The sequence below is a fragment of the Leptosomus discolor genome, chromosome 2, assembly GCF_034619465.1.
Source record: "Leptosomus discolor isolate bLepDis1 chromosome 2, bLepDis1.hap2, whole genome shotgun sequence".
NCBI classification, from domain to species: domain Eukaryota; kingdom Metazoa; phylum Chordata; class Aves; order Leptosomiformes; family Leptosomidae; genus Leptosomus; species Leptosomus discolor.
Window position 1 is genome coordinate 44,986,185 of NC_141392.1, and position 144,179 is coordinate 45,130,363.

General features: G+C 38.6%; 1 protein-coding gene across 3 annotated transcripts; it reads left to right on the top strand.

The window, feature by feature from the left end:
* The first annotated feature begins 15,964 nt into the window (after window positions 1-15,964).
* SIPA1L2 (signal induced proliferation associated 1 like 2) lies at window positions 15,965-105,913 on the top strand. Of its 3 annotated transcripts, XM_086460997.1 has the most exons (22): window positions 15,965-17,429; window positions 23,596-23,729; window positions 24,821-25,009; window positions 30,734-30,908; window positions 37,687-37,790; window positions 40,500-40,577; window positions 44,189-44,346; window positions 45,849-46,425; window positions 52,457-52,731; window positions 68,943-69,200; window positions 73,235-73,318; window positions 74,813-74,916; window positions 75,324-75,427; window positions 78,384-78,772; window positions 82,465-82,689; window positions 85,251-85,404; window positions 88,171-88,390; window positions 95,355-95,486; window positions 101,944-101,997; window positions 102,946-103,069; window positions 104,805-104,886; window positions 105,767-105,913. In XM_086460997.1, the coding sequence occupies exons 1-22, from the start codon at window positions 15,965-15,967 to the stop codon at window positions 105,911-105,913; spliced, it is 5,232 nt and encodes a 1,743-aa protein (XP_086317123.1). The 3 variants fall into 3 exon arrangements, with proteins under 3 accessions (XP_086317123.1, XP_009947789.1, XP_086317124.1); XM_009949487.2 differs by lacking the exon at window positions 40,500-40,577; XM_086460998.1 differs by lacking the exons at window positions 40,500-40,577; window positions 101,944-101,997.
* The last annotated feature ends 38,266 nt before the right edge of the window (window positions 105,914-144,179 follow it).

Genomic DNA, 144,179 nt, shown 5'->3' on the forward strand with positions numbered 1-144,179 from the left:
ACTTTACCTGGCATCTTAATTTACCTAATTGGTCTGTTTACATTCTGAATAGCTATGCCTGAATAACTGTTACTGTGAACACTCCCATTCCAGACCAAGGGGTGTCAAGGTCCTAGCACAGGTAAACTATCTGTCTTGTGCTTCTTGAAAGGAGGATGGTATAAGTATGGATTAAGAAGGGAAATGTTGTATGAATTGGATATGATTTGGTGAATACATGGTTCCTAGTATATGGAAATGGAGAAAAGTGGAGGTGAAGAAGCACACAGAATCCTCAATATCCTCCCATAAAAATGGGAGACTGAAAGACTCCTGCATTAGAAAGAAAACACTGGAATAAATACAGATGGGAGCTACATCGTGAGAGGCAAAAGAATTCCTGGGGTATGCAGCAAACATGGCATGCAGATGCACACCATTACTTTCGGGAAAGTTAACAAATCCTTAGAATGGAAGGAAAACCCTATATATGCTATTTGTTTTGTAAATATAAATTTGCATTTTGAAGTCTTCCTAGTGAAATATGGACAGCCTAGTTAATAATGTGATGAAAGGCTGCTGTTTGCTGAAACAGCAATTCATGAATCATTGACACTATTTTTTTTTCCCCTCAAGATGGCATTTTGGATAGAAAAACTGAGTGTGTTCCTGAATAAGATTAATAAGGAAAACAAGACTGATACTGTGCAACCTTCTTTTAAGTGGAATGACATGGTTCTTTAAAATATAGTTTCAGTGAGTATCCCCCACACCCCCATTCTCAGAGCAGTCTGCTACAATTTACTAATTTAAATTTGTCAGTGTCAATACAGGCCTCATGTAGTCAAGCCTTCTGAAGTGTAAGTAGCCGTTTTAGTTTTTCTAAATATGGCTTTAGATGATTACTTAGCAAGTTTGTAGCCCTCTGTTTTGGCTCAGATTGCTGCCTAAGCTTTTTATTTTAACATAGTTTTCTAGCTAAGGGGCACAGGGAAGTCTTCCTTCACGTAAAATCAGAACTGTTGACCAGAAATTTAGCCTGCATTTTCAGAAAGCTGATTCTCCTCCAGGAAGAACAAGTGTTTTTCTTCCTAGATACTATAGTCTTAAAAATATTCTAGAGCCTATAAACTCTCTGCTTAGTTCAATTTAAGCCTATAAAACAGTGTTTGAAGTTGTTAAAAAAAAAAGATGAGAGGGAATTTGTGATTATATTTAGCTTTAAAGATGGTACTACTTTTTTTGCAAAATCGTTGTTAACATGGACTGACAGACTAATGGGAATATGGATGCATTTGTATAGAAAAATATTTTGCTTGCTTTTTGCACACACTGTAATGTGACTGTCCATATTAAGGAATACAGCCTTGAACATGCATGAAAATTTCCTCCCATACAGTTTGGCTGGAAGAAATTCAAACTACTGAACTGTACACTTGCATAGAAACATAAGTATTTATTAAAATTCTGGATATTTGGGGGATTGGGGTTTTGTTATTTTTTTAGATAAAAAATAATTTATCACAATTGATTGTTAGGAAGTCCCTGACTATTTTTATTTTATTGCCTTTTGCATTACAAAAGATTACTGATCATGCTTTATTCAAGCCAGTAGAAATTCACATTAACTTATTGTAAGGATATTTTAGTGCATCTTTAATTGCCTTGGTGGTTTGGTTTTTTTATTATTCTTGTGTACATTTATTTGTTTAAAAATGCAGAAAAGCTAGCTGAACAGATTCTGTAGGCAATCCTTTAAAATCACTGATGTTATGAATTGCCTTAGGTAAGGGTACTTTTCTTAAAGGGTCATCCATAATGTTGACACGAATAGCTGAGACCTTTTGTAAGCAATTTGTAATTTGTTGACAAATATGCAGTCAGAGTTCAGTTTAGGGGAAAACATTTCTCCAGGTTATAAAGAAAATAAGATTTATTTGATAATGTCCTGAATTTGGGGGAAAAATAATCTGTGGATTTTACTGATAAAGTAGGTGAGTATGCATTGGGAAGAAGGAATGCTGTTTACTTAGGTTGTAAGTCAAATGTGTAGTTTCTCTTATAATCTAATACAAGCTTTCTAAGAGTCAGAATCTTAGCAAATGTGATTGTTCCTTTCTGAGTCTGGATTTTGAAATAAATCTGTAGTTTCTATAATGCAAATATGCTGCAAAAAAGAGGGAGAGATGCACTGACACCAAGTAAAAACAAAGTTCCAGAAATGTGCAGTCTGTATGAATGATATACAGTTTGTTGGCTGACCAGAAACTTCGTGCTAAATCAAGGCCAATAATGAAATTCAGAGGCAGATTTTTTGCATTGCCTACACTGCATTACTATGCCTGTGTGTGAACACTTTGGATCAGTTAATTATACCCTCCTATTTGAACATTTTCATTTACATAAGGAGCAGAACTTGATAAATCAAATATAAAATTCAGTGTCTGAATTATTGGATGGGGTGTTATGTAATCAGAATTTTAAAAGCCAAAGTTAAAACAAAATTGGCCCTATAAAAGCAAACTGTTCCAGATGAACGTGAATTTATGATTAACTTTCCCTATGCTTACCAACAGAGGACCACAGTTATATTTTTCATACTTCCTAATAGCGTTATTTCTTATTAGTGTGTTCAGAGAGATGTTTAAAGGTAAATTACTGATTATTTCAGTAGGTCATCTCAAAGCAGGACTTCATTTTCTAAAATTTTTGCCTTTTGGCCCTTTATGATAAAGGAGTAAAATTAGGAAGATGATAGCACACTCATGATAGCTTGTAGCTATCGTCTCATGTGTCATCCCATACAAGGTTTTTTTCAGAAGACAAAGATAAGACTGAGAGTAGCAGGGGGGGAGGGCACAAAGAAGTAAGATTCCTGAATTATTAAAAACTTAGGGTTGTAGCTTCTTAAAGGCTAGTTTACTCCATTGTGGTCACGTGAAGAATCAAGAAAGGCTTATAGATGTTTTATTTAACGTGTCTCTAACAGGAAGGAATGCAACATTGAATCTGCCCTCCTTAACCCCAGTCATGATGATGACTTTGGAAACTGCATATATACAATGAGAAGTCTTCTTTCCAATTTAGAAAAATGAAGTCTTGCTGGTCTGTCTCAGAATTTTTAAAAGATGTGTTTTCGCACTATAATTTTGAAAACAGTTGTTTTCTTGTTTAAAATGAAAATATATAGCATATTTTCTTAGCAGGACAATTCCAGAAATTTCTCTGACATATGCTTTAACTTAATAAACTAAAGGCAAAGCAATAGTTCAGCTATCTTATTGGTTTTGGGGGTAGGTTATTGGTTTTGTTTTTTTTTTTTGAAGGGGGAGTGGAAGAAAGTGTTCCATAAAGTTTACATACAACTTAAACAAAAATTATTTTCTGTTACAACCCTTTTAAAGTCTCATTGATAACAAGTTTTGTAGCTTGACAGCAATTTGATATCAAATGATCACTGAACAGATGGCAATGACTTTTTATTGCTGTCAAGTTGTGCTGAATTTGAATGGACTGCTGAAAAATGAAGAACAATATTCTGCTAGTAACACTCTCACTCCAGCTACTGTTCTTCTCTTTATGTCTAGAATTATGTGAAAAGGTTTTATTCATCGAAAAAGAACTGTGACTCTACAAAGCTGTAGAACAACTGGCCTATAGGTTGGCCATCTGAGAGGCGCTTGTTTGCTCAAGTTGTATTGTTCAGTGCCAGGTGGTCCAAGCTCAATTGAATGTGCTTGGAAATGTCATGTGGACACAAGTTACCAAGTTTTTTGGTAACTACCAACGTATTTAATGTATTTTGTAAATATTATGAAATATCCTTTACAAATTTACATTGTAAAATTAAGAACAACATTGTTTTTATGTAGTAAGACTGTATGAATGAAGTGTATTATGATCACCATAGATTTCAATGTATTTTCTTTGTATATGGAATTTCTTCTCTTTTGATAGAAAAGATAGAAGCAAGTGAAATCATGTTCTCAAGAAATAAATTCTTTAAAAGATCTTGATGTGCAGCGGTGTGAAATAATACTTTAGAGCTCTAAAGCGAAGCAGAAGTACATAAGTTACTTGCTGACACATGAAAGTGCAGAACCTAAGTCAGTTTGAAAGATTCAGAAAACTGGACAGTAATACCAGTTTATGCTGCCTCACAGTTCATGCCAGTTAATAAAGAACATGAAGATAAAGGCTAATGTTTCCTTTTTCTTTAAAACTTACTTTGCTTTAATCAACCACTTCCTTCATTACTATTAAAGTAATTCAGAACTATGACATCAGAGCCATTCTACTGCCAAATGATATGGCATAAAACTTACTTCCTGTTTTATGTTCTGGAAAACGTAAGAAATGGAAACAAAGCTAGTATTTCTATTTTTTCCATAAATGTGCATCTGTATTGTCTTACTACTATTAGTTTAGATCTCTTCCACACTACGAGTGTTTTGAGTTTTTGAACACTCTATCTGCTGTCATAGGCAATGTTCAATGTTTCTTTATAATTAGTGGGAAAACATGTTCTTTTGGTTTTTTTTTCCATTGTTGTTAACTTTTATGATGGGTGAGATTACTCAAATTCTCCTTTGCTTTAACAATGAAGTGTACTTCAGCTCTTTTTTTTTTCCCCCTGGAGATGAACTAACTTGAACTTATAAAACTGCATTTGTCCACTGTGGGATTCCCACTTTGTCCAGAGATTGCAAAGTGTTAGAAAAGTGGTGTTAAGTCCAGCAGCTCATTTCTAAAGAACATGTAAGTGAATGTCTACAGTTGCATTTAGTAATTAGACTATTTTCATCCATCCTGGAGGAATGCAGCTGGTCAGGATAGCACAAAGGCAGGACTTTTAACAGGAACCACTGAAAAAATTTGAGAAACATTGTGTTAATTATTGTAAATACTCACTTCATAAGAACTAGTAATAGCCGTATGAAATTGTAGGATAACTAGGCTGACTGTTTTAGAAGTGCTTTTTGCCCAAACTGTCTTGTTCAGTGCCAGGTGATGCTTGGAAATGGCAGGTGAATGCCGTAGGTCTAGCAGAAGGAGGAAAGGGAATCAGCACATTGCTTTTGTGCATTTCATTGGGAAACTGTAGAATGTTTGAGGAATCGCTGGATGATGCTGCATATATGCAGAGAGGCTGCATAGTGCATTTGCAATTTGCCTTGTCACATGACAGGGTAGGAGCTGGAGGATGACCCTTGGCTGTCAGAGACCTACAGTTGTAAGGCCTGTCTGTAGGAATTCTCTACAGCATCTCCAAAATAGTGTTTTTCTGAAATAGTAGATACAGAAATTGGAATCTTGTGGTAGATGAACTTGAGTATCATCAGATAGCATTATTGCAGGAAAACTCATTGATATTGTGGTGGGGGAAAATATGAGGACAAATCTAAACAAAATCTGTTTGGTAAATTTTCTCAAATCTTATTTTAATCATTGCAGATTTCTCTCAAATATTTACATACAACAGGAAATGGGATCAAACAATGTGTGAACAAAGTTGTAGGCAGTGAGTATTAATGTCATGTACAGATGTTCTGTAGTACCCAAAGTTTTATACAGTTGATGGACATTTGTGAGGTTATCTGTAAAATATATTCTTGCATATATGCCTTAAATGCAAAAATCCAATTATTTTGAGCCAGCAAGGTCTGCTGCAAGTAAGTGTATGGAGATCTGTAGGATGACATACCTGTTTCTCATGAACATAAGCAGAACAGAAGTTCAACCTTTTCTTAGTTATCACTTGCAGTCCTTACAGTTTATACAATTGAATCCACTTTGGAATGTCTGTTTCCATTGGCCACTAACAGTCTCATGGATGGTAATTTGTCAAAACAGAGGATTTTTGGAATGGAATAGGGAGTTTGTTTCTCAAACTCAAGCCGTTATGTCCCATGATTAAAATCCATGCGTCCACTTTGGTTATCTCTTTCACCAATGGATGTACTGGGTGTATGTTTTTCCTTTAAGGAGGCTCTTTCTTTCTACTTAAAAAAATTAGGTGACCTTTAGAGTCATTTGCAGTATGTCTCATGATGTATTGGAGAGAGTATTTCTGGTGGAAGTAGCATTAATATTGTCCTAGTGCTAAGTGTTTTGCTGTTTGAAGGAGTTCGGTGGTCCCTGAGATGCTGTCCAATGTATATGTTTGTGAGCTCATACCATGGAATCCCAACTATGTGCTTAGAACAATACAAATAGTTTGACCTCTCCAATGTGAACGTGGCAGGCTTAATCTCTGCTCCTGTCTGAAGGCACATTTTACTATGAAACACAGTTATAATAGAAACATATAAAAGAACTTTCTTGTTCTGGCTAAAAATGGCTTTTAACATTTCAAAAGCTCTTGAGTACTGTGTCAGAATCTGAAACCTGCTTTGTGGAATAAGCAGCCTTAGCTGTTTAGTAGCTTTATTTTTTTATCTTTTCACTGAGTGGATGAAAAAGCTTTATTTTGGGCCTTACTGTAGTAGACTTATAGAAAGTGGAATTGCCTCTAAGAAATTTTTGTGGCATATTGACTTTGAAAAGTCAAAGCTTGCAATCTTTTTCTCTCTTACCGAACAATTTCCCTTCTTCCAGTACTTGACTCCTTATTCAACTTCAGTGCAGCCTCTGAACCTGCTTCCAAATTTTTACCTCCAAATGTGAAATAACAGTCAAAATGTTAGCACCTCTCCTTTCTTCTCAACCTTTAATTAAAAAACATTTCTTCAGGTACTCCAGGAGGTGCCAACTCCAATATTCTTAATTTTTTTCAGAATAATTGAAAGCAATTATGTGAAAACAGCCTTATACACATATCGCAAAAAAGGTTTGAGATAATTTCTCTAGAAAATGCAGTGCCTACACATTTGGTCATAAATTTCTCTAAACATGTTTTTATGTTAGAAATCATTCTGTTCCTGAAGTTTTAAATTTTTGTAGACTGGCAAGTATAGATAAAGATGTTATTTTAACTACTTCTAGTTTTTCTACCACATCCTTCCATCAGTAGCAATTTGTTATATATTGTGAGGGCAAAAATTATTACAGTGTTACTTTTTTTTAGTGAAACAGACAAGACATTTCTTAATATTCTGTGGATTGTTTGGGGTTTTCCCCTCATTTTCTCTCTGCCTGCTCTTGGACAGGGTGCTTTTCCACTGGAATTTCAATAGCAATTTCTTGTGCTGAGCTAGAATTATAAGAAAAAAAGATAATTTCTGATATGACTAATTCTGGGAGAAGGTAGAATAAGTTCTTTTCATTGTTTTAAAATAATGGAATACACTTCCATTATTTCTTCTGAATTGCTGAGTTGCTTTTTGTTTCTGCCACTATTTTATAAAAACTGCATTAAAAAATTAGCATTCGTAGTATTTGTTAATGTGTATTAATAACTTGAAGGTAAAAAATTTGTTTTGAAATGAAATGCATGTACTATGTTTCTTTCTCAATATGCAATATGAATATTCTCCTTTCTATATAGTCTTCTGCAAGTCGGTTTACAGATGATAAACTTCTCTTGAGTGTTATGCCAATGTATACAATTGGTTGTCAAAAGCTTATTTTCATACAACAGGTTATTCAGCAACTACTGACTTTCCTTTTGGATTATGCAAATGATTGCTCAGAGTCACTACGTGGTAGTCCTGTTCCTTGAGTTTGAATGATGTGAATGTGGTACAGAAGTCCTGTCTTTATCTTTCTAAGCTTTGCCTCTGAAAGTGACTTGATACACTTGTTGTTTACCAACTGGATTATCACAGTATTTAGCATCCTATACAGTGGGGCCATCACAGGAAGATCCTGTTGGAACAGGACAAAGAAATAGCCACTGCCTTGGGGATTACAAATTTAAATGAGAATACATGCATTCAGGCAGGAAGGGCAATTCAAGAATCAGTAAACGTATGACAATTCCTGAGCCTGTAGACAGTACTGTTTCTACCGAGGAGTCAAAGGTTGTCCAACTTGCTTATGTAGACCACTGAAAATTACTTTTTTTTTTCTTGTTTTTGAGTGGAACTTGCTTCAGCACAATGGTTCAGTATTGTAACGGAAAGTGAATCATCTCTACCCTCCCAGAATAATTCATGCTCTGTCTAATCTGAATTCTCTTACTGAATAGGTTCTACTAGTTGAGGAAAAATACATGTCATGCAAACAGATTTTTACTCCATACTTTGTAAGCTCTTGAACTGCACTCAATATATAAAGTATTATACAAAATTTACATATCTGTATGTGCTGACTGATATTTCTTTGTATGAATCTTGTTTATGACATACCTGTATTATTACGTGTTGAAGACTCTTCATTCTCAAAGATGAAACTGGAATTAAAATTCTGTGTTATCAGTATTTTAAGGATAAATACATTTCCAAGGAAATGGTATTTACTATACAACGTTGGAGGCACAGAGATAAGTACCTCTAAAGACATTAATGTCTTAGAGTCGTCCAGTCTACCATACTTCTTTCTGTCCCAAAGAGATAATGTGCATGCATGTAAATTATGTTCTGGATCACTTTTGTCTCCCTGTAGAAAACAGATTATTTAATGCTCAACAACTAGTATTCTTTTTTGTTATCCTACCCTTTGACACCATGATTCATGAATGGAAAGCATGAAAGGAAACAAAACCAGTTTGGATTCTGTTTGTTTAAAAATTTGACTGATACAAGAACTTGTCTGACAGGTATATAGCTTCTATTTGCAGTTAGTAAAGACTACTAAAAATGGTATTGGTTAGTAATAATCTATAAGGAGTTTGGTGCCTTTTTTTTCTTCTTTCTCATGGGATAATAAGCGGTCAGTGCTTGCAAATATTTTCTCAACCCTTCCCTGAAAAATTCCTTGGCTTAAGAATTTCATGTTAAGATGTTTCCTTTTTACCTCATTAATTGCATTGTGTTGTAGGCTTTTACTGTATTTACTATATTAGGTTCCATAATTTCAGTTAAAAATGACTGAACTGAATTGGAAGAGTACAAACGAAAGATTCTCCATGTGTGTGCCACAGTGGTGATTTCACTCTGCTACTTTACACGATTCAACCTGAACAATATATAACTTCACTTCCAGTTTCATAGTTAAACTCTGCATAGGCTGCAGAATTGAGCTATTTATAATAGAGCTGTAAGAATAGGAGGATATCCAGTTTGTTCTGGAAACTGAATTAGCCTTAACACATCTGAGTGTCAAAACTTGTGCTAATGGAACAATGGAATATTCGTATTAATATGCTAAGAAAATACAGTGCTAAAACATTCAGTCACAAATTTATCTAAACTTATTTTTCAGTAAGAGAAGTGATTTCTAACAAAGTTTAAAATCAGTGACAGTAATGCTATAGTCAGTAGTAGCTCTATATAAAACATTGACATTCACTGAGAGAACTTAGGTTGCTTGATGAAAAACTTAAATTTTTTTTTTTAATGAAGCAAAGCATGAATTGAGATAAAATGTGTAGGAATGAATATTCAGAGAAAGTAATAGAAGATATGCTAAAGAGAAGCTGCTGGAACTTTGTGATAGGTGTTCTTTGGTATAGTGATTTACACCAAAGAAAGTATATATTTTGTAACTGCTTTTTTAATAAATGGTTGTAGTAATTTAAAAAAAAAATCCACACAGCAATTAATAGTAGTGAGTTTAGTATTTAGTAGTTGAAAGGTGTGATTTAATAAATTATTTTCTCTGGAAAAGCCAAGATGACAGGTGGGGGACCTTGACTATAAGACAAACACAAGTCTAATATTTTTGAGGGGTCTGGTTTTTACTGTTGGATGTTACACAATTATTCCTCTAGATGATGATGAAATTTTTCTCAGCCTGTGAATGAAGGAGAGCAGTTATGATTGGAGGTATCTCTTTCTTAAAAATAAAACACCTTTCATTGAACTGTATTGAACAGCTGTGGAATTTGATGTTCTGTTTTAAAGATCTGTTGCTCCAAAATTACATGTTGCATCTCTGTCTTAATATTTACATGTCTGCCATTTTCTTTGTTGAAGGGAACCGTATTTGAAGAACAAATACAACATGATTTTTTTTTTTTTTACCCTAAATCTTGCATCAGTCACAAACTAGTGCATTTCTACTGTTTTGATAAGAAATGTGATGGTTTTACACCAGCACTGAGAATCATGCAGGCTGTTGTCACTCTGTTATAGCTCCTTCCCCCCACCCCTAAATCAGCTAAATTGTGGTATGATCGTTGGTGGATTATTCTGTAGATACACTTCTGTAACTATGTCATTTCAACAAAGGATTCTTTTCAGTTTCTGCTTTTGCATTTTTCTTGCAAGCAGAGGCTGCACATGTAAAGAAATACAGCACAACTAAGAAAGCCTTTGACAAATACTCGCTACACAGAAGCTCATATGTATTTCCATTAGGACAAGTGAGGGGCTTCCCATCCTTCTTCTTGTCTATGTTTGCATATTAATCAAGTATCTGAAATATGCATATGAGAAGTATCCATTTATACTGTAGTAGTTATAGCTTTAATTGTAAATTTGATATATAATAATCTGAACCATTTTTTTCATGAGCTGTGCTCATAATTTGTTCATTGTATTATTTCCAATCCATTTTCCACAGCTGCAATCTGAGTAAGTGGCTCAATTACAGTTAGTGTTATCCTTTAATATTCACTGCGCCTCATGGAAACTTTGAGAGAAATATTCTGTTTAAAGACAATTATGCTTAAATATAATGGTTTTCTGAAGATACTTGCGTGAAAACAGATGCACGAAGAACTAATTTTCCCCTTCCATACTCCATTCTGTGGTAATAATTCTCCCAGGTGACATCATAACCAACTGTTGTATAATAAGATATCATAGTTTAGTGTGACCAGAATTTAGTGCTTCGACACACAGGTAAGTAGCATGGCTTGAAAACCAGGCATAGTCCTTATTTTGCTTCTGAAAATTGGATAGTTCTGATTTAGGAATCATTAAGAAATAGATGCTGTTAATAGATATACTGAAAATATACTAATAAAAAAATTGCTAATGTAGTCTATTTTTAAAAATAAGCAAACTGAACTTGCATTCTGAACTTGCATTACAAAACTTTTTTTTTCTTTTGCAAAAAGTACTTTTTTACTAGTAGCAACCTTAGTTTTAGGAAGTGATACCTTGTGACAGGTCTGTTCAGTGGGTTATCTGGTCCAGAACCTGTGAAAAAACAGGCAGCTTACGAACCACATGCACTTCTCCTTTGCGCTCTTCTTTTTCATTGCACTTAAAAGTACAGTCCTGAAGGCAGAATTTGCTTGCAAAATTTTGATTACCATGAAGTAGCCATTGTGTAACTTCTACTCTGCTATACTGGCAAAATACATAACATTACTACCCTACTATGTGTTTATTTGAAGAGTGGAAACTAACCAGACCCTGAGCATGCAGAAGATGCTGTATAGAATCCATTGAATGCAAATTAAATGTCTGTTCTTCAGCTTTTGGCATATTATTCCTGCCTATACTGCTATTTTATCAAATTGCACTTCCCATTTTTTAAGATTAGTAGAGCTTAAGAGTCAAGGTTTATAGAATTGTCATCTTGATAAATAATAGAGATTAATGCTTTCATCCAAATTATGCATTCTTTTTAGGATGATAACATTACATAATAATAGGGGCAGATTTCCAAAGTCTTGATCAACAAAGTGATCACAGAAAGACTTTTTAAATAATTCATTTCCGTCTATCAAGGCTGACATGAGGCAGCGTTACCAAACAGTCTCCTTTTGACAGGATAGTCCAATAGTACAGTTCTTATTCATTGCTCTACTACTGGCACAGGAACATTTGTGGGCATGTATCCAGGTCCCCAGGAAACTTGGAATCGTTCCATGTTAAAGAACTGTAACTGTGGCTAACAAACCAGCTGCTGTATTGAGCTCAGAAGGAAGTCTTTGTAGCTGTGTAGAAGGAACTTAAGTTATTTGCATAACATCCAGCAGCCTTAGTGGGAAGGGTTGGCAGGAGCACAACAGCAGAGTAGGCCTCGAGCTTTTCTTTTCTGACCATATCTGTCAGTGATTCCGTTCTTAAATGCTATGGTGAGATGAAAAGAGAGAGAGTTGAAGAACTTGACCAAAAGGACTGGACAGGTCACAAGATAAGGGTACTCATGATCATATTGACAGCATTCTCTGTGTTTATTAAATTCAGCAAGCAAAATTGGTTTATAATAAATAGTGTCAACATCTATAGGGGAATGTTTGTGAATTGCTAAATTCTTACTATAGAGAGAGAAAAATCTTAAAAAATTACAAATACAGGAGAATATAGTGCTATCCTTCAGCATAGGTGAGCTGTCAACCAAAACATGCTGTTGTACTGAGTTACAGGAATTCACAGGAATGGTCATTTATATTAAAAATAGGCAGATTTTGTCACTTAGGCCAATTTAGGATTTAAAAAAAAATATTTACTAATACACCTTAAGTATACTGTGTCACATCTTCAAATACTAGTTTTTACAGAAAAATATCAATCTACAGTTCCAAAACAGGCATTCTTTGGTATTGTCACACCAGCTTTACACTGTAAAGAAAAATAATTCTCTCTTTAAATACTACCTTTTGCAATGTACCTTTGTTTTAAAATATGCAGGCCATACTTCTTCACCACAAAAAAAAAAAAAAAGAAAAGTCTTGCTTTTCCGTGACCTTCAGGCTCTTTCCTGCCTTCTACAAATATAGCTATTTGTGAGGCCAAACGGTAAATTATGTTATGGATTTGGTTTGAAAATAAATGGGGTGGTAGTGTGCATTTGTTGCTCTTTGCTTCTGCCTTCCACCACTTCAACCCCCATTTCATTTCAACCTGGATTATGTTCCTGGTCCAGCTACTTTTGCACAAATGACAAAAAAAGGGTTAACATAGTGGAAGAAAAGAACAGAATTTTTCCGGTATAGCCTTTTCTGGCCTTATATGTGTTTTCTCATTTTGTAAGAGGTTATTTTTTATTTTTAAAAATGCATATACTAATGACTTCTATGAATGGTTTTTCTGTAGGAAAAAGCAAGAAGGCTAGAAGATGTAATTCACTATAGTTTCAAAGAATATTGAATTAATCTTCAATAAGAAGTTAAATATCTTTCCCGATATGGGAAATTGACCTTTCTGTGTTCTCACTATTTTGTATTCTTGCAGAAACAGAAAAGACGATTCTGGAATAGTTTGGTTTTCCTTCAGTGTTTTAATTTGGTAAAGGTTTCTCACACTTCTATGACTGTATAAAGAACACTATAAGAGATGATAAAAAAAGCTGTCAGCTGTTATGTTACTGTGTATCCCACAGAAGTTTTCTTGTATTTCACCTTTGTAATATTACTTGTCCTCAAAAATATTCAGTATATTGACATATCTGAGAGCAGCCCTATGGAGAAGGACTTGGGGGTGCTGGTGGATAAAACGTTGGAGATGAGCCAGCAATGTGTGCTCACAGCTCAGGCAGCCAACTGCATCCTGGACTTCATTAAAAGAACTGCAGCCCAGCAGGTCAAGGGAGGTGATTCTCCCCCTCTGCTCCGCTCTGGTCAGACCCCACCTGCAGTGCTGCGTCCAGCTCTGGAGCCCCAAGCACAGGAGAGACATGGACCTGCTCGAGCAGGTCCAGAGGAGGGCCACAAAACTGGTCAGAGGACTGGAACAACTCTCCAATGAAGAAAGGCTGAGTGTTGGTGTTTTTCAGCCTGGAGAAGAGCAGGCTCTAGGGAGGCCTTATACTGGCCTTTCAGTGCTTAAAGGGGGTCTGCAGGAAAGGTGGGGAGGGACTCCTTGTCAGGTAGTGTGGTGATAGGATAAGGGGTAATGGTTTCAAACTGAGAGAAGGGAGATTTAGACTAAATATTAGGAAGAAATTCTTTACTGTGAGGGTGGTGAGACACTGGTACATGTTGCCCAGAGAAGCTGTGGCTGCCCCCTCCCTGGAAGTGTCCAAGGCCAGGTTGGATGGGGCTTTGAACAACCTGATCTGGTGGAAGGTGTCCCTGCCTGTGGCAGGGCAGTTCGAGCTAGGTGATCTTTGAGGTCCCTTCCAACACATTCTGTGATTCTATGAGTGGTATTTTCGTTTTTGTGTAGTATTTTCAGAAGTCATTGTTTAAAAATCCTACATGCCACTTTTGAACTAATGTTTCTCTAAACATGTCAGTTGTTTAAACAATTTTTTGGACCCCTGTAAGGAACTAAAACCTTTTTTTTTTTTTTTAATGTCATTGGACATCAAGCAGGAGATCTGAGGAATTCGTGTGTAGTGAAAGTAAACTGCAATGATATTGTGTTATTGCTACCCGTTCCTAGTAACAGTCACGTAGAAACAGTGTCTGTCATGATGCTACTGTAGCTCTAACTTTTATTAATCCATTATGGTAGAAGAGTCCTAAAGTTTGCTGTATCGAACACAACTTTGTGTGGTTTTTTTGACAAGCGGAACAAATAATCTGTTGAGTTTTAATTTGTATTATTCCTTTGCCCCCCTTGCCTCGTACCCACCCCCTGCCTTTTTTTTTTTTTTGAGAATTTTTATGGCATTAAATGTAGGGGGGAAAAAACCCACTTGTCTTCTGAACACCTCTTACCACCTTGTATCTTCATTGAAATAAAGGGAGTATTCATATTCCAGGCTAATTTGACCTGAAATTTTTTTTTAAACTCTGGTAAATGCATATTATGCTTATTTGCAGCATTTGAAAAGATCATTGTGTTCAAGCAACAAAAGCTGAAGAGGAAGTACATAACATGCTCTCTTGTGTCTTATTTTTTGGTCTAATTTAATGCAATGGGTTAAAGGATGGGCTCTGCCTGTAAATGAATCTTCACAGCATGAGTCATGGTCATTCTTAAGACCATCAAAGACATTGAAGAATATTTTTATATCCTAACAACTCCAATTTTGTAGTCAAATTAACATTTATGAATAGGGCCACTATCTTTTCTTACTTGTGGAAGACAATGGATGTGTTCATTAGCACAGTAGCTTAGTTAACAGTCTAGGTTTCCAACCAGAGCAATATAATGTAACAGAAACAACTATAACTGTTTTACACACCTAAATAATAGCTTACACTCCAAATAAAGGGATGTAAGTAAATTTCCCTTCAGGGAGAGAGAGGAAAAAAAGGCTAAATACATTTATTCACTGAATTATTCATAGTGGAGAGGTTACTTATCTTTAAAATGTTTTTTTTAATGGGATAAAATACTTTTTTTTTGGTCTAAGTTCCTATCTGTTTCATATATTTTACTTACATTTTCTGTCAGTTGTGCCCCAGTAACTCCTGTGTGTGTTAGCCAGTGTCAAGCAAACTTGAAAAACATGTCTTGGAGATGGCGATGTTCTTTCATGTTACGTAAAAAGTCCTCAGGGATTAAACAGAGAATAGGCATCTAAATTACTGTCAGCACTGAAGGAAATGCAGAGAGAATGGTATGTGGCTATTCTGCTTGGCAGAACCTGGTCTGCTCTTCAGTGTGCATGTACTGGTTAGCCCATGAGAGAGATGGAGGTTCAAACTGCTTGCCTCCTGTGGGTGTCGTATGGGAAACTGGGATTACTGCATTTGCTGGGTTTTAAGGAGGCAGAGGATAGAAAACCATTCAAAGCAAGTCTCATTAGTTCTGGTTTCGTGGCATGTTGTGTATGTACAAGCAACGTTGGGAGCTTACTGTTATTGACTATAAACATTTTAATACATTATCTCTTTTTTTTTTTTAATGAACAGATAAATACATTTTCTGGATTAATATTGAACTGAGTGCATCTGAACTGAAGGAAATGTTTTAAGATTGCTCTCCTGACAGAAGCTATACAAAAATGGTACACTGAGGTTTCTGCTTGCGCTTCTGGGAAGACTGTAACTGTATTTTTATATTACAGTTTATTGGCCTGTATAAGACAATGTAATAACAAAAGCAACAGTGAATTTATGCGGTAGTAGCTGTTTTCCTTCCACTGACTGGACATGAGCGATCAAAGGTCTTTGCAAGAAGATAAGCACAAAGTTAGCAGAACTTCCTCAAAGTTCAGAGAGTCTTCAAGAAGCATGCAATCTGATGATTATTTTGCTAGAAAACTTAAAACTTTGAATGGTAGCATGGGTCCTCCTGTTTCTTCAAATGCATCTAGCAAAACTGAAAATAATCAGACAAATGGTACACCAGCTGTGCCTAAAATGGGTGTTCGAGCAAGGGTATCTGAATGGCCTCCTAAAAAGGATTGCTCTAAAGAGCTCAGTAAAGCTGCTTGGGAAAACAGACCTCCAACCAGTTATGAAGGTGTTGGCTCAGTACTTCCAAATGGACCAAACGACCAAAGTGATGGACAGCAAGAAGAGCTAGAATTGGAGTTTACGGAGGGAAAATATTCGATTGGAGATCTTTTTGTTCATTCCCCTCAAAGGGGACTTCATCCCATAAGGCAAAGAAGCAATAGTGATGTGACAATAAGTGATATTGATGCTGAAGATGTGTTAGACCAGAATGCTGTTAACCCAAATACTGGAGCAGCTCTTCATAGAGAATATGGCAGTACCTCTTCAATTGATAGACAAGGCTTGTCTGGAGAAAATTTTTTTGCAATGCTAAGAGGATACAGAGTGGAAAATTTTGAACATAAAACCCTTGCTCCATTTGGATTTTCTGAGTTTTTCCACTGTGATCCTACAGTTTCTCCAAGTCTACATGCTGCTGCGCAGATTTCCAGGGGAGAATTTGTCAGGATTTCTGGCTTGGATTATATGGATAGTGCCCTTCTTCTTGGTCGAGACAGGGAGAAATCTTTCAAGAGGAGACTAAAATCGGAAGCAGTAGAAAATTCTCTCTTTAGAAAATTGCGAACAGTTAAAAGTGAGCATGAAACTTTTAAGTTTTCGTCTGATCTGGATGATAGACTTGACAGAAATGTTCGTTCCTGGAACTGTCAGAAATGTTTTGCACATTATGATGTTCAGAGCGTTTTGTTCAACATAAATGAAGCAATGGCTACCAGAGTAAATGTAGGAAAAAGAAAAAATATAACCACTGGGGCTTCAGCTGCGTCACAAACTCAGATGCCAGCAGGCCAAATGGGAAACTGTGAATCTCCTTTGGGAAGCAAAGAGGACCTCAATTCAAAAGAGAATTTAGATGCTGATGAGGGTGATGGGAAAAGCAATGATTTAGTATTGAGTTGCCCTTACTTCAGGAACGAAACTGGTGGAGAAGGAGATAGACGGATTGCACTTTCTAGGGCAAATTCAGCATCTTTTTCTTCAGGTGAAAGTTGTTCTTTTGAGTCCTCTCTAAGCTCCCATTGCACAAATGCCGGTGTTTCAGTACTGGAAGTACCAAGAGAAAACCAGTCCATTCACAGAGAGAAAGTGAAGCGCTACATCATAGAACACATTGATCTTGGAGCATATTATTACCGCAAGTTCTTCTATGGAAGAGGTAAATTTTTCTAATGTAACTGTTCTGAGATATTAATGCGTTAGATTTAAGTTGCTTAGTAAAGATTTTATTTTTTCCTCCTTCTCTATAGAGAAACCTAAGTATTACAGGGGATCCTGAAACTCTTTACTAAAATTAAGCCTGTTATTCTTGCTCTCCCGGAGGGATATTCAACAACTAGTGTGTTATGTATAGTTATGCAATTCTTGTGTACGGCCACTTCGTGTGGGGTCACTTAAATTAGTAAACTGACTTCTCTGAAGCAAACTTTCTCAGTGAGCAGGAGGAAAAGAAGACATTTATATCCAGTAAATGCACTGGAAATACTGATACCCACACTGGAAATCATTATTTCCTAAAAGGTGCGTCCAAAAGAGAAGGGCTTATTATTGTGGCTTCTGACCTTTGCCTTCTAGGTTCTGCTGTCTTCAAGTGTCTCTTGGGGCCTTTCATACTGTATGCACATATACATGCTCCTTAAACAGAGAGCTTCTGATAATATTTAGTTTTTCAGCTTACAGAAGGTTGTTTTATGCCTTTCTTCTAGCCTTTTACCCTATTCTTGTAGGATATGTTCACACTGCCAAGTGCTAGGGTACGCTTCTCAGCAGAGCAATTATCTTGGCTTGAATCATTATTCAGATAAACTCTTTCTACTTTGTGATCTACTTTGACTGCCTGTACTCAGTACTGCCTTGTGCGATTTGTGTGAAATACCTGGTTTTGTGTGGGGAGAACACCAAAATTCCTGTCTTGGTCCTTTCTGTATTAGAAATTATAGTTCAGTCTTTTTACTGTTACTAAAAGAAAAAAAAAATCTGTTTCTGTCCTTAAAAGACTTTGTTACGAATCTTCCTGAAATCATACTTCCTCTGCTTTCTAACTATATTCAAACAGCAGGAAATAAGCACTGTATGGGACTCCTTCCTCCTGTGACCCTTTAAAAGGGACTTGAAAGAGGATCCAGTACAGTGCTTGTTTTCACAATACAGTAGACACCTAGAACATATGGGCTGTAAAAACACTGTATTTAAAAGTCAAGGAAGAAAAGAATCTGAATCTGTCATGGAAGAGGAAGAAAAAGACCCAGAGCTAAGCAAGAAACGGCCAGTAAATTCAGAGGTTCAAAATAGCTCTTAAGATAGCCAGGTTGTAAAGAATAAAAAAGTGTTGAGGGAGTTGGAGTGGAAGAGAATGAAGGGAAACTTGTAACAAAAGGGTGGCATATGTTTTGAGGGGCAGAGGGAAGAAAGGATTGGTATAGATGAAAATGAAAGGAAGATTTTTCAATGGATGAAGGTGGTGGCAGGATAGGAGGGGGGAAGACAAGGATTAAGCCTAATGAAAGAAGACTTGTATGTGAAATGCTTTTATCATGGATGAGTTACAGATTCTGAAGGGCTGAACATTGTTTGCGAAGAAAAATCTTGTCAGAGAGATTAAAACGAGAAAATACAGAGAGTACTCAAAAACACTGAACAAAATACTATTAACAAACTTAATGACCTTTCTATAAAGTTGATGCAAATGTAATTAGTTTTAATTAACCTCTGTTCTGGTATTATTTATATATGATCTCTTGACTAAAATTAAAGTGTGTCTATATTGATATAATATTAAAAAGTTAAGAAATAGTATCTGAGAGTTTTATCCCACATAGTATAATACTAGGAAACTTGGATTGTTCTGTAGGCAGAGTTCTTCAAAAGAAAATATTTAATATCCAGTAATAAATTGTTACCCTCTCACCTTTACAATGATGTATAAGCCATGCGCTGTTCCCTATTATCTTTCTATAGAGCTGTAACAGAAGCTATATGAGAGAAATCTTTATTGGATGGCTCTGATGAGACAGATAGCAACACAGGGCAAACATGTTGATGGAACGAAAAACTTAATTTTCAAAACCTATTATCCCAAGGGATCACGCATGTAAGGAGTCTCTAGACTAAGCAAAGTTCTCACCTAAGCAAAGTTTGTTGTGGATAGAGAAAATAAAACAGGCATTTTGCCTTGGGCACCAAAATGTCTTGCTGCTGTGCTGATCCGCTGTATAAGAAAAAGTGACATTTATATGCATACTGAGTCTTACTTGATGCTCCTCTGTGGCAGTGAGCTCTCCTAGCTGATTGTTCATTGAATTGTAGATTTAATAGCACAGTTGAATTTAGCAAAATAATTGTGGAAGGATGAAACGAGAATTTAGCAAAAAATAGGCAGTTTTATATAGAGATTTATGTAATGCCACCAATTTTCTTTGCCTTTAACAAGATATCTATGAAAAAGAAATCATTTTCTGAATATTTGATTTATTTCACAGTTTTATAATTGGCACTTGTCAGCGTACAAGTTTTATTTCTGTTTTAAGATGCATGGAAGAAACACCCTGGCATGTGTTGCACTAATTATTCCATTCCCTTTCAAGAAATGAGAGATTTGGAATTCAGTGTCTTCTAAAATGAGCTGTAGTTTTATACTGCATATTTATAAGCTTTGTAACTATTGTTAAAACCAAATTCAACTCGACTGATGTAAAATATGTTAATGTTTATGGAAAATATCTCCTCAGTTTTCAGTTAAGGTTTGTAGAAGCCAGAATATTTTATCTTGTGGTTTTGATTTATTAATGGTGTCCTTTAGTGAACTATATTTTTATGGGATAAAAGTGGATAAGAAGGGAAAAAAGCTATGTTAATTTTTAAAAAGGATAATTGAAATATACTTTTATTATCATTGATTTGTCATTTTCCCCTTGTGCAATTGTCCTCATAATACCTTGAGACTTAACTATTACTACCATGCTTTTTATTTGAGGGATGCTTGCAACCATTTCTTCATAAGTTATTGTATCTGTCTGCTGATATGAAACTGAAAAAATGTCCGAGAAGAAACGTACAGGCTTAGCAAGCTTTTGGCACTAACTCAGTTTTGTATAAGTAAGACTTTTGTATTAGAAAAGTTGACAATTATTCCTCAAAATGAAAAGGTAAAAAATGAGGCATATTTTACCATTTCTCTTTAAACAGCTAGAAAATAGCACTTATTTTCTTCTCTCCAGTTGATACTTTTAAATCAACACGTACACATTTAAATGAGCTTAATGAGTTTGTACTTTATAAGATTAAAAAAGCGCCTTGAATTAAAAGTGTTTTCCCCAAATCCCAGAATGTCAGTTGCCGTGCTATTCTTTAATTTATTTCAGCTTCCTTAATTCTCATTCTTGAAATTGTTTTATCTATTTTATTTTTAATGTACATAAATAATGTCTTTGGGTTTGTGTCTTTCATACTGTACAAGAAATAAGCAGATATTTGCCAAGCTTGCATTTTTCTGCTCAGTAATACTTCAGCCAAGAAATCTAGTAACTGTATAATACCCTTATCTAGACTTACATCAAAGTGGAAGGCTATAGAAACCTAACTGAGAAGTTTACCTTTTGTCAAAGCCTGAATATGCAGCCATGTGGAGTTTTAATGTTGTTGAGTGTTTGGCCTCTGAATCTCTCTCTCTCTTTGGTCTGTAAAATCCTGTTCCATTTGATAAGACTGAGCCTTAATGGGCAAATTTAATTTAATACTGGGAAATCCATGAGGTATAACTTATCCATGCAGGTAGAATGCTCAGGCTGAGGAAGGAATATATTTGGTGAGCATGAGCGAATAATTTCATGTCTATGCCCCTTTGATCCCAGGTGTTCCTTCCAAAAAAAGATGCTAGTTGTAATGTGCTGCTACTCATTTTCTTGCCACTGGGAGATGGACTGTAACCACGAACATATTTATAGATAGATTTTTGAAAGGCTACTGGAAACTTAATTTAAACTTGATTTGACAAATAAGATTGTCATTTGTGTAAAGATAACTTTATCTTTTTGTATCCATTCTGAGAGTATGGATGACTTCTCAGTGAAAGACATTTTTGAAAACTGCCTTATGCAATTCTAGAAATACCTTGTAAAAAAAAAAAAAGTATTAAACTAGCTCAAAAATGCTAACAAAGTGGATTTTAATCCAGACAACCTTAAAAGGAGAAATTAGTCTACTACTTCATTGCTTTTTAAAATATGGAATTATAGTGTAAATTGGATTGGAAGACATTTCTGGAGGTCATCCAGTCTAATTCCCTGTTTAAAGCTGCCTTTAAAGGTAGAATCTAAATAGATTACTCAGAACCTATTTCCCTTTAGCAGTTCCTTTAGCTTTTGACCATCTCTAAGGGTGGAGATTTCACAAACTCTCCTGGCAACCTGTTCCTATGTTTGATTCCTCTCAATGAGGGGCTACATCTTGTGATGGTTGCATCTTGTCCTTTCTCTCTGTACATTGGAGAAGAATCTGGCTCTTCTTTCTCTATAACCGCCCATCAGCTAGTGGGATCCTGCAATTATTTCCTGCCTTAACGTGCTTTTCTCCAGGCTGCACAAGCTCCTTCAGCCTCTCCTCATCTGTTACATGCTCCAATCCCCTAATTGTCTTAGTAGTTGTCTACTGGCCTTGTCCTACTCTGTCCAAAACTGGACATAACTCCTTATGTGGCCTCACAAGTACCAAACAGAAGGGAATAATCTCTTGACCTGCTGGTATGCTCTTGCCAGTGCAGCCCAGAGGAGTGTGGTTAGCCTTCACCTCTGCCAGGGGGGTTCTGCTGAGCCTGTTGCTCACCAGGGTCCCCAGTTCTTTTCCACAGAGCTGCTCCTGAGGCAGTTGGTCCCCAGCCTGTGCTGTTGGATGAGCTTGCTCTGTTCCAGATATAGGTCTATATTGGTCTTCATGAGATTTTTTTTTTGTCAGTTCATTTTTTCAGATTATCAAAGGCAGAGTTTGTTTTAACATGTCAGATTGAAAACTTCAGTGGGTTAGGAGTTGCTTCACATGCAGCTCAGGTGCCCCATCTCAGCAGCAGCTGCCTCCAGGGGAAGGGGAGAGTGGGAAGCGAAGCACAGACACCCTACAGCTACAGAACCCTACCTGTGTGGTTGACTTAACCTTCTTCGTCAGCTTTTGTGAAATACTGCAAGGTTTATGTATTTCAGTATCTGCCCTATGCACGTATTACCCACTTGTTAAAAGCCTGCCAGTCATTCCCCTTTATCTGTTGCACCCAACTACTCGTATTACTGATCACAGTCCTTGGAGGCCAACTGTCCAGCCACTTTGTCCACCTTGTAATTTGCATGTCCAAACCACGTCTTTTTAGTTTAGCTACACAGATACTATGGGAGACTGTGTAAAAATCATAGCCAAAGTACAAGCAGGTGACATTCATTGCTCCTTCCTCATTCATAAAGCAACTGGATTGGTCATGCATGATTTGCATTTGGTAAATCTATGCGGGCTGTTTCCAAGCATCTTTTTGTCCTTCATGTGCCTGGAAATGTCTTCCATGAGAATTTGTTCTTTAATCTCCCTGGGAACTAAGGTTTATAGTGACTAGTCTATAGGTTCCCAGACCCTCTTTCCTGCCCTTTTTAAAGGTGGGTTTAGCCACTCGCTGTGACCTTTCAAAGGTGATAAAGAGTGGCCTTACAGTGACACTGGCTAGTTCCCTGAACATATATCCTGTTTGGTCCCATGGACCTGAGTGTGTCTAGTCTACTTAAATGGTCTCTAACTTGAACTTTCTCTTCTGTCCGTATTGCTTTACTTGCTCAGACTGGGCCTGTTGGCTCGATGAATTTGACTGTTCATTAAAGACTGAACAGTTACTGGCCTCAGTTTTCACTTGTTAGAACTGAGTTGCTGCTTTGAATGCAAAACTTTAAATACGAATAAATTGAACGAAGTGAAGGAAGCTACGCAGCACCTTATTTGTTTGAAGACTGTTAGCCTTTGTTGAAGACTTTATGTAGGTATACTTTCTCAAACAAAATGATTAATTTCATAGTAACATAAAATGCAAAAAAATATTTCATAGTAGCAGCAGTTGCAGTAATTTGAGTTATGTGATATGAGTGACCGTTCTGCTCATCAAAATTAGCATTTTGTGATTTGTGTGCTTACTGTGCAGTTCAGAAGATCACAAGCCAGTGTATTTACAGATCTCATAGCTCAATTAAAAAGAATTTTTTTTTCCTGCTGCATAAATCTTTAATGAAATTTGTTGAACATTTTCTAGGAGACTCATACTTCATTATTCTTTTCTCTCTTCATTCACTCTTGTGCAAAAGAGCATCAGAACTACTTTGGAATAGACGAAAATCTCGGACCTGTAGCGGTCAGCATACGGAGGGAAAAGGTTGAAGATGCCAAGGAGAAAGAAGGATCTCAGTTCAACTATCGTATAGTTTTCAGGACAAGTGAGGTAATGTTCTTTCAGTAATTTGGCAAAGGAGTGGAGAAGTTAACTTAAAGCTTAGAATACTAGTTTGTAGATATGTTGCTTACTTTGAAATTAAATCTGTTAATGGGAAAGGGATGTTTCTTGTACTGTTGGCAAACATAGTTGCTCCTGGAACAAAGTCTTCCTTTTCTGTACTGCATAAATTTTTTCTCTTTTTGAGTGGGCATCCAGAAGGAGGTAAGTTGGCTGAAGGGAACTGCAAGGGGCAAGAAAGGGAATGGGTGATAAGAAGAAAGCTGAAGATAAGTTTGGATCAAGCTGCTTGATGTTAAATTTCTAATGATTAAGAAGATTAAGAAATGTAGAGAAAAAGGGAGGGGAAAAGTATGAAAGCTAGTACTATGACTTACTTGTATTTTTGTGTTTTGTTTCAAAATACTTTCTTAGCAGCTTTCTTCTGCGAGATGTTTTTGTATACTTCTATGTATACAATTTGTGGAACGAATATTAATATGTTGATAAAAATAATTGTCTTATTTGGAAGGATAGCTTGCTTGTGATTGTAGAAAGACATGTCTCCTAAGTTTTATTTCAAGCTAATTAGTATCTCTTGCAAACTAATTTCTTTATCACAACAACTAGCTTTGGTTACACAATGTTATTGTAGCAAGCAACTATGGATTTTCACAATCGTTAGGACTATTGCTTTTTATTGTGATTAGGACATAGAGAAGATTTAGCTAGGCCTTCTGACATCTCTGGGTTCACGTGTTTTTACAAACATAGAGAAACAGATATATAATAATTTTTTTTCACGCTAGGTTTTCCTTTTATTGTCAAAAAAGAAATGTTTGTCTATGTATGTGTGGAGACGTGATTCATTTGACTTGCTTCTAAGAAATGACTCTTTCTTCCAAATCCAATGAAGAAAGAGCCTGTCTCCTCTTTAAAGTTTTTCAGTAATCTTTTTACTGGTTAAAATAATTAAAAATAGAGATCTCTTTCTTCCTGTTCTTTCTTCCATGGTTTTCCTAAGACCTGAAGTTCATATCTTTAAAAGTCATTGTAGCGATAGAACTAAAAATATTTTGTGTATTTTAAATTTACTGCAGCTTACTACACTTAGAGGAGCAATTCTAGAAGATGCTATACCATCCACTGCTCGGCATGGCACGGCAAGAGGCCTGCCTCTCAAAGAGGTACTAGAGTACGTAATACCAGAGCTGAGCATTCAGTGCCTGAGGCAGGCTTCCAACTCGCCCAAAGTACCTGAACAGCTACTTAAACTGGATGAACAAGGGGTATGTAGCACATGGCTTTTCTTTAAAGTCTATTCATTGAAAAAAAAAATCTTAAATATTTTACAGGTAATGTTAATAAACATGCAAACTGTTCAATTTGTTTTGGAGATACTTGTGTATTTTCATTGACAAAATGAGGTTTGCTTTTCTGAGCAAATTAACTTTAAAATACATTGCCGCTTAGGTCTATGGAGAGTCTCTTTAGATGAGTGAATGAGAGGAAGGTTATAACTAGACTGTTAACGTTGGTAAAAAGTGATTTTCACAATCCGTATTTGCACTTTATCGTGTACAAATACTGAATGCAAATGAAAATATATCTAACATTTTATTAAGATTGTGTATAGGTGAGAAGGCAAAAGGATATATAACATATTAAGTCTCTACAGCTAAAATTTTTGGTTGTTTTTTACAATATCATTTTCCGATTAATTTGCAGTAGTATTACTAGAATAAAATGCTTCTGGGCTCAAACAACTGATATTGCGATAGAGACTAATGAACTAACTGCATGGCAATGAAATATTCATGCGGCTTAAATTTGGAGAGAAAACGAGGAGACATTGCATTCAATAAAGTGAATCAGCTTCATTCAAAGTTAGTGATTAAATTTATAGCTTTGGAATATTTTGTGAAGGACAGACTTGTAATGGCTTTTAAATCAATTTTTAAAACTATCTTTTTAAAAAATCTTCAGTTAAAGTGAAGATTGCACTTTCTAGGCAAAAGTCAGTATCTATCTGTTGAAGTTGAATCATCTGATGGATCCAGTTGATTATGATGGTGTAATTATTTTTTTAATGCTAGTTCAGTTTGAATGTAGTGATTGCATCTAACACTGGTGGTGTCTACAAGAATTCTTCTGTCTTCTCTTACGGCTGTAATAATTGCTCAAAGCCAAGTAAATGTAGACAGAGGGAGAGAATTGCTTTTTTGGGTTGATTGTTAAGATAGTTTTGTATGTATATTTCACTGCTTTTGTTTACTGTTGTCTTTGAGGAGGGCTTTTAATTGAAAATTCATTTTGCCAAATGTCCTTATTTTCTCCTGTGTTTGTCATTTCTTCTGGTAAAACAATAAAGGGAAATCAGAAGCACTCAGTTCTGAATCTAAGTGTTCCTGATGTACTGTTTCTCTCTTTTCTATTTGAGCTTTAGGTTAGTCTAATAAATAATATTCACTGCTCAGAGGGGCAGTATGTTCTAGGCAGTATAGAGGGCTACTTTATTTGAACTGACCTGAGTATTTCCCAAACTCACTAGAAGTATTTCCCAAAAAATTGGAAATGGAGATTGTCTGTTGAACTGACCAAAGTAATTCTTTAATCATCAACTTGTAATTTTGAGAAACAACAGTACATAGCACTTCCTTTTATTTTTGGGTGACCAATTCTGAAAATTCAATCCTGTTGTGAAATGGACTGTCACCAGGGAAAATGTAATATTAATGTATCTTATGTGCTGCTTATTATGAGGTAATTACTTGAACATAGACAGAAAGCTGTGCATAGAACTGGCATGAGATCCATTTATACTTTTAATCCTCTTATGTACTTGATGCTTTCAGTTTATTAATCAAGTGAATATAAAGAGAGTTATGCCTGGCAACTGAAGATGGTGACTGGCTGAAGTGTCATGAATTTAAAAATATGAATCATCCTTTTGAGTATTAATACGGTCACCAGAGTAATATTAATTTTGTGTAACAGTGTATTGAATGTTTGCATAGTTCTTCAGCAGACTGAAGACTGTTTCAGTGTTTTGATTTAATTTTCAACCTGTTTCATAGTTTTCAGTGAAATCTAGTATGGGTTATGGAGGAAATATGTGGCTAAAACTTTGTCTCTAAAATGACAGTAGAAAGTAGATGTAAATTGTATGCTTGATGTAATTTGAGTATACAAATAAAGAATCTGATCTGCATTTTCCCAGTTTAGTCTGGCATATGATAATCAGCATTAGATTTGGCTGTAAATTTACAAAAGTCAACTATTTACCTATAAACCTGACATAATTTTATTTTATGTTTTTACCTCTCTCTAATTCCCCCCTAGTTCCCCCTCCCCTTTTCTGCTAATGTTTTTTTATTGTATGTATGCTTTTTGATTCCCCTCACATCCCTCTGGGAACATTCACTTCTCTGTAGGCCAAAGGCTGAAGTTACAAAAAGCCCAAAGAAATTAGGAGCTTTGATTGCAGTGATATTTAGTGGCTATTGAGTGTCTAATCTCTTGAGGTTTCTTGCCAGATCTTCACATGATGAAAGAATCTGTACTGTACCAGAAGATGATAAGATTCAGTAGTAAGTGATTCTGACTAGAACATAGTTGTTTTGAGTCAGGAGTATCAGGATAATACATGTCCTAATACCCAAGTAGCTAAGTGGGTTTAGAGATTGTTTTCTGATGTCACATTATTAAATTTATAATTTAAATATTAAATATTATTCTCAATATTACATTAAATGTAAAATTTCTGATTTATAAATCATGAAATCAGAACTGTGTATGCAATTATTTACGTAAAAGACTTGAATAAGCATGTGGTACCATTTGAAAGCTGGCAAAATTTCAGTTTTAAATATTCTTATAGTTTTTCATGCCAGTTAGATGTGCCACATAAGAAGATCCTAGTTACTTCTTAGTTACTTCTTTCTTAGGCACTGACATTCTAAAGGTACCTAGATTTCTGCTTCTGTACAGTCCCCATGATCTTGGCATGGGAATTCTTTTGCTTAAGCCTCCTAATTTCATAGTCATGAGTGCTCCTAGCACATGGGCAAGAGGTTCAGAATACTGCAAATGAGCTTGCCACTGCTGCCTTGTTTAGGAACAGTGGTATTGGTAGAATCAAATTTGTACATAATTGCCTAGTGTTTACAGTACTTGTTCATGAATGAAAACCCAACATTAATTCCTTCCTTGGGCCAGGGAGTTTCAGATACTCATCTGCAATGTCTCCTAGGACAAAGTTTAAACCATGAGATGATAGGTTGTTTTGGAAGATAGAGATATACTTCACTCCTGTTTGGAATTCTAGTGATATTCATGGACAAATTCAGGAATGACTGGTGTCCTCAGAAAGAAAGAAGGAATGTGACTACATGTTTCTAGACTGAGTGTTTTGCCCAGGTGCTTCTTTACTGTTAGTTGTTGCCCCTGTTGTTGGTAGCTCGTTAGCATTTAACTTCTCCATTCCTCAGTTGTAGTGTGAGATCAAGGAAATTAACTTAAATTCCCTGTGGTTTCAGCTAAACTATTTGACATAGAACTGCAATAGAGGTGACGGTGTGCTCACCATCATTTTAAGTCTCTGCTAGGAAGCGTCAAGTAACAGCCAGCCCTGCTTCCTGTAATCTAATGTTTATATGACTGGTTCTCTTCCAGTCTCCTCCACGAAATGTTCATGCTAGCTTTCCACTGAATAAAATAGTCACCAGTGAGCAATCTGAAACCTTTTGTTAAATACCTAACTCTTTCCAGGCAGTACTTCAAAATAGGGATCAAACAAGGAAGCACTCGGGATGGATAGTATCTAATGCTAGTCAAAAGGAAATAGCAAGGGCAAGCTGGTATCTTAACCCTGCTCTGCTCCAGAGTTTAGTGATCTGACTCAGGCAGCTCCTACAGTGCATCCATAATGCAGAATCTCCTTTTATTTCATCCGTCCTGTTTCACATTGAGGTTTGGCACAGCTACTAGTTCTTCTGTGTTCTATGCTGCCCAGGTGAAACCTTGTTGCAGCACTGTTCCTCATTCCTGTCCTAACTAAGCCTGTTCTTTGTTCCTAACTGCTCCCTGGTTGATGGCCTCCTGCCAGAGTATGTTCCACAAGGGCTCACCCTTACATAAAGAAGTCATCAAAGGGAGAGGATGGATTGAGGCTCACCAGTGAGGCTGGAGGGCTGCCATCATACATTACTCTTACTCCTGCTGTGCTGCAGGTTTTCTACACCAATAGTCCAATTTGGGTAGTGTGCGTTGCCATGAATATAGATCTGCTGAAATCAAGGAGTTACACCTGTTTGTACTATTTAAAATTAGAGGAAATTGTCCCGCTGATAGAAAAAGAACTTCAGGCCCAATTGATGTTATAAAGTGTCTTGCTATTAACTTTAGTAGTCTAGCATTTCCCTGGTACCTTTTGGGCATGAGATTCTCAGTGTCCATGATTTCTATCTACGGCCTTCAAAAATCTGCATTAACTTGGACATCTTGGGGATTTTTTGTGTGTTGATTTTGCACGAAGGTAAATAATTAAACCAAGAATGCTGTCAAGTTAAATCTTGAATTGCATGGGAAACAAAGAATGCTAGTTTAAAAAAGTAGTAGCATCATGAAAACACAGAGGACTAGGTTAGTAAAAGCATAGTGAAAGCTTTTATTTCTCCAGTGGTGATAAGAGTTTAGGTGGTGGTTTTCTCTTTTTTGCCCTTTTTTTTTTGGTTTGTTTTTGGTGTGGGTTTTTTTTTTTTTTAATTGATTATTGTCAGCTGCCTTGTATACAACTTTCAACTCACAATGGAGAGCTGTGGCATTTCTTGAATAGGGAAGGTTAAAGGATTATCTGAAGTCTGGAATGATATTTTTGACACTTTCTTCTTCCATGTATGTATGTTTTCTTGACCTGACCTTTTAGAATTCTTATCTTGTAGCTTTTCCTCAAAATCGCTGTGGTAAAATGTTGGCGCAGTAGCATGTCTATGGATTTGAGTTTTACAATATAGTTGGCATGGCAGGCCATGTGTTACATGTGACTAAAGTGCAGCAGACTATTTTTGTCACCTTTGCTCTAATAGGAATGTGTACAGACCTTTGCATAACATACATTTTAGACATGTCCTGGTTTGATTAAGAGAAGTCTACAGCTGGAGAGTTGGTTTGAGTCATGAATATAGATAAATATTTTAAGGGGATCTGGTGTGGCTGATGGTCTCTGTCAGTTTGCGAAGCTCTAAAAGTTGTCAGTTAAGAATAATAGGACTAATCCATTCACATGGAGGTTTCCTGTTCGTCGTCTTAAGTATGCATAAAAGCTAAGAAAACAAGACAATAGTCTGCTTAAGAAGTCATCATCTCTTTTTATACTTAACTGTTTAGGGGTTTTATACTTATTTTTTAATAGAACTAATTTATCTCTTTTTAATGTTCTAGAATTGAGACTCCAGTTTGTTTAACAAAACTATTTAACTGCAGTCTGATTTCTAGCTTGAAGTATACTTTTGCGAATGGGGAATAATTTTTAACAATGGACGATTTTATGGAGAGGGCAAAAGATTACCTGTAACAGAAATTACTGTTCTGAGGGCCTGTTTTAACTGAACTGCACTGAACTTCAAAGGGTAGAAATAAGGCAAAATAAGCTCACCTTGTTTTTGAATCTGAGAGAGAATAGTTATCCAAAAATTGCCAATTAAAGTTCTCATAGCTGTAAACTGTGCTTTTATAGATAACTAAGTCGAAAGTGTTCATGTACTGCTTTTATCTGTAACAATCCAATTTTCTTTCAAGACAGCTGTTGTGGTTTTGGTTTGGTTTTTTGTGGTTTTTTTTTTTTTTCTTTCTGTGGTGACTTAATTTCCCAAATCAGTACACTTACTTTTTCACTTTCAGATAATTTCTGCCAGGTGTTACAGCAGTGTTAATATTTTAATTGTTGATACTTTTTCTAGTATTGACCTTACTTTGCTTCTTTAATTTTTCTTTTTTTTTTTTTTAAATTTCAGCTGAGTTTTCAACATAAGATTGGTATCCTTTACTGCAAAGCAAGCCAAAGCACCGAGGAAGAAATGTATAATAATGAGATGGCAGGACCAGCTTTTGAAGAGTTCCTTGATCTGCTGGGCCAGAGAGTACGGCTAAAAGGATTTAGTAAATACAGGGCTCAGCTAGATAATAAAAGTAAGTTATGTTTCCAATCTATGGTAGAAACTATAATTATCCAGTTGATCTTCTGCAAATCTGTTTTGTCTTTTTGTGCTCTTGACTTTGGGTTTTGATTAGTAAGATTATATGGTAAACGAGGAAGATGAGGCGTATGGTAAGAGCTGTGTCACGCCTTGGCTGAAACGTTGTTTTGCTTTTTCTGTGGCATTAGTAGAACTGAAAATCAAAGCAACTTATTTCATTTGTTTGCATGTAGTTAGAAACATACTATGGGAATTATATGTTTTATATATTTCAGAATTTCCCAGCTACATGTTAACAGCTTATCCTTAAAAAGGCAAAAGAAAAGATATGTATTTCAAAACATGGAGTCATGACAAGGGACCATTTTCCTTATTTCAACTAAACTTTTGTTCTACTTTTTAATCAACATACATATTGATGTTTATATTTAAGGAGCAATCAAGTTTTTTAGTTTCTCTCACATGCACAATAAGCATGTTACCGTTCGGTGGTTGATAAGCATTCCTCTACCTAACCACTGTGATATTACTGTCATTTCCTCAGGTCTTTCAGTTTCCCTAAGTGCAGTAGTATAAGAATTTAATTGTACAAATTTGTTGGGTATCATAGCAAAAATAGGAACTGAAGTATTGCTGTTAAAAAAGCCAATCATATGTTAATGTGCTTCTTTAACTGCACTGCTTTTCACTGCCCTTAAATTTAACTTGACTTATTCCTAGTTTAGTGTAGTTTTAACAGGATTTTGACAACTGATCACTGTGAGCTCTTATCTAAGGATATGTAAGTATTTATCTACCGTATTGTTCAATACTGTTTTTATAGATATAAAGACTAAATATAAGGGTGAAATTGTTTATGATGAGGGTGGTGAAACACTGGAACAGGTTGCCCAGAGAACTTGTGGAGGCCCATCCCTGAAAGAATTCAAGGTCAGGCTGGACAGGGCCCTGATCTAGCTAAAGATGTCCCTGCTCGATGCAGGGGGGTTGGACTAGACCTTTAGAGGCCCGTTCCAACCTAAACCATTCTATGATTCTATGATTTGATTTCTATCCTTATTTTTTGCTGTAGCATGTATATTATGTCCCAAAAAAATATTTGTATATACTGCATATGGCCTGTGTATAACAGAAAAGGAATATTTTTGTTAGCAAAGTACATCTTTTTAAACTATTAAATCCTGCTACATGTGTGTATATTCTGCTTACTCTTCTAATCAAATGGGAAAGTTTCTTGAACTGTTAGAGATAAGCTGCCAAGAAGGAAGTTTAGAAAGATGTACTTAAAGGAAATTAAGGGAAGGTCGTCTTTTCTTGTGAGAGATATTTTGCCTTTCAGATAGTCAGAGAGATCTAGGAATCTGTAAGTCCTCTTATTTGCTTCTCTGCTCCTCCTGGCACTTAGCCACCTGATCTAGCCTCGTTCTTAGGAACCTCTTGCATCTTTCTGCTTTTTCAACATCAGTCTTCGTTTGACTGGAATACATCTGGATTTTTATTTTTTTAAAATGGTACATTTGAACACTCGTCAGGGTCATAGTCATAAAAGGATTTGTCTTCTTTTATCAAACTGGTGGTCCCGTAGTGCCCTGATGGACTGTCATCTCCTGTACAGCATTAGGAGAGAGACTTCATAGAATCATAGATTAGTTTGGGTTGGAAGGGACTTTTTAAAGGTCATCTCATCTAACCCAACTGCAATGAGCAGGGACATCTTTAGCTAGGTCAGGTTGCTCAGAGCCGCATCCAACCTGACCGTGAATGTTTCCAGGGATGGGGCTGCTACCACCCTGGGCAACCTGTTCCAGTGTTTCACCACCCTCATTGTAGAAAATTTCTTCCTTATATGTAGTCTAAATCTGCCCTCTTTTAGTTTAAAACCATTACCCCTTGTCCTATTGCAATAGCCCTTATAAAAAGATTGCCCTCCTCTTTCTTATGGGCCCCTTTAAGTACTGGAAGGCTGCTCTGAGGTCTCCCCGGAGCCTTGTCTTCCGGAGGCTGAATAACCCACAGCCTGTCCTCGCAGGGGAGGTGCTCCAGCTCCCTGGTCATCTTTGTGGGCCTCCTCTAGACTCGCTCCAACAGGTCCATGTCTTTCCTGTGCTGGGGGCCCCAGAGCTGGATGCAGCACTGCAGGTGGGGTCTTCCCAGAGCAGAGTAGAGGGGAAGAATCCCCTCCCTCGACCTGTTGGCCTTGCTTCTTTGATGCAGCCTAGGATGTGATTGACCTTCTGGGCTGTGAGCGCACATCGCTGGCTCATGTCTAGCTTTTTGTCCACCAGCACCCCTAAATCCTTCTCTGCAGGGCTGCTCTCCATCCCTCCATCTCCTCTCTGTATTGGTATTGAGGATTGCCCTGACCCAGGTGTAGGTGTAGGACCTTATACTTGGCCTTGTTGAACCTCATGAGGTTCACACAGGCCCGTGTCTCAGGCTTGTCCAGGTCCCTCTGGATGGCCTCCTGTCCCTCAGGTGTGTCAACCACAGTGCTCAGTTTGGTGTCATCTGCAAACTTGCTGAGGGTGCACTCGATCCCACCGTCTGTGTCACTGATGGAGATATTAAACAGCACTTGTCCCAGTACAGACCCCTGAGGAACACCACTTGTCACTCATCACCAACTGGACATTGAGCAGTTGACCACTACCCTCTGGGTCTGACCATCCAACCAATTCCTTATCCACCAAACAGTTCACCCATCAAATCCGTATCTCTTCATATTGGTAATTTAATGAAATGTCTAGTGAATGTACATTGTGGATGGTACCCAGTGCAGATAAACTGTCCATAGGCCAGTCTCCAGCGGGAAATGACATATGCAAAGTTAGTGATAAAATGTTGTGCTTTTGCAATGAAGGGAGACCAGCTTTGCAACTCAAGAAATCTTTCACGTTCTCCATCTCTAGTAGTGGTGGGGAATAGTGAAAAAAGTAAGCCGAATCCTATGACAGATTCTAATTTATGACTTACAAGGTGGGAAAGCTGCAATTCCATAGCCCTGTCAACCTGTGTAAGCACCACATTTATTTTTATTAAAATTGCCTCTTTGCTTAAATCCATACTTGTTTCACTTTAATAATTCAGGCTTGATAGAGATTATTGCATTCCATTTCAGTACAGAATAATAACTCATTTGTCAAATTAATGTGTAGAAACATTTATTAACATGCTGTGGATGTCAGACTTCTGGGATGAGTTGAGAAATAGGGATGAAAATTCAAAGAAGTGGTGTGGTTTGGTTTTGCTTTTTTTCCCTCCATTCAGAGCATGACTGACTATCACCTAGTGATTTTTTACATATCAAAATATGTGCTGGTCTGTCAAGCAAATTCAATTTCTGTATTTGCCCTACTTCAGTATGAATGTACATTTCTGATTTGCATTGTGTACGTATCATTCAGTAATATAATTTTAATGTTTTACTAATGTTGTGTGCTGTTAACGATATTGGCCTGTTATCATACGTTCTCACAGCTTGCAACAAACAGCATGGAATTAAGACACTTCACAGAGATATAGTCTTTGGTTTTATAGTAAATGTAAAATACTGACTAAATTATCGTCCTTTTTGTGTTATACTTAGTTTTTTAATGTAATGGCACAACAAGTATTACTGCATGTTGTATTTATAATGGGATAATACATTGATCTGACTGCCTGCAGATTCAGAGCAGTGTAATAATTCTATCTCTCGTAGCAACACTTTCGGTAGGCATAATGTTTCAGTAATATTTCTTGCTCAGTTTTTGTAAGTTTCACAAATATTATGTGTTTCGGTTCTTGAATGTTTGACTAGCTGTGTTTCTTGCATTTAAAAAGTTATTTTTAAAAAATTTGGTCTGTTTATTTAATATTTTGGTAAGTAATTAATTGGTCCATTTCTTGTGGAATTCAGAATGTAGAATTGTGGTGGGTTGACCTGTCTGGCAGATAAGCCCCGACTCGCTTGCTCACTCACCCCCCGGCTGGATGGGGGAGAAAATCAGAATGGCAAAAACAAGAAAAACTTGTGAGTTGAGATGAAGACAGTTCAATAAGTGAAGGAAAGAAAGGAAAAAAAACCTCAAAACACCAACACCAAACAACAAAACACCAAAAAAACAACCCACTGCCACAAGAATCAAATAACCAGCCAAGAACCCCCACAAAACCAAGTGATGAAAAGGCAATCACTTGCCACCTCCCATCAGCAGACTGATGCCCAGCCAGTCTCTGAGCAACAGCTACCATGGAAAAACTCTCTCAGCTCCAGTTCTCCTGCAGGGCATGGCATTTTACGGTATAGAATATGTATTTGGTGAATTTGAGTCAGCTGTCCTTGCTATGTCTTCTCCCAAACTCTTGCCCGCCCTAGCATACTCCCTGGGGTGGTGTGGGGGACAGTGTGAGAAACAGGGAAAGCCCTGATGCTGTGCAAGCACTCTTCAGCAATAGCTAAAATATTAGTGTATTAGCAATGCTGTTTTGATCACATGTAGGAAAACACAGCACCGTGTGGACTGCTGTGAAGAAAATTTAACTCCATCCAAGCCAGACCCAGTACAAAGGTGAAGAACGTGGAATATATGCGAGCTCTTTTCTGCCCTTTAGTACATTTTTAATGGCGTGCAATTCTAAATCCCAACATCAAGAAATAAGAATATTAGAGAAAACTTTACTAATTCAACCCTATATAATTTGTTTAGTGTGTGTTTTGAAACATATCAGTCTACTACAAATGAGGAATTAAAATACTATTGTTGGAACGTTAATATTCTCATTTGTAATATTTAGGCTTTAATTATGGATTATATTAAATTGGATTATGTTCACATTTAATTTCCTCATACCGTTAAAGAGAGAAATGAAGGTGAAAGAAATTGAGGAAAAGTTGCAATTTTATATCTACAGAGGAATAGTGCTGTTTCACTTTTGTTTGATAAAAGATGCTTTTCTGAAAAAAAAGCAGAAGTGTTTCATAACTGGAAAAAAAAATTAGTCCATTTTTCTCTAAATTTATGAAATAAGACTAATGTTCAGAAAGGAATGAAGTGCAAAAATTTCAGTCCAGATAAAATTTTTTTCACTACAGTTGTCAGCAGAGTAATGTTTGTAGTAGCAACTGTTATGTAAACTTAATCACAGTGTACCTTAGCGGGTGTTCAGTAAAGCATCTGTTGAGTTAGAAGATTTCACCTTGCTTATTGGAAGGGACTAAATTCCAAAGAAAATCCTGCTAGCTAATTTCCAAAGTCAAGGTGCTAAATCAAAAGTATTCAAGTAGGAAGTTGTATTAGGAGAGCATTGATTCAAGGGTAAGGAATCTGCTTTTCTGTAATAAGTATTTAAAGGGACTGTTTTGTGCAGTATCTGTTCAAGATAATTTGACTTTTTTTAATATCTAATTGCAAAAGGAGTCAGGGAGTAGGGTTGCTGAGATTGATGTAGTTTAAGCAGATATTTGTATTTCACGATATAATTTATTTTGTCCTTCTATCTCTTCAAACTCTGTCTTTCTAAAATGCTGTAGAAAGGTTGTAATGGAATTATATTTTCAACAAAGGTTTTGAAATAGAATGCAATAATGTTTGCTTTTTTTAGCAACATTTAAGTAAGAAACGTCAGTGGAAATTATGCTCCCTATTTCTTATGTAACTAATTTATATTACATCAATATTAATAATGTTGATTTTGTTACTGTACAAATGTAACTGATGAAGCCAGTTGTAATAAGAATGTGTTCAGAATTGTACACACACATAAATATTTTCAGATTTAGGGCTGCAGATACAGTATGGTTACTGTTGAATTTTACTTAAGTGTACGTTTATATATTTTTAACGGAGAACTAACATGGCCAATCAATTTCTTTTTGGAATACAGTTACTATTTAAAACAAAACAAAACCAAACCCCAAAGCCTTAAACAATGTATCCTGGTTTGAGCTAGAACAGAACTAATTCTGTCCTGTTCTAGCTCAAACCCGGACACAGTGTGTGGAAGAGACTGCTAGAGAATGTTTATTGGTGTAGATAATATAAGATTATATTTAAAAAAATGAATGAACATGGAAGAAGAGAAGAAAAATTGATAGCTGTCTTTGCTCAATAGGGTGTTCTCAACCTCCTGATTTTAAGTTACTTACTTAAGCCATACATAATAAAGGAGGTGAGTTAAAAGGATTAATTTATGACTACAGAGTAAAACTCACCAAATTTTCTGTAGACACTCTGAAATGCTAACTCTATTAGTAAACATTGAATTAGAATAAATAAAAATATTAAGTCATATCATACATGAAATGTATTATAATAATTTTAAAATTCCTAATAAAAATTATTTGACACTACTATGTTTTATGTATATATTTTATGTTTTTAAAATGTCTGATCTGCAGCATGTTTTAATGTCAAATCTGAAGTAATATTGTCAATTTATTTTTGGTAAAGTGTGGGATTAGTCAATTGTCCTTATTAACCTTTTAAATAATGAAAATGTGTATTATGTAAAGCTATACTCACGTAGCTAAGTGTTTGTTCTTTTTTTCATGAAATGCCAGTATATTCAAAATTACATCATTTAGGCCTCAGCAAACTCTTCAGGCAATTTCGTTCAGGACCCTTCTACTCTAAAGAGTAGATCTTTAGCTGATGCAAACTGGTTTTGTTCTATCGAAAGAAGTTTAAATCGCATTAATAGATTTAAATCGTAGCATGCTGAGTGATGTGCTAGAAAGTAATATGAATGTTCTATTTTACTGACCTTCTTGCGCTTAAATTCATTTTCAGCTGATTCAACAGGAACTCATTCCCTCTATACTACCTATAAAGATTATGAGTTAATGTTTCATGTATCAACAATGCTTCCATACATGCCCAGTAACAGGCAACAGGTATGTTTTTTAACTTTTTGTTGTAATTTTACATTATAAATGTTTGGCATTGAGTGTTTTTTAAACTAATACTGAATTAAAATGGAATTGTTTTATATGAAGTATGACTCAATTGTATTTTTTTTCTTGAAATATTATAAGGCATTAGAAATCTCATAGGATTTTTATACTATATAATTCAGGAACTTATCCTATCTCCCCCATTTCATGGTATTATTAAAAGGAATGTTGCCTGTGGTGATGAGTTATTTTCAGTTTGGACTGGATTTACATCTTATGTATGTTTTAAACATCAAATGTAATGAAGCTTCAAAATAGTCTTGTGGTTGAAATATGCATGTAGTAAGATTTTTAAAAGATTCTACTTAATCATTATATTACAGATCTTGAAATGCTTATTAATAGCAGTCAGCTTAACTCTATCGTTCAAGGTGTCTGCTTGTGAAGACAGAAAAACTGCAGCGTACTTATTTTACTTCTGGAGAATTCCCTTTGCTTATGGTAGTAATTCAGACTATCTTTAAAGCATTAAGGGTGGCTAAAAACCAGCACAGCATTCAAAGTGTGCGGTGCACCAGTAAGGTTATTCTGTCTTGCCTGTTTCAGATATTTCTTGCGACTGAATCGAAACGTACAAGCACATTTGGTATAATATATCAGCATTAACACAAAAATAAAAGCAGTAGAATTGCTCATAGGTCAGACTGATGGTAGTTCGTAATTTTCTGTGCTACTACTCTGCATTTTTCTAGGTCTGCAGAAATAAGTGTTGGATTTATTTACTTAGTTTTAGAATATTCTCTCATTGCCATGCAAGATACAAAGATTTCAGTCGTTTTGGAGGGTTGTTATGAAATAAAGGTGCTATCTCACTTTTGTTTTGAACATCATACAAAAGTTACCAATTTTGAACTATATGTGAGTTGTATCTTTCATGTCTACCCTATCAACAGGTCTTGTGGGAAGGAAGAGGTGTGTCAAGGCAGCAATAAAATGATAAAAGAAATTGATTAAATTTCTTGAGAAAGGATAAATGAGAATCGAAATGGAGGAAATCATATAATGTATATGTATTTTAAATAGTCAGTGCATAATGAACTGTTTGAAGAACTGTTTCAAGTGAACAGTTAAGAAAACTGCAAATACCTACTCCATTACACTTAGGATTTAGATGTATTTTAAAGAAACTAAATTAGGAATCAAAAAGCAGAAACTCTTCACCATATGAGTAATATGAAAGTTTAGGTGACTTGCATCTTAAAATATGGGGCTTTCAAAAGAGAGAATATTCAGCTATATCACACACTCAACTGTGCCAGTAGCTAGTAATCAAGGTATAGGTTCATCATCACTGATTTGAGATTGTTCCACTTCTCTAAACTTTCTCTCACACGCTATTACAATATAGAATTAGTTTAGTAAACACACCAGGAGTTGTTCTGACCATAATCAGTCATAACAATCTTTGACTGGAAAGCGCATGTAAGTAGAGAAAACTGTATGCTGTTAAGGAGATATAATACACTGAATGAGCTTGCCATGAAAGGAAAGATTCATATTTTGATGGCTAATCACAGGCATTGACAGTAAATATGGCCTTACTTGGAGTTTGTTACTTATGTTATCTTTCATTACTTTCCCTTGTTTGTGAGAACAGGATATCCTCTTGCCATGATCTGCTAATTTTCATAATTGTTTGCTGTTTGTCAGCTTCACTGCTGTGTTGCTCAGCCACTCCCTATTACTGTCCTTTCACTTCTTCCTGTGCCTTCCTTTCATTCTTATAATTTCCTTACATGTCTGTCTTTATAGTTAGGTGCCAATTCATGTCAATAGCAAAATCTTCCAATTTTACCTCCATGGTTTTCCCCAGCAACAAGCACTCCTTTCCACAGTGTTTTAGTAAGCTCTTATCATTGTCACTTTAACAGGTTCAATATTTAATAGAAGCACCATGTTGTTAGTCATGGCTTTCTTGGGATCAAAATAATGTGGCAGTTTTCCAAGTTCAAGTAGTATGCCTGTCTGAAGACCCACCACATTATTTTTTTTAGGTCTGGGATCTAGCAATATTTGCACAGCATGGACACTGTCTTAATGAAATGTGACAAGCACACCCTGATGACCAGGATTTAGCCAGCCTTAATGTGCAAAAGGAATCTATAATCATTGTTTAATTTTCTTCTGTTACTGTTCAGTTCCAAAATACATACTGAAGTGTGAAATGTATCAACAGTGTTATTTCTCACAAGCTAGGATGAAACTTGATTAGGTCTTTTTCCTTGAGACATTTTAGATGCTGAAGACCACAGATGCAGCTGCATCAGTTGTGCTCAAGACAGAGAGAGTCTTACAGGTGCTGTGGAATGTGAATGTTGTTCATCTTTTCAGGGTTTGGCTCACTACCTCTACATACCCAAGTAGGGGGAAGTTAGGGTCCATGGTAAACTTCATTTTAGGTTAAGTTAGCAATGAAGACTCCCATTCAATAGTTATTTTTTTTCCTAGCCTATTGAGTATGTACTGGCAACGAGGTTATTGGATCCTACCCCTATGTCCCTTGTTTGGTAATGACTGGGCAAGGTATTGAGTCACTCTTCATCATCTAGGACTACAACATTCAGTGAGCAGGCACTGAGCGTTGCTTAGATTCCAAATACCTGTGAGCCAAAAATAGGCCACACCAGAATTGTTTGTTGCTTCTTCCAGGACATAACTACGCCCTGCTTGGTCCCTGATCAGGACATCCCTCTAGTTTTAGAGCCAGCAGGAGATCCAAAGAGCAAGGTAATTTTCACTTTGGCTGCAACATAGGCTGGGAACTTTCAAGTCAGCTGCTCCTTCCCTAGGACAGAAAAGACTACCAGCCCTGGTGTGGCCAGATTCTTTTCCTTTACAGGCCTTTTCTTCAAACCATAGTTCAAGGCTTTCCCCTTTAAACTTTACCTTTGCAACATCCTTTTCCAAATCATTCCCTTGCAAGTTTCCCATTCACGCATTTGCAGCCTGCTTGTGTACACGTGGTCAGACCTAATTAATCCAAATCAGTTCAGATAATCAGTTTTCACCTGGTTTAATGGATACTTAAAAATGAAACAGATATGCAATAATGAAATAAACTTGTTAAATTTAAGCTACTGTTAAAATGGTTGGGATAACAAGACACGTGGCTGTACCAAACTCAGTTTAACCAGCTCTGATGAAATATCTTTTGCTGTTTGTTTCTGGTTTTGGTACTGGTTAAGAACACAAATTGAAAATAAAGCTTTTGAAACCACTTATTTTAGAAATATACTAAAATACTTCAAAGATTTTCATCACTTAAACATAATCACATAATGTTTCATCATTTAATTGACTGAAGAGTATATTTCTCTGCTATTTCAACAAGAATTCCTTGTTGTTTCACAGTTTGACTGGGCAATTAAAATTCAACAGAAGTGGGTAGATTTTTATGGCTGGCCATAACCTGTAAATATGCTAAGTTTTAAGACAGTACTTTTCTTCAGAGATGCATATCTGAAAATTAAGAATTGAGTATTTAAAAATCTCGAAATTAATATTTGGTATAAATAATTTTATTCTAATGGATTCTGCTTTTCTAACATATTTTCCTTCCTGGACTTCCCTTTCTATGTCTTGTATTCTTATATAAAACTTCACTGATTTCCTTTTGGCTGTCTGTCATACTTGATTGGGTTCATTTTCAAATTCTACCATGCCAGCTTAGACTGATGCTAGAATGGTGCCAAAGTGTGTTTGATGTCTCCTTACTGTAAGTAATCCTCTGTAATCTTTGCACCCTGTTGAGAGTTCCTATTGTGCTCTGCATTGGCATGAGACTCTTTAGTCTAACTTTAGAGTATGTTAGAAAGGCAGATTTTAAAAAATTAATAATACATCAACACCCAAAACCCCCAAACCTGAGCAGACCTCAAAATGGGAGAGGAAGGGGAAACTGAGAACGTGGAAAAAAAAACTTAGGAGGTAAAAGTTGAGAGGAAAATCTAGGTTATAGAATGGAAACTAGAAAAGGGTTTCTTCTAAATCTTTCTGCTTAGTTCCAGTTTCCTTCAATTCCTTTTTCATTTTCAGTATGCTGTCCTTATCTCACACATCCCAGGGAAGTATGTGTTCCCTCCTTCTTCTCCGTTCAATACTTTATTCTTTTCCTTATTCTTTTCCTATTCTTTTATCCTATCTAAAGCACTTCTTTCCATGTTCCAGATCTCCCCAGTTTACTTCTCTGCCCTTTAGAAGTTCTTTGCATTATGATACTCTGCGCACAGCTGTGACTGTGCTTTGCCTTTGCATTGTGTTGAAGTTCACTGACCACTTATGCATGATATTTATAACAATGTTACAGTGATTCTATTTTTAAATGTTGGAGAAATCACTAAGGTCTCTGCAAGCTTGGTAAGGTTCTTAAAAATGATGACCTGACTTAGTAAAATTTCAAACATTTCTAAAATTTACCCCTTATTAAGTGACTGCTATTCTTGCTTAAGGAACCTATGATAGGAAGTAGAACCTCCTAAAGAGGTCTACAAAAGTAGAAAATATTCTTGAAAACAGTGATTGTCTTGAGAAATAACTTTAAACAGGATGTTGCATTCTGATTTTTTGTAATTTTGCTCTGTGGAAATGTATAGGCTTAGGCATGAACTGCTATAGCAAGAAAGACTAATTAGACAGTTATTTATATAACAAAGGCAGAATTGAATCACCTTGTACCTCATAACTGGAAGGATTCTTACAAATCTAACTGCGGTGTAAATTCCAACCTGTGAGATAATAATAACCTCTAAACATGAACTTCTGCTTCACTGCTATGACCTAATTGTGTGGTTCACTAGCTCAGCAAATTAAAGTATACCTGACACACTTAGTTCTGTGATCAGTTCCATGTAGTGCACTTCTACTGTATAGCTTAAATTTCTTCAATAGCCGGTTATTTTGATTTTAGTCTTCAAAGCCTGAAAACTTGACTGAGCCACATGACTTGCGTCAAATATTGTTTTCTGTTCTTACACCTATTTTAAAGTTTCATCAGAGGTCTTCTTTTATCTGCATTTCAGATTTTGATTATGTTTAAAATAATATAGACATACTGAGTGCTTTAAAATTGTAGCCATGGCCCTTCTATGACCTTTAGAATACCATCTTTTGTGTTATTTTAGGAGATCTAATGAAACAAACTTGTAGGTCTTATGCTCTAGCATGTGCAACTTTGCTTTTTTTGTTGGTAGCTGAAATACGGACTTCTAATGGAACTGAGAAAATACAAGCAAATACTCTTTTATTAATTATGTTCTGTGTAATCAGCTCAATAGAGAGATTTTTACTTGGTCCATCATGAAGTTTTCAAATAAATTTATTCTTGTATCCTTTTTAGTTACACGTGAGCTAAGGTAAAGCTGTCAGAGTCTGTATACTATTAGTTGACAAGGAAAGGTCTTTGACAGGCTTTGGGTGAACGTTTAAAATATAGCGCATACCAGACTACTTTTTTCCGTCTAGTAATACACATGGATTTTTTTATAAGCAAAGATATTAAAAAAAAAAAAGTGTAAAAAAAAAATATATATATATATAAAAATTTGAGAGATACTATAGACTTCCATGAGGAAAGTGAACATCATTTTACTGAGTTGTGGTGTTGGGATTTTTTGGGGAGAGAGAGAAGTGGTCCCTTATTTCTAGATACGTTTTGTAGTTTTTATTAAGCTTTAGCCTGTAACAATGATTTAGTACTTTAAATTATTCCTTAAATATATATTGATGATTAAAGCTACCAATTAGAAGAATAATGTTTTAATGAATGAGTTTCTAATAGCTATTGTTTCTCCATAAGTCTCAGCTGTGTTTCTCAAGTATGCAGTTGTTAAAATTTGTGATGAATATTCATTATAATATAATTTTTAAATAATTAAGCTCATAATATTAAGGACAATGTTCAATAAAAATGCAACATGGAAAAGGAAGGTTTATTGAGGAAGAAAAGCAATATTACATTTTTCGTATACAGGCGTATACTACACTGTAAAGAGGGAACTGATGTACAGTTCTCTGGATCGTGAGAAATGTCAAGTGATCTACTAAAGTAAGAGAAATATAGAATAAAAGAGAAATGAGCAGAAACTATGCAGAACTAGTGTGGAGATGCAAGAGAATTCACTAGTATTTTTGTGACCTTAGCCCAGTTCCCTTTCCCAATCTTTTTGAAGTTCAGTCCAATATCCTTTATCTGTAGCTATTCAGGATATGATTAGTTAAAAGTTATGTCTTAAAAAATTAAGCTTCATTTATTTTGTGGTTTTTTTTTTTTTTTTTGCTAAAATGAAGACATTGTGATGATTTTTTTATAACTAATTTTTCAATGCATGTTTCTTGTCTAGCTGCTAAGGAAAAGACATATAGGAAATGACATAGTTACCATTGTCTTCCAAGAGCCAGGAGCACTTCCTTTTACTCCAAAAAATATTCGTTCTCACTTTCAACATGTATTTGTCATAGTCAAAGTGCATAATCCTTGCACTGAAAATGTGTGTTATAGGTGAGTAGAGCCTTATACCTATTTAAGTTTGTTATTAAGAATACAATGGAACTGCCTCTTCTAACAGTTTTGTATTTCCTAGAGATATAATGTATATAGTTTTAAAATTTCTGCTACATTTTCCCTGAGTTTGAAAGCCCTGTGTCTCCCTTGCACATATCTAGAGTTACAGGGCACAGTTTGTAGACTTAAATGGGTGTATGCAGAACACTGTGTTGCTGACTTATGGTTACAAAATGGGGATATAACGAGATTTGCAGACATAGCAATAGAAGTTAATTTAGAATTTGTATTGCACATTTCCTTTTTCAAAATGATTTAAAATAAAGTCTTTCAGAAGGCTATTGACCTGTATAAATCCTTGAGTATGACAAGATGACACTGGGATGAGTCATGGCCTTTAAGCATATGAATGAGGACTTTTGGGGAGTATATCTCAAATTTCAGATGGCCTTAACACTCACATTTAGGTTACTGCATCATGAATTCTAGCACGGTATCTGGGGTAGAAGCATAGTTATGAACTGATTGGGAATTGTGCAAATAATCAGGACTTAAAGCATAGTGGTGCAGGTTTAGCATGTATAAATGTTATTTATTCGTTGTTTAGAATGAAATTAAAGTACCTCATGAGGTCGGATCATATTGCTGTCTTTTAGAACTTAGGCTGTATTTTAGAACTTGATTAGTTTCAGTAGCTTTTTCATGTTTAATAATACATGACTTTTCATAAGTTACATTTTTGTTATTACTAAATGGTGTCTGTCTGTCATCCCAAATGTGACTGCATTTAAGTCAAACTTGTAGTAGTTGTATGTAGCTTGCACAGTATTTTGAAATCCTTTTTCAGTTGAACTACATTATGTACATATCAATTGTAAGCATAATTGTATCAATGAGAAAATATTCCTATTTCTTGTTGTGAACTGTCTATATCAAGAATTGCAGGTATTTTGAAATTTTGTGAACACAGAGTAGACAACTTAAACAGGTGCAGAATGCTCCCATTATAGACACATTTGACACCAATACATTTTCTTTGTCTTCACACCTCATTGTAGCAAAATGTCTGAGGATTAAAATAAATTCTTTTTCTATTTTTATATTTCTTAGTTTTAAGATCGTGCAACTGAATGACAGCTAAAAATGATAGCCAGACTTACATAAAATAATTTTTTTTAAATACTTCTTTCATTTTTGTCTCACAAAGCATTTTTATATTTATTCCATTAAAGAAAGTAGACAGTGACACCCTAAGAAGTCATCCTTAATATTTTAGTGTTAGTAAGATACATCTATGATGTCTTTTATATATTTAAAAGAAAAAAGCAATTTTAAAACAGACAACCCGATGAGTTTCCTTTGTGTCTAAAATGTCTGAAAAGTGACATGTCAAAGCTAAACTGATTTGTGTAAATGGACTGCAGAGATAGCAGTTCTGTTTATTGTCTGATCTTTTTTTTAAAGAATTAACCATTGTATTTTTTTCTTTCTATTTCCAGTGTTGGTGTTTCACGATCAAAAGATGTACCTCCATTCGGTCCACCCATTCCCAAAGGAGTAACGTTCCCCAAATCAGCAGTCTTTAGGGACTTCCTTTTAGCTAAAGTTATTAATGCTGAAAATGCAGCACATAAGTCAGAAAAATTTCGAGCCATGGCCACAAGGACACGTCAAGAATACTTGAAAGATCTGGCAGAAAATTTTGTCACCACAGCTACAGTGGATACTTCAGCAAAGTTTAGCTTTATTACTTTAGGGGCAAAAAAAAAGGAAAAAGTGAAACCAAGGAAAGATGCACATCTATTCAGTGTTGGAGCAATTATGTGGAATGTGATTGCACGAGATTTTGGCCAGTCTGCTGACATTGAATGTCTCCTTGGAATCTCCAATGAGTTTATCATGTTGATTGAAAAGGAATCAAAAAATGTTGTGTTTAACTGCTCCTGCAGAGATGTTATTGGATGGACATCTGGATTAATGAGCATCAAAATATTTTATGAAAGAGGAGAATGTATTCTTCTGTCTGCAGCAGATAATTGTACTGAAGACATCAGAGAAATTGTTCAAAGACTTGAAGTAAGTACAGTTTCTAAACTTCCCAGATTTTTTGTGAAGAGTTGCTTGTCGACATCTTTGAAGTGTAACTAAAAAAGTCCTATGTTTATACTTTGGGAGTGTTTTCAGTCTTCAGAGATCATTACAAACAATAATCCTCACAACAGCTATGAAATCCCATTTTCAGGGATGAGGAATCTGATACTAATAATCTGATAGACTTGCCCCAAGGCTATGGATGCCTTCACTGTTGAAATCAGGATTGTAAAGCTGAGCTTTTGTCTTCTCTTGCTGTAGCCTGTTCTCAAATCACACCTTTGTGGGTAAAAATATACCTTAATTTGAAAATATACAAAATCTTAATGTGTAAAATATATTCACTTTGACTTTTTATAACCCATATGAATATTAGCCGAAAAAATTGTATAAGTGATTTTGCTGCTTTGTTCCTTTATACTGAGCAACTGCAAGTAGTAAAGAAAATTATTACACCAATTAATGCCAGTTTTTACAGCTGACTGGATGGTTTTTTCAGGTGCTTGATGACCCTGTTAGTGCAGCTGTCCTGTAATTATTTCAGTCAGTACAAATGAACTAATAGGAACTCCAAGGTAAAAGTGCTGATGCATCTACTTCATGTGGTTACACTTTACCGTTTAATCTTAATTTAAGTGATCTAGATGGCCTCAGTTTTGTTTATATTAGCCTGATACTGGAAAGAAATCATTATGCTTACCATTTTCACACTGGAACAGTTGGATTGCAGCTTATGTTTTAGGACCTCTGTAGTTCTGCAGTCACATCTAGTATTGCTCAATATTGTGCTCTAAATAGTAACCTTTTTCTTCCAAAGTACAATTAATCTTTCAATAGATTAATGTCTTTAAACTCTTCTTGCTACTGTTACCCTTTTCATTGAGGTCTTCAGTTTCACTTTCCTTAGACAGATATTTCCCTTCTGAAAAGAAGTGTACACATAATTCACTCCTATTAAATTTTGCTAAATAAACAATATAAATTGCTTAACACACATGGAAAACAAGATTCAAAGTTCTAGTGAAAACGTCTGCTGTCATCAGTGACAACAATTTCTTTTGCTGTTTTTCACTTATTCAGTTTTACAAAACATGGAAATATCCCAATTGCTGAGAATAGATCTTTAAAGTTCAGTAATTAAAAGCACAAAATGAAATGGTTATTTATATTTACTTGAAGACTTCCTCTCTTTTATGGTCAGATTTTGGGTTAAATAGTGACAAATTTGCTTTAGACCAAAATTTAGCATCAGTTACTGCCAGGTTAACCTGAATATTAGCTTCCAGTATCTATTCCAATGGACTCTGGCCACCTTCTCTCTTTCACTGCCACCTATCCAACTTTCTCATTGCTTAAAAGAATTAGCTGTCATTACTAGTTTTAAAACTTTTTTCATCTCTGTTTCTTACCTCATATTTTTCTCTTTTTTCCTCTCTTTCGAAAGCTACTTATTAATGTTATTCTGTAGTTGGTTTATGATGTTGAATGCTTTCTACAGTCCTTATATACATTTTGATATAGAATTTCAGAGGTGACCGTTACAACCACTAAAAAGTATTTAAAACTGATTCCATGCTTCATATGCATACATTAAAGACCTTCTAAGTGACTCAGAACACAGCTAGGGTCAACAATCATGTGTGCCAGATGATGCTAAAGATGAAAGCTCAAACTGATGTAATATCAAACTTCAGAGACAAGGTGATTAACCCTTTTCAGTCACTAGTAAAAACATTTCTTAAAACCAGCAAGTAAAATGTTGCAGTTACTAAATGAGATTGTCAAAGAGATAACTACATTTTATTGCCTGGGTTTAAATCATGCAGATGAATAGGAAACCTATCTGAATATCCAGATTAAGCAAAGATGGAAAAGCTGAGACTGTGATTTTGCTTTGGGGGGAAAAAAAAAATCAGAACTAAAAAAGGAGCTGGAATTTGTCAATCTAGAATCAGATCTGGCATTTGTCAATCTAGAGTCAGATCTGTATTAGTGGGGGAGAATATCTAGTGATGTGAAATAGAAAAAGCAGCAAAAGCAAACTCTAGATTAACCTGGCAGGCTGTGTTTAAAGGCAGAAAAAGCGATGGTTCTGAGCTTTAGCATATGCCAGAGTGATGTAGGATTAAACAAAAACCCTGAATGGATCTTTAGACAAGAATCTGAGTAGACAAAATTTCCTTAGAAGCCCGTATTCTAAAGAAACTTTTCACCTTCTTCGTGGGACTTAGAGGATCTCTGTTTTAATTTCATCTGTGTTAAGTGCATTCAGAGAAGCTGGCTCTTAGTTCATGCACAGCCATGTGTTCAGTGAAATGGCAACCAAGTAAGCAGAATGACTTATTCTGAAGTGGAGCAGCACTATGTTTTACGTGACTTTACTGTGTAACATGCAGTGCCACCTTTTAGGGGATATACTTGTGGAGGACTTGATCTCCTGGAATCCTTTCCATGGGGAATAGATGACTCTTTGGCAGGAATGTTTATCTTCCTTCTATTTTAACCTTTGAATATTGAACTAACTTGAAGGGATTTTAAGTGCTTTGAGTTGGGGAAGTCCACATACTTTGGCTCATGTGTTCATTCTGCAATATTCTATAATTGTGACATAACAATAAAGAGGTCTCTGCCCCTCCCCAAGAATATCGTGTAGTTTCATAAGGATAAATTCTATCCCTCAGCTGGGTTGTAATAGCATGTTCTTTTCACTGCATGACTAAATATTGTATGTGTTTTAGAAGCTTGTGACAGAAGTGTAGGGAAACTAATGAAGAGCTGAAATTTCATTTCACGTATCTAGTTCATAAATTACAGAAGTCTTGTTGAAGGTGAACCTCAGAGCTGGAAAAAAAAAAAGAGTTAAAGCTTGGTGCTTTCAGCATGTTGTATAGCTCTAATACTATATGCACAGTTATAAACACAACAGAAAGTTCTGTTTAAAGTTAGAAGCTTCTAAAAGATACCAAAAACTCAGCTGAATAATGACAAAGGAAATAACTGGGGTTTTTTAATAGGAAGACCCAGAACATGGTTTTGTAAACGAAACCTCCAGAGTACATTTTGAACAACTCAAGAATGACTTTCACATTTTAACTTTGAAGCCTACATCTTCAGAAATAAGTGGAAGGTTTATGAAGTCAAAGTGCTACAGTTTAAGTAGCCTAAATTTGCCAGGCAATGATTCTCAGAGTATCAGATCCTTGCAAGATCTTTCTCCAGTGTTTCAGAGCTCATAGAAGATTAGCCCTTAATGAATGATGGCTAACTGTATTTCATTACCTTGAGTTTATTGCAGGTTAAAAGCATGAGCATGGACCAGCTCCCTCAGATCAGCAAACTCACAATAACTCATGGTTTTGTGGCACTTTGTTCTCATGTGTGCAAGTTCTGATTTTTCTGTTGAATGACAAATATCCATATAGAAATATTACGTAAAGGCAATAGTGCTTTAAAACTTACTAAGGTATCAAAAACTACCAGTCACTGACAGTTGCAGGTATAAGTTACACAAACACTCTAAAGTTTTTCCAGTCAGCCATTGGATGGGCAAGGGAGTAAAAGTTAGGCCTGTCATCCCTGACTCTATAACAGACTTGGACAAAAGTTTTGTCTGAACAGGAAGTGTAAAATTGAAGCTACAAAAGTAACTTACAGCTTAATCGCTTAGTATTTGCTATGTGTTAAGTTCCTTTGTTGATGATGGAGAAGTACTTTCATAATAGTTCCAGTGAAGGAGACAGTCCCATCCAGTCCCTGCCTGCCAACCCTTTGGAACACTATTTTAAAAAGCACTGTTTTTCAGATGTATTGTATCTCTGATCTGTCTGCATGGCTGCAGAAGTGCTAATGCGATACAAGGGACAATGTAGTGGTAATAAGGTCTTAGAACAGTTTAAACTTCCCATGAAACTGCACCTAGTCAACCCATCTGACTTGAGTAGAGAAAGGAGTGGTTTTGTGACAGCTTTACCCAGTCACAGTTCCAATATCTCACTAGCTGCACAGTCACACTCCCTCGCCATGGAGGCCTGAATTGATTAGGTCATGCTTCTGTGGGAAGCACACCATAAACTAGTGAGCTAGGCTGCCCAGATACTGGCTCAAGTAGACAATGCAGGGGGAGAACAACTTTTCCAAAATAGCCTCCTGAATTAAACTTAAGCTAGAAAACAATGTTTGCAAAGTCGTATCCTATACAACTGACTATACAGGACACTAGCCTCCTAACTTAAGCATCTGAAGTTGAGTAATCTGTGTATCTTTGTAGTGCACGCTAAAAGCAACCGTAAGTAGTGTGAACACCTTTGTGGAACAAGGTGCACTGTGGAACTGCTCTTAATGCAACATGACCTTGGGAAGATCCCGTGATCTGTATCGTAGCATATGCATCTTTAAAAGGCAGATATTTGCCTTGCTGGGGTGTTATAACGCATTGTGAGATCTTTGAATGACATGCACTATGAACAAAGATTTTTGATATTTTTTTTCTCTGTGGTTTAAGTTTTTGTTCTAATTGTACTATTGAAGCTCAAATACATAGAGGTTTTGTGGCACTGACAGAAAGATATGTTAGGGCAACTCACAAACTTACCTTGTAATGTGGACTAGAATTTGGTCTTCTGAGTCTGGTGCAGTATCCCAGCAGATATGCTATCATACGATTATTTTTTACTAGGCGAAACTGTTGAGGACTTGTTACATAGTATATAGAAATGAGGCTGCTTAGCAAAGTCTGGATTTGAAGGATTTTAGCTACTCTGTGTAATGGTAGAATTACTTTTCAGTGAATATGAAGAAAGTCCTTTTTTTGTTTCTGAATTTCCCAGAGATGTGAAAACTCTTATGCCATTTTAGTGATGTCCACATCTGGAGATGGTGGCAGTTAGGAATCTGACTACAAGGCAAAATATATCAGAGATATCTTCAATGCTATGTTCTTGAGGAAGAAAAGCTGCTAGAACTGAAGCAGTTCAGTCAGTTTGGCTCATGTTGTATCTCAAGTTTAATACTGTCTAACACTAAAGAAAAAATGCCTGCACACCTGCAGTCAGTCAACCAACAAAAATGAAGTAACTGACAGGACAGCATTTTGCTTGCTTTGTGTTCTGAAACTAAAGCAGCTGTTAAGTTTTCAATAAGATAAAAATGGTATTGTGTTAATCATAGAATTATAGAATGATTTGGGTCGAAAGGGACTTTAAAGATCATCTAGTTCCAACCCCCCTGCCACCTTCCACCATACCAGGTTGCTCAAAGCCCCATCCAACGTGGCCTTGAACACTCAGGGAGGGGGCAGCCACAGCTTCTCTGGACCACCTGGTCCAGTGTCTCACCACCCTCACAGTGAAGACTTTTTTCCTAATGTCTGATTTAAACCTACCCTCTTTCAGTTTAAAACCATTACCCCGTATCCAATCCCTACACTCCCTGATAGAGAGTCCCTCACCACCTTTCCTGTAGGCCCCCTTTAAGTACTTGAAGGTCTAAGGTCTCCCTGGAGCCTGCTCTTCTTCAGGCTGAACAACCCCATCTGTCTTAGGCTTTCTTCATTGGAGAGGTGCTCCAGTCCTCACTGTTTTTGTGGCCCTCCTCTGGACCTGCTCAAGCAGGTCCGTGTCTGTCTTGTGCTGGGGGCCCCAGAGCTGGACACAGCACTGCAAGTGGGGTCTCACCAGAGCAGATAGACGGGGAGAATCATCTCCCTTGACCTGCTGGCCACGCTGCTTTTGATGTAGCCCAGGATGTGATTTGCCTTCTGGGCTGCAAGCACACATTTGCTGGGTCATACTCTGTTTGGGTTGCTCTGGGGATGTAATATTTTTAGCATCATGAAATCTTTTGGTTTGTTTTATGCAGAAACCTTCATTCAACGACAAATGTTAAAATAATTGTTAGTATATTGAAGATATTTAACATCAAGTCATACATGGCTTTGTAGTGTTTGTAAACAGGTCTGTTTGTGTGTCCAAAGAAGTGAGTGTACTGACGATAACGTAATAATGTGATACCTCTTTAGATAGTGACCAGAGGATGTGAAACCACAGAAATGACCCTTCGGAGGAATGGCTTGGGCCAACTTGGATTCCACGTGAACTTTGAAGGGATAGTGGCAGATGTGGAGCCCTTTGGTTTTGCATGGAAGGCAGGCCTACGGCAAGGAAGCCGCCTGGTTGAGATCTGTAAAGTGGCTGTGGCAACCTTGACTCATGAACAAATGATTGACCTTTTACGTACATCCGTAACAGTAAAAGTGGTGATTATTCAACCACATGAGGATGGAGCACCTAGAAGGTAACGAGCAACAGTTCTCAATTTGACATTTTTATGTTTATTTGGGTGTGGGTTTTTTTTCTCTGCTACTGTTTAAATGATGGCTCTTTCATTACACACCCTCAGGTAATGGATATTGTCTTTCACGTCTGTCAATAATATTATTGAGACTCTTAAAGCAATCTCTTCCCCAAAACCTCTATTGGCTTGTAATAGAAGACAAAATAGGAGCCTGTAAGAAATGTAACGGGAAATTTACTTTTACGTGGCTTTGAAAGAATAAGAAGTAAACTTCAGTGCATCATGACTGAGCTATTATGAAAACTGATGCCACTTCTGTAGGAGAATTTTATATTTTAATACTAAATTTGGACATTGGAAATCCTTCTCTGAAAACTGTGCCTTGTCTGTCTTTGACATTTGTCTGACTCCTGACTATTGAAAAAGATTTGGTTTATTTTTTCTTATGTTGAAATTTTAACAAACATAGTGAAATACTGGGTTCTGGACATATATGATACCAAGTCTTAGAGTCCTTCTCACTTTCTACAGGTATCCAAGTCATATTAAATAGTGAATTACATCAATTAAATCATTAGTTACAGCAAAGAAATCTTGCTGCAACATGACATAAATGCTCACACGCTCAGGAAAAGACTGTAATAAAGATTATCGTTAGTGACTGTACCATCAGGGTGATGAAATGCAATTTTCTTTCATCAGTGTTCCTCTTTTGGTGACAAAAAGATTTTTGCTCTTCTCTCCATTTTTGAGTATTATGAGATAGAGAAGAAGTAGGGAAAATTTAAAACTTTGTAATAATGTGAATTTATTTCTCATGTGCCTTGTCTAGGCACTGTTAATTTGGCTCATTCTAAATGAGAACTGTACCAGAGTAAATTGAATTACTTGTCGTCTTGTAGAAGGCCAACTTTAAATCTCTTGCTGATTTTTAATTTAACAGAAAAAACATTAGATGTGTTGCTTTTGGCAAGACAACAAGCCATAAAATTTTACGTAGCATGCAGCACTGTGAAGTTGGTGCCAGCTGTACATGAACACTGTTTAATTGGTGGCAATTCTCCAAGTAGTCATTGGCCTGATGAATGACACAGAAGTACCCTCCCCTGCCTCAACCTGCATGTTGATGCATTGGGTTCCTTTCTGAAGAAGATGCCTGTGAATGTAGAATACCACCGTTTTGCTTAGTTGGATAGAATTTGCAATTAAGCCTCGCTTTGCTTAGCTTTGCTATTCTCACCATCTGCTTCTGGGTATGAATTTTCACTGACTTGTTTGGTATACATTTCCAAGCTGTTTACAGAATGAGAGCCTAATGAGCTGATCCTATTATATTGAAGGTAAAAATGTGTATTTTATAGGCCCTGATGGAAAAATGCATACTGTGTGTATTGTTTATATCTTCTTTGATACATTTTTAGAAATACAATGTTAAAATCCCAAATCATGTGGTACGTGGCACGCAGTCTTATGTGTAGGAGGAGTTTTAACTGAGTGCCACCAAATGGAAAAACCTGCAAAAGCTGTTCTTGTTTATAAATTTTTTGCATTTTCAAAACTGTTTGAGTAATTACTGAGGAAAATTATTTTTTTTAAAACTATGTTTCTATTCTAAAATACAAAAAATACAAAAAACACCAAAGCATTTAATGTTTCAGTTCTTTTGAGCCTCAGCTCTCTAGTATAAAAAATAAGTCTTCGTTAGTGGCTCTTTCTCTCAGGTATCAACTTCTCACAGGAAGCTCCTCATTTTACCCTTTGTATCCCCAAAATATGATGAGCAATTTTGGTTCCCCAACTTGAAAGGGATCCGATATCCAGAGAGTTTTGAGCTTGCCTTTTCTCAATGTTTATTATCTAAACAGAGCAGACAGAAAGCAATATAGATATCAGGTGATAAGACTGAGAGTTTTCAGTTGACAAACATCACCTGCGGCATTGTTTGTAAAATAGATTAATGAGCAGGAGAATGAGGAGAAGGCAGAAAGGCATAAATTAGCAGAGATTTGGAGAAAGAAGATAGTCTATCACAGGTACTTACTATGTGCAAATCCATCTCCCTGTCTCCTACTCAGTTGTTTGTCTTAGCCATCTGCAATGTCTGATCTTATCATAGAAGCAGAGAATAATTGAGGTTGGAAGGGTCCTCTGAAGATTGTTGAGTCCAACCCATTGCTCAAAGCAAGGCCTTCTAGAGCAGATTGCTCAGGGACATGTTCACTGGGTTTTGAATATCTCCAAGGATGGAAACTCCACAACTTTGTTTCCAGTGGTCAATCATCCTTACAGTAACAAATGTTTTTGCTTATACTCACATGGAATTTCCTGTATTTCAATTTGTGCACCTTGCCTCTGGTGCTTTCACTGGATACAACTCTGAAGAGTCTTACTCTGTCATCTTTTCTCCCTGTTACCTCATCAGGTATTTATACACATTGACAAGATCCCTCAGGATCCTTCCCTTTCCCAGACTGAACAATCTCATTGCTCTCAGCTGCTTCTTGTGTTTCAGATGCTGTAATCACTTAATCATGTTCATGGCCGTTTCCTTGCTTGCTGCAGTATGTTCATGTCTCTCTTGTACTCTGGCATCAGGTTTACCCAGAAATCTACAGGCAGTAGTTTTGGATGTAAAGCAGGAGTATCTGGAGAACTAGAATCCATTTCACTTTCATTTGAGAAGAAATGTCACTGTCTTTGGAGAATCCATGTGTGGCTATATAGGGTAGAATTGGGTCTCTGTGAGTGATTTCGAGTACATATCTCTGAGCAACAGTTAAGGCGGGTGTGCCAGCTCATCAGGAGAGAACTATTAGAGTCAAATAGCTCTAGTAATTACCAAATAACACTCAAAACAGACATACAGAAATTTCTTTCAAAGTTGGGGGTCCACCAATCCTTGATCCACAGGCTGCACGTGTCTAGAAGAATGATGGTTCAAAAGCAGAAGAAAACTTCACGTGTATGCTCCAATAATTATTGCATTCATTTACAGCTGTTTTTAGAGATTTTCTTCTAAGAAATGGTACTTCAGTCTATCTGACATATGTAGAACATTAGATTTGGAGGCTGAAATAAGTACCTTGAAAGTTTGACACATTCTACAGAGCATATGATCTTCAGGCAGTTAAGGTGTTTTCCTCTGTATTGCAGCCTTATTTCTCAGGGTATATACTGCTAGTAAGTTTTTTACTTTATATGCCATACTCTGGGGTTTCAAGTTCAGCCAGTAAGTTTTTGTCTATGGTGCATAGATATAAAAATACATTCATCTCTGTTTCTACAAGAATCAATTGCATCAAAAATTGTCATACATTTACAAGAAAATAAATACAGTTTTAGCAAAAGTATTTCATAGTTTCATGAAAAATCCCCATGTATCATTTTCTTAGTGCCTGTTTTTCATTTACTAAGATAATCAGCTGATTTCTACTGCTTGAAAGAGTAGTTTCTGCTTAGTGCTCTCTGCTGGGTTTTAGGAATACGAAGCAATGAGGACTTTCACTTTAGGTTGCTTATTAGCACTGGTTCCTTGATGGGATCAAATTCTGAAGTGAGTTTACACAGATTGGACATGAGTGCCATGGAGCGTCTCAGGAATTACACCCTTCAAATGAAAATGAGTTTCAAGTGTGCAAGGCTGTTTCCGAAGCAATCCCAGTCCCTTGGAAAAATATCAGCTGAAGTGGAGAACTTTAATCAAATTCTTAACTTGATTTTTATTTCTGTTATCTTACCCACAAATCATCCTCAGTCCAGCAGCCCTTTATATTTTAAAAGAAAACCAACAAGGTGTGCATCCACTAAGAATATTAGCAATGAACTATTAACAATGAATTTTTTTTCTGCAAATTGCTGTATTAATTTATTTCGGCATGAAAATAAATTCTTTGGAATATTGAAGATGCTCACAAAGCAATGATCAGGAAATTACAGAGGAAAATTCTGCTCAATAGAGGTGTTCCATTACTTAATGTAGATGCTTCTACCTATAGTCTTGATAGCAGTATATGCAAAAGCAATCATGGAATAAGGCCTTTCATTTACTATCCTGTGAAATTGGTGAACCTGAGACAAAGGTCCTACTGTTTTCAGTTTGCTCCAGCAATTAAATAATCATGCACAAATTGAGAAATCATGATTATTTGCATGGCACCAGGCTGATATTTAGACAGAAAGAAGAAATTGCTATTTAAAATGTAAATTCTTTAAATTACAAAGCAGTATTAGAACAATAATGCTGGTCGTTATATTCAGATCTGAATAAGTATCTATGTGTCATATGTATTCCTAAGCTATGTCTTTCCCTTCGGAATTGTAGGTTTGTTCTTCTGTTGTTGTCAATATTACCTAGTACTGCAGTGCAGTAACTAGAATTGTACACGTTTTAACAGGAGAATAATGATGATCATTCTAATTTGCTTTCACTGGTGGTGTCACAGTAGTGCTCAAGGACATTATATCCTTAATCAATCAAATCCAATCAAGGAATTCAAGTACTTCTAAATACATTTTAAACTGTAGATTCTGCTAGAATCTTTCTTACTACATTGAAACTTACATGTCTGTCTTAGTTCAGCTACCATTATATATAAAAAGAAACTACTTGAGCAGTTCTTAAGAAACAATTTCTAGAATGTTTAGAAAATGAACAAAACTTTTAAGCAAAATTTCCAGGAGTGAGCAAGAAACAGAAGCTCAAGTACAACCACTGTAAGAGATGTAGCAGCGGTAGTTACCGCACGTTGGTCTGAAAACAGACTTTTTACCTGCTGTTGTAGGTAATTTTGAAAATGGAAGTATTTTAATAACTATGACTGAAACTGCCTGTGGGCTGTTATTAAGTACTACTGTATTTCTTTTGAGGTTGTTTTATTCTCTTGAACTTTACAAACTCTTTCTTACAAATAAAATAGGAGTAATGACTTTCTGTATTTTCCAGTCCTGATGCATGTTGCTCTTAAATGATTATGATCTTACTAGACAATTATGTTTCTAGGGCTTTTTTTAAGTGACAGAGAACGAGCAGAGTATAGAATGTTTGAAAAAATGTTTTTAGGAAGAGGAAAGGTTTACTGGGTGGAGGAGTTCAAGTCTTCTCACAAGGGTGTTTGCCATAAGCTGGTGGGATAGTTCACAGAGCCTTCAGATTATTTAATTATTATTATTTTTTAAATTAAGCCTTCTGAGCTAGAAGGAAGTCAGGTCTAGAATTGCTGGCAGGATACTGCCAAACTAACAACACTTGAGGCAGGTTAAAGCAGAAAAACCTGAAACTTAACTTTTGGTTTTAAAAGCAGAATTTGGATGTACCGAAGCTTTTAATTACCACCCCTGCTACTAACCTAGGAAGGCCGCAAATACCTGAAAGCTCTAGCTTACAAAATTTTTTAGAGGTAATTGAAAGAACTGGTGGAGTTCACAGTCCTGAGGGATAGTGGGTCAGGTGAAGCGTAAAGTCTGGACCCTGAATTTTGGGAAAGCAAAATTCCAGCTCTTCAAGGAGTTAGTCAATAATCAGTACCCCTGGGGAAACTGCCCACAGGGAGAAGGACACAGAACAGAACTGGCAGATCTTTAAGGACACTTTCCATAGAGCGCAAAAGCTCTCAATCCCCAGGTAAGGAATTGGGAAAGCAAGGCAAGAGACCAGCATGGCTGAGTCAAGACCTGCTGGGCAAACTAAAGGGCAAGAAGGAACTGCACAGGCAGTGGAAGCAGGGACAGGTATCCTGGGAAGAGTATAGGGACACTGCCCAGTTGTGTAGGGATGGGGTCAGGAGGGCCAAGGTGCAGCTAGAGCTGAACTTGGCAAGGGATGCAAAGAATAGTAAGAAGGGCTTCTACAGGTATGTCAACCAGAAAAGGAAGGTTAAAGAAAGTGTACCCTGCCTGATGAGCAAGACTGGCAAACTGGTAACAACAGATGAGGAGAAAGCTGAGGTACTCAAACTTTTTTGCCTCAATATTCCCTGGCAACCTCTCTTCCCACACCTCTTGAGCGGACGGGCTGCAAGACAGCGACTGGGGGAGCAAAGTCTCTCCCAATGTAAGAGAAGATCAGGTCTGTGACCACCTGAGGAACCTGAACATACCTAAGTCTATGGGACCTGATGAGATGCATCCCAGAGTCCTGAGGGAATTGGCTGATGTAGCTGCCAAGCCACTCTCCATGATGTTTGAAAAGTCATGGCAGTCAGGTGAAGTCCCTGCCGACTGGAAAAAGGCAAACATTGCACCCATTTTCACAAAGGGTAGAAAGGAGGACCCTGGGAATTACCAACCTGCTAGCCTTACCTCTGTGTCTGCGAAGATCATGGAACAGATCCTCCTAAAAGCTAAGCTAAGGCACGTGGAGGGCAGGGAGGTGATTCGAGACAGTCAGCATGGCTTCACCAGGGGCAACTGCTGCCTGACAAACCTAGTGGCCTTCTATGCTAGAGTGACTACCTTAATGGACAAGGGAAGAGCTACGGATGTCATCTGTCTCCTCCTATGAACATGTGACCTGCCTAGTCAATGAGGGAAAGGCTGTGGATGTTATCTGCTTGGACTTTAGTAAAACCTTTGATGCAGTCTCCCACAGCATTCTCCTAGAAAAGCTGGCAGCTCATGGCCTAGACAGGTGTACTCCACACTGGGTAAAAAACTGGCTGGACAGCCAAGCACAGAGAGTTATGGTGAATGGAGTTAAATCCAGCTGGCAACCCATCACAAGCAGTGACCCCAGGGCTCAGTTTTGGGGCCGGTTCTGTTTACTACCTTTATCAAAGATCTTGATGAGGCGATTGAGTGCTCGTGCAGTAAGTCTGCAGATGACACCAAGTTGGGTGGGAATGTTGATCTGCTTGAGGGTAGGAAGACTCTACAGAGGGATCTGGACAGGCTGGATCAATGGGCTGAGGCCAATTGTGTGAGGTTCAACAAGGCCAAGTGCCGGGTCCTACACTTGGGTCGTAACAACCCCATGCAGCGCTACAGGCTTGGGGGTGAATGGCTAGAAAGCTGCCAGGCAGAAAAGGATCTGTAGGTGCTGGTTGACAGCCGGCTGAACAGGAGCTGGCAGCATGTCCAGGTGGTCAAGAAGGCCAAGAGCCTGCTGGCCTGCATCAGAAGTAGTGTGGCCAGCAGGAGTAGGGAAGTGATCGTGCCCCTGTACTCAGCACTGGTGAGGCTGCACCTCAGATCCTGTGTGCAGTTTTGGGCCCCTCACTGCAAGCAGACATTGAGGTGCTGAAGCGTGTCCAGAGAAGGGCAACGGAGGTGGTGAAGGGTCTGGAGAACAGGTCTTATGAGGAGCGGCTGAGGGAACTGGGGTTGTTTAGTCTGGGGAAAGGGAGGCTGAGGGGAGACCTTATCACACTCTATAACTACCTGAAAGGAAGTTGTAGTGAGGTGGGTGTTGGTTTCTTCTCCCAAGTAACAAGCGATAGGATGAGAGGAAATGACTTCAAGTTGCACCAGGGGAGATTTAGGTAAGATATTAGGAAAAATTTCTTCGCTGAAAGGGTTGTCAAGCATTGGAACCAGCTGCCCAGGGAATTGCTGGAGTCACCATCCCTGGAGGCATTCAAAAAACATGTAGATGTGGTACTTCAGGACATGGTTTAGTGGGCATGGTGGTGTTGGGTTGACGGCTGGACTTGATGATCTTAGAGGTCTTTTCCAACCTTATGATTCTATCTAGACTTCTGTAAGGCCTTTGACACAGTCTCCTACAACATCCTTCTCTCTAAATTGGAGAGATAGGGATTTGATGGATGGATTGTTCGGTGGATGAGGAATGGGTCGGATGGTCACATCCAGAGGGTGGTTGTCAACTGCTCAATGTCCAGATGGAGATTGGTGACAATTGGTGTCCCTCAGAGGTCCGCAATGGGACCAGCATTTACATAGATGGTGGGATCGAGTGCACCCTCAGCAAGTTTGCAGATGACACCAAGCGGAGTGGTGCAATTGACACGCCTGAGGGATGGCATGCCATCCAGAAGGACCTGAACAAGCTTGAGACATGGGCCTGTGTGAACCTCATGAGGTTCAACAAGGCCAAGTGCAAGGTCTTGCACCTGGGTCAGGGCAGCCCTGCAGAGAAGGACTTGGGAGTGCTGGTGGATGAAAAGCTGGACATGACCCAGCAATGTGTGCTTGCAGCCCAGGTGGCCAACGGCGTCCTGGGCTTCATCAAAAGAAGTGGGATCAGTAGGTCAAGGGAGGTGATTCTCACCCTTTATTCCGCTCTGTGAGACCCCACCTGCAGTACTGCATCCAGCTCTGGCATCCCCAGCACAAGAAAGACATCGACCTTCTTGAGCAGATCCAGAGGAGGGCCCTGAAGATGATCGGGGGGCTGGAGCACCTCCCCTGTGAGGACAGGCTGAGGGAGTTGGGGTTGTTCAGCCTGGAGAAGAGAAGGTTTCAGGGAGACCTCGTAGCGGCCTTCCAGTACTTAAAGGGGGCCTGCAGGAAACATGGGGAGGGACTCTTGATCAGGGAGGGTAGTGATAAGACGATGGGTAACAGTTTCAAACTGAAAGAGGGGAGATTATATATCAGGAAGAAGTGTGGTGAGACACTGGAACAGGTTGCCCAGAGAAGCTGTGGCTGCCCCCTCCCTGGCAGTGTCCAAGGCCACGTTGGATGGGGGCTTTGAGCAACCTCATCTAGTGGAAGGTGTCCCTGCCCAGGGCGGGGGAAACTAGGTGGTCTTTAAGGTCCCTTCCAACCCAAACCATTCTGTGATTCTATGAACCAGCACTAAGTAAATACAATGATATTAATTTGAAGCCATATCACTTGCAAAAGTTAATCCTCTGTATCCAAAAAAAAAAAAAAAAAAAGGTAGAAAATGCTTAAGTTTCTCTACTGTCAGAATTACTGTACTTCTTATAACATTATTAGATTCAGAGACATATGCACTGTGGTTTAGCCTGATGGAGAGTCTTGCCAAAAACAAACTCTGTCCGAACTCTGATTAGCACCAGAGATTTTAACCTAGGCTGGTACATTTTAAATGCAAGTCCTAATAGAATGTCAATGTTACAGTAAGACCTTTTGTCTCTCCCCCTCACTGTGAAGTCTCACTTCTCCTGCCTTTGGAATGGTGGCAGCACCAGCAAACAACAGAGCTTAGGCAGAAAGTATGGGCTGCCCTTTCCCCCACCCTTAATATGTCATGCACCATGTGCTTTGGCTCTTCCCTAAATAACCAAAACGTCATGGTTTTCTTCTGCATAAAAGAAAAATACCTTTTTTATTAAAATTGCTTTCAGTCACTTTTTATAAATACTTTTGAGGTTTATTCTTCCCAATATAGTTTTTGAAGAAAAGGATGTGTAAACTTGGTCTTTGCCGGTATATACAATTTGCATTTCAACATCTTTCTTTAAATTCATTGTACTTAAGAGTAAGGCTAAATATGCAGCATTACTATAATCCTTGGGAAGGTGAAACTTTATGGTGTGAGCATCTTTTTTATTTTGATTTGCATCAAAACAGAGGAAAACGTAAGCAATGTACGTAGCATATGGTCTTCACCCAGAGATAAGTCTTAACAAAAGAACTATAAACTGAAAAGGTACAAAATTGAAAACAATTCTCTGATGCTTTTCGTATTTCTCATCCAAGTAAAAAGTCTTTGAGTTTTTCTTACATGTAGTTATGACTGAACTCATAGCAGGAGTGAGTTATAACTGCTAAAGTTTATTCTGTGTACAGTTGCAGAAGAAACAAAAATGCCAGGCAAAGTCTGATTGTCTCTATGGAGAGATGTAAATAGGTGATCTGGACTTCCCTGTCCCCACCCGTGTGCGCTACCCCCCCCCCCCCCCTTTATTATTCAGCGTGATTGAAAAAACTCGAGAGAACCACATGGTTGATGCTTAAAATATTGCCTACTCAGTTCTGGATCAGCAAAGAAGTTTTAAATTGTAAATAATTTGGGGTATATAGGCTACTATTATATAAAAGATTTTTTAGGTTTGCTTTTTGTTATGTCTGGGTTGGAAAGCATGATGACTCTGCAGAAATTGCTAGTGATTTGATCTCTAGCTCATTGAAAACATTTTGGATTCATGGAATCATAAGATAATTCAGGTTGGAAAGGACCACAGGGGATTATCTGTTTCAACCTCCTGCTCAAAACAGAGTCAGTTATGAGTGCATGCCAGGTTATTCAGGGCTTTATCCAGTCAGGAATTCAAAAACTGCAGGGATGGAGACTGCATAACCTCTCTCCAGGATACATATTCTACTTGGTTTCCTTTGATCAGGATCATTTGTGTTTTCCTGTATCTCCTCATGTGTGGTCTTATTCCTAATCTTGTCTCTGCAGTATCTTAAAGACTACTTCAAAATCAGGATTTATTCTGAACTCAATCCTTTCAGAGCTCAAAGACTTAGATCTCCATTTGATACTGTTCCCCCTGCTTCATTTGTCCTCTCTGTTACTTCATGTTTCCATTTCTTAAGTTGGAACATAGTATAACTTCTACATCCCTGCCCTTGGTTTTCCAGCTTTTCTTCATTTTACGGTGAATTTTGAAGGCTTTTCGCTTTAATGTCACAAAAATCTTTCCTATTTATCTATTTTTCCCAGTGATTCTTCCTTCTTGCCAGTAGCTTCTCAAGCATTTATTCCTCATAATTGTTGTCTTTTGCTGTAGCTGTTTTCCTATTCTCTGGGATTTGGAAATGTGACTTGCTCTGCTTGTGTCCTGGTTTCCATCAGGAGAGACTGCAGGGGTTGTTACTGCCCTACTGATCATACAAGTAAGCCAGACACCTTGGTTGTTTTGTGGGTTTTTTTCTCTTTTATTTCCTGACTAGCAACTTTCATCCAATGTCCTGTCTTTATTTCTCTTATCTTTCATAAAACAATGCAGGTGTAGAGGCTCTTAAGGGGCCCCTAAATTGTTAGTGAGCTCACCAACACAAAGATTCTGTTTAAAACTGAGTAGTAACAAAGACCAAAAGGACAATGAGTGTATCTTCATAAAGGAGGGATTGTCAGCTTCAACTCCTCAGCTCTGTGAAGGGACTGACGAAGAGTTATCACTTGCCTCAAACCGCCACTGATAAAGTGTGCAGCAACCTTATCTGAGATTGCTATAAGCAATCACATACGTCTGTTGTGCTATGAAATTATTTTAAAGTAAAACCAATTTACTATTTTTCAAATGACATCTCTTTCTTTTTTGATACAGCATGACTACTGTTAATAGGTTTCTGAGGTGCCATTTTTGTCTTGGCTTTTTGACCAAAGTTCTCTTAGACCATTTGAATCTTATCCAAACTTCTCTGTAGTTGATATAGGGAGTCAATGGAGTTGAGGGATTGCCTCCAGGATGCACTTCAGAGTGTCAGAGAAGGGAAAATGTATGTATGTCTTATTTAACTACACAGTGAGTCTAAGCAAAACTAAGCTACTAAATTCTGCTTTTCAGTAAAGTCCCTACAATTATGTGAGATTAGTCTATATTTTGTTATGTTGATTTAATAGATTACATGAAGAGTCATCTTTTTCATTGTGACGCTTTGTGGGAACTGCTGTAGTCTGAGAAAAAACATGTACTGTAATAGAAGTGATGACTTTCAAACGCACAGTTTGAGTTAGAAGAATGCAATTACTTATTGTACTGATAAATATAGATAAACATTCCTTATTGAGCCAAGATTAACTGGTTAGGATTGAAATGGTGATAGCAAGGGATAAGTTACTGGTGTAATACAACTGGTGAACACCAATGATTACTTCTCTATCCCTACATCCCCCTTAGTGGTTCAGATCCACGATATGTTGAACTAAAGTTAAATTGTCACCAGTTATTCTAGTTTTGTTATTACCCTAACAAATCGTTCATGGTGCATGAAATCTGTAGATAGTTGAGATCCAAATACCGAAGTCATATCCAGTAGTTGAAAAGGGTAGGATATAACAGAAAAGAAGGCTTTTGTGTAGTTATCAAAGTGGCAAACTGCTGATGATAGTATATGAAAGCTTCTAACTTTTCCCTGGAGATGAACTTTTACTATTTTAACTAACATCCTTGCCTAATGTAGGCCCTTCACAGAGCCTTTTACAGAACCTTTATATGGAATCTTAAATTAATATTGAAAGGTTTGGTTAACAGAGTTTGAAAAATGTAATGGGCTGCTTGATAATTGTTTCAGTACATAATGCTCCTTGCAGTAACATTTGAATATTGCAGATTATAGTGGACTTGTACATTTTAATATGCAGTTATGACTTGCTAGCTGTATCAGTGTCGTGCTCTGTGTAATTGCAGAGTAGGTTTTATTAACCAAATTTTTTTATAGGCTAATATGGGTCTTGAACCAAAGATATTAGTAGGAGTCCATGCTTTATGTTGAAGGATTGATTTAATTAATACCAAACTATAGTGAAGGACAGGAAGTGCTGTTTTTTCTGATGTGTAGTTAAGACGTGGTCACACTTGCTTGATAAATAACGTGAGTCAGGCTTTCAAAATGTTATATTGACTATAATTGGGAAAGATGCTTGATATTCGGAAAGATGTTTGATATTCTATACTTGTTTAACATAAATTTAAATCTCTTTTTAAGACCATAAAATACAGATTAGTCTTTACATATTCTTTAAAGTGAATTTAAAAAAAAAAAAAATTGAAATTAAAAGGTGAATTAAAAGCTAACATTCAATACCAGTGCCAATGTATATTCTTCATACAGTGGAATAAGTAAGAATATTATAAATGGAAGTTATATAATGGTCAAATTAAATATTTAATAGGAAATTGCATTTAATGTTGTCATTTTTCTCATGCGAGATAACTTGGACAGTTGGACTTGATGATCTTAGAGGTCTTTTCCAACCTTAATGATTCTATGATTCTCTAACTCATCGTTTGATCCATGGCGGAGGGTGGGGATCCTTACTGCTTTGCAGGCATGAAGTAATTGATTCTCATTGTTTCTGATATAGGAAGTGTCTACAATTACAGTTTTACATACTGCGATGTCTGTTCTTTAGATAGTACTTGTGAAGCAGTGAAGCACAATTTTTTCGTATAAAAGTTGAACTGATTGGTTTGGCACTTTTAAATTAAAATTGAAAAGCCTTATGTGTGGCAGAGGAAGCCACATAATTCCATTTTAACCATGGAAATTTGGGAGCGGGGGGGCACAGCAGTCACATTGGGGCTCCATTTTGAGTTTAAAGGAACATTGTTAGATTTTTATTGTGAATTGAAATAGGCTTGTTTGTAAGCCTTTTTTTTGCAGGAACAGTGTCCTGAATCATCTTTTAATTTCTCAGAGGAACATATTTTCAAGATGTAAACAAGCACAAAATTTTACAAAATTCTAAATTCTTATTCTTTGCAGGAAAGCTTGTCTTTTGCTATTTTCGTGTCATGCTTTAGTTATTCAATTAGCAAGCTAAGTCAAACTAAATAGTAGTAACAATCCCTTTTGCCTTCAAAACCCCTGGCTATTTTACAGCACTTAAAGTACTTTATGAGAGGTATCTAATAAGGGATACAATGACAATTACATGCTATAACCTTCTCAATTACCAAGACAAACTGTGAAATCGATATATTAATGATGAAAGTTGGGGAGGGGGTGGTTTGTTTCTAACACTTAATGTCTATAGGAATGAAGAAGGGGGTGAAACGATACTAAAAAATCAGCAGAAGGATGATTGAAATGTGGCTTACATAATTGTTCAACTTCATAGTCAAATACTGACAAACTGTGTATATATGGCCACATGAAAAATCATGCAGTGCACTAAACTAATATTAACCTTGCTATGTCATCTGTGCATTCTTTGTTTTGTATATAAAGCTTTATGAAAGTCTTTAATTGAATAATCAAACTTAGGTTATTCTTTCCTTTAAGAACTTTCTACATTCACCTAACGTGGACCTGCGCTGGAAATGAATCAAGGTTGCATTGTTGGAGGCCATTGTCTCCCACCTCTTGGTCTTATTTTTTGCAGGCAGTGAATGAGGCAGGGAACTTAATGAAGAGAAGAACGGTCTTGGGATGTAAGCAGCTGAATGTTGCCCTGGAGAAAGGTTTTCTGTGTATGCTTCAGCAGTAGACATGTTTGCATAATTCTAGGCAATTCACTTAACTTAGCATTTCCGTGGTGTTCGTCATTCTAAGAACCCAACATGAGTTTTGTGATTTTCAGAAGTGTGAAACAATTTCAGAAAAATATACATGAACTGAGGTAGTTTGAAGTGGTGGTCTGAATAACTATGGCATTTTCAGGGTGGAGGGTGGACTATAGATGTGTCACTGACCTTCTGAAATTAATTGATAGTTTTATAACTATCAATTAGTTTCTCTGTAGCTCCATTCCTTGTCTGTGGGAGGAGATTATTGGGATGGTCTTACTACCACAAGGAAGCTAAAACCAGAAAATCAATGTTGCAAAATTTTCTGATGCTTCCAGCATGTCCAGCTATGATCTGTCAGGAGAGTTTACACATGTCAAGTTTTACTGGTGCATTTAATGCTGATATCTCTGATCAAAAAATAACCTTGAAAAAACAGGAATTTTGAGTTCTGTTTTGGAGCATTCTAGTGACCCCTCTTGTCTTCATCATAGTGTCTTCTAGGCTACATTGGCTACTAATCTCCACTCTCAATGCTTTATCCTCTGTATTTTATAGTTCTTTCTTTACCTTTTTCATATGTTTGAGTGTCAGCAGAGACTGAGATTTAATGCTACAGGATAAACAGTTTGTCTATTTAGTACCACAAAATTCAGCAGCCTGAAGTATTAGTCTGGATTAGATTGGGCACATACAGGGTATCTTGAATGTAACTGTTACAGTTCTCTTCAACAACCTTGAATAACATAGTTAGCATTTATATAATATGGGGTTTTTAATCTGCTTACCAGAACACTGACAATGAAAATGTTCTTTTGGGGTTTGATTCAGACAGTGCTTTGGGGCACAGTAATTTAATGTATGAGAATCTATATCGTTTATTTGAACTGCATAGTTGTGTTAAGTCATTTGTGCCAAAACATTTTCAGGATTAAGACTGTAAACACTTTACACACACTCTGTTACACTTTCTCTAGGTGATTTTAATTTAGTCAGAAATGGTGAATGTTGTTTTCAACAGAAGCAAATCTCGATCAAGACTCAGCTCAAGGGATAAAGCAGAATTGTGGTTGAGACAGAGAAGCAAATTTTCACTATTCCTTACTAAATGCATTGCATTAGAATTATTTAGGGTGTTTTCTTTATAGATGTTGATTTAGTACACGCTGGCTGTCAGACAAATAATGGAGAAGGTATGTGAGAATATAAAATATCTGTTACAATAATCAGTGCTGGCTTACAGTGGGTGTGAAGCTTCTAACTAACTTCTGAAACAGTAACCCTTAGTTCCAGTCCAGCCTGAGTCTACAGCAAATATCCCATAGACAGACTGATCTTTTGGGGAACACAGTCACTACTTTTACCTGAGTTTACACTTTCTGTGAATACTGTTGGTATTTAACCACACCGTAAGCTTCAAGCAGAGGTTGTAAGCCAGACTGTTTCCGATTTGTCTCTTCCTTCCACTCCCCCATTTCTCTTCCAGGCACAGAGACCCCCAGGAAGAGAGACATTACAAAGTACACTTTGAAAACAATTAGAAAAATATTTAGATGCCACTTTTGCATCACAGTGTATATGCTCTGTCATTTGGTGGGGATAAGGTGGGATTCTAAAGAAAAGTTCTCAATACCACTAAGAAACATTTAGTTTGCTGCAAAGCAACAAAACATGTTTTGTAATTTTGGATATGTAACTTTTTACATTAAGAAATTATTTCTATTTATGAAATTTAAACAAGCTAAAGCTGTTATAGAAGAACTATGTTTTCTGGCTTCTGAATGCTTTGTTTCTACTAGTTTTTATTATGTAAAACTCAAGCTGCAGATTAATTCATAAAAGCTTAATCTTTTCTCCTTTTTGAAGGGCAAGGAAAGAGTTAAAAAACCTTTGAGCACATGAGAGCAAATCCTTTCTTTTGAAATGTTTTCTACCCGGTTGGCATGATAGTTTTAAAGTGTTGAAAGGGTTGTACAATGCTATATGAACACCTTTGGGCACCCAGAAGAAAAATATGCATATACTTCTACTTTGGACTGTAGAATGCAAGATTTCTTTTTCTGTTCCCTCCAGGGAGACTGATCAGCACTTTTATTTGTCCAACAGGGGTTGTTCAGAACTTTGTCGTATACCCATGGTGGAATACAAACTTGACAGTGAAGGCACCCCATGTGAGTATAAAACCCCTTTCAGAAGGAATACCACTTGGCATCGGGTGCCGACTCCCGCTGGGCAGCCTCTCTCTCGTGCCTCTCCAATCCTAGGAACATCTGACAGACTGCAGTGCCAGCAGCTTCTCCAGCAGGCTCAGACAGCCATTCCTCGCAGCACTTCCTTTGATAGAAAACTCCCAGATGGTGCAAGGTAATATACTTTCTGTTTAATGCCTGTCACATTCCTAATGTACTTTACTTTTAGATATCTCTGCTTTCTAGAACTTTGGTATACTTCTTTTTTAAACCTGATTTTGTTGAGTTTTGACGGTAATTTTATTTCTGAGATTGTATTAAAGAGCATTCACTGAGCCCAGTTCCCTCTACATGAAACAAGTGACTTCTTCGCTTGTTTGTGATGAAGTGGAGGGTACTAAGGATCTTACTGCTGAGGGCAGCTGACCTTTCCCTTTAGTTGCAAATCAATAAAGAGGGAAACTGCCTTATCGCTTTTTGATCTAAACAATGTCCCATCCCCCCACGTTTTGGGAGCCTATTTAAACAAACAAGTGTAAATAAAATGACCTCATCCCTTTAAAAATGAATTATTTAATCTCATTACCAAGCTATTGGCATAGTTTCAAAGGGTTCTGTAACTCATTACCAGTCCTTATGCTTTGCTTTGCTTTGCTTTTAATTAAACAAAGCAGAGTTTGTGATTTGAATATGTAACACCTCTTAGATGATGGGATGGTATCCTTAAATGTTAGCTCTGTTCTAATTTAATCATGACTCTTCATAAGATAAAATTTATTTTTAAAGTTAAAAATTTGAAAATACATTTGACCTTTGAATTACTTAGGAAAACCATATGTCTTGAGCAGAACTCTCTGTCCTTTGTTGTTTGCAATTATTTCTGCTTATGCCCTTTTTCCATGGGGTAATGTAGTTCTAATTTCCAAGGAAAAAAATACTGCGTGTTGGAAATATCTACTGGATATGAATATCTAAAATACTAGTCTTAAATAGCTTCAAAAAGTTCTGGATGAAATCATGAAATGATATTGCTACACTGTCTATCTTATATAGTAGAAAAGAATTAGTGACTTTTTACATTGGAATATATACAGGTAATAGTAGTAGATATATATGTCTATATCAAGGTCTGAGGAAGGCAGGCTCCCAGTTATGACCATTTCATCATTTGTATTCACCTTCTCCCCTACCTGCCTCCTCAGCCCTTGAAAAAAGGAGAGGCACATTTCTGTAAGCATGTAGGTACTCTTGTAAGACTTAAGCTTTTCCTAATGTCTTGTTACTGAGATTCTCGGTAACACCTAGCATAAGAAGACAATGTATCAAATGTCTAGAAATACTTCAGGATTTATGGAGCTTTTTTAATCATACTGCATGCCTATACAGAAAAAAAATAAAGCTTTCTGACATACTACTCATTTCAAAAAAAACTTCGCAAACATAAGTTGCACTTCTCCTAACACTCAGTGAAGCACGTGAAAAAATGTGAAGACAGAGGCTATCTCTTGTCATGAAGAAATGCCCGTATTGCTCAAACAAAACAAGTGCGATGCAGAAGTGCTGTTCTGGGGAAGGCGTGGTACAGATTATAAATAATGAAAAGAGAGGAAAATGATGAACTGTGACATGGGTCTTGAAACATTAAAAGTACGATACGTAATTGGCAAGGTCTTTCTACATGGGAAGAGGCATAGTTAATGACTTGTCAGAGAGATGGGCTTAAAACAAAAGAGTTTGAAGTAAGGTTGATTAGTACTTACAAGTAGTCCTGTGAGGGCGAAAATGTATACTCAGGCTAGGAAAACGATTAAGAGATTTTAGAGGGTCAGAGACCCAATATCAATGTAGACAAATTGAAGAGCGCAGGCAGGGAGAAGCAGGTTGATAAAACAGGGAAGTTATAGTAGCTGCTCTGACAATGAGCTAACGTTGAATTCGGTGATAAAATGGTTTTAGAGATAAGAAGAGGAAGAAGCAACAGAAATGTGGGCTATCTATAGTAAAAGACTTAAGCAGCAACAGTTCAACTACTGTGACCTGTAACAGTTAAGCGCCCAGTCCCTGATGTGAAATTAAAAACGGGGAGCTGAACACCTATACTCCTAGTACAGTTCCTGGGAAGGGTTAAGTGCTTTGAGAAGATAATCCAAATGTTTTTGTGTTGATCAAGGAGTTTCTTCTAATTAGTCATTAAGAAATACAAGGATACCCTTGAGCTCTACTGCTGTTTTTACAAAATGCCTAATTCTGTGACAGCTGCTCATAACGAGCACCTAAGAGTGAAGCTTCAGACTCGCTCTTCTGTTTTTTCATGAGTCTCCATGTACTTCAGTCACAGAATTGCAGAATGTTAGGGGTTGGAAGGGACCTTGAAAGATCATCTAGTCCAACCCCCCCGACAAAGCAGGACCACCTAAAGCAGGTCACACAGGAACATGTCTAGGCGGGTTTTGAATGTCTCCAGGGAAGGAGACTCCACAACCTCTCTGGGCAGCCTGTTCCAGTGCTCCGTCACCCTCACAGTAAAAAAGTTTTTTCCTTATGTTGATGTGGACCCTCCTGTGCTCCAGCTTGCACTCGTTGCCCCTATCATTGGGAGAAGAACCTGGCTCCATCCTCCTGGCACTTGCCCTTTATGTATTTATAAACATTGATGAGGTCACCCTCAGTCTCCTCTTCTCCAAGCGAAAGAGACCCAGCTCCCTCAGCCTTTCATCATAAGGGAGATGTTCCACCCCCTTAATCATCTTTGTGGCTCTGCACTGGACTCTTTCAAGCGGTTGCCTGTCCTTGAAGTCACAAGTCTTCAGTCCTTAAGTCACACTTGTAGGCAACTGTGTCCTTTCAGTTGGAGTCTGGAATTCCATTCCTGAGAGCAGGCAGCTGCAACTCTTCTGTAAAGGAATTGTGTGAGACATTCACTGACTAGATTTCTGTGGTTCTCCTTTTGTAGCCACCTTTTGTTTAGTAGGTTAATGGCTAGACACTTGCCCAGCAAATGGGAAGCTTGGGATCTAGATATTCTTTGGCCTGGGATAGTACAAAACCAGCGTCCTGGTTTTCAGGACAATGTCCTAAACATCAGTCTGGAGGCTGGAAGCACATGGGATCATAACTTACCCATTCCTTAATACTGTTTCACTTAAACTGTGCAAGAAATGCAAAGTTCTTGGCGGTAAGAAGCAAGAACATGCAACTGAATTCGACTGCAGCCTGTAGACTATTTCACTTGATTGAGAGAGGCTCAGTCCTGTCAATACTTACCAGACACAGACATGCTGAAAAATTAGGCACTACACTATCTACTTATTGTGTATGTGTTTGGCTGTTAGACAAATATAATAGCTGAAGTCTTCAAAATTTTCAAGCTGAACAGTAAAGTTGCTTATTGAAAGTGGAAGTGTTGTGTATAAATCCAAAGCTACCTCATTTCACCTCTTCCCTGAGTACATACATTCATTCCTACATATGACCTTTAAAAAAAATGAAAAAAAAAAAAAAAAGGGAAATACAGGGAATTGTCACTGAGGGAGATTGTATTGTAGTTAGAGACTGATACGCACAGAAGAGAAGGATAGGAGGGTGATCCAATCCAAATTTGAGCATTGCATTTCAACTGTCTGGAAATCCAAGAAGAGTAATTAGAGGCATTGTTAAGGCATGAGGCTCAAAAATGTAAATAATAAGTACAAAATAATACTATTCATGGAAGTGTTTTCTTACTTTTCTTCTATGTCAAAGAATTAATAAAATAAAAAGTATTGGTGTTACCTCTTCTAAATTACTATATGGAAAATTGGAATACATACAAAGCAACTAACTATCCTTTCTGATCCATCATGAGATCTTCCCACACGTAAATTTAGAGATGTAATCCATCTTCTCTGACTCCTGAGTAATCCCACTTGCTCAGAAGTAAAGCTAAAGGCAAACAGAATGTGGCACTTAGTCCTTGTCTTTGTGTGCCTTTTTTTATATATTCATTTGGAAATAGTAATGAATTAAATAATTTACTTTAAAAATATGTTTAAATTTTGTGAATCTAAGATAAAACTGTAAATTCCCAAAATGAATGTAATTAAGTATTCATACTGCATCTGCATTGTTTGTAAAAATGAATGTATTTTATAAAAGAAGCATCACCCAGTTCAAGTCTGAAACCCCAAAAATACCTCAGTGCACTGTTAATAACTCTAATCAACATTACAGAAGTTCTCCAAGCAACCAGTCCTCCTCCAGTGACCCGGGACCCAGTGGGAGCAGCCAGTGGAGACAGCAAGTGGGATATGATGGGTATTAGTGATTTATTTATTTATTTATTTAAATCTTGCTATAGCTCCCATGCATCTTCTTTCTGAAGCAGAATTTATGTGGATAATCTGTAACATAGATTTACTTGCAAACTCTGTTAGTATATTTTAAGACTTACAGGTTTACTGATCCTTAATGTAACATGTATGCCAATACAATTTTAAAGCTACACTGCTACAACTCTTTAGGACCAAGTTGTTATTTTACAGTTCAGGTAAATAACAGACAATTCTTAGGTTTGCTTTCCCAGAAGCAGGCCAGAAATCAGCTAGTAACTCAGAACTGGAATAAAAATAATATCACCTCCTTTTGCTTCAGTGGAAGGGTATTTTGTTTTAAAAATTATCTTTATGGTCTTCAAAGGTTTTATTTCCTACTGTGCTTGTTCCAGTGGCATTCATTCCCTAGCATCTCTCCTCAAAAAGTAGCACTCTTTCAGACGTCCCTTCTCCCTAAAAGGCTGTTGTGGTATATAGATGATTCTTTCGCATCCCTGTTAATACCTTGATGCTGAAGTTTCAGAAGTTAGCTATCTGTGTATATACACCCCAATATACTGCCCATGTTAAAAGACTATTATGTGAGACATCTGTTCTAAATTACTTCAAATTTATCAGTTTGTTGTATAAATATAGCTGCCGAACCACTCCTGTTACAAGATGTTGAACTATGGCAGTATCTACATAGCATAATATAAAAGCATTCCAGGCTTGCCACATGGCTTTCAGAAGCTACTTTTCAGGAAAAAATGAGTATTGAAAACATCAACTTGGCTCCTTGTCTGTAAGCTTAATATTGCTTTGACATGACTGTGGATAAGATAGTCCATGTAGCAGATATTTATGAAATATCTTGGAGACCCTTCAAGGAATTTCAGAATAATCACTGAAATCTCTGGCAACTAAATAGATGCTAATAAGTCAAATAAAACTATAGCAATTTTTTTTACTGTAAACAGACGAGAATGTGTCTTGTGTCATTTTTCCAGCACAGTTATTTCTAATAGTAACCTTGAGTTTAGTGTGTTGATTTGTGAAATAATTTAACTTTTGCAATACAATACAAAGTAACGGATCTGGTACTAGCTTACATGTTCTGAGCGTGAAAACCTGCAAAAACTACAGAGTTACTTTCTGTGGAGCTTAGTTCATAAAGCAGTTAAGCACATTACTATAGTTCTCCATTGCAAAAACCTTTGGATATATAGCCCTAAGAATGCATTTCTTCTTAAAGTTCAGTGTCTTTTTGGCCTGTTCACACTTAAGATAGAATAGCATGCTGTTGAAAAAATTGTGCATAAACACTTCCTTCCATAAAGTGTTTGGAAATGTTACTATACTTGCTGGGGGGGGTGTGATAGTTTAAACAAATCACAATATATTTGCTTTGAAGAGTAAAAAGTGTTATTTTTCATCATCTAACTAGTTTTCTAGGGGAAAAAAATGAAACAGCTTAATTTTCTGCTTATCTTAAAAGGTGCCAGTCCCCTTTGCTCCATGAACACCACCAAGGTTCAGGCTCACTGGAGTGTGAAGGAGGCAGAGAACGAGAGGAAACTTTGGAAGGAACTAGGCATTCTGGTAATAAACCTCACTGTATCTTAAAAATAAATATTCTTTGCAATGCTGTGCCTGTTGAAGTGCAGCCACTTTCTGATGTGGAGGTTTGATACACAAAGAACATGTAATATGGCAGTGAAAGAGGAGACTGTTACAGACAGTCTAACAGAATATGGTATGGGATATGTAGATAATTCTTGGAACAAACTACCTCCTGAGCTTCAAAAAGCCTCCTGAAAGATGAGAAGCTGGTTGAACTTTAATTATCATTGAAAAAACAGATCATAGGAAATTCTGCAAAGATACACATCTCTGATTCCAAAGCATGTACAGGTTGGAAACCTGATGCTAAGCCATGTGCCTTTTTCTTTGTACAGTATACTCATCTTTTTAGCATTCAGAAATTAAAACACAATTATTTATGGCAGAAACCAAGTGGCACGCACCATCGACCAAAGTGCTGAGCTCCTACAAAGACCGGGCTTTACAGAAAGAAGGCAGTGGCAAGGAGTCACCAAACAAACTTTCACATGTAAGTCTTTTACTTGGATGTCATTGAAAACTCTAAAAAAAAAAAAAAAAAGCAACCCCAAGAATGAAAACAAAACAAAAAACCACCCTGGACTTAAAGAAATGCATCTTAAAAATACATTTTCATAATTTATGAAGACCACTCTGTGTTCTGGGAGGCAAAAAGTGTGCTCACCTAGATGAGGGGTGAATTGAATATGCTTAATCTGTGTTTATAAACTAAAACTTGGAACTCCAAGAGGACTTAGGTCTGGGGCATTGAGGAGATACAACTAGTATAGTCTACTCTCAGCTGTCTGTTTACAGCTTCATTTATACTGGCTTGCTTAATCTCTGAAGTATTTCGTATCCTTTAAAAAAATTTTATTCACCATACCATTTTTCATGTTGTTTGAAATACCCATGTAATATAATTATCAATAAGCACTAAACAAATGTAGTTTGGGAATGCAGAACAGATTTCTAGTCTACTTAGTTCAGTGGCTTGTCTTCAGTAATGGCAAAATTCTCAATGACTTATTGATGGAAAGTACACTAACGATGTGCATGGTCTGTCTATGTTTTTTTGGTATTTGTTACATGGAAAAACCTGCCATATGTAGTAGGAATCTTGTGCTATTTGTAGACTTATATTGCGAAGGGTATGAGGCTAGTTTCTCATATTATGTACATTGATACCTTATGAGAATCTAGCTTGATACTTTTTGAAAAAAGTACTATCATAAACAGAACCATGTTGTAGAATTATGTACATGAAGACGAAAATACTTTTTCATCTTAAGCCAAAGTGACAGGAAGCTAGAATCAGTATATGTAACAATCATATTAAAGAGAGCACCGCTACCAGAGTTAAATGATGAGTTTGCTTAACTTCAGTCAGAGTTTTATGATAATGGCAGCTCTCGTGCTTTTAGGATGGAGGCGATCTAAACAGAAAATTTCATGATGGGTTTATGTTTATGTTTGCCTGCGTATGCATATGCATAGTAGGGTGCAAAAGAACTATATTGTACGAAGTAAGAACTATCATTATTATAAAGATAATACTAATAAAATGAGGCTATTTTGTTGTTAAATGCTGTAAAACAGAAAGAAAAGGACGTCACCTTGTAAAGGACCTTGTAATCTTTTCTCATGCATGCCCTTGTTGTTCAGCTCCATTTGCCATATGACTTTCTGCCAGGCAGTGAAATTCACACTGAGGGCTATAGCAAGTGTACAAGAACTCTGTGAAATATTTAACTATTAGGGAAAAAAAGGTCTATGCTGTCTTTTTATCACATTTATCTTGAGGGAAGGAGGGTGGGGTGAATTTCACTGGCTATCTTCAAGCTTCTTTTTTCTCCTGGAATAAATATCTTTTTCCTGCTGGTTTTTTTTTGGTTTTTTGGTTTTTTGGTTTTTTGGGGTTTTTTTTTGGGCAGGGGGGGTTGGTTTGCTTTTTTTGTTTTGTTTTGGGGGGGTTTTTTGGTGGGTGTTTTGTTTTGTTTTTTTTTAATCTTGCTCCATGACACAGTCTTTAACAACATGTAACAATTAGGGCCGTGCTGAACTTCCATAAAATAATTTCTTTTCACACAAGGAAATGCATAAAATGATCCTAAGCTATGGCCATAGTGAACTTAGAGCAGCTCAAAATGTCTGTATCAATAGCTGTTACCCAAATTCTCTGCTGCTAACAGGGTCAGGAATGTGCCTAAGCATGTATATTCAGCAACATACAGGAAATTTTTGGGAAGGTTCGTACATGCAATACACCTTCTGAGGATATTTTTGTGTCTTTGAGTTTACCCACACCCCCCTTGTTTCTTTCCACTTTGGTTCCATGTTACATTTACAGTAAGAATTGACATGCCTTTTCTCCAGACACCTTTTTCCAAGTCCCTCTCCTTGGAAAAAATGCTCATTGCTTTTTTATCAATGATTCCATTGGTTTTGAGGTGACAGCCATCTTGTAAATGTTAGAATGAATGCAAATGTAACCCCTCCTTTTACCTAAAATAATCTTCTCAAATTTTGATGCCTGTTAATTTCCATATGGAATAGAAGTATCATTTCTGGAAAGCCTGCCTTGTCTTAACTGCTTTAATGTGTGAGTAACAGCTATGTTTATATGCATCTGCTAGGAGGAAGAATCTCGTTAAAAAGTTAGTCGCTCTTCCCACTTACATTCTACCTAATAGAAGTCCGTCTGCCCGTGTTCTGGCTACTCTGTCACAGAGATAAATTAATCCAACTCTCTATAAAATCTCATTGAAAAAAAAAAAAACCAACAAACCCCCCCCCCCAAAATAATAATAAAAAACCAACAAAAAACCCAAAAAACCCCAAAAAACCTAACTTTATTGACACAAATGCCTGACCCATTTATTCCATTTCAATAGCCACGCTTAGCTTAAGGCCCTGTGACTTAAATTACTTTCATCTGGTACACATACATCGCAATTGGCTTCAATTTAACTAACCACACGTCCAATTGGATTTGATCCAATAAGCTGCATATTTCACCGACACTGAGAAAAAGCCAACGATAATTCAGTCTTTGCTGTTTTTCAGATTTGCAGTGGAGCTTGTTTAAACAAATAATTACCAGTGCTTCTAGCTTTAACAAATGCTTATTTTAACTGTTCAGAAATGCAATTTTATGGATATTAAGCAGGTCCTATAATCACAAAATTCAAGTGTGATCTTAAGATTTGCCATAGAAGATGGAACTAGAGCGTTTTTATTTGCGGTGACATCAACCTTTAATGTGTCTAGCCAGCTGTGCAATTCATTTCATAGAAACTGGTGGTATAATTAGCTCTTTTCATACTTTGCAGTTATATTATAGCATACTGTAAAAAATAATAAAATGGTCTTTGAATGGCACAAATTCAGTAATTTATATGAAAATAAATATTTTACTATTTAACTTGAGGGGGGGGTCTTTTTTTGTTTGCTTTCTTGTTGTTAAGATTGGAGACAAAAGCTGTTCAAGCCACTCAAGCAGCAACACCCTATCCAGTAATACATCCAGCAACAGCGACGAAAAACATTTTGGTTCTGGAGATCTGATGGATCCTGAGCTGCTTGGATTAACATATATAAAGGGGGCTTCTACTGACAGTGGAATTGATACGGCTCCCTGCATGCCTACTCCTCTTCTGGCCCCTTTGCACCTTGCTGGCAGCAGGTCTGGAGTACACTGTCGTACTGAGCAGTGGACCGAGGCTTCTGAAACTCCTGGACCGGATGATGATCCAGCTAAAATCTATGCTGTTCATAGCTACACCTCTGCTATTTCTACCAGTCATACCGCTGAAGGCAGTATGGGAGACCTAAGTGAAATCTCCTCTCATTCCAGGTATATGTTTTTTACAAAATAGGGGTTATGGATTATAGATTAATTTACAGAGAACTCTTTCGTTGTAATTCTGCTCAGCTTGCTTTGAAAATGCATGGAACTGGTTTTGAATTTTTTTAAATTTAAATGCCTATATGAGCAATTTTCAGGCAATTTTTGAGAGTGCCTAAAAAGCATAGCTAGCCCTACTCCCAGATCTGATGGAGACTTTATACGTGACCATGTGCACATTCCTTAGGTTTTTGAAGCTGGGAAACATTCCTGAGTAAAAGTGAAGTTTACACCTAGAACTGCTTTCGCATAGGTTTGTGGTTTTTGGTTGTGGTTTGGGTTTTGTTTTTTGTTGGTTTTTTTTTTTTTTTAGTACAGTGCAACAAATTACCTGGAACTTAATGATGAGCAAAATCAGAAAAATTGCAGTGGACAATTTTTACATATAGTGATGGACAATTTGTACATACAGTGAAACTGCATTGCGTATCATCCCCCCTAATTTACGTAATTGTAATGTATGCTTTACAATTTTGTTTGTTGAACTAAATTTCTGATTGATTTTCAGTTCTTTTTTTGTTACCAATGAAATGTGTGCATGATACATCTGTTGTAAAGCAAACTTTGAAAGTGCACTTTTACAACTGGGTGCCTTTATCTCCCAATTCCCATTTTATGATGACTTTGAAGTCGAAGCTTTGGTCTATGTGTTAAGGTTTTTACTATGTAAAGGATGGAAGGAAATTGTTCTTCTTTCCCTCTGATTTTTCCCGTTTTCAATGGCAATTGGTACAGGGAAACAACCAAATAGTATCTTGTATCCTCATTTCTTCATATGCTTGAGTGAACTGGACTTGTATGCTTTGACTTTTAGATTTTTTTTTCACAAGTTATAGAAGGTAGTATAGACTATTGTATAGACTATTGTAAAAACCAAGTACATGCATTCACATTAAGCTTTCACTACCCCTGTGATAATGCAGAAGTTCCAAATTTACTCTGCTTTGTGTGTGTTGAGATTTAATTTTATATGTTGAGACTTCTAAAGTGCTAGAAATAAGCTCTGTGTTTCTAGGACTTTGTCATAATGAGCTGAAACAGAGTTCTAATGGCTAGAATATGTATTCTCAGCGCTTGTGTGGCAGCTGATATATTTAAAGTGCCAGGCAGCCATTAAGTAATCTGCTGCTCACTTCTATGGAATAAATGTTTTATGGATTCATTTAAATAAATAAATAAATAAAAGGCATCTGGATTTTAAGTGAGTTTACCTAGGCATTTCCAAAGTAGTAATTATTGTTGAGATGACAACTCACATTAGGATTGCCCAATTCCACTTTGTCAATAGCAATGTTTTAAAATGACCACCTTCTAATTTGTGTGCCAACTCCTTTTGCTATAGGAAAATGTAAGACTTCTGTTATGTGAATCGTTTTATTTAAACTTTGCTTACATATCCTTCAAATTAATGTTGGAGTGATAAATAATTTTGCAGTTGGGTTTAAAAGTTGGTATCACCTGTACAGCACCCACAGGCATACATTATTAAAAAAAATCTCATTTTATAGCTGTGGTGGTGCAACACTGACGTGTTCAAGTAGGCATAAGAAAGTTGAGTTAACATATAAGTGTGTGGTATCTGCTGTTGAATCCTATATATATTTTCCAACTGGTCAGACACTGAGTTTGTATTTCTTCGTAATTTATAATGATGAAATTATAGATGAAACACTATTGAAGTAATCATTCACAATTATTTTACAAACGTTAAATAGTAACCTCATTCTGCAGTAGCTAAACAGTGTGAAACTTCAAGAAACAAGCCCACAGACTGGTGGAATGATCTATACATGCAACATTTCTTTATTAAAATTGTATTCTGTTTACTGAATAGATAAAGTGTAATGCACAGGAAAGATTTTGGTTCATTGAAAGATACTGGCCTGATTCTGTAACATCATCAGATAAAGAACCCCCTGAAAAGCTAATACTGTACTGTCCAAGTAAGATTTACAGAATTAAAACTGCTGTGAGAAACAGTACCTTAGGCTACAAGACTGACTTGAGCTATGCACATTATGTGAGCATTGTGTCTTACAGCTGTTATTAATGGTTTTATCTATCTTATTTTCTATTAATTATGCACATGAATTATCAAATACCTTCATGTTACTGTAGCTGAAACAGTTTCACTTCATTCCCTTTAGTTTTCTTTGTTTCTTACATAGAACATCTTTTGGATCCTAAAAATATATACTGCTTGTTCCAACCATTGCATTGAACTCATTATCTAAAACAAGGCTTTTAGAGGCATTTTATTTCTTCACTTCAAAAGTATTCCCTTATTTAAAACCTATAGAATGAGGTTGGATGCTCAATTTTGCTTGAATTTAGTTACAAATAGAAATCTAAAATCCTCTGAGTAATGTCCTTGCCGTGGATCTGATATGTATTTTACATTGTGCTTCAATGTTTGCTTTATCTTTGGATTTCAATTTTTCATAACTGAATTATTTTCTTTACCACATCTTTACATAATTTATTTGCATGTTTGCAAGGATAGCAAGCAAAAAAGCTTTTACCGTCACTGACGTTATTTTCTTCCCCCGAAAACTCATAATCTTGTTTCTACTTTTTGGGGAGGAAGAGGGAGGAGAGGAGAGAAAATAAATTGGTATTAAGATTAAATGCACATACTAACTGTGATCAAAATTATTAATCCATTGCTTTAATGATTCAGCTTTCGTCCACAATAGGCATTTTAATTGGATCTAATGACATCTATGCATGTGCATTGCTTGTATTTAACTCTGCATGGACAGCAAAGTAGCCATATCTGGCTATGCCTTCTGGTCCTCTGTGAATTAATCCATTGCTTTTGGGATTAGATTAAAAGATAGCATGGTGTTTGGTATTCGTGAACGAACAACGAAGACTAGAAGCTGCTGCTTCAGGTTCCAGCCTCTGATTTTAGGCAAGGCACTTGGTTTCTGAATGCTTTGCTTTCTTCACCTGCAAGATGAAAAGACGACATTTACTCTTCAAGGAAGTGTTTGCTTTAGTTCATTTTAAATAATTTTGAGAGTCTTCAGTAAAAGGTTTCATTAGTGCCTACTAGTGCTATTATTCATAATGAAAGAGACTATTAAAATTATTCAGAGGATTGTTTTTGTTGAACTGAAATTTACTTCTGTTAATATTAAATTCTCAATGGTTCTGAATGAAAGACACAGCTTAAACTGGTGTGAACTGGCAAAATTAACATGAAGTGGGAAAAGCACATGAGTTTTATAATCAGAGAGATATTTGGGGTAATCCCTGGTGCAGTTCTTGACGTAAATGGTATTATGCCATTAATAATGTGTGTGTACGTATTTACTTAAAATTGCACACACAAGTTCTATAGATACGTCTTGAACTTCATCTTTTAATTTTAATTCATATCAGTTTGCAGTGGCATTTCAGCAAGTTGATTTATATACATTACTTGATTTAGAAACTCATCACAATTCAGTTTTCAAAAAGCTTTAGTATATACGCTGCTGATATGTAGAAAATTACTGTACCAATATCGCTACCTTGATTTTAACCTTGAGAAAAAACATTATGAGTTATAGCTGCATACCAGGCAAAGCATTTCTGATTTGCTGTTGTATAGCAGATTTCACCGTTGCTTTTGTGTGTTTTCTTTACTTTTTCAGTGGGTCACATCATTCAGGAAGCCCATCAACACATTGCTCTAAAAAGAGTGGCTCCCTAGATACCTCCAAAGTCTATATAGTGTCGCAGAATAGTAATCAACAGATTTCTGGATCAGTTTCAAAACCATACCACAGACAAGGAGCAGTGAGCAAATATGTCATTGGATGGAAAAAATCAGAAGGAAGTCCTACACCTGAAGAATCTGAAGTTTCTGAATGTCAAGAGTAAGAACTCTGTTTAAATTTGTTGGGGGAAGAAGGGTAATGAAAATAAATTTTGAAATCACATAGAAAAATGAAAAATTACAAATTCTGTTTTGCTTTCAAATGTTTGGTGTTTTTTTCCTGTACCTTTATGTATCAAAGGTGCATCTGAAAAAAGAAGAAAAAAAGACAATAACTGCACAGGATACTGTTTTCTCCTCTGATCTATCTGGCTGCATTTTTTCCCATGTGTCAAATAAAGCAAGCTGACAGAAATTTCTGAAAGTACATGTAGGCAAAAACATATGGCTGTGTCAGACATTCTGAATTTGCATTTTGAATTGGGAAGGTACAATTTTGTTAATGTCTTAAGGACTTTTCTACAAATCTTCAGGAACTTTAGTTAGTTGAAAAAAATCTTACTTCCTGATGTCTCTGTATGAAACCTCGCTACCTTGTTGTCTGTTACATTGGCTCAAACATTGCAGATGAGAGATGACCATAAACGTATTGGTGATCTATAGTAGATAATTTTTTTAAAAAATAGTGCCCCTGGGGTTCTTTGGTATCTTTTTCGGACTTTTAATGAACAGGTATGAACTAGTGGTTAGGACCCCACAAGAAAAAGATTAAGTGTGGATATATGACCCTCTCTTCACGAGACTCTACAAAATGTGTAGGCTTTAATAAAACTACGTGTTTTTCTAGCAAGTGACATTTAGACAAAAACATTCAGAGCAGTTCCTACGAACAGCTATATGTACAGCTTAACAGAGGATTCGCTCGTGAGAAACGTGTTCTTCTTAAGTGGAAGAAAAAGGCTTTCACTCAAAGAAGAAGATGCAGTTTCTCAAATATAGAGATGGTGCTTTTCCAGTGCTGCAGCAGTAATACATGATGTTTGAATGTCCTGTTTAAAACTTAATGGTTAAATTCCTGTTATCTTCAAAATAATCTTCTCAGGTAACCTCCTTGCTTTCTTTTTGTGTATAAGCTATTCTGTTCCATTTCTCAATAAATCATAGTGAGCCCTGTGTATCTCAGTAAATTGACAAGATGACATGCAGTACCTGATTTTCAGATGTTTGATATGGGATTACTCTTTGTTTAACGAGAATGGGATATTTGCCTCTAGTATCTCATATTGTGTGTATATGCATATTAATGGCGAGATTCATATTTAAAAATATAAGCTAGAATACATGTGCTATGAAATATAAGCCTGAAGTTAAGCTCTTAAATTCCTAATTCTCAAAAGTAGATGATGTTACTACCACCTTGTCCTGGTTATTTGTGTTTCTTTGTGTTATTGTACTGGTGATTTTATTCCCCCTACCCCCAGTGTTTTAATTGCTTAAATTGTTCAGTCATAGTGGTATATGGACCTAAAAAGTGGTAACTTCATTGATACCTACAAGTTTTTACATTTTTAAGTTGATGAACTTCTGAAACAATTTATTCTTATTTTGAATGGAACCCTTAAAATTAAATTGCATAATGAGTCATGGTATTTAGACTGAAACCGCAGCAATTTAGAAAAGTATCTTCAAGAGCTGGTTCTGTTTAAGAAATATTAATTGAATATGGCAGCATTTGAGAAAATATTTTCAGATTTTTCCATGGTGTACAGTGTTGCTTCACCTCTTTCTTTCTAGGAAAGCTTTCTATACATCACAGAGAGGAAATATCTCTCTGAGGATAATTATGCTGAAATAAAATGGCATCTCTAGTTATCAATGATGATGAAAATCAGGTCAATTGCTGAATGTTGTGGCACTATAGGATATAATTCACTGAGAATTACACTTTACTGTAGCAAAGCTTGTTTCCTCTCTGCTGAAGAGAGTCACCAATTATGCTGCACTTTGCAGTAAGTAATGGCTTCAAATGTATGTTCTATGTGATTGGGAATCTCTAGTTCCTTCAACTGCATTTCCAGAGTAAACCTGTTAACTCTCTTTCTTTTCTCATTGGAAGGAAACTGAAAGATAATAATTCAGTTTGACAGTCTTTTGTTGACTGTAAATACATTTTTATTTGTTGATAAGACAGATGTTTTATTTATCTAATGAACTTTATGAAATTGCTGATAATAAAACACAGTTGGCACATGGCAGAATTGATTACCAATACAGTTCAAACATTGCCGTTGATGACCATAGTAATTTTGCCAGATGGTGAAGCTGGGTACAATATTACACTATAAAATACTGATTTTCTTATTTGCTGAGGAAGTAAAAGTTAAAATATTTTGGAATGAACTATTGGAAATGTTGATATAAATACAATAGAGAAGTGTGGTATGTAAAAAAGGAAAGAAACAAGCTAGGAGAAACAAGCATTATGCTTTTTAAAACTGTTCTTTTGAACTCCTTAAATTGATTTTTTTAGTAGTATAAGAATTTCATTTTGGACCCATGAACAGTTTCATAAATATAAAATGATCAAAAAAATGTTCTAAATGAGTGTGGTGTGTCAAGAGAATTCTAGTGATTTTTACCTTGTGACAGAAAATGGATGCAGTCTTTTAAATCCAAGAGCACTGTTGCTTCTCTTGCTAAAAACACCAATTGTCTCAACAGAGTGTATGATGATATTGATGGTGTGTCTGCATCAAGTCCACTCCAAACATCGGTGAGGAATGCCATTGTTGAAAGCCAGCAAGTCTTGTCCAAAGAAGATTTTCTGAAGTTGATGCTGCCAGACAGCCTCTCTATGGAGGAGGGGAGAAGAAAGGTTAGCTACTTTCTTCGTCTCTGTGTACCTCAGACAGTTACCTTAGAAATGAATTTCTGGTATTCCCAAAATCACTATAGAGAAGGCAGTATCATTTTGTACAAGCTGAGTATATTCCATGGGGATGCGATAAATACTGACCATAAGTCCCAAAATACCATTTCCCACGTTATGAAAATTATACCTGTATGATGATTATGTATGAAATATAGTATTTGTTTAAGTATGTCTTTGCATAGTTTGAGCAGAGACAGGTGCAAGTTGAGCAACTTAATTCAAAGACTAAAAGTAACATTTTCACAGTTGGATGCCTAAGTTTATAAACCTCATGATATTAAGGCACATGAATAAAAGTAGCCCGCCCTGTGATACTCAGTACCAACAATTATGTTTGAAGTCTGAATCACAAAATGCATAATTGTCAGTGCTAGCGGAGAGCATACATCTAATCTTTATAGTATGAAGACAATCAGTATTATTTAAGAGTCCTCAAAAAGTGGATAGAGAACTTAAAATTTACTACTCCCCGAAGTATACATGATTCTGAATTCTGTCCTTGATGTAGAATAAAGCACAAAGCAGTTAAATGGTTTGAGATAATTGGCACACTTTGATATTAAATCAATGCTCTCTTAACCCCCTGTGTTTATACAATGTGCTAAATAGCATAATCATCATGTCTGAAGAAAAGGAACACATGGGAATCCTCTAAGTGCAGAGTCAAATTTAAAATTCAGATCATATATATTTTTTAACGTGAGTATGTTAAGTATGCGTTATATGTGTTTGAATTCTCATGAGTAATGTCCTAGAGGTTTTTATGATATATGATTGATACAATAATGGTTTTTCTGGGATGATTTCAAGAGCTGCCAATGTTTCTGGCTACCTAAATAAGAAACAACAAGGGGTGAGGAGGTGTGGTCATCCTGAGATAAATTACTGCTGTTCCCTTCCCCTCCCAAGACACCCAAACAAAAACTCACTAAGTGAGAGAGACCATAGGCCCTGACTCATGGGGGGATCCCTAGCTGTAGGACTCAGCATTATCCAGTCTATGATTATATCTTCATAGAGGGTAGTAATCTTGGTATAGGTGCGTCAGTTGTCTTTGACAGTGAAGCCAGATATAAGGTTCTACAGAATCAAATCACGTTTTTGATTTGGCTTGGTTTTACCTTCTTCATAGATCAGGGAATAATGAGCCCTCTAGGTAATGTTTAATTTTTGTCACAACCTGAAAGGAAACTCTGCAAAGTTCCAAAAATTAGCATTCAACATGTTTGGATATCTAGTGAACAACCTTTATAGACAGAAGATGCAATATAAGGTTGAGGAGACTTGAGTAACATCCAACAATTGCAGCAGGATGCTTGGTGGGAATCTTGAGCGCAGGAAAGAGGATTGGAGACCCTTCAATTCAGAGGATGAAGGCTTTTAACCCTTTGCCCAGTGTGGTCCCTGATTAGGCTCCGGGTCTTTTGAGTTCTTTAACCACCACTCGTAGAAGGATACCATATATCCATAAATTTACGGATGCTGCGTATCTCCTCTGTCTAGTCATTTAGGGATGCTGCTTCTGTCTATTGTTGTGATCGTTTTACATATGTGATAAAATAAAGTTTTGGATGATGTTTATTCCCACGGCCCATATCTCTTTCAGGCAAATCTCTAGAACTGATGTAGTATTTTGGTGCTTTCCTAGATGAGAATCTGAATATCTCCCTCAATTTTCACTGGGACACAGTTAAGCATTCTAACAATTCGGCATGTTCTGTATTGTCATCAAGATAGATGCTTTCCTGAACTAGTGCTATGAAGTACATTTAAGTATTTTGTAAAGAATGGATCTTGTGGCGTGGTTGTTTCTGTGTATTCCTTTTAGAAGTATTTATCAATGAGCAAGAAATATAACAATGTAGATATCTTAAATTCTATCATATATCCACTGTTGTAAAAAGCTACTGCCCTTAAGCATACATTCTGCATAGGGAGTGTGCAATTCATAATTAATTACAAAGAAAACAGGACAGGACATTAAATTCTTATGTGCAGGACAAAGCAGTTAAAATAATTAAGGCAATAACTGACATTTGTAGATTCAAAGAATAACTGGATTTGAAGAATGATTTATGAAGTGGGGTGGCCTGGTTTTACAATACAGTAACACCTTGTTTTACTGTAGATATTTGGGTTGTGGTTTAAGTAACTTCATGAAATACGTAAACAGTTTTAACTGAACTCTCTTATCCTCTTTTCTAAGCCTGTTTCATGATATCTGGAGAGATGCAGTGTCTCAAGTCACATTTATTGTCCAATAAATTATATTGCACCATATAGCAGTTCAGAATGTTTAACGTTAAAGCATAGTAATTTCAAATTAAAATCAAACAGTTCTATGTATAGTCTTGAATAAATGTTGCCAGAGTTGGTAACCTTACATATTTTTGTGGAAAACATTGCTGCCATAAGGCTATGGAGGTTTCATTTAACACTTTGGAATTAATAAAATTATGCAGTATCTGATAAATTCATGGTGATAGGTTTCAAAATATCAAGAGGAAGTATGAAAATCCAGTTCAGTAACTCTTTTGAGGCCCCAGTAGATCTGATGTGGTGGAACAAATATCTGATCTTCTGTATTAGCTCCAGAATCCCAGAGTGACTGCCCAGAAAAATCCTGCCAAGAACTGATCATGGAATATGATTGTATGAATTATTTTAACCAAAAATGCCTGTCTTGTATCTTCATATTTTGATGTTTAGTTTTCATTTTATGGAAACCTTTCTCCACGGAGGACACTTTACCGTACCCTATCTGATGAGAGTATATGTAGCAATCGAAGAGGATCTTCATATGCTAGCTCTCGGAGTTCAATGCTAGACCAGGCCTTGCCAAATGATATCTTATTCAGCACTACTCCACCATATCACAGCACATTGCCTCCCAGAATGAGCCTGACTCCTGGAATGGGAAATCTGAGAAGTAAGTGATTGTTGCTGTCATTACTAGTAATACTTATAATAAACTGAAACAAATCAACAAATATTAAGTAAGATTTTACTTGAAAGGTGAAATTATGAAATGTCAAATCAGTGTACTAGATATCCTAGTAAAAGCGTATTTGGTCAGCAGTATGTGCTTATGCTTGCCTTAGCGATCAATTCAGGTTTATCATGTTTGGAGACTGGATTCACTTTACTTCCCAAAAAATTTTCATGAGACCAGTGATAGGCAACAAATATTTGTCTGAAGATATTTCTTGTTATCATTTTATTTTCCAGTCCTGACCTAATTAAGCCAAGCTGGCCTGTTTTATTTCAATATTTTTGGTTTTTTATGTTTTGTGTGCATTCAAATTACTGAAATTTTCACAAATGTATTCAAGCTAATAGCTAAACAGGAGAGCTTCTATTTAGATGATCCTTTCGGTAACATCTTAAAAGGAAATGGGCAATAGTTGTTATCATCTTCAATTTCAAAGCTAAATTTGCTGATAGGCTTCATAGAATCATAGAATAGTCTGGGCTGGAAGGGACCATTAAAGGTCATCTAGTCCAAGCCCCCTACAGTGAGCAGGGACATTTTTAGCTACAGCAGGTTGCTCAGAGCCCTGTCCAACCTAACCTGATACTTTTTTTCAACGTGTTAGTAAAAACTGCAAATAACACTTCATTTTTAATGGCGGAAAAAGAGTAGTCTGGGGTGCTAAATTAAAACTATTTTATGAAGGTGTCTGTTTACTTGTGAGGTCTTCATAAGATCTTTATTATATGCTTGTGTTAAACTATAAAGTTTGTGGTAATTTTGTGGAAAAAATGGAATGAAAATTTAAAAGAAAAAAAAAAGGAAATTGTGAAAAACTTATATGCTTATATACCACAGCCCAAATCTACACAGCCAGATAGATATATTTAGGCTACATATCCATATTTATATATTTAATAAAAGTGAATTTAAAAAAAAAAAAAAAGCTAAATCTTGTCACTTCTCAATTATTTTAGGCTGACCTATAGGGGACAGCCAATGTAGGGAAAAAAAAGGCACTTTTAGTTAGCTGCTTTAATATTGCGTCACAGCTAACTGCAATTTGAAAAAACAGAGCGTTTGCGGACTCTGAAATCCTTAGTTTAAGAAGGTATGGGTGGATTTCTTGAAAGCATTAAGGACTTTTGTAGGTGCGTGTCCAAAGAGAATGCAGACAGATGACTTAAAATAAATAGTAAGAAAAATGACTCTGTCATTCATCATGTCCTTCAGGATCTAGCAGTCCCTTGCTAACTTGCAGAAATAAGTCTTATATACAAAACACTTCCTAGTCACAGTGGCCTCAGCTATGAGACTGTGTTTTAGTCACTAACCACTGGTTAATTTTAAAACAGTATTGCAAATAAGTGCAAAATTCCTGCTTCAGATGGGAATGCATGCTTAGTGTGCCTTTTGGCATTCTAAAAATATTTTTCTATCTGAGTGAAACTCTTTACTATAAATTTGTTATGAAGAGAACCTTTGCTATTACTGGTAGACAATGAAGACTCGTTTTGTTTCATTTGAGACTGTTTTAGTAGATTTTATAGTCTATGAAGGAGCTATGTATATAATCAGGCATCCTGATTATATTTTTTTTATTTTACTGTGTTAGGCCTGTATTTTTGGAGCCATTCCTTGTAAAGGCAAATGTGCAATGGGATATCAAACCTTCAGCATGCTTTTATTCTGAAGATTGACACAAGGCAATTAATGATACACACTCAAGCTGTATATTGCTCCTCCAGCAGTGCAGTTTTAGTGTTTTGTGTATTAGTTCTGTCTTAAACACCTTATTTTCTATTCTTGCTGCTTCTTAGACACAGAAAGTTATTTATACACATAACTGGGGAAAAAATGTGAAACTAGTATTTTGTCAATCAAAATAATGCTGATTGTTGATATCCAAACTAGTTCATGCTATTTTCACATACAACCTCTATTTTCTGCTTCTGGTTTTGTATAATAAAACTGCCTTTCAATGCCAGCAATATAGGATCTTTTGTGATGACTGTTTCAAGGAAGATTTAATTAGTTATCTGTAATTACACTCTGAAAACAAACACATCTGGACTTGCCCACCTTTGTTTTCAAAATAAGGTTAGTCAGTATCTCCATATAAGGAACTAACTTTGGCTCTTGTTAGGAAGCTTTTTGTAATCAGTGCATAGCAGGTATTTACATTTTATAGCAGTGGTGATATGAAAGGTTTCTTTTTCATTTATAATTTCAGCTTGAGGTTGTAGTTTTAGATATTAGGATTCTTAGCTGTCATAGTAATGTCTTTTGTAAGATACATAACTTTGTAATCTTAAAACATTTTAATTTCCTGATATTTAATGTTTACAGAAGTCAGTGGAATTAGTGTGGTTTTGGCTGGAATTATTTTTAGAAAGATACTTTCTTGCATGATATTACGCAGCATGTGGTACATGAAATATTGTGGCAGCACCAAGTCTCGTGAGATCCCTCTCACAAGGAAGAGTGTGATTAATAGGAAGCAAGGCAGCACCAAATACAAAGTATAGTAGGCAACCTGAAGGGTTTCAGTTTACTGAGAAATCAGAATTATCAGACAGAAGGAGCATGCAAATATGGAAACAGAAACTTCAACTGTGTGCCATGTTGACTGTGGGAAGGAGATAAGAAAATGAAGATATAGGATTTTTTTATTATTTTATCACTGGGGGAAGTGAAGTGAAAGAAGAGTTGCTTTCAGTAAATCCTGATACGCAAGCTCTGACAGTTGAGTGCTGTTGGTTGCACATGGTACACAAATGTAGAAAGATTTATTTTGCTTTATCTTATTTTTAACTTCAGCCAGAAAGCAGAACTCGTGTAGCTGAGAACTCTGGAATTTTACCTTAGGGACATTAAAGATTCCCTAACTGAGACAGTGCTGTTCACGTTGAGTGATTCTAGCATGCCATACATGGTTGCAGGTACAAATTATCCCTGTCTTGCAAATTCATGGCAGCTGAACTAGCAGGAAAAGAACGAAAACAATGAGAACCACTGATATAGGACTAACTGTACTAACACAAGTCAGAAACCCAGAAAGGCACATGGAGGCAGTCTGACTGACATTGCAGGCACCATGGTCCATTCCTATTATGAAACACAAAAAGAAAGGTGAAAGAAAAATGCCCTGAGTGATACATTGGCATGACATTCCCGTGCTGTGAGGAAAGGCGCAAGGTGTGGAATACTTGCGGTGAAGAGGATCATAAGGAAGGGAATATTCTGCAATGATATACTGACAAATCCTAAAAGTTATCAGATTGTACATGCCGTAGGGAAAAGGCTGCCAGAAGTACAGCTGATATATCTGCAACAATGTTATTAGATGAAAGTCTGAAAACTGACTTACTACCAATGTTAGCTTCAATCAAAACTAACCTCACTGGTAAGAAGCAGTATTAAAATGAAAGAGCATCACTGTGTATTGTACAACACGAAACAATTTGGAAATCAGTTTTTCAGTAAGCAAATAAAGGCTGTTGATTAAATAATTCACGCAACCAAAGCAGACTCTCACATAGTGAATAATCCACTGTACCAGAACACAAGTCCCTTTTCAATAACAAAAGGGAAAGGGGAAAGTAGTTACTAAGAGCACATTTCCGCTATTGTAACAGTAATGTGAGCATACATTGGTGAGAAAGTCTACTAGCAGGCTGGTAGAAGGAAGACTTTGGGCAATCCTAGGTAATAGTGAAGAAGGGAAGGGTTCAGCAGGCAGCGACTGTTGTTTAAGAGGACCACAGAGATATAATTGGTGATGGCAGGAAAGAACAACAGGAAGCAGGCAATGGGATTTATTCTGCATATGACTTGATATGTTCCTTCAGCTGCACCATCTTTTGAGATAATCTGCTTGCTAAATGACATGACTAGTTGGAGCACAGTAAGTGAGGAGTACTTAGTACATATTTTTTCATGATCTACAGTCTCTATATAAAAGTAGCAGTTCCAACTGAAGCAGGATACTTGTCTTGGAAGTAGAAAAGGTTAAGTCAGGTGACTCTTTCTTCCTTCTGTAAAACTAGTTACTCTTTGAATACAGAGATATGTGGGCCAATGACAGTCAATTTGAGGAGCTCTGTTGGAAGCTGAATTGACCACACACTTTTGGTGAAAATAAGAACTCTTCAAAATGCTTTACACTTTTGGTATCAATAATAAAAATAAAGAAAATTCCATAGTGTAGGAAGAGTGTGACATAACTGAAAGGACCAGAAACCACAAGATCAATGATTTTGTGCCAAAAGGAGTACAGCAAATAAAATAATCTTTAAAACTGAAAGATAATACACAGATTGTTTCCTCAAAGGAAATAAGAGGTAAGTCTGTGTTGCTTCAAAACCGATCTTGTGGGCAATGAAGATAGCAGCCTGTGAGATTGGGCATATCCCCCTGGACATGCAGAGGTGGGCATGGTCAAGCATAACTGGGCACCTTTGCCCAAATCAAAAAGGAAGACAACAGACAGTCTGCAGCTGCTAGTGCAGCAGTCATACAGAGAAAAAGTGGAGGTAACAGTGAGGTAAGAGGAGCAGGAAGGAAATGCAAGTACAGGAGGCTAGAAATAATTCATCTCACCAGGGCATTCCTGAAACGTAGACAATATTATCTGAAATTCAAAAGTACAAAGAGGCCTATATCATTAGAGCTCCTTTTTTTTTCCTCGGGTTTTTTTTTTTCTTTTTCCTCTTCTCCCCTGTCCCCATTACACAAGAACACATAATTTACATCTTGAAAATTAATTATTCTGTGGTGGCATACTCATGCCTGTTCAGTTATTCCGCTTACAGTTTCAGCCATCAGCATGAACACTAGCGTTTTCAGAGCTATCAGTATTCAATTCTCTGCTCTGGCAGGCTTTCTGCAGTTGGGTTCTTCTGTCAGGTCTTATACAGGACCAAATAGGATCCACCCTAAGGTGAACTGAAGTTCTTAGGAAGATAGTGCATAATGAAGGGTGACTACTGGTGAATATATCACTCCTACAGTTTAATTTGGAAAGCCAGCAGAATCGCAGTGGGAACAGGCATCTTCCTGACAGGTTTCACAGTCAGCCTCTGTAGGCTGATACACAAAAGCAAGGGCTGTCCCTTAGGGCCTACCTGCTGGTCTAGAACCAGAAGCTCGCTTGCCAGACTTTCAAATAAGGCGTTCTGTCTATTTTCCACAACAGGGATGTATAAAACACTTGTACTTGCATAAATAAGGTTCTTACAATTCCCAGGTCATATACAAAATTTCAGAGACTGCTCTGATGTTGAACTTCCAATATATTTGCACCCGAAGGTAACCTTAGGTAAGATTTTATGTATGTTTATAAGAAGCTGAAAATAAAATCTTAGTAAAGATGTATGAGTAGAATATATTTGTATATTACATTTTCCATTTCATATAACATCCACTTTTGCACAGTAAGAGTGAGTGTTGAGAAAGATATTTCTACAGAGATTTGTCAAGCCACTTCCAATTGTAATATAACAATACTGCATCTTTCATATAAGTTGTAGAACAAGATAAATTCCACAGTAAACAGGATATCTACTTTTTCTGCATTGTTTTTGCTTTGTGGGATTTCCTAATTGCAAGCCTCCTTCACTTCCCTGATATTTTTATTTTTGTTTTAAAAAAAAAAAAAAAATACACCAAGCTTTCTACAAAGAATATGATTGTTCTGCTTTTGGCTTTTTAGGTCAGAAATCTTGAATTCAAATAAACTTTGGTATTCTTTTTCATTGGCATCAGGACAATGACAATGTGCCATTTTCTTAAACTCTAACGTATCTTCCACTTGTATATGTGCATTTTTTCTTCGTTGATTTTTGTGTTTGGTGTTTTCCTGGAAAAAAATATTCCTTATAAATATTATAGTCTGAATCACTGGAATAACTAGATGGAAATTTCATTCTGAAATATTTGAGGAAAAATTACTATTTTGACCTTTTTATTTAATAGTAGTTACATCTGAAGCAAAATTTATTTTTTCCTGAGTATACTATGTAATAAAAGTACAATATTGTATCACTAGCTTTTTGGTTAAGGTGAAATGTGATTATAAATAATATATTTGGTTTATGTTCAGTTTTAAGAACCTCTGTGTGCCTGTTCAGCAGTATTCATTTTAATGTGTTCATATTAATCAGGGTGAAGATTGCTATGGATAGATAAGGAAAATGTAAAACTATTTAGGATAATTATGAAAATCAGCTAAGATGTATGTTTGTGGTACCTTTCTAAAGGACTGCACAACTGAAAGCTGTGTTTGAACTAACTTTATAGTGTATACATTACAATTAATATACAGTCTGTCTACAGTATACAATGTGTTATAGTTCACTCTGGAGCTTAAAGATCAGCACGCAAGTCTTACGTCCGCAGAAATATTAAAGTGATAGGGCAGTATTTTCAGTGCAAGAGTGAGCTTTGGATATAGGCTAGAATTTACAAATGCATTAAAAGAAAAGCAGGTGATTTTTTTTTTAAAAAAAGATTGCTTCTGGAACTGAAATATACTCTGCATGTAAATATCTTGTCTGTTGTTTCACAGCCTTCTTAAAAACATTACTTTGTGTATGTAGCAACTTTTCTGCTCAGTGCTCAGGTTTAATATGGTATACTTTAAGAACGGATGCTGCCTCACACAGCATTCACATGAAAATGCGAAGAACACATCATGTGCTAAGTGGCACAAAAAACCCTTTAGAAACCCTTCCCATCTTATTCTGCCAAAGTTTAAAAATTGTTCCACCCATACTGAGTATTGAACAGGAAAAGACAGAAACAGGAGAAATGAAGATAAGCACTCTTTGCTTATACATTTTTTTACAGTTCATTATAATAGCTTCAAAATTAATTGTACATCATTGTTATAGGAAGACTAATTATTGTGTTTATTGTTTAGATGAATTCTGGTTCTCAGATGGGTCCTTATCTGATAAAGCCAAATTCAATGATCCTGGCCTGATGCCCCTGCCAGACACTGCCACAGGGCTAGACTGGTCCCACCTGGTAGATGCTGCACGAGCGTTTGAAGGTAACAGGAAAATTTGAATAAAGATCAATGTTCAGTACATGAACTTTTTTAAAAAATACATATTGTGTAGCCAGATTTTGAATTACAAAAGTCCAACATTTGCCTCCGTAGCCCTTTAGTTCTTTTGGCAGAATCGCTCCTCAGTGCAGAATATTGTCACTGAAAGTTTGGGGTGTTCATGATACTTTCAGTATCTGTCTTAGGTACAGTTCATCTACTTAGGGACCTAAGTTCCTTCTGTAACCAGTTGGAAAAATCAGCTGCTTTGAAGAAGAGATTTAAAGTATTTAAGTTCGGTGTTTGAAATGAAACTGGGACTAACATTCCCCTGAGTTTACTGTGTTGTGTTTATAAACTTGTATGTGAAGTCCAAATGATATTGCAGTCTCTCTCAGTTTTCATAATAAGCCCTTGAAAAACAGCAAAAAATGTGTGATATATTTTCCAGTAACAGAACGTGGGGTTTGCATTATTAAATTATAAGACCAGGTTAACTAAGAAAAAAAAAACCTCAGTCACCTCTCTGAGAGCTAAACCTACATATAATGTATAAGCACAGAAAGGTGGACATCAGTTTGAGTGTATATATGGTTATATACAGTTGAATGTTTATGTTTTGTTGACTCTGAGGGGTGTTTTGGTTAGGTCGCTGTGCTGTCCTAAAATTTCTGACATTTGTTAGCTGGTGTTATGCTCATTAGTGGATGTATGGGAAGTCAAGAGATTTCTGTGAATAAGGATGACATTACCACAGGCATTGTTATATAAGATACAGGTCTTTATGAGGAGAACTGGTTGGGAAGTTAGTGATGATATGTTCTGTTTTTTTAACTAAAAGCAACCATGTGAATCGGTTTTCTGGTACATGATTCCTTCCCTAAGTATGAAGTGATTAAATTTCAATTTCATCAAAAGCTTTTCAGAACTTACTTAAATACTTACTGTATTAATTTAAATGGCATTGTTAAAAACCCAACCCAACAGTGTTGATTAGCAATCTTAAGTACTGTGTTGTTTTTTAACCTGATGCACTGTATGTGCATCCATTACTATTCAGTCTACTCAAACACACTTGTTGTAGCTGGCAGGATGTACTGTGACGCTGAGAATCTGACAGCTGTTCCCTTGTGTTTCTGTGTTTGATTGCTCAGGGAACATCCTGCTATTTGTTATTGACAAATAGATTTGAATCAGTAAACAACTAGCTCTGTAACTCTGTACTTGAAGAATATTTCTAAATGCTAATAAAAAATTCGAGTTCAGCTGACTAAAAGGTCATTCTGTGCAAGTTATGCTCCTGTATTTTTAGCTTTCTTTGAAAACTTTAATAGATGTTCATTATTTTTACTACTTTAATATCGTGATTAAAATAATTTCACTCTGGTAAATGTTATGTGAGTGTAGAACAACACAGCTATCCACAGTGCCTTATCCTAGGGAGGAGGAGTATTCATTTGTTTGGTTTTAATTACAAAACACCTTAGATATATCTATAGGTAACGCTGATGGTCTGAGTCGCAAGATAGAAACTTTTTATTGGGTTTTTTTTTAATTGTTGTAAGAATTTGGGTAGTAAATAATAACCTAGTTTTGTATGAAGGAACGTAATTCTTTTCTGTTCAGGACTCTGCAATGGAGAGGTCTGTGTATATGTTAGGTGATTTATAAAATGTTTTGACTAAATTCATAGTACTGCAATTTGAAATTTTTAAGCCCTTGTTCATCTTTCTCTATCCTATGTCTTGCAATTTGAAAGTGATTTAAAAAGAATAACTGATAGACATGTCATTAAAAAAAAATCACTGGAGGGGCAATGTGTTGGATAAGAATTAGCAGGTGCAGTTTCCTTATGTATTTTAATGTTGTCGACTTAGGAGTTGCTTTAACTTACTATTTAAAAATAGCTTGGAACTACTGTTCTGCATTCTATCAATGTGCAAAAGAGAGTGGATGATTCTAAAGTTTGCCCGTTTCTGAATATAAAGCTTCTTTGATCATTTTATTAAACTAGGTGGAAATGTGAGCACGTTTTATATAGGACTATCTCAAAAAAAACCCGAAAACAATCAACACATCCCCACCTCCAACCCCAAACCTTCAATGAAAAAGATCACAAAATGGATAGGACTTTTTAATACTGATTTCAGACATTAACGTTAGACTTGTTGTCTAGTTTGGCTTTGCCAACCTGGTATTTCAAAGTTGTGTTCTGTTCTAGAACCTAGATACAAGACCTAATTTTAGTTTTTTTTGTTGTACAAGGTCTTTTCTTAATATTGGTTTATTAAAGTTTCCAATCTAATTCCAAGGTCAGGGTTTTTCCCCTGTGATCTCTCTAGATTGTGCGTTGACAACTTACATGTTTTGATGAGTTCAGCAATCGTAATGTGGGCCTCAAAATCCTTCATCTGTCCGTCTTTAAGATAATCTTTGAGATACAATTGCATTTTATGTTAAATATAGCCTTTTTAGGTGCTTCTAATATTGACATTAATTGGATTAAGAATTAAAAATAGTAGCAAGATTTTTGCTACCATCATCTGTACTCAGAATTTACTTATGGGTGCAACAAGAACAGCTGGTTCTTAGCTTCCCCCCCTCCTCCCAAAGGAACAGTTGACTAGGTTGGTTATTGATTAGTATTAGCTTTTATTCAACTGAAGCCTTGGTCCTATGTAGAACAGCAGGTTTTAAACAGTGGTCCATAAGGTTGGAGTAAGTCATTACTTTTTTTTTACTTGAAAGTGTGATGATAATGCTTTTCATTTTGTGAGGATTTCATTTTCACCGCTTTTGCTTGGCAAGAACTTTTGTGGGAAGCTGAATATTTACTTCAAACTTTTCCTGAAAATCCTCTTTTATTCCTAAGACAGATCCTCACAGTGCAATGGAGAGCTGTGCCGGTGTTGACTCCACAGGCTCCAGAAGCTGCATCAGTAAGGGGTTTTGCTTGAGCTGTGTCTGTTGAGGATCAGTGTCCATAAGCTGGAGCAGAGTGCAATATTATCTTAAGTCTTTGCACTGGCTTCCTTTGCAGGACATAGTTTTGAGTCTGATATTTATCCAGAGATCATCTTTAGCATGCATGCAGTCAGTAGCAAGGGGTATCCTTCCATTTCTTTCACACATGGATAGGCTACTTCCAGTTCCCTTCTCTTACTTCGGTGGAAGCTGCAGAGAGACAGTAACCAGGGAGCAACTGACATGCTAGAAGTACACTGTTGTAATATTCTTAGCTCCATCGCTGAAGCAAACAATAAAAAATAAATAGAATTGTATGTCACTGTACAGCAAAAGAGGTGGGGTTTTAGGGAGGGAAGTTGGGGTGGAAAAGGAGAAGTTAAAGAAGCAAAAAGAAGGAAGGCATATTGAACTGAGTAAAGATCAAGATGTGGGGATTTATAGAATAAATTGGAAAACCGAAATAGAAAAGGAAAATAAGGAAATCTCAGAAAAGAATAAGGGAAAAGAAGAGAATGTATTTTTCTGTGTTATCCTTCCAATAGATCTCCAAGTTAGGGAAGAAGGAGTGGCTTTCAACGTGTGCATTATGTTGCTGATGGCTAATTTTGGATCATTTTTATGTTAAGGAGAAGCCTTTCTAGATGTCCATATCTGTCACTGTCATTACAGAAGAGTATTGACACAAACATAAATATTGATTATTATTGTTAATAGAACTTTGTGCTATTTGTGCTACTTCAAACTGGGTTTATTGTGCTTAAAAAAAGCTGTTTAGTGTTTGGTAAACTGTATTGTGGAAATTAATAGCCTAAGAAAGTCCCTCTGATGTCTCTGATTTAGTTCATTAAAATAGGTGGTTTCAACTTCTGATTTTTTTCCAGGTTATTTTTATGAATGTCTGCTAATGCCACTCAGAATGCAGTGTTTCTTAATGCCAAGTTATCTTTGCAGAAACATCTGTGCTACTATAGTTAATATTATTTTAATAATTCCATTTAAAATCTTTATAGCTTAATGCAAGTAATGCTACACATAACATAATGAGAAGTGAAGCATTCAGCATGAGAGATAATTATTTTAACCAAATTAATATGTTAAACTGCTAGAAAAAGAAAAATGAAAATATTTAGTTATCATTTGGTCATTTCTAGTGCATGCACGTGTAACTTTGCTTCAGTGTCTATGTCAGTGTATGTTTGTATGCAGACTTTGCCTTAATAATGAGAGAGCAACTTCATGCACTATACTAATTTTGGGCTTTTCTGTGCTCCAGTACATCAAAATTGTCTGGATTTTTTTCTGGCCTCTGCTAGTGGTCTGGAACAATGAAAATCGAGATTTAAAGTAATAGAATTGTACAGTTGTAACCACTAAGAATTTGAAGTCAGATGTGAATTTTGTCCCATCATTTGGTCTCGCTAAGCCAACTGTTACTTCTGATACAAACACCAATATACTTTTGCTACTAGTTTTCTATGCATGGGTCCTACGTGGGGTTTGGCAAGGATGTCCCAGATAAAAATAAAAGCTCTGAGATTTACATGTATTTTCTTCTGTTTAGTATGCACATATCACTTGAATCGAAAAGGAGGTGTCCCTGTGGTTTGGAGGAAGCTGAACTTATATCTACAGCATCATAGTCAGATATACACTTGATTTTTCTTTCGAAAAATTAACTGTTGGTGAAGGTAGCTTTGATTTCATTTTCATGAATATAAAGTCAAGCCAATTCTGTTAAGAACAAATAAAACAAAAATCATTAGGAAAATTTTGCTCTCTGAAGCACAAGTTCAACCTTCCCCACAATTCAGGTTTAAAAACAGTTCTGATTTAAATAGTAAATTGGTGCAACTATTGCTAAGTATGAATACTTATAGATAGTTTTGGTATAGTTACTGAAGATAAAAATGTGTCTTTAAAAGTACTTGAAAAGTATTCAAAGGCAAAATATTTTGCTAGTTCAGGATATGGTTGATGTACTAATTACAGAGATTGTGTTACTAAATTGTTCAGAGAATGACTTTGATGCTAACCTAGCTTTTGAAAATTAAGGACCTACTCTTTGAAGAGCAACACAGGAATTTATGTAGTGTGTTACATGATTGGAGACTTCTTGTTATTAGCGGCCATGTAGTGACTATTCCTCACCTGATGAATTCAAGAATAAAGATATGAATATTGGAAAAATATGTTTAAGTTATACTAGGAAAATATAAAAGGTCTAACAATTTCCCACTCTAAGCATTAGTAATTGATTTTAAATTGAGTTGAAATTCATTAGGGATTACACGAGGAAGAAAATCCATGCATTATACTTCATTGCAAGCACCCATGGTTTTATATTTTTCTTGTGTGTTGAAATAATATGATATTTTAAAATACTGTGTTTTCAAATGTCATCATGTGATTTCATTAACAGCTGCATGTACCTGTTTTTCCACCTGCTTTTATCCATCAAGAAAAAGATGCTTTCAAATACTGCTGGGGAGATCAAACTGGCAGAATTTTTCTCAACTGACAAATAAGCCAGAGAAGTGGCCATTCTGTTTAATTAAGCTTACTCGTCAGAGGGAGAAAAATGCAGATTTTTTTATACTACAGTAGAATTGCCTCTGAGACACAATGTCACATGTCACATGTTGATGGCCATAGGAGAAATAGCAACAGCATAACATCTGTTGCTGGCTTTGTTTTCTTCCATCAAGTGGCAATGAAAATGTGAACAGTATAAAGATGAAATCAATAATTAGATCTGTACTTCAAACTGATTTTTTACACAGTCTTGTTTCTGGCCTACATACTGCATTGGATCTGGGAAACTAGTTTTAGTTTATCTGTACTAATTAAACCTATTCGACTAATAAGTTTCAAATCTGTAAATGATGTCATTGATTATGTGTTTAATATTCTATTCTACGTTATTGTCAGCACATATGAAAAAATCACGTTCGTGTTTGCTGAAATCCATCACTAGTCAGAAATAAGGATAAAAGTGGGCGACATGAGCTGTGGTCTTTAAAATTGGACAAAAAAATAACATGCAACTTTTCTTCATTACATTATAGAACGAATTGTCAATCTTTGCTATTCCTTAAAACTATTCATTTAAAAAAATCCCTTTAAAGAGCATTTTAGTGATTTCCTAAATTTGTTTAGTAGAACTTTTAAACCAAAATTTCCTTCCTGGTTAAAATGATCTGACCTGTGTTCACTGTTTGGGTGCTTAGAGTTTGGAGGGTCTGTTGATGTATCATGCGAAGTTGTCGTGCTGTGTTGCAATACTGGGTATTACTATTAAGAGACACGGGGCATGATACCTCATCCTTTACTTTAATGTTGGTGTTGTGTAAAAGTGGCGTTGTAAGGCTGAGAGCGAGACCCAGCGCGAGTTGCACAAGGAGTATCCCGCTGTGTGCACTGTACGTGAGGGCCGCAGCTGCTCCAGTGGAGATGGACTGTCTTGTTTATAGGAACATTCTAAATCTTATTCCAGGTTTTGACTCAGATGAAGAATTTGGGCCGTTCTGTCATCACACGCCGTTTCTAGGTGATGGTCTGGGATTGATGACTTTTGCCTTTTGTAAACTTCCTTTAATATTTCCTATGTTTGCACGTTTGCATGATAATGCAAGCTTCGGGCCTGTGGGGTGGTAGAGCAAGGGGAGAAAGGGCAAGGCAGGCATGTTGTCATCAGAATTTATACAAGCCTACAGACATGGATTTTGTTTGACAGAAATAAGTTAAATCCATCTCCGCAGAATATGGATTTATTTTTTTTAAAGACGACAAATTAAATCCTAATGAATGCATCATTTACTCCTGTTCTGTGCAATGATGATCTGCATGGCATACTTCTATTATTTGGTGACTGATGTATTTTGGCAACCACACTGTATATCCATAGGTAATTACATCTGTGCTTGTTAGATTATGTTCTGGTGGAATCCAATGTAGATAATAGCGTGCCTTAGTAATATATATGTCAAAAACTCAATTGATGAAAATAGTGTGAATTTATTGTTTTTCAAGTATGCAGATTACCATTAGGTTCTGCAAATGCTTGAGGCAGTAAAACAGTATCAAATGAACAGTGCAGATTTCTGAGGCATCTGATGGCTTTAAGTCCATGGAAAACGCAAACCTTTCCACTGAATTGTTATTGTCATTGGTTTTGGCCCTGAATTCTCAAATGGTTTTCTGCAGATTTCATCAAGATCAATTTACTGTTCATATCAGCATTAACTGGTCCAAACAAATCTGTCCAAACAACTCTGCTGATAGACAGAAAAAATGGCGTTGGGGTTGCCTTTGGATGCAGATGTGGGGAAGCCAACTAGTTGGAATATACTTTACATCTGCTGATTATCTTCAAGGCTGTGATGTAGAAAACTACATCCATTTCTCTAACTGAACCAGGATAATGACTGTAATGTAGGCTTTTATTTTGTATATATGTCCAGCTTTAAACGTATCCTTACGTTACTTTTTTTCACAGATCAGAGAGTAGCATCTTTTTGCACCTTGAATGATATGCAGCAAGCTCAGGGCTTGGAAGGAGCACAGGAGTTACCTTTGGATGAGAGTCCCACAGATGGAAAAGATTTCCTTGAGGCTACAGGGTATGTCAGAATTAAAGTGTATTTCTTACAAAAATATTTTAAGAAAATATTTTTATCTTAATGTTGCATATGAAATTACCTGTATGCATGTTTCACTGCTGTCTGATGGCAGACCTGTTACCTTGATTGATTATGTCTTTAATTTTGGAAAATATCTTTTCATGGAATCAACCTCTGAGCAGTTCTATCTAGAAAATTTGTAGTTTAGTCAAAGTTCACTCACTAGAACAGGCCTCTAACGCACAGTACGGTTAGATGCAGATCAGCTGATCGAATTTTTCACTGTATTCCTCCTATACAGTAATAATTTGTGTTAACGCTTATTTCTATTTTCGTTCGAATAGAACCAGTAACAGAAGCCCAACTCTGTGGTATATAGAGTTGTTATATATGTATAACCTTATCTGCAGCAAATATCTCAGACCTTGGAACAGGTGTTCCTACCTATCTTTTGCAACTGTTTGCTCCTTGCAAATCCATGTTTTTTCATTTATACAGCGGTAAATTAATCAAGAGTACCTGTAACTGAGGACTGCAGGAAACTTTTATGCCAAACTGCTGAATTCTTCAAATTCTTCCCAGTCCTCTGGGAGAGATTATTCTCCTTTTTGTCATTGTTGGTTTTTTTGTTTGTTGTTTTTTTTCCTTGTCTTCCCTGCTGTGAGGCGAGTACTTGTTAAAAACACAGATTCAGCAGTATAATCTGTCCACTAGCACACTTTAAAAAAAAACCCACAAAAACAACAAAAAAAAACCCCAACAAAAAACCCCACATCTTTGATTACTTTTGCTTTTCAACTGCAGGAATGGAAGAACAGGAAATGGAGGGAAAAATCTTCTTGCTTGTTAGGCTATCACATTTTAATTTGAACCAATTTTGCACAAATTAACTTACTTACATGGTAAAGAGCATTTATTGTAATGGCTTCGAAGTCCACATCTTTCCCCAGCCTAGCGATCAGTAAGGATTGCAAAAGACTGTTAAAGATGTTCCACTTTTAGCATTGGCAAATCTGTCAGATTTGTGTACTTGCATGAAGCAGCTGATTCAGCTTTGTGTATAAAGTTTCTCTCTTCAGCTTCTCCCTTCTAGACAAAATTACTCACATTATGGCTAATTTCATCTATAATGTATATGAAACTGTCTCCCACAGTGCTCATTGTCATATAGGAAACAGAAGCTATTCTTGATATTTTCCTTCAGTCATGCATTTGATTAACCTGTGGCAATATTTCATATGTTTTGACCTTTAAACAAAATATTTGTCTCTATAAAGCCATGGGTTTATCCTTTACTGGAAATGACAGAACTGCAGACCAGACAAAAGAACTCTTGCTTTTTTGGTTTACAATAATTGCTTCTGCAGCTTGCTTCAGATTAGTACAGTCCTTATCAGAAAGCAGCTTGTTAACAAATGTGCTCAGCACACCATTTAGCAGCAAGTATGACTTGCGCTGTGCGAGTATGTGCAAATAATTCCTAAAACATTCCTTCTTAAAATCATTGTAATTTCTGCCTGATTTGCATAAGAGGCAATGTCACATTTGAGATATTGCAGCTGTGGGTTTATGTTCCAGTAACTGTCTTTTGCTAACGCTGGTTTTGTCCGGGTTTTCCTAACTATGCCTAAACTGATTTGTTTCCTTTGTGATCTCTAAAAGTGTTACTCTGCAAAAGCTGGGGGAGATAATGTTTTTAGCTAACCCAGAGTGAAGGTAGTGGTTTACTTTGCAGGGAACATGCTCCAAGCACTCTCACTGGAAAAGTAAACCAGCTAGAAGTCATCCTCCGGCAACTACAAACCGACCTGAGAAAGGTAAGAGATCAGTACTGATACTATTACTCTCCAATTTTAATAGTTATAGTATTATGCAGAGTTCATCACGGGCTTGAAAAAAGTGCATCAGTTAAACTATCTAGTGTAATTAAAGAATGGTAGAGCCCAGTGGTTCATCAGAACACTGAGGTGCAGAAGGTCCTGTGGGAATGGTTATGTGAACAACGTGCCCCAAGGCTGACTAGTTTATGGGTCTTTGCTCCAGAATCACTGTCCTACATATAGTCACACACCAGAAAGAATGAGGCGCTTTTTCTCCTTTTACAGTACCTCGGATTTAACAGAGGATAGGAGTACGGACATGGGCACTATTGCTAAGTAGTTAACGCTCCAGATTTGTCATCCTTGTTACCTTGTGGTGTCTTGATCATGTAACAATGACTTGCTTTGTGTCTCATTTGGCATCTAATTTCTGACCTGGAGACAATGCCAGCACTGGTAGAAATGAGACTGCTTTTGGTAAGAAAATAATCATGTAAGGGAAAATTTTGAAAGTAGGCATTTTTTTTCCTTAACATATGCTTGAAATCAATTCCTTATGACTTGGGGTCTCACCTGTGATTTGTAATAGCTAAAAGCTTCTTATCCTTCTAGTACTTGATTTTATTTTATTTTTTTGTTAAATGGAGTAAACTCCTATAATTTTGGTATTAAGGTAGCCTCTAGTTTTCTTTTTAGCTTGCAATATTTTCTCAGAATGAAGCATATTTGGAGATTTACCTTACAGTTAGTAGTTGTCAGAATGGATTAGGGAGCTCAACAAAATATAGTTGTATGACTTGCACAGAAATATTAACACAAAAATAAATGCTGTGATCACGACTACTTAATTTACTCAACCTGTATCTTTGTTAATCAGGAAAAACAGGACAAGGCAGTGCTCCAAGCAGAGGTACAGCATCTGAGACAAGATAACATGAGACTTCAGGAGGAGTCTCAAACAGCGGCTGCTCAACTGAGGAAATTTACAGAATGGTTTTTCAATACGATAGACAAAAAATCCTAATGACTGGGCCCCTGGAAAATACTTATTTGAACAATGTAACAGCTGTATTTTTGGAATTAGCGGGGTAATAATTTCACTGTGTTTGCAATCCATTTTAGGTGTTTCTGCTGCGTTCTCTGTCCAGCTTCATTCATTTGGAAAGGAGAGAGAACTGTGGTAATCCGTCTTTAAATTCATATGAAGAAAGCAGAGAATAGCCGATATTTGTTTGTGTGCAGATGAATGTAAAAAATCCTTAGTGTCATTTTAGACATTTTTAGAAGATGCTCTGGCTGGGGCTTGCCTGAAGAGGAATATTTGGGGTTTTAGTTCCTGCATTTCAGGTGCGCTGGTGAAGATGTTAAAGCAATTTACATTAGCTTGGGCTTCAGTATTGTAAGATAAAAAGAATAACCAGACATATACTTTAATGTTTAAAAGGTGCTCTATTTTTTTGTATGTACAGTAGTTTTATTTCCACAGTCTACATTGTCATAGCAATAAGAATGGAGGTATAGTGAATAGTCACAAAGCTGTGTTTATAAAATGTTAGCACTGATGTGTTTAACACTAGTTTGGATGCAGATACGTTAGAGATTATTTATTTGCAGGAACAAATGGTGCCTGAATATAAACAGTGTTCTGATTTTCTAAAAATATACATGCCTTGTAAATGGCTCACTGGGGTTAGCCCATGCCCAACTTCAGTTACTTTTGTATAGTTGATGTTCAGCTAAACAGTTATACTGCTTAACTATGGAAATGATGTATGGTGTGAGCCAGCCAATCAATTGTACAATGCCAAATTTCTTTATCTTTGTACAGAAGCTTTGATCAAGTGTCTTGTATTTAACACCTTTATTTAAGCTTATTTAACCTTAAATTGTTGTTTTTATAAAGTTTGTTTTATCTGCACTATGGTAAGGTCAGTTGGTTGCAAGTTGTAATTTTTTTAGCTTGCCAAGACTGTACTGAGGAGTTCTAGAAAATTCTAATGATTGGATGCTGCTAGTACACAATTGATTTGTTTGTATGCTTTAACATTTTTAACTGTTTAATTTGAAACGAACATACATCCTGCTTTTTTAATAAATGTTAAAAATCTAAACCTGAATTATTTTATTTTGTATTATCTATAATCACTGTCATCAGTAATAGCTCGGGTTTCTGTTCAGCCCACTCTGTAGGTTCTCAACCCAGAGACAGTCCAAACCCCCGAGATCTCGTAATCCCTTGTTACCAACGAGGGATTGCCAACATTATCAGTTAGTTTCTTTGGTGTGTAGCTTCACAGATCAGGGAACAAAAGTTGTTCACAGGTATTGATTAGTGACCTAGGAGAAAAAAACCTGCTTTACCCAAAAGTGCATCCTAAAGACAATTTTCTAAATGTCTCTAGTTTTCTCGTCATACTTTACATTAGTTGTAGCAGCAAATAGCTTGCCATCTTCTTGTGCCTGCAATTGAGGATTTGATTGCAATGTTAGCATATGTGAGATGTTTTGTGTATAGTACTGAGCTTAAAATCTACACCAAAAAAGTACAATTTTGCAAGCCAAAATGCAGCTAATGAGCACGTTTGAGTTATCCTCTTGAAAGGAAAAAAATAGTTCAAGATCGCGGTTGAATCCCAGTTTCTTTTCAGCAGCTGAATGCGTTCAGGCAAACCTACAGGAAATTGTTGAATAGTTAAATAATATGTTCAACCAATACACGTAAAATTCTGTGTCCGGTATTAGTGCGCCTTGGCTAAGAAATATTTTGTAAGTTGAACAAATGTCTGCCTCTGCTGTAACAATTGTTCTGAATGACTGCTCTTAGGAAAGGTTATATGTGGGCAGATGATCAAGACTTTGGTATCCTTACGTTCAAGTGAAGAAGACTGTTTTGTCTTTGTATTTTTTCATCCAAAGCTCTGACTTTTGCATACCAAACAGTATCCATTAAGCTGTATTAGCAAATTAAACATGGCAGTCATGTGTTACACTAGATTCTGATTCAAGCACCTTACAGGAGTCATTACCAAACCCATCTGGCTGGAGACCTCGCCAAAAGACAGTGCCGAACACATTGGGCAGTTTGTCTGGGAAGGTGTTTCTGTGAGGATCGGTTTGTGTGCTGTGAAAAGCCGTGCTAACTGAAATGGGCTTGGGAATAAGTTTGTTCTGAAGGGACACTATTGGGCTTGTGCAAGAGGTAATAGTCCCATATTGATTTTAGCTCTTTATTTTTCAGTTATTGAAAACAAACATTATTATAACTACCTGCACAAAAAGGATTTTCAGTAGTTATCTTTCTTCTTTTCCCATCCAGTTGAAAACATTTCATTTCCAAAAGTGACAGAAAACTTTGATTCTTGTATTTCCTTTGCTGACAAAAGCAGTAGAAGAACACATGGCTCTTCCTCAAGTAACTTTCACCATGGGGAAAAGTTTTTGTTACTGTTTTGGTTTTGTTACTGTTTTAATGACATGTGAATACAGTATTTATCAGAGACAGTAATACAGACTTGGCATAGATAAAGGACATTTAATTGGACATTTTAATTAACTGCTTTTTAACAATAACCCCCTCGGAGACATTTTGCTAACAAAAATGCCTGGTTTAGACACGTGGAGGCAAAAGCTAAGTCTTCATAAACAACTAGTGTGGAGCACTGGGAAAATTTAAGTGTTGCTAACTCAGGTTTTAGGGGATGGGAGGAGATCTTTCAGGCTCTTTCTTGTCCAGTGTCATGACTGGACATCTTTTAGCGACTGAAATCACGTTAGGTGGGCTCGCCTTAGCTTCGTCTGGAAGCGCTGTGCTCTGAGACCAATCCGTATGAACTAAAGCAGAGTAAATGGGGATGATGGGGAAATTCACTTCAAAGATGTGTTTGTGGTCTGAATTAAAACAGTAAAATGGCAGTGTTTAAAATGTCAACAAAGTCTTCCCAGCACAACCCGCTGTGCTGGGAAGTGCTGAGATGCAGAAAACAAACATGTGAGCCAACGCGGGTGTTTACTTCTGTAAAACGGACAAATGTAAATCATGGCAAAATTACAAAATGTTCTGCTTCTGCCTTAAAAGTGGCACTCTATATGTAGCTCTTTATTGAAGGGATCTTTACTGAGGCATTTCTCACAATATGTGGATTGTATTTTATTATGTATAGTTTTTTCTGAGACCACTTTACAAACATAAGGGATAATTTTTGGTATTTTTTCTGTTCCTGTGGTTTAAGCTTTATACAGAAGTGATCTACATCATCTGTGTATTATTTAACATAAGTTCTCAAAGTAGTTCATCTTTTTTGTGCCTAAAATGTAGTTATGTGGGAAAAATGTTTAAAATACTTGTAATACTAACTAGCTTATTGTAGAGCAGTTGCTTAGGAAAACAATTTACAGTCTGGAAAAAAGAGAATTGCTATGTGCATGGTGTTGTTGCAGCATTTCTTGAGCTCTCTGTACTGACTGGTTCTAATATATGTCAGTGAAGCTCAGAAATTAGTGTTGTACAATTTGGTCCCATCAGAACCACTAATAGTTGCAAAACCAAGTTATTCTTCACCCCAGCTTCTCTTTCACTGCAAAGACTAGAAGAAAAAGAGTGTCTTTCAACCTAAAAGCAAACAAAAGCTTGCTTCTGCATGTTTGGAAGCAGATAGTTTACAATCTGCTCCCAAACATGCAGAGGGAAAGGTATACTTTAGTAATCCTAGAAATAAATTTACCAGGAATGTAAATCTTAATCTCAGCTCTCTTCTCTATCCACCCAGGTTGTATTTTTCATTCAGTTCCTCACACTTTCTTTATTTCACTCCCTCACCATGCTCCCTTGCTTTTCTCTCAAGAAGAGTCCAATGGCACATGAGCCAGAAGGAAAATGTCTGCAATAGATCCCTGGTCTGGACAGCCAGGGGGAGATCTGTCTGGGATGAGACAAAGCCACAGAGAGGCAGGGCCTGAACATTTTGCAGTCGTTGCTTCTACATTGTTCTCCACAGTGGCTGCAGACAGAAAGCGAGGCAGGTACAGTTACATCCAGTCTTGCAAATGTGAAACTTTGCTGGTTTTGCACTCTGAAGTCACTCACTGTCTTACCACAGTACTAGCTTTCTGAGTCAGTTTTTGAGTCACGGGTAAAGCAGGGAGCGAGAATGTGTATTTCCAAAATAACTGTGTCTAGTAAATCTTCAAAACCTTCACCGGAGAAGCAATTTATTAAAAAAAAAAAAAAAAAAAAAAAGGGGTGGATAGAGAGGGCATTTTCTTAGGTTTTATTTTGATTCTCCTTTTAGACAGAGAACCAAATTGCTGGCTGTTGCACCGACTTATGGGGACATAGCAGGACCAGAGAATGGAGTGGACAGGCCACATTGCTCATAGCCTTCATTTTAGCAGTCACTTGGAGGTTTCAAACATCAGTGTTGGAACCCGATTTATTTTGTGGATTTCTCTAAGGAACTGGTTTTATGTCCTTTGTTCCATTTTTTTTAACGTGAGCCTTTTCCCTTTGCTAACCATTGATATTTAAAGACTTCTTTGCTGTATATCATGACAGAATTGATCTAGTAGTAGCCATATTGACCTTGTCCTCGTTGGAACAAACTGGGACTGATAGGTGAATGGTTAGTTTTGCAGAAAGGCTATAAATCTATTTGATGTTTTTCTGTGTTTCTGCTATACAATGGCAAATTATTAAGTCTCAAAAGCTGAAAACTGGCAGATGGGTGTTTTCTGACCAATGTCATAAAAAAATTTTCCAAAAATTATTGAATATGCTGTTGATATACCTGTTCTGGTGTCCTTGTGTCTAGACATCAGCTGGAGGTGTTTAAAATAAATCTGAGGAGAGATGATGGAAAGTAAGGAGACAAAACCATGCCATGTCGAGAAGTAGAACGTGCAAAGTGCACCAGTGGTAATCATGGGCAGTATATGAGTTCTGCTTTTATTGGTGTCAGATGTCTCTATGTGCAAAGACTAGAACTATAATAACATAGGAAAGTTTCACATAACTTGTTTATCTTTTGTAAATCCACTGTTTGGAACCCACAAAGCAATTGCGAGAATACCTCAGGAAAAAATTTTGTCCTGAGTTAGCCCTGACTAGAAATCTGTGAGAAGGTCTGCAGTACTCAGTTATGACTTCATATCTAAGCAGTGGGTCATGGCTATACTGAACCCAAATTTAAAGTGTTAGAAGCTAATTCCTTTTCATCTTTGATTCCTATTTTGAAACTGATGAAAGTGTGTGACTATCTGAGTGACCAGAGCTGTTAGTAACAGTCTAAATAAGTGACCCTAGGGTTGTCCAGTAGTAAATACTAGTCTAGCTATCGAAGGTTCTGGTTACTACTAACACTGTAGTCTCACCTTCAGCTCAGGCATAACTTAGATAGTATTTTCTGAAGATTTTTTTGTGGAAACCTGAGATATCTGCGTTCTCATCAATGCTGTGTTTCTTCTATATAGTTGTTTTATTCAAGATGATGGATGTTCCTTTCACAAACCCAAGACACAAGTGGGTTTTTTTCAAAAAGAAATGTTTCTCTTGAGTGAAGAGCAGTGCTTCGGGAAGTATATTCTAGCACTGGTGCAACTTTAAGCTGTTTGTGGTCAAGGTTGACTGTCTTCTGCCACACAGCTTCCAAATTCTTGGTCTTCCATTGCTAAGAGCTGAGTTTGTCAGTAGGGGTTTCAGTAAAATTAAACACAAACCAGAAAGCTCCTTCAAACTTGCAATGTTGCCATTTTGTAGGAAATACAGGGGATTTTTTAAAGGTACAAATAGCCTATCTTGTTCTTTTCTGTGCCTTCCCTTGTCAGGAAGCTTAAAAAGGAACTTCAGGGTGGCTCAAAGCCTGTTTGCTGAAACGCTTGTGTATGAGTAGGAGGTCTTAAACACGAGCACTAATTAGTATAAAATTTGTTCAGCATACAGACCAGAGGCAACCTTGTTTCCGATGAGGGAAGTTCCATTCCATCAGTTGCAATCCACCTTGGCTTGGACAGTGAGGAATGAGTAATCTGCCATTCAAAGGGGAAAGCAAACAATGGGCTCATTCCTATTATTTTAATGTCACATAGCCAACAGGAGCTGTATATCATGTAGCCATAAGAGCTCCAAATGGCACCCTTAAATTGGGCTGTGCTTTGTGGGATGGGTAGCTGATTTTGAAAATATCAGCAAATGTATTCAGTTCCTCTGGTGTAAATCAGGTTTAATATGGTTGAAATTACTGAAGAGAGGAAGACTGGGAAAAAGAATCAGTCTCTTTGTGTGGAATGGTGAATTACATCCAGACCGTGTTTTAAAATGAGGTCAAGTGATTAGACCAAAAACAGGATATGAAAATAAAATTGAAGTCTGTCTTTATTAACTGTGACCTCAGTAGTCCACAGTTTTTTGGCTCATTGATTTCTAATGTTAATGTGGTTTAAACTTCTTACTAAGCTCTGAAGAATGTTCTTTTAGCAGGACCGTATCTATTAAATGAGTCGTTTGCTCTTTAAAACTAGATAGCTTCGTAGCACAGCATGCAGTAAGCCTCCTAACGTCTCGCCAATTGTCCAGCAAGATTGTTGCTATTTATACAGAGAAACTTTAAAGGGATGCTGACAGGAGAGTTTAATCATCTGTAAATAGCCTTATTAAGGTTCATGCATAAAATCCTCTTGGATTCTTGAAGGGTGAATTCTTGCTAAGACTGTGTGTCGGTACCTTCCTTCCCAGTCTGTCCTCGTTTGTTATTGCAGACCAACACCCAGAGCTGTTCAGCTGCTGGTTTTTTGTTTTGTTTTGTGGGGTTTTTTGGTTTTGTTTTGGGGTTTGGGGTTTTTTTTTTGGATAAACGAAACATGAAATAGGAAAGACTCTGAAAGAAACCTAAGGAGAGGAAGTGAAATCAATCTTCAGACTAGCACGGATGAGCATCCTTTTTAAACATTTTTATAGCATCATAGAGATGCTTTAATAATCCTCTTAGAAAAGGAGAGAAATAACTAGACTTGCATATTTAACAGCCCAGTGCATAATTCCTGGATGCACACAGGTTCTCTGTCAAGCCATGCAGGCAGCAAACCACATTGCAGTGAATGGCTAACAATATGGTAATAATGACTTGCCCACATGTTTTACAAGAAATGTTACAAATTGCCTCCATAAAAATAACTCTTTTTCATTTCTAGGAAAGTTCTTTGAAATACCAAAGCTGCATTTTTTAAAGTGGTGTGGAAATGGTTACTTACTGTTAGTGGTATGAACCCCTTAGTGTTGTGAATGAGAGTGAGATTGCTAAACTCTGCTGACAGGAAACTGTGATGCGCAGAGGCATCAGAGGCGCAGATACATATGCACCTTTCCCTTGAAGGGAATGTGCTTGAAATATCAAAAGGGCGTTCAGTCTCTTAATGCTTGATTTGCTCAGAATGCAGATAAGAGCAAGGTAATTGCTGACAGAGATACTCTGATCTTCTGATGGAGACAGAATTTTTTTGCCCTGGTGTTCACCACCAAATCTTTGCTCCCTGATCATGAGGGCTGGCTTTTTCCTCTTGCTCGTACCGTGGAGCTTTAGGCAGCTTCCCAGATTGCATGGTCCCATCTGACACCCCAGGAAAGTATCGTTTCCCCTGGCAGCCTGCAGGTTATTTGTGAGTCTTTGTTACCAGGCAAGTCCCCTGTTCCTTTTGGAAATCTCCAGCCAGCCTGCAGGCTCCCTGTTCTCTAGTGTTCCCCTTCCTCCCGTGGCTTTCACCTGCCTCACGTGCTGCAGCAAGCTGTTTGCTTGCATGGCAGAGTAAAGCAGCCTGCATTTCTGCTGTCCTTCTGTAGCCTTTTAAACTATCCATAACACACAACACAGGCACAGTAAACAGTGAACAAACACAGGGTGCTGGACCATCTTGTCTAGACCATGCTTTTTGCCAAGAAAGGTTGGACCACGTAACCCTTGAGGTCCCTTCCAACCTGGCATTCTATGAAATACAAGAGATACTATCCTTCCCACTTACCTAGGTGTTTTTGAAACATTTGCTTGTGGTCATATAGTGATCATTCTGGACAATCTGATGTTGCTAGTACTGAGCACAAACTGTGGATTGCAGCTGGAAATGCAGGAAATAAAGTGAGTTTGAAAAAACATAAACAGCTTAGTCTTATTAAAGTCACCTACAGGGAGAAGCAGTACAAGAAACTTCAGGTATTTTGAGGAAAAACTATATTCCTCAGCTAGCTCGTCTTCACTGGCTAAATAGGATCCATCTTTTATTTTATTTTTAACAAACTATCGCAGGAGCCCTGAGACAATTCAAAACTTGACTGTAGAGCTTTGCCTAGTGGCAGACAAATAAATTCAGGGTTCCTAGGTTATTTTGGAAACAGCCCTAGGAGTTCTATTCAATGTGTGTGAAGTGTCTTTTCTGGGACCCAAAGCAGTTGACTGAACAGCTGAAGAGCTATCCCTTTGGAAGGATATTTAACCTCCAGTATGTATAAGGTACTGTACTGTCTAAAAAGACCCTCCTCTATGAACCTTGTATGTCTGGTGCTTTATATTCCAACTACAAGCAGGAAATACGGAGAACTCCGATTTTTAGTGAGGCTGCTTTTTCTTCTCTTAAAATTATCTCATGACCTTAAACTTCCTAAGGCAACGTTGCCAGAAAAATAAATGCTCTCTTTCATCTCTAAGTGCATTTTCTTCATTTGGTCTTTATGGATTTGCAAGGTTCAGAGTCCCTTTTGTACATGCATAGACATTTTTTCCTCCCCTGTGAGCAACCACATTTCCTTTTGAAGCTGTTTCAGTTACTGTCAATTAACAGGACTTACAGTTTGTGACAGAATTTTTGGCTGGAATGAATGTCTGGACGTCATCCTGTCCAACATCCTGAACCAGCACTGACACTTTACCAGGTTAGGTATGGCTTTGTCTAGCCAAAGCTTATAAACCTCCAAGGGCAGTGATTCCACAACCTCCCTGGGTATCCTGTGTTATGCCCCAGTAAAGTTTTGGTTTTTCCTAATGTCCACACAAGTCACAATCTGTGGTTGTTGCCCCTTGTTATCACCTGGCACTACCAAGATTTTGGTTGTTTCATGTGTGTAAATACCCTACAAATAGTTGTAGACTACTATCAGATCAGCCCTTAGTCTCTTCTTTATCAGCTTAAACAAGATTAAACAAGCCAAATTCTCTCAGCTGCCCCTTTTTGGCCATATGTTTAAGCCCCCTGACCATTTTAGCAGTGCCCTGCTGCTCTCTCTCCAATTAATTATCATCCATCTCATACTGGGTGTCCAAAACTGGACACAATATTCCAGTTGAGGCCTTACCAGTACAGTTAATTACCCCATATATCCACCGACATGCAGCATAACCGTAGTTTCTGCTACTTTCCTTCCTTTTCCCACCAGCCCCCAATGCTCTGTGGAGATGCAACAATGTTTTTTTTTTCTGTTACATCTGGGATTTTGTCTGGCTATGGTTTGAGGGCAGGAGATGCTTTGCTATCTATGTCATCCATGGAGGTGGTGACAAGGGTAAAGACATCTGCAGATGCACACGTGGTCCTGATAGACACAGTCAAAAATGTTGGTGTTGGGCAGAAATTGAAGCAAAAAACACATACGTACACCTTCTGTGAGATCCACATCAGCTGAAACTCCCCAGAGGAGTGCAGTTACTGAAAGGAAAATAACCTCCTCCTTTATTTTTAAGACTGTTTTCAAACATGCTGTTGCTATTTGCTGCAAATCCAAGAAGGGTGCTGGGCAGCAGTCCTCTCACTTGTCTTTCTACTACAGATTCCCAAGGAAGATCTGTCCGGATGAAACCTCCTACATCTGAACTCATCACGTACATTTTCTTAATAGCCGGAGAAGGAAAACAAGGGTCTGCAGAGGGTGGTTCAGCTGAACAATATCATGGAGCTTCTCTGAAGTGAGTCACCCACTGACAGGCCCTCTTCAGCATGAGAGGAGCACCAAAAAAGGAGCTCAGGTGTAGAGCTCTGCAGTATAGTCTGTTTTCCAGAGTTTTTCATTCTTCCTTGCTTTCATTGCCTTTACTGTTTAAATGAATGTTTATGAACATCTTGAACAAAATGAGACACACCCTGACCTGCTCTAGCTAGCAGGCAAGGTCTGTGTCTGGATTATTTGAAGTCAGTCCTGTTTTGTGTTCTACACAAGGTGTTATTCCTCAAAGGTGACTTTTGATTTTGAATAAATGGGAATAGGAGATGTGAGATGCACTCACCTAACTTATCTTGGCTGCAACAAGTCTGAAGTGTTGTTGGATGCCTCAGTAAATGATATATGATCATCTGGAAACAGATTTTTATAACCCAGGATTTCTGTCCTTTTCGGACAGGCTATTATGAGGAGCAGAGTTCAGTTGGATTCAAGGTGTTAAAGTAGAATCTAGTAGAAGCTCTAATAGGCTATGAAACAAATAAAACAGACTTTGAGCCTGACCTACCAGTGTGTTATTCTAGTTTACTTTTAGAATAACTCAATTCACTTAATGTTATTACACTTTATTTTAGCTTCAAACTAGAGCTGCTCATTGTTGAATCAAGTCCTGTGTTTTGATCAAGATACAGAGAACTGTGTTTTTAAAAGTGCTGATGTCTTTGTTTGTTTTGGAAGATGTTAAAACATGTTAAAGAAAATTAGTTCTAGGCTGAATATTTGTGTGACAAGTTCTGCCTACAGCAAATCTCTATGACTGAGCTGCAGATCTCTAAAAATAAGATTTAAAATTGGAATGTTTATGCAAGTCTTAACACTTGTGGTACCAGTGCATATTGCCGTAATAATACGTAGAATAACAGAGTGTTGTCACACTGCATTGAATGCCTGACCGCTGTTCCATCCATCTTGTGAGACAAATTGATCCTCAGACATTAAGGCCATAAAGGATTATCTGAACAAAAATGTTCTCTGGGTACTTGTAGTGAAACCCAATATGCTACATGATTCAAGTAACTAATAAATGAATTCATTATTATGATCACTTTGTAAATTATATTAGAAGCAAAGCAGAAGCAGCAAACAAAAAAGTAGGCATAACAGGGATTTTTTTTTCCTATGCCTTTGTCTTACACTCCACAGATGATATGTTTTAAAGAGCAAAAATATAAAAAACCCAATAACTGTGTGTGGAAATTAACTCCTGCGGGTGCAGAGGATGTTATTTCTAACACTCGGCAATATGAAACAGTGAAATATTTCTGGGTTTGCCCTCTCCAAAGGGGGCCATCAGTGGCCAAATATAGCAATTATAGAAATTATGTTAAGGGGAATTGTGCTTTCTCTGTTGCTGCAAGGGGAGCTGGTGCTCAGAGCACCTCTGGCTGCATGGGAGGCGGGGGAGAACAGGGACGACTGAGACACGTCTGTACATTTATGCCTCCGTGGCACCAACACACTGAATCACCTCTGGATCTTTGTCACACTCTTTTGATCATGCTACTAAAGTTGTCTGGATCATTCTTCAAGGTAATGGAAATTATGCTGGGGGACAGAGCCAGGATCTTGAGAGCCAGAGTAGCTGAAAGAGCAACAGCCCCGTTTGCCTCTCCCTCTTCATGCTCTGGGCTCCCTTGCTGCAGCCTGGGATATGTGCCATAGATTTGAGACCAGGAGGCTGGAGGGCCTTAGCCACCAATCTGTAGAGAGGTTGAAGGCTCCTCCCCCTCTCCCATTTATACCTATGGAAGTGCTTGGCTGGGAATGCCATTATTTTGACTTACTAACATGGGCTGTGCTTGGGGCAGGCTATGCTTGCTGCACTGGCTGAGTTTAGTCTCCTTTCTTTAGAGCCTGGAGAGAACTATGTGCAGTCCGTAAACAGAAACAGGCATCAAAAGGACTGCCTTCAATCTGGCAGAAGAGAGCATGACGCCTTTGATGTAAACTGGTGCTGCAGCAGGAAAACTAGCCCAGCTCTGTGAAGCCTGGAGTTGTGTCTCTCCCTCCAGAAACCAGAGGGCAGAGCACCTTCGGTTTTGCTGACAGAGCCCCTTACCCCAGAGGTGAATGTACAGGTGCCAGGCACTGGCTTGAGGATACAAATGACCCGTAATCCAACAGTGATTATGGGAACAGTGTGTGTGATATCCTCTGTGAAGAGACCATATTTATTTCTCCAAAACGAGTTGCTTTTTGCAAGACTACCCTTAGCCTATAAGTATTCCTTCTTTTACGTGCATTTTGCCAGTAGCTTACCCAGGGCAGGGCTTAGGAACAGTGATTTTATGAGATATAGTGCAACAGTTTATATGTCAAACCTTGCAGAGGCGTCTCCTTTTGGGGCTATCCTGTATTTTAGATCACTTCACCTTCCTCTCATGTGCTCCACAGGCTCAGAGATGAAGGCCCTTTTGCACTTAAAAGTTTCAGTGCCTAGGTCTGATAACCAATGTAGAGAAGGTAATCCTGTATTAGGTGAATGTCTTAAGGAAAACCCTACATCATTTTAAGCAACTACTAATCAACAAGCCTCTAAAAGAAGCTCTGTTGCTCTGTTGCTCTCTGTTTTCTCCGATAATGTCCAAGGCAGAGTTAGGAGTTTCAAAACTAGAGGAATTTTTCTTTGCTTGTTCTGCTTGTCACTCCACAGAGAAACCTTCACCTTTTGTCCTCACCCCTCAAATGAAAACCCAGCGCTCTTGGTCAGGTGATCTACTTTGATTCGCTTGCAAAGTGAAATCAATAATCTCATTTTAAAAATTGCTGAAGGCAGGGAATTTCCCTCATACTGGACATGCTATCAGAGAAGAATCTGCCATTCTGGGTGCAATCTGACCTCCAGCCTGCAAGGATGAGTAGCCTGAGAAAGCATGAGGGATTTAGTAGCAAAATGAAATGAGTGGAGAGATTGTGATAAGAACTATGTCAGGTTACCGAGGAGTTATTAGGATTACACCACATTTCAGTTTTTCAGTCACACACTTTTTCCACAGATTTCCTACATAACTGCATTTGAGCCAATATACATAGGATGATGTCAGGTATATATGGGTGGATACGTGGACACACTGAAAGCATAAGTAGCAGGAGACATGCTGTTTCTATTGCTTGCCTCATTATACACAGATGACAGTCAAAGTTACAGTGTCTCTGTGAAATCATGAGTTTCTTTGATTATCACTGAGAAAATGTCCATTTCCCTTTTCCAGAAGGCTGTTTCAGGCACTGCTGTGGAAGAAAACCGAATCATCTGAAACCTGAATGCTATATTTTGGATTCCCAATGCAGAAAACCCCCCAGATTTTGTGGTTAAATATGAATACACACTACTGGTCCCATGGCAGAGGAGACCTGTTTTCAGAATGGGAAACCGTGCTGTCCCTGACTTCCATGCTATATCTGGTTCTTATCCTTTAGGGAAGGAATACAAGAGTTCTCAAAGACTGGGTTTGGGACCAGACATGTGTGTTTTATAATAATCCCTAACCATATATCAAACGTCCTTCTAGATTTAAAGAGTGAGGATTTCATAGTGTGACTTCATTTCCTGAGGCCTTACAAAATGCTCATTGATAGTCTTGGAGTAAGTGGCACCACCACCAGGGGAAATAGGACACTCGAAGATAAAGGAGAGTGCAAATTGAAAAAATCTCTGCTCTATGAATCTGTAAATGATCAGACAGGTTGACTGAAGTGCAATCTCCACCTCTCCCATTAACATCTTGTGGGAAGGTGCAGGGTACCATGCATTTCCCATGCTGTAATTGCAGCCATGCATCCTGAGTGGCCCCAGGAGAGTAACTTCACCACAGCTGTCAGCTACAAGATCTGAGATGCTGATCCTGGGGAGTCATTTGAAGCCACTTAGCACATGTTACAGCAGGAGCATTTGAACTCTGGTCCTCCTTGCCTAAACCCCACTGAGTGGAGTGGAGTTGGTTTCCTCTCTGCTTGCCATGACTTTGGGGTCCTTCATACACCACATCAGTTCTTGAGATACGGGGTCAACAGGCAACTGTTGTACCCCAGTAGAGCCACTGATGGGCAATGATAGCAGATTCCTCAGCACAGAGTCATGGTTATACGTCCTCTGGATGTTCTGCAGTGCAAACACTCTCCCTCTGCTTTGCCTGTATGTGGGGTGCTCATCTGTTTTTTTGCTGAGCTGATGTGCTTGCTAGTGACTTGGATGAACTCTATTCTTAGGTCAGGGGTTAAAGACACTAAAGGGTATTTTGTGAACACCCCAGTGGTTGGAGGGCAATGTGGGTTACCCCACCCATGGCTGCAAACAACATGAGACCCTCTGATGTTACCATCATCCAGGGGAAATTAGAAAGTTACAGAATGAAGCAAATAGGGAAAGCACAGCATGATGTTTATTGCCTTGAGCGTGCTTTTGCTCTGTGTTGTTCATGGATGAGCAAAGGTTGGATGTCTGGGACATAAAGAGAAGTGAGGAAAAAATACAAAGAATACCTAGAAATGTGGTGAGACTGTGATCTCCCCATGGAGAATGAGGAGCAATGGCATTTTCCTACCACTTAAGTAGAACTGCTGCAGTGAAGACTCGTGACCTGGCTGCTCACACTGCAGACCACTTAGCTCATCTTTTCAGACACCAGCAAGAGTTGTGGATGCATGGGAAGGTCATGGGAGCTTCAAAGGCAGCTGGCTGCGAACATCTAGAGCTTTTTAAAAAGTAGAAGGGGAGGCTAGAGGGACATGAGTGCAACTACAGCAATAAGGAGGCGGTGGAGAGCGTGACAGTGACAGGCTCTGTTCAGTTATTCCTCCTGGAGCTCTGGGCTGTTGTGTTTTTACATCTGCTGGTGGTCTCATGTGGTTTCCCATCCCAGGTGGAGCAGGCTGTTACCTCCCAAGAGTGCCCAGCATGCAATTTGCCATGGCCAGAAGTGACTCAAGCACCATCACTGTGCATGAAGACATACCAATTTTTCTTTTAAGAATGAAAAAAACAGTGACACAACTCATTAATGTCAGACATCTAACTCATTTCCAGAGATATATCTCTTTCCTCAGCAGCTGATTTCTGCTGCTTCAAGCTGCTGACAGCTGGGATAGCGATGATCTTGAGATGAATGTTCTCTCAGTGTTTTCTCTGCCTGTGCTAGAGCTCTGGGCAGCCAGATCTGAGAGAAGGACCTGGGTTAAATTGAGCAGAAGATTGGAAGACAGTCCTGGTAGCTGGAGTCACTGCCATCCCCACCATATATTCTGCTGAAAGGCTGCTCCAAGCCCGGCTGTTTGGGCACTCTCTTGACCCTGGAGAAGCCTTGAGTCAGATTTGGGTGGTTCTGTTGGGCTGAGTATGTCATTAAGTCTCAACCTGTTAGCAGATTCAGTGGCACTTTGCTATGTATTGGAGCCAGGGAAATGTTAAATTGAAATCTGTTTATTTCTCTTCCACACCAATAAAAGATGAACAATGCATAGATCTTTGTTCCCTCTCTAGGGAACTAGTGCAGGAAGTGAACAGCAAACTCAATTTCACCCAAGAGCAGCCAAGAAAAAGGAGTTGCATTTGTCTTTGAAGCCTAAGCATTGATCATAAAATATATGATACTACTACAGTGCATGCTTCCTCCAGGTGCATGGAGGGAGTCCCTGTAGCCACAGTATAAGGGATGTCTTGTTGTTTCTTGGTTATTTCATGTTATACAAGGCAACTACTCCTATTTATAATGCGTGAAATTTTCAGCCACTGGAGTTTTCTGCCTGGCTGCTTCTGCCTTAATTTACAATGAACATTAGTCTGATTTACAGACTGCCAGATTGCCTGAGTAGGGTAACTGCCTTGAAGAAAGCTTCTCACCCACAGGATGGTTCAGACAGAGAGTTTCACTTGTCTCTGCCAGCTCCAGCCTAGGATCTTGCAAGAAGAAAAGGGCAGGCAGGACGTGGCAGGTGAAGCAGCAGTCTTGGCACAACAGATGGCATTTGCTTTGGGTGAAAGGTCTAACATGGATTCACTCCTCCTCTCTCTTGTTACTTACTTCCAGATGCCTCCCTTGATCACATGGGTTCTGGCCAGCCCCAAAGTGAAATAACAGGCCTGTATTTATGTTTTCTGAAACTTTTGTATGGGAGAATTCATCAAATGGTTTGCACTTTCATAGCTCAAGGGCTTGAGCCTGCTCCTTTTAGGAGCTGAGGTGGAATGTCTCCATTCAGGAGCCCAGATCTAAGGTCACTCAGAGTCAGGCATTACCACTGATTTACACGGGAGTATAAAAGCAGAGTCAGGTGCCAGATTCCACAGCCTGCAAATCCTTGGGAACTAGTTCTCCTGGTCATCTGGTGTGGTGTCAGCATTGTGCTTTGGGGAGGCAATGGCTCCAGAGGAGCACCACTCAAGGGAACTCTGTCTTCAGTGAGCAATTTGGCAGGCACCACACCTTTGATGACTTAACATTGTGCTCAAAAAGACAGTAACTACTTCTGGCTTAAGAATAAAGTAAAGGACAGGGAAAGAGGAGGGTGCAGGGGTTTGGTTGTACCTTACATGCTTAGAGCAGCAGTCCTCCCTCCTCCTCCCTGCCCCACTCCCTGCAGTCCTCCCTGAGCTGCAGGGAGCGAAGAAAGAACCAGGGTTTTTTTTGTTAGCCTAGATGTGGTAAGGCAGTATGTTGTCATATTCCAATTAGGTACATAAAAATGTCTCTGAAAAGTATTAATATCACAACTGATGCTAGCAGACACTTCTGTTGTCAGTCTTGGAAGAGAGGCAAAAGACTGAGTTACAGACAGAAGACTCAACCCAAATCTCCTTCATCCAGTTCAGCCGTGAAATGTGGTCATTGCACAGAGGGAAGAAACTCATGCTCTGGCTGCTCAAGCTCTGCATGACTGTGCACAGTGCTGCTGTGTCAGGGCTGGCGGTGGGGAGGCTCTCACAAGCTCCAAAGCCACATCAGTAAAACAAAATAAAAGTGAAGGCTGCTGGTGTGTTTACCAGCCTCAGTTCCCATAGCACTGGGAACCGGAGGCTCTAATCAGATGTTTATGATGGTTCATTGTAAGTGCATGTAAAGAGGTGATCATCACATGTGTCAAGAGAGATTATCTGGGGTAGGTTCTCTTAGGAATCCAGCTGGATGCAATCAGCCTATGAGAATTTCTTCCAAAGCAAATTGCCAGGGGTTCATGGTTCATGGTTTCAACTTAGTGGTTGAAAAGACCTTGCCATTTGTACACTTCAGGAAACTATCTCACTTCCTCCTGGAAATGTTCAAAGACTGAAGGGCAGTTATATTATTTTGGCCACCTTACATGTCCTCCATTTCCAGGTGTTTGAGCATCTCATGAGACTCAGCTGTAAGGTCTGCCCAGCCCCCTGCTTGGAAAAAAATTGTTCATGACGGTCTTTTGCCAACTTCCTAAGAGCTTGGGGTCTGAGTAAACGTTATAATACTGGATCTCACAAGGGGTTAAAATGCAAGACCACCAAAATGGGAGGTAAAAAAAATGAAAATATTCTCATGGCTGTGTTATTCAAATTAGGCCAAAAATGCTGTGAATCTTGGAGGAGCTTCTATTTACAGCAGCTTTCCTAAGCCAAGGTGGTGGGTTAGTGGCCAACATTTAGAAATTTCACCCATCTCTCTAGTTTGTGCTTTAACCGTGTTTTCATTGTCTGGGCAAGTATTCACGTCACAGAAACCAGAACTTATTAGAGTTACTGGCTCATCTATGTGATCCTGTAACTTTACTGAATCATCTCTTATCACTGGATTAGGTGATAAACACAAGACGTGCTATTTTATAGGAGGAGCCCAAAGACACCTCTCACATTGCTTATTGCTAGGAGAACTTTTCTCCAAGTGCCAATTATGAAATTATTTTCATTACTGTAAGAATATCTTGATTAAAAACCAGTTTTCAAACAGGGCTCTTGTCCTTGCTGAGGTAGCATCAAACGAACAGATTGGTGCTGAGCACCCTCTTTCTGACCTGTATGTATAAAGTATCCAAGATTTGAAACAAAACAATCAGCTGCACACATGAGACTGTTTTGGTGGACTTCAGCCAGGCCGTAACAAAGAAAATATGTGCTTATTCAGATTCTATTCATTATCCGTATTTCGTAACTTCTAAAGAAGGGATTGCTTGAATAATGGCAGTAATAATATATTAGTAAGGTTAGTTGTTGTAATCTTCAATATGAACTGACAACTACAGAAAAACACAGCATGCTGTTGAGTATCTTAAAGTGTGTATGTAGGTGTTGGGGGGGGATATGTAGAAACGTGTGTCCGCCACAAATGTCATAGGAATCCTTGCTAAAAGTACTGTTAAGTGCTTAGCAATGTACAGTTCACAAGAGTATTTTTCTCTTTTTTTTCTTCTTTTTCTTCTTTTTACTTTTTTCGGTCTTCTTCACTGCCAGCCTGAAGAGCTCCTCTCCAGTTTTCTAGTTCAGTGATGTGGGCACTGTCCTCAGACATCTCTGCAATGGTAGAAGCCCTGTAGACCACACGAGGGTTTTGCCACCACTCACATGGGAGTACTTCCTATTTGGGGTTTGCCAGACATAGCTGCCCAGGACTTGCTGCATAGCTATGGAGGTAACTCAAAAGAAAACTATTGAAAAGAGCCAGTGGGCTGCAATAAAAAGATTCAAATCTACATGACAGTGCCCTGAAACAATGTCTGTATTCCAGCAAAGACAACACATTCACTAGCTTGACTTACATTTCTTTAAAAATAAGTATCCAAGTAACTTTTCGCTGACAGTTTTCATATTCTTCTGCCTGGTACTGGAAACATAGAAACTCATATAAAACAAGAGCTTTGTGAGGTGCTTTCCCCTTCAGTTTCCTAAGTTTTCTTTTAAATAGTACCGCCTGGGGGTTGCTGATATCTATCTATATAGTTGGGCTGCAGCATGCTTTCCTGTACAAAAGATTATTTTTTTAAGGATTTTTTTTCTGTCACTGCCAATAGCAGAGGGTTAGAATTTGGCGTCTAGAGAGATGTTGATCTACAGGTATATATTGTCTTTACCCACAAAAAGCTGTTTTAGAATCAGTTAACTTATAAACTGCTACAGATATTATTTTCCTTCATTAACCATCTCCAAAGTTGGCAGCATCCCAAAATAATAAGCAAAGGTGGCCATTGAGAGGTGCAGGTTTCAGGTACCTGCAGGTACAAGGGGTGGTGAAAGATGGGAAACGAGCTAAGCCTGCCCACACCTCTCAGACCTTCTAGGCAGCTGAGTTGTAGTTTAAGCATCTGGGTTTCCTTTCAGAGGTAGCAGCATTTGCTGCACTGGGGCGTTGCTGTCAGTGTGCTGGTCCAGAGGGCACCACTCCGCTTCCAAATACAAGAGCCCAGCCCCATAGAGGCAGATGGGGGGCATGGGAGGGAAGGCTCCCTGCCATCTAATGGAATGAATTGTTTGAACCTTCTGCTTAAAGATGTGGAAAACTGCATGTTTAAGCTAATAGGGTTCCCAGAAGAAAGGACTGGCCAGTTTCGGTCACTTCTGCCCTGTTGGAGATGTGGTGCGTTGTGGTCTGGTCACACATGGTTTTGTCCCAGGGCCTTTGTCTCCCACCGTGCAGTGGCTGGCCAGGTAGTAGTACAGAAATAACACAGCTAATGAAAGGCTCTGTATTTCATTTTAACTTTTATTGGCTTTGTGCTATAACACTGACAATTGTCTTCAACATGGCTTAACAGCATGCACTATGGTAAAGTGGGTGAAACAAACAGAATAATCTCAAAAAATAATAATCTCTCTTCCTAATCAAGTAGCATCTAACGCAATACCTGAAGAGATACCGGTGAGATAATAGCTATAATCACTGTGAATCCCTTACAGGTACAATTTATCATGCACCTTAATAAATTTAAAGGCCTTCTTTTTGTTCTTTCATGGATTCAGAATGTTATTTCTTCATCTAGGAGGAGTTATTCACCCTTGTACACTGTTCTGCTGCTCAGGCTGGCCAGGTCCCAGGGACTAGATCTCTTACCGTGCCAGGAAAACTCCCCCAGGAAATTCCATCTGTTTTAGCATGTACAGGATCTTCTCAATCATCCCTTTTTAAAAGAAGGAAGGGTACAGAGTACGATTTGAGGTGATGTTTGAAACAGGGTTCAAGGTGGGGTTAGTAGGTATGCAGACTTAGAGGACTTAAAACCACCAGCTTAGAACCTGAAACACTCCAAAATAAAAAGTAAGAGACTGTTTGCAGGGCACTGCTGGCCACGTGCCTTTGCCACCTGGGGTAATGGACATACAAAAATGGGCATGTGGGAAAAAGTATGCCAGGCTAAAGGATTCTTGGTTTATTTTCAGAATGGAAGTGGTGATCCCAACATAAACATGTACCAAGATCAGCTGTGCTAGACTTGGGCTCTGATTCAGTCCTACACTGGATTACAGAGGCAGAAGACACTGCAGACATTGTGAGGTCTGGCATTTCTCCTTAGGAGTGGCCAGACAACAAACTCTGGTGAACTTATGGCTTTCCTCAGTACAGAGCTGCCTGCATCTCCATCAGGATGTCTCCATCAGGACATCTGCATTCTCAGTGGGAAAGACTCACCTCCCAAGAATCACTCATGTTGCTCTATAAAAGCTCTCCCTCTGCAAAATGACCAGGTCTGGCTCTTGGTAGGGTAAGATAGCTGATTCATAAATGATCAGGCTCAAATGGAGAACAGCAGCTACCATGTTTGACCTCCAGTGTCAAACAGGGCCAAAGAGATTCTCTTGCTTCAGGTCCAATGACTTCTGGTCAGTTTAAGCCTCTGCTGTGCTTACAGCATGAGATGATATGGCAGCTTGCCATCTCCTTTCCAAATTTTTACAGGCATCTTCAATTCTGATGTGTGATACGACAAGGCACATTTAGGTACGATGAGGCTTGAAAAGAGAGCAGAGGTACTCTAAGCAGTATGCTTGAAGGCATGCTCCATCCACAGCAATTACTTAATTACTGGGGAAATCATGTGTACCAAGTCCATGTAATACATACTGAAAACTCTGGCTGGATTTGAACCATAAATAATATAATCAAGTCCATTTGATGAGGCAGAAGCAAAGTCATGACAAAAATCTAGTCATATATTAAAAATCCTACCGTGGGCATGGTAAACTCATCAGAAAAGACTGAGCGCAGATGATAACCATTGTTGGTCTGGAAAGAGCCAACAAATTCCTGTGCACTCAGGGGTTTGATAAAGAGAAAATCAAAACTCACAAGGCCAAGTTCTGGGCTGCCTATTTTGCAGCTAACCCACAGCTTCTTTTTGGTCCTAGCTCTATTTAAAGAAGAACAGGTTCAGAAACTCAATTTAGATTCCCCTTCCACTAAATATTTTGAATCAGGGGTATACATTGGTGATATTACTCAGTTCCCTGAACATTACAGTTGAGTGACTGCATTACAGCATGAGAAGAATTGCATTCAGGATGCTGAGGTCAGCAGTCAACAGGGTGAGGTCAAGTCTTTCTGATGTTATCTTTCTAGCGTTGTAGGGTAAATATAGCTCTATATGTTGACTAGTGACCAACAAACAACAACCAAGTGTATATTTTTATTGACTAATTAATTAATTACATGCCTCTCTCTCAGAGGAGCTCTGAGGTTGAGTATGTGAGCAGGCTGGCATGTGCATTTGAGCTGGCTGAGGTTTGAACTGCAGCAGCTGCAGCAGCGTGCTGATGCCTGCATTACTTTCCTCACATCCCCGCACGTATCTTCCGCTGATCCAAGTACTTTGGCATCCTGGTGTGTTGCCTCAAAGACAACCAAAGCTAACACAGTGGAGGAGATGGTTGTGTTTGACCCCACTGGCTGCAGAGCATGCACCAGCCGAGCCATGGGTAGGCTTTCATCCCCGTACTCCTGCATTCCTCCTTGCATGCCAGGATGAGAGCCTGAGATAAGAAGCCTTTCCTCATTCAAAACTGATTCACAGCACAGTGTGGACCAAAAATTACTTCCTCCAAGTCCCTGATTTCAGCCTGGTATATCTTTGCTGAGAAGGAGATTGTGGAAATAACACAATGCTTGTGTTTAATACCTGTATGCTTTGCACTTCATAAGCTCAGGCATGGTAAACACGTGGTGAAGAGCTGCCATACACAAATAAATCAGACCACAGTGGTATTTTTTCTCTCCGTTAACCCTCTGGATTTACCATGATGCTGTCCTTGTCACTTTTTGCTGACAGAAGGAGGTACAGTATTAGAGCCATCAGCTCAGGCTGTGGGTGTATATCTGACAGCAGGCAGCTCAGATCACGATCAGCTCCATAAGTGTGCCCGACAAGACACGTGTTGTACGAATGGGTAGCACAAGTCAACATTTTAAACAGACACGCAGGAATGAAGCCCTGGTCCCTGTCATGATGGACAGGAGCTCGCATCCCACCTAGCACTAATTGGCACCTTTGCTCTCGCACTCTCTCTCCTTGGCTCTGCCGCACATCACGATGATAGCGAAGCACTGATTAATGACCCCAGTGGAAGTGTGGTACAGTGCATGGCGTGGAGCTGAATGCTTTAGTCAGCCCCTTGGTGTCAGAGCTGAGGCATGCTGGAGTGGGGTTTCTGCTGCCCTTGGACCATTGTTAAATGTCTTTCTTTGAGTCTCTTGAGTGGGATCTCTGAATGTACTTATGCAAATAAGTTAGTAAGAACTAATAGTCATCCATTTTTGGCTTTAGTGATAGAGGAGACTATGTGCATTGCATATGAGGCTGGTACCTGCTGAGATAACTGTCATGGTTTTGTATTTCTTAGGAATTTTTGATGTCTCCTGCTGATGGTGTTAATAATCATAGAATCATAGAATCATAGAATAGTTTGGATTGGAAAGGATCTTGAAGATCACCTAGTTCCGACCACCCCTGCCATGGACAGGGACGCCTTCCACTAGACCAGGTTGCTCAAAGCCCCATTCAGCCTGGCTTTGGACACTGCCAGGGAGGGGGCAGCCACACCTTCTCTGGGTAACCTGTGCCAGTGTCTCACCACCCTCACAGTAAAGAATTTCTTCCTGATACCCTGTCTAAATCTCCCCTCTTTCACTTTGAAACCGTTACCCCTCGTCCTATCACTACCCTCCCTGATACAGAGTCACTCCCTACCTCTCCTGCAGGCCCCCTTTAATTACTGGGAGGCTGCTGTAAGGTCTTCCTGGACCCTTCTCTTTTCCAGGCTGAACAACCCCAACTCTCTCAGCCTGTCCTCATAGAGGACATGCTGTAGCCCTCTGATGATCTTTGTGACCCTCTTCTGGACCCACTCGAGTAGATCCATGTTTTTCTTGTGCTGGGGCCCCCGAAGCTGAATGCAGCACTCCAGGTGGGGTCTCACCAGAGCGGAGAGAGGGGGAGAATCACCTCCCTCAACCTGCTGGCCACACTTGTTTTGGTGCAGCCCAGGATGCGTTTGGTTTTCTGGGCTGCGAGTGCACATCGCTGGCTCATATTCAGTTGTTCATTCACCAGCCCCCCAAGTCTTTCTCCACAGGGCTGCTCTTGATCTGCTCATCACTCAAACTTATCTGAGCTTGGGATTGCCCTGACCCAGATGTAGGACAGTGCACTTAGCCTAGTTGAACTTCATGAGGTTTGTATGGGCTAATAATAATAATAATAACAACAACAATAATAATAACAATAACAACAATAACAACAATAACAACAATAATAATAGTAAACCAGAAGGGCATTGTACAGGCAGTGCTGCCAGACATATGAACGAAGATGTTACTTTAAATGAAAAACCTGTGATGTTGGGATACATTTGCACTTTCTGTCAGTCATTTTCCCCACCTTCACATGCAATACTAACCAGGTAAAAGACATGGCGGAAAATAGGTATTAGAAGAGAGAAGAGGAGGGCATCAAGTCATCTTATTCTGGTTGGACCATCAGGGTGAAAAAGTAGTGGTCAACAGTTCAAAGTCTAACTGGTAACTTGTTGTGCACGGTCATCTTCAAGGGTTGATACTGGGGCTGATACTATCTAGCGTCATCATCAACAGCCAGGATGATGGGGTGGAGCACACCCTCACCAAATCTGTGGATGACACCATATTGTGGTGGTGGGGGGGGTGGTCACCATATTGAACATTATAGCTGCCACTCAGAGGAACTTCAACAATCCTAGAAAATGGACTAACAAAAACCTTACAAAGAGCAACATAGACCTGTATTTAGAGCAGAACAAGTTCATACAACAGCATAGGCTGGAGACCAACTGCCTCAGGAGCAGCTCTGTGGAAAAGAACTGGGGACCCTGATGAGCAACAGTCTGCACAGCAGTCAGCAGAAAGCCCTGGCAGAGATGAAGGCTAACCGCACTCCAGGCTGCACTAGCGAGAGCATACCAGCAGGTTAGAAGAAGACATTATGCTTCTCTAGTTGGCACTTTTGAGGCCACATAAGGAGTACTGTCCAGTTTTGGACAGAGTGAGACAAGGCCAGTAGACAACTACCAAGACAACTAGGGTACTGGAACGTATAAGAGATGAGGAGAGGCTGAAGGAGATGGACTTGTGCAGCCTGGAGAAGAGCACATTAAGCAGGGAAATAATGGCAGGATCCCACTAGCTGATGAGGTTTATAGAGAAAGGAGAGCCAGAGGTACAGAAAGGACAAGATGTAACTATCACAAGATGCAACAAGGGACATTTGGGTAAGGTATTGGGAAAAAAAATTGCAGTGAGAATGGTTCATCACTGAGACATGTTGCCCCTGCAGGTGACTGGACCTCCATCTCTGGAGGAGATGTTCAGAGGTTAGCTTTCCAAGGCCCTAAGCAACCTGCTCCTATTTTGGCATTGGGCCTGCTTTGAGAGGTGGGTTGGACTAGGTGAACTCCAGAGGTTCCTTCCAGGAAACATTACTCCATGGCTGTGTTATTCAGACTGTCAGTTCCCATTCCACTTGCAGCCTGCATATCTCAATCTTTCCTCCTTCCTCTAGCTCACCCTTCATGTGTCAGGGGTACCTTGGCTTGTATGCCTTGGCCTTGGGATGAGAAAATTCAGTTTAGTCTTCAGTCAGCTCTGCCTTTTCACACTGCTGCACATCTGGTCAGCAATTTGTGTGGTAGGGTCATATGGTTTTGTTCATTTGCCACTATTACTGCAAGGACAACTTGAGCTGAGAAGCTTCTTCTGACAGCTGGATTGCAGCCATTGAGGGAAAACTGGTAGCAGAGCGGTATTTAGATCTTCAAGCTGCTTACAGAAACTGCTGTGAGTTATAAAATGTGATTGATCTCAATCACTCTGTCCCTCAGAAGGCTTCAACTGCCGTTCTTAAGGCACAGATTCTCATTTTAGATAACATCTTCAAGATAACATCAGTAAACAGGACCTGCCATTCTGGCAGAAAAGATAACGAATGTTCCTGCTGTCTTTCCAAACAAGATGTCAGCTACTGTTAAAATTGTTATTGTTTTTCTTCAAAATTGGTATTGCCTGCCCTTCTTTAGTATAACTGTGCTTCCTTCTCTCTTAGCATCTGCACGAACTCTCACCCTCTTCCTATTGCCAAAGGCACCTCAATGTTACCCACTGTGGAATGAAGATGCACATAAATATACACATAAATGCATGAACAAACAGGGGAATATCGTCAGCCAGCCCTCCATATCTGGCTACCCCAGCTGCTGGAGAGCTTTGAGCCTCAGTGGAGTCACAAAACCACTGGGCTGTGGCAAAGAAAACAGTGGCGCTTACAGCAGTGTTAAGTTCATCCCAGGGCTCTCCTGAGTGAGCCTCAAGGCTCTCCCAGAAAGGAGAGGTGCCAATGTCAGAAGGTCAGGGATGACAGGCCTGAAATCTGCCACACTGCTCTGGCATGGTGTTGTCACACAGGTGCTGCCATCTCCTTGGGCTCAACCCACCCCTGGAAGCCAACATGGTTCTGCTCAGCATCTTCCTCAGGAGCTGCATGCAGCCCACTCACAACAGTGTTTGTTCAGCTGTAGACAAAGGCTGCAATAATGAGTGGTGTGAAACTCATTAACAGCTTGCAGAGATCCAAACATTTCAAATGTGGTGCTATAGGGGCACCAGGTACCATTTAAACAAATTTCTGCTCTTCCCAAGCCATTCTCCTCTCTCCTTCCTAATGATGTTGCCTCTGCAGAGATGCTGGGCACCTTCAAGGTCACTTCTCCTACTCTCCTCTGGTGTTTCTGAAATATTTCTTTGAAGCAAGGCCCAGAGGGGCCTCTCCTCCTTGGGCCTGATGGCTGGGCTGTCACTCATACCTTCTCTTTCTTGTCTGCCTGTCCTCTGTGAAACAAGATTCTTGTCCCCTGAGAGCTGCCAGGCACAGCTTGCTGCTCTCCCCCAGAAAGTACAGCAGTCATTTGTGCTCATAAGAAAATGGTACTTCTAATGGCAGCAAAGAAAGTCCTCAGGAAAGGGTGATACAAAGCACTAACTCAGCAGAGTTCAGGGACATGGGCAGGCTCCTTGTGCTTAATCTCTGCACCAGAGGCGAGGAGCAGGTGAGCATCAGTGGGGGTTCTGCAGGGGATCCTTGGAGCATTTGAAGGAGCTGCCATTTTCCAGAGCCAGAGGTGTAGGTCAGCTTCTTGGGTAGAGTTAACACCATCGCGGCAAATAAGGCTCTGGCTTTGCAATCCTTGATAATCTGGGAACAACCAAAAAAAAAAGCGAAGCTTTCCCCAGTTACTTTCTTTGAAATCGTCGGTAACTGACTGCTCCACACAAGAAGCAGTTTACGCAGTTTGCCCTGCTCGTCCCCAGGACTGGGGAGGTCTGCTGGGAGTCAGAGGCTGTCTGCTCATAGCTGCAGCCTGCCTGCATCTGCTTGCTGCAGGGCTAGTGGGGAAACACTGCGCCTGTCCTTCCAAACGCTGCCTTTGCCCTGCCGTCCTCCCCTCCGGGGACATTCCCACAGCTGGCACTTACCCTGAGCTCTGGTGTGGTGAGCTCACCTTTCATTTATGGTGTTAAAAGCTTTCTAAATCTGGTTTGAGTGGTTTGTTTTTTTTTTTTTTTTTTTCAGTTTCCCCTAAGGTAAACACCTAAATTTCAGTCTGAGTCATATCTCTTTACACCACTTGTGCTGACATGCTGGGGTAAGTGGTGTGAAGTACCTGTGCCTGGCTAGATGCTGCAGCCCAGCATCCTGCAAGCGTGAGAGCCTTCAAAGCGATATGACAGCACAGGAACTGAAGCTATCCAGTATTTTTAAGACTGAGATGCAGACAACAGCTCATCACTAGCATTGCAGTTACGATGAAATGCCACACTCGTTCCCATAATGCCACAGAACAGGCACTGCTCTCCCACCCTGTTCTTTCTGCCTGATGTGGGTACATCACTCCCAGGGATTGCCTTTTCTTTTGCAGCAATAGCTACTGTAGCTCCTTCATGGGACTACTGGCAGCCCACAATAAATTATAGCAGCCTTCAGGTAGCTGTGACTTGTGCCAGGGCACGGCCTTTGACTGGGCAGCGTGGGCTCAAGGACACACAAGTCAGCTGGCCTCTGACTGCGGCATGAACTTTTCTTGCTTCTCTTTATTTAACTCATTTTGTTCATCCATCAGCTCTTCCTTCCTTGGTTTCCCTTGTTCCAACTTGTCTTTCTTAGTCAAAAGCTTATTTGTTCCCTGCAAATTCACCCTATAAGAGTATTGTACTTGGGCCCCTCATGGTGGGATTTGAAGGAGAAGTGTCCAGGACACAGGAGGTGCCCTGAGTGCAGCTGCATGGAGGATGCTGAGACACAAGCGACTTCTATTTCTCCCACTGGAGTGAAAGCCCAAGTATCCTGCACCACCAACCCTTAATAGGGTGCAGAAGAAGGAAACTCCCAGTGAAAGAAATATAACAAAGAGGAGAGAAGACCATGTCACCACCAAGAAAGGCAGGTGGCCTGTTCTGTTTAGGTGTCTACACTCAGCAGCAAAACTTCATGTAGACAAACACTGCTATAAAATGAGTATTAGGAGTCCAAAGTCAGGGAGGAACATTAAGGAGCAGCTTTTGCTGCCTTGCCACCTTACAGGTGACAAGAAATTGCTCCATCTGTGTCCTCAAACCCTTGTTTTTCTCACCTCTGGTTCCTGAGCCAGCTCTTCCCAGGAGCACCTCAGTGGTAAGCAGAGCAGGAGCTGGTCCACGCTCTGCCTTGTGACAGCTGTAGACTCAAGGCAGCAATTTTTTGGTCCCATGCACAGCCATCTCTGTCTATAGACTCAGGAGCAGCAATATTATTACATTAGATCAATATTATACAGATTAACTCTCTTCCCAAGTCTTATTTAGGGAAAGATTGAGAAGATTTTCATACTGGCTTGTGTTTCTTGCAGCTGATCCCTCACAGTCTGATGTTTCTCTTGATTTCTTCACTTTCCTTGTGCAGCTGCCAGGTTTTCTGAATTACCTCACAAGCTAATTGGCCTGGATTTTGCCTTTCTCCCCTTAAGTAGACGTATTGATGACTTTCTTCTCCTGTGTGTGCCAGTGTGACTGCAATGGCAATGCTAAGCCCACACACGTTGCTCTCTTGTCTGCTGTGTGGTGCCATTTTCCCAAGGCAAATAGAAAGCATTTTGGTCTGTCACTAACCCAGCAGGTGTCCCCAGGGTTTCTAGCGAGCAGAACAAATGGAAATCTCTTCTCTTTTCCTTGCTATTTATTCGATTTTGCAGTCATTTAACTGTCCTTCCTTAATTTAAAGGAGGTGAAAAAGACAGCCCGATATATAGAGCTTATTTTTCACGGTATACTCACATTCCCATGACACTGCTGGTGGTCAGTGACAAACTGAGTGGAGATCTCAGAGACACAGCCCATGCTTTATCTTCTTTTATCTAAGGCTCTTGGACTTACTTTCTGAAGCTTGTTCTCTCACCAGCCCAACCAGGGTCATCTTCATAAAAAAGGTTGTCCAAAGGGGTGGTATGTATTGACTTCTAGAAGTCAATGTCTGTCATTTTCCCATGACTGTTAAGGGCACCTATGCAGACTACCTAAGTCTAAACCCTTGACCCCTAAAAGGAGAGAGATGAATTCCAACCTTGAGTGCTCAAACCTGAGTATTACTCCTGGCCCAAGGAGGGGTGGCTGTGCTACCTCCAAGGCACAGGGGGAAATACAGAAACAGGCAGAGCTGGTGGGAGACTGGTACTTTCCCCATCTCATCCTTTTGTCCGCATTTGGTGTCCCTACCATGCCTCCCTTTACTGCACTACTGAATATGTAGCCTCAGGGGAGCTGTAGCCTAGAAGCCTGATGCTTGGAAACCTTTCAGCCCAAGGGGCCTGTTTTCCTGGCAGGAGTCACATGGCAGATATTGTTGCTAAACACTCATAGCTCATACATCCAGGAGTTATGGGCTGCAGTACTGTGTCCTTCCAACTTTCATCAATTTCATATCTTTTTGTAGATGGGCACTAGAAAAACTAGACAGTAATTTGATTCTGTGAGGTTTCGGTGGTGTTTTGTCTGAGACTATAAAAAGGAGCTGTCATTATCAAAACAGCAGATTTACCTCCCGTTTATTGTTATGTACATCGGATGCTTGCTGAGCCACTGTCCCTTGGCCCTGGGCTTGTGCTGGGTCCCTACTTGAGTCAGTTCACACTCCTCCAGTGGGGAACTTGGTGGTCCCATGGGGTACTTGGTAGTTAGAGGTGTTTTCCAGGAACCCTGTGCATGCATGGGGCCATGGAGGTGGGTGGCTCTTAGGGTGGGCAGGGCTATGGACCTGTGGGTACTGGAAGCTAGATCCCTGCAGCAGAAAGGGCAGTGGCACTGCTGGGGTCATATGGTGGGTGTAAAACACAAATGAAACCTGGATAGAGAAAAATAAATAAGTAAAAAATGAAACAGAAAATTCATCCTAAGGAGGTGCCATGACAGAGCACTGATTTTACTCAGATTCTTTCCCCTTGTACTCTTCTATGTAACAATTCAGTTCCTTTGTCCTTACCCTGCCAGGACTGGAAGAGATGCATTTTCCAGGCAGCAGCTCCTATGGGGTTGGGAAATATATCCTGTTTCCTTGCTCCTACCCTGCTTATCAGAACTTCCCATGGACCTGACCTTGTGCCATGCTGTGCATCTGAGTGCTCGAGGGGTGAAAGACAAGGTCCCTACCTGAGTAACAGCAAGACAATGCAGGAACATTGATGTGTACCTTTAATGAATGGTGAGACAGAAGTAGTGTTTGCTAGGAATAGTCTTGTGACACAGATTTCTGGTGTATATTCGGCTCATACCTGCTACAATAGTTTAATAGATGTTTTCCATTAATGTACTTCTGTTAAAAAGGAAAAAAAAAAAAAAAGGAATAAAAAGAGATTATTCTTGGAAGCAAACGTTACAGTTTTCTACGCTTCTCTGCCGGCCGCTTTATTTTGATCCCGCTGAGGCAGTGATCTCACCAAAGCCGTGGTACTGGCCAGGGGCCAGCTCGTGAGGCCAGCTACAGCTGCAGCCTCCCAGAAACAAACACCTTGAGAGAGGTGGGGGGGAATGAGCCTGCCCACCCCTCCGTGCAGCTATCAAGCTGTGAGTGGGGCAAGAGCCAGGCAACACAGCAACACTGAGCCCATCATGTAGGGCGGTGGTGGGACCTGGGGGCAGAGGGGCTGCAGCAGGACTCTCAAGGACACTGTGGCCTGGATATGTTTTCCAGCAAAACCAGTGTCTTTATCATCAGTCCCACAATGTGCCGAGCCCATAGCTTTGTTCAAAAAGCAGAGATGTGGTGATGCAGTGAACTCCCAGCATAGTCCAGCTCCTTGCAGTGGCCTGGCTGTCCATGAAAATGTTGATGGCAGTGCATAGGTGTCAGACTCACACAGGAGAAGTGATGGATCAGTAGTTTCACTGGACACCCTGATAGCATGAGGGGCGATGTAACAGCTGTTCCCATAAATATAGTGTGGTCTGGATCCTGCCATTGCCCTAGCAAAACTGAAAAGAAAAAGAGGTGCAAAACCTCATTGCATTGCATTGTGCAAGGCCTACCTTTCTGCAGAGGCAGAGGAAAGCAAAACTCCCTTTCCTCCCTTCGATCTGGTGTTAAGAGGTCCCACTCCCCTGCCTGACTTCCACCATTGCCTGTCTTTCTGTTGGCTTAAAGCCATAGAGTTTTCCTGGTTAGAAGCTCTGCTGTAATAGTACCTCTGGGAGGAATGGTGAGCACAGCTGGATCCTGCCAGTGTTTTATCCACTGGCATATATACACATGCATACCCTGGCTGTGTTTGAGGACGTGGTCACCTATCAGAGACTTTTTTTGCTATGTTCTCCTTCTCCTCCCCACCCTCTCACATGAGATGTGTGACATGTGACAGGACTGCTCCTTCATTACATGAGGATAACCCCTTCACATCAGCTCCCCTTCTCCCGTTTTAACTTAAAAGCTCTTAAAACACATAAGTCGGGGTGGGGGTGGGGGGGTGGGGGGGTGGGGAAGGTCCTTTTTGCATAAGATATGCAGATTTCAGCCTGTAACGAAAGGAGTAATTGCACATGTGCCATTTGCCCATGACCCAACCCAGAGTTTCTCTGTGTTGCCAAAATAGTCTTTGCTGTGACTGATGTTCTCAGCTGCTGTTTTGTTTCCTTAAAAAATCTGAACCCCAGGCAACACAGTTCAGTCCATTTAGGAGCTGCCAAGGGTCACTCTGAGAAACGCCTGGAAGCTGGTTGTGGAGGGGAGGGGTGTGTGGCGCTGCTGTTGTTTAAACATCTCTAGGCCAATATTTTCAAATGCATTTAGAAACCTATGGGTTTAGAGCACATAGGTGCCATGGGGATTTTCAAGAAAACCTGCACTTACCTGTAAATTGCAACCTTTAAGTATTTCTGAAAATCTCTTCCTAAGACATGGGCTGAATGAAAGCAGAGCCATCGCTTACAGGAATTGGCAGAGCTCTTGGTGATGCCTGGGTGCAGTACCATAAGGCATGCCAGCAAAATCTTTTCCCCGTGGAGTTGTACAGCTGACTTTGCTTTGGCTTGCTAGGATGAAGCACCACACCAAGGAAGGCAGAGAGTGAGGAATTGTGAAGGGAAGGCTTTTATTGATAATCTGGAAGGTGAAAAGTGTTTTTAGTCAGATCAGAGCTGTTGCATTCATTGACATAAGGCTGGACAGGAAGGGCAACTGCATGTTTTTAAAGATAAACAAACAGTTCACCAATTAAGCTGGTGCCTTAGCAGAGCAAGCACAGCTGTCTGTAGGTGGTTGCTTGCGAGCAGCATGGAGATCCCTGCAAGGGAAAGGGGGACCCTGCCTTCTGCTGCTTTTTCCTGGTCTCACTGTGGAGGGAAGGCAGGTCTCTCCACCTGGCAGTCTCACCCCTCCCAAATATGCAGCACAGTCACTGTTACATCACCCAAAAAACATGGGAGCCTCTCAGGTTGCTGGATGTGTGTATTGCCACTGAAGCTGTGACACTTGGCAGTCTCTCTCCCCTCCTGCTTAGTACCTGTGCTTGTACCGCAATATTCCCAAATCCCATCCCACCTGCTGTGTTCCACTGAAGCATAGCTCCTGGTGATGTATTCCCTTCCTTTCTTTTTTTCGGGAAGGGCCAGCAGCCCCTTGTGTGCCTCAGCTTACACTCCTTAGTGAAAAAGCTCTCACACCCCGACCCCTTGGGAACTGCAGACAAAATGTAGTTTCCACTTCAGAGCACACACAGGCTCTTGAAAAGCCTCCCTGGCTGTTTGTCTGGTGTTTTGTTTGGAGGAGGCTCTTGGGATGTCAGGGAGCATGAGAGGGTGTAATGGCCCCAGGTGTTATGTGAGGAGCCCTGAGCGGGTCTGCACACTCAGGATGCACTCTGCAAAATGGAAAATAATTTGGAAATTATTATCATTCCCAAAGGCAAAAATCCTGGACTCAGTACTGGTGAGTAGCTGCCAAGTTGTGCACTGAGGGGAAGGATTCTTGCTACTGAGTGGAAGAGAAATTGCTTCACCACTGTTAGGTCAGCCTGGGGACAAGGGAGAAGAACAGGTGCCCTATTTAAACACCACCAGCAAGATTTTTACATCCTGGAAGGGGAAGCAGTGATTCAGATCAGAGCACTGTTATCAGAGCCTAGGCCTCTGAGAGCACCTCCAGGCCAGCAGGTCTACAGCTGCTTTCTGCAAAGGGGTGAGTTGACTCTGACATCCCTCAGCCATGGGCTTTTTCCTGGTCTGAAGCACAAAACTGCTGCGAGACACATCCTGCTCTTCATGCTAAGGAAAAGCAAAGTTTCCCTGCGAGCTACTTGAGAGTGGAGAGGCTTATCCCAAACATGCTACACTGTGCTGTGTGTGGGCAGGGGAAGACATGTCTCTCCCTCCCATAAACTGTTCAGTGCAAAGCGAACAGAGCACGACATCCCATGCGGCCCGAGCGAGCACCCCAGGGAGTGTGTGTCAGGGATGACTCTGCTACACGGCATCTTTTTCAGCAAAGAAAGCTAATCCTTGTGCCACCTGAAGCTCTCCCAGAAGAATGCTGGTGAGAGACAGGCTGGGGGAGCACTTGCCGGCACTCAGCAGAAGTGGGCAGAAGGGCACCCTGCCTGTGGGGAGAAGGAAAGCCCTGAAGCCTGGGAAGGGAAATGGGCTTGTAGAAACACACTCACTCAGGCATCAGGGAGACATGGTGGGGAAAAAAATAGGTTGTTGAAAGAGGCGGTGTCAACAAAGCAGCACAGTACAGAAAAATCCAAAGCCTCTCCTCTCCTCTCCTCTCCTCTCCTCTCCTCTCCTCTCCTCTCCTCTCCTCTCCTCTCCTCTCCTCTCCTCTCCTCTCCTCTCCTCTCCTCTCCTCTCCTCTCCTCTCCTCTCCTCTCCTCTCCTCTCCTCTCCTCTCCTCTCCTCTCCTCACGAGCTGGAGAGGGTTGCAAAGAAATGTACTGTCTTGGATATTTCTGGCCTGAGTATTTTGCTGTTGCCTGTGTCCTGTCATCTGAACAAGGGGAGGGAGGTGGGAGTGCAGCCCCCATGAACAGCACCGGCCCTTTTGTGTACCTGGCTGCTGCGCATGACATCCCATTTTGTGCCTGAAGCCAGATACGCTGCAGGAAACTGGCAGAAACAATGAGGTTCTGCTTTGCTGGTGCAACAGCTTCATGAGTGGTGGAAAGCAAAGGTTTCAGTGACAAGGGTAGGGTGAGCCAGAGGCCAGAGGGCACATTTTTCATGCTGCGAGGGCTTTTTGGTGTCAGCACTGCATTCACATAATAAAGCTCAGCACAGGGCAGTGCTTGGCTGGTGGGATCAGCGCCTGTCAGCGGGGATGGCAGGGGGTTCCCAGTTTGAGAACCAGGGAAGATGACAGGAAAAAAAAACCTTAGGAGTTGTCCCTGAGAAGGGACAAGCAGCCCTTGTGAGAGGTGGCAATGCTGCCTCCTTTTGCTAATTTGAGCTGGAGACAAATAGCCCCAGAAGTCATCTTCCAGCACAGTCAAGGAGGCACTGCCAAAGCCCCATTGCAGGTCTGGAGCTGCATTCAGTGCCCATCTGAAAATCTGACTCGTGCTGAGGCATTTCAGGGGGAATTAAATGCTTTAGAATCTCTAGCTAGAATTACAAGTGCCCATCTCCTTCAGCTCTGCCCCTACTAAGCCTTTCACTTTTCCACCCGGCTTGGAGTGGTACTATGAGGGTGAAATTGTTGACATTTATGAAGTGTTTGAAAATAAAAAGAGATGTTAACTTTTACTGGGCCAAGATCTGAGGCCCACATTCAATCTTCCTTGAGCTGTCAGACACAAATCTCATATGGGGAGTTTACCACAAGCCACTTGTAAACAGTGCAAGAAGCTGCACCCTGTTCCCATGCCCACCTCCCTGCTGCAGCCCTGTGCACTGCCAGCTCTCCCATCACAACTCTTTCCCAGGCTGGCTGTAAGCCGGAGCACTGAGATGATCTGAGTTACAACACTGCAGAACTGCAGTCTCATTAAAACAAAGAGGGAAAACGGGAGGTGAAGAGGAAGGTACACAAGAGAGAGGGAAGACTGGCACAAGTTTTATGTACGTGTTTATATTACTCCAGTCAATTAGGATTGAAGTAACTTCTGAAACTTGTTTCTCTGGGGTTCCCCTTGTTCTCAGAGCTGTATCAACACAAGCCATCCCCTCCCCATCCCTACTCCAAATTGGTAGACGAGGCAAACAATGGATTCAAGTACATGAGGGAACAGAGGAAGAAAGCAGCTGTCAACAAGGCAAGCCAGGGGTCTAGAGAACCGGACTCCTTATCACTGTCAAATTTCCTGTAGGCACTGCAAGGAAGAGAAGTTTTAAATTGCTTTTAGACACCCCTGCCGGCTTGAGCGCACAGAAAAGACAGAAGTGGCTTCAGAAGTAACTGGATGGTGTTTTGTTCATTATGTGGCCCCATGCCTTATTTGCAGTTTGCCATGTAAGCACTGTTGTCAAGGGGGAGCTATTCATTTTCTCCAGGCTTTTCTATGGGACTCAACACTGTGACACGGGGGCGACTTCAGACACCAGTTAAATTTTTTCCGGAACAACACTCTGAGACTGAGGAAGGCAAAACAAGAGGAAAAGCTTTGTGACTCTGAGGGCTCATCTCTGCTGCAAACCAAGCCAAAATTTCAAGTTAGGTAGATGGAAAACAAGAAACGATGATGACCTTTGGGTTAACTGACTCACCCAGTTTTTGCATGGGAATCTTGTGGCAAAGGCTGGACCAAAATCTAGTGCTCCTGGACAGTATTTAGAGCAGTTAACCCCCATGAAATTACTCCTTCTCCTCCTGAAGTCCCTTCTCTCACTCAGAGAATCACAGAATCACAGAATCACAGAATGTTAGGGGTTGGAAGGGACCTCGAAAGATCATCTAGTCCAACGTCCTTGCCAGAGCAGGACTACCTAGAGTAGATCACACAGGAACACATCCAGGCGGGTTTTTAAGATCTCCAAGAGAAGGAGACTCCACAACCTCTCTGGGCAGCCTGTTCCAGTGCTCTGTCACCCTCACAGTGAAAAAGTTTTTCTTTATGTTCATGTGGAACCTCCTATGCTCCAGCTTGCACCCATTGTCCCTTGTTCTATCATTGGCCATCACTGAGAAGAGCCTGGCTCCATCCTCCTGGCACTCGCCCTTTATGTAAACATTGAGGTCACTCCTCAGTCTCCTCCAAGCGAAAGAGACCCAGCTCCCTCAGCCTTTCATCATAAGGGAGATGTTCCACCCCCTTAATCATTGTGGCTCTGCACTGGACTCTTCCAAGCAGTTCTCCACCCTTCTTGAACTGAGGGGCCCAGAACTGGCCACAATATTCTGGATGTGGTCTCACTAGGGCAGAGTAGAGGGGGACGAGAACCTCTCTCAACCTCCTGACCACACCCCTTCTAATACACTTCATTCACTCCCTCTCCACCCAGCCATGATGCATCCACAAGGTGTCCATATACTGTGTGCTACGGGGACTGAATAAATGTCTCTGAAGACTGTATGCAATTACTGAGTGAAGAAAAAGGAAAAACTGGGTTTACACAGACATCTTCTAGACTTTAATTACCTGGAATTTGTGCTCTGAATCCCTTTTTCTGCACTGAGGCATGTATGTGGGGAACGTGTGGTGGAGCATGCAATATTTTTAGTTTTTCTGCTCCTTCTCCCAAGCAACTTTCCTTGCCCATTTTTCTTGGTGTTGGGCAGCGCTGTCACAGGCTTTCATTGCCTGCACCCAGCAGTGACACCACTGAAGTTTTAGCTGTGCGGCCTGGGGATATATTCCTGCTCCTGAGGCTAGGAGATACGGCACAGCTTGTACCGTCCACCAAAGCTTTCACAGAATCACAGAGCTTTCTTCTGCCCCTGGGCAGGCTGTGCCTGTGGGGAGCTGTCCCTGGCATGTGCCACTGAACCGTGCCTAGGTCCTGTTGGCCGTGGACCAACACCCTACCAAGGGACATGCAAATTATTTGTGTGCAGATGATTAAAGGCTGGTATTTGAGCCCATATCCTGGCCTTGTTTCATACACTGGCATAAAGGTAGCTGGAGAGGCAAGCTTCTCATTTCTAGTGACCATGACCCAAAGAAGGGTGGACTGCAGAGGTAAGCAGGAGGACAGGGCTTGTAGAGGGTGAGAGTCATCTGCCGCTGCCCAGCCCCCTGTTTCCCCTCACAGCACTGAGGTCGTGTTGCGGTCTGTGAGGTACCATAGGGTCTTGCGGGCTCTTCCAGAGCCTCAGAGGTGCAGAGGTTCTGCACCAAAACCTGCTGTGCAGGAGCTCAGCCCCATCTGCCCTGCTGGGGCCACACAGAGCAGGGCAGGGGGCTCAGCATGGGGCATAATGCTGGTATAAGGCAGCCAGATGTTGTGGGGGAGGATGGCGCCCGTTGCTGCTTGTCAAAGCTGCTGTGAGCACAGACCCACCACCATGGGAATGTCACGCCCTCCCTGAGCCAGACCCTGCCCACAGCTAACCAAGCAGCTAGCAGTCTCTAATGAGCTTTGTCAAACTGACATTATGGTCAAATTGAGGCAACTTCTTACAGGAGTGATAAAATGAAAATTGTGCCTGACAAAAGGCACTCCTGCTGCAGGTTTCAGGCTTTGACTTTGAACTATGCTGCTGTGGGTTCTTTAAACAAAACCAAAAATAGATAGTTTTTTAGTGTAATGTTTTTGCTTGGCTATGCTTTTTTGGTTTGGGGTTTTCTTTTCCAAAAAACAGATAAGATTTTTTGACTGAAGCTCTCCCTCACTGTGTGGAGGACACAGGGACATGGAAAATTTCAGGACATAAATCCTTAAAGCGTTAGTTGAAATTATATTCAGCGGACAAAAAGGGCTTATACCAGGAAACATGAGGAAGTCTCAACAATAAGTGATACTACCAGCTAGGCTTAAAATACAGCTAAAATATATTTTATAAAGCCTCATAAACTTTGTTAGATTGTGTTTCTACACTACTAGTGTACTTCACCCCTGAGAGAAGTGTGTCAGCTTCTGGCAGGAGAGGAAGCAAGAGCTAGGAGGAAAGGATGTGAAATAAGAGCTAGACGCTGCCTTGCTTTTCAGTCAGCCGGCTCTCCCTGGTCCCTGCAGCTGCCAAGACCTTTTATAAGATAATAGCAATAACATAAAAACTTGTTAAATATAGATTCAATTAAATTTAAATTGTGGAGGAGCATCTATAGTAATCAAGGTTTGGTGGATGTATCTTGAATATGTCATTGTTCTTAGTTATCGAGCTCTGCATACCTGCAGCAGATATAGTAAAAGAAAGAAAGTCTTCCAGCATGCTGCTGCTTGCTAAGTAAAACAAAGGC

Bases quoted from the DNA above. Each gene is read 5' to 3' on its own strand.
- SIPA1L2 (XM_086460997.1), top strand. From the start codon at position 15,965: ATGAGCGATCAAAGGTCTTTGCAAGAAGATAAGCACAAAGTTAGCAGA. The intron at 30,909-37,686 runs GTAAGTTATGTT...ATTCATTTTCAG, and splicing joins GGCTCAGCTAGATAATAAAA to CTGATTCAACAGGAACTCAT. The intron at 37,791-40,499 runs GTATGTTTTTTA...TGCTTCTTCCAG, and splicing joins TGCCCAGTAACAGGCAACAG to GACATAACTACGCCCTGCTT.